The 144179-nt window shown below is 38.6% G+C and overlaps 1 long non-coding RNA gene and 28 other non-coding genes across 29 annotated transcripts; 28 read left to right on the forward strand and 1 right to left on the reverse strand.

The window, feature by feature from the left end:
• The first annotated feature begins 35306 nt into the window (after nt 1-35306).
• On the forward strand, nt 35307-35378 carry TRNAQ-UUG (transfer RNA glutamine (anticodon UUG)). The gene has a single exon. It is a non-coding gene; the product is annotated as a tRNA-Gln (tRNA).
• A 1998-nt stretch (nt 35379-37376) lies between these two features.
• Nucleotides 37377-37448, forward strand: TRNAQ-UUG (transfer RNA glutamine (anticodon UUG)). The gene has a single exon. It is a non-coding gene; the product is annotated as a tRNA-Gln (tRNA).
• Nucleotides 37449-39454: 2006 nt separating this feature from the next.
• Nucleotides 39455-39526, forward strand: TRNAQ-UUG (transfer RNA glutamine (anticodon UUG)). Its single transcript has one exon. It is a non-coding gene; the product is annotated as a tRNA-Gln (tRNA).
• A 1997-nt stretch (nt 39527-41523) lies between these two features.
• TRNAQ-UUG (transfer RNA glutamine (anticodon UUG)) lies at nt 41524-41595 on the forward strand. Its single transcript has one exon. It is a non-coding gene; the product is annotated as a tRNA-Gln (tRNA).
• A 1994-nt stretch (nt 41596-43589) lies between these two features.
• Nucleotides 43590-43661, forward strand: TRNAQ-UUG (transfer RNA glutamine (anticodon UUG)). Its single transcript has one exon. It is a non-coding gene; the product is annotated as a tRNA-Gln (tRNA).
• A 1996-nt stretch (nt 43662-45657) lies between these two features.
• TRNAQ-UUG (transfer RNA glutamine (anticodon UUG)) lies at nt 45658-45729 on the forward strand. Its single transcript has one exon. It is a non-coding gene; the product is annotated as a tRNA-Gln (tRNA).
• A 2005-nt stretch (nt 45730-47734) lies between these two features.
• TRNAQ-UUG (transfer RNA glutamine (anticodon UUG)) lies at nt 47735-47806 on the forward strand. Its single transcript has one exon. It is a non-coding gene; the product is annotated as a tRNA-Gln (tRNA).
• Nucleotides 47807-49802: 1996 nt separating this feature from the next.
• On the forward strand, nt 49803-49874 carry TRNAQ-UUG (transfer RNA glutamine (anticodon UUG)). The gene has a single exon. It is a non-coding gene; the product is annotated as a tRNA-Gln (tRNA).
• Nucleotides 49875-51870: 1996 nt separating this feature from the next.
• Nucleotides 51871-51942, forward strand: TRNAQ-UUG (transfer RNA glutamine (anticodon UUG)). The gene has a single exon. It is a non-coding gene; the product is annotated as a tRNA-Gln (tRNA).
• A 1995-nt stretch (nt 51943-53937) lies between these two features.
• On the forward strand, nt 53938-54009 carry TRNAQ-UUG (transfer RNA glutamine (anticodon UUG)). Its single transcript has one exon. It is a non-coding gene; the product is annotated as a tRNA-Gln (tRNA).
• Nucleotides 54010-56005: 1996 nt separating this feature from the next.
• Nucleotides 56006-56077, forward strand: TRNAQ-UUG (transfer RNA glutamine (anticodon UUG)). The gene has a single exon. It is a non-coding gene; the product is annotated as a tRNA-Gln (tRNA).
• Nucleotides 56078-58071: 1994 nt separating this feature from the next.
• On the forward strand, nt 58072-58143 carry TRNAQ-UUG (transfer RNA glutamine (anticodon UUG)). The gene has a single exon. It is a non-coding gene; the product is annotated as a tRNA-Gln (tRNA).
• Nucleotides 58144-60139: 1996 nt separating this feature from the next.
• Nucleotides 60140-60211, forward strand: TRNAQ-UUG (transfer RNA glutamine (anticodon UUG)). The gene has a single exon. It is a non-coding gene; the product is annotated as a tRNA-Gln (tRNA).
• Nucleotides 60212-62207: 1996 nt separating this feature from the next.
• On the forward strand, nt 62208-62279 carry TRNAQ-UUG (transfer RNA glutamine (anticodon UUG)). The gene has a single exon. It is a non-coding gene; the product is annotated as a tRNA-Gln (tRNA).
• Nucleotides 62280-64275: 1996 nt separating this feature from the next.
• Nucleotides 64276-64347, forward strand: TRNAQ-UUG (transfer RNA glutamine (anticodon UUG)). The gene has a single exon. It is a non-coding gene; the product is annotated as a tRNA-Gln (tRNA).
• A 1996-nt stretch (nt 64348-66343) lies between these two features.
• On the forward strand, nt 66344-66415 carry TRNAQ-UUG (transfer RNA glutamine (anticodon UUG)). The gene has a single exon. It is a non-coding gene; the product is annotated as a tRNA-Gln (tRNA).
• A 1996-nt stretch (nt 66416-68411) lies between these two features.
• TRNAQ-UUG (transfer RNA glutamine (anticodon UUG)) lies at nt 68412-68483 on the forward strand. The gene has a single exon. It is a non-coding gene; the product is annotated as a tRNA-Gln (tRNA).
• A 1997-nt stretch (nt 68484-70480) lies between these two features.
• Nucleotides 70481-70552, forward strand: TRNAQ-UUG (transfer RNA glutamine (anticodon UUG)). Its single transcript has one exon. It is a non-coding gene; the product is annotated as a tRNA-Gln (tRNA).
• Nucleotides 70553-74614: 4062 nt separating this feature from the next.
• TRNAQ-UUG (transfer RNA glutamine (anticodon UUG)) lies at nt 74615-74686 on the forward strand. Its single transcript has one exon. It is a non-coding gene; the product is annotated as a tRNA-Gln (tRNA).
• Nucleotides 74687-76682: 1996 nt separating this feature from the next.
• Nucleotides 76683-76754, forward strand: TRNAQ-UUG (transfer RNA glutamine (anticodon UUG)). Its single transcript has one exon. It is a non-coding gene; the product is annotated as a tRNA-Gln (tRNA).
• Nucleotides 76755-78749: 1995 nt separating this feature from the next.
• Nucleotides 78750-78821, forward strand: TRNAQ-UUG (transfer RNA glutamine (anticodon UUG)). Its single transcript has one exon. It is a non-coding gene; the product is annotated as a tRNA-Gln (tRNA).
• A 1996-nt stretch (nt 78822-80817) lies between these two features.
• TRNAQ-UUG (transfer RNA glutamine (anticodon UUG)) lies at nt 80818-80889 on the forward strand. The gene has a single exon. It is a non-coding gene; the product is annotated as a tRNA-Gln (tRNA).
• A 1997-nt stretch (nt 80890-82886) lies between these two features.
• On the forward strand, nt 82887-82958 carry TRNAQ-UUG (transfer RNA glutamine (anticodon UUG)). Its single transcript has one exon. It is a non-coding gene; the product is annotated as a tRNA-Gln (tRNA).
• A 1996-nt stretch (nt 82959-84954) lies between these two features.
• TRNAQ-UUG (transfer RNA glutamine (anticodon UUG)) lies at nt 84955-85026 on the forward strand. Its single transcript has one exon. It is a non-coding gene; the product is annotated as a tRNA-Gln (tRNA).
• A 1996-nt stretch (nt 85027-87022) lies between these two features.
• Nucleotides 87023-87094, forward strand: TRNAQ-UUG (transfer RNA glutamine (anticodon UUG)). The gene has a single exon. It is a non-coding gene; the product is annotated as a tRNA-Gln (tRNA).
• A 1997-nt stretch (nt 87095-89091) lies between these two features.
• On the forward strand, nt 89092-89163 carry TRNAQ-UUG (transfer RNA glutamine (anticodon UUG)). Its single transcript has one exon. It is a non-coding gene; the product is annotated as a tRNA-Gln (tRNA).
• A 1996-nt stretch (nt 89164-91159) lies between these two features.
• TRNAQ-UUG (transfer RNA glutamine (anticodon UUG)) lies at nt 91160-91231 on the forward strand. The gene has a single exon. It is a non-coding gene; the product is annotated as a tRNA-Gln (tRNA).
• A 1995-nt stretch (nt 91232-93226) lies between these two features.
• Nucleotides 93227-93298, forward strand: TRNAQ-UUG (transfer RNA glutamine (anticodon UUG)). The gene has a single exon. It is a non-coding gene; the product is annotated as a tRNA-Gln (tRNA).
• A 4481-nt stretch (nt 93299-97779) lies between these two features.
• On the reverse strand, nt 97780-98480 carry LOC142131225 (uncharacterized). Its single transcript, XR_012686358.1, has 2 exons — nt 98360-98480; nt 97780-98082 (listed from the first exon to the last, which is right to left on the reverse strand). It is a non-coding gene; the product is annotated as an uncharacterized LOC142131225 (long non-coding RNA).
• Between the last annotated feature and the right edge of the window lie 45699 nt (nt 98481-144179).

The raw sequence follows: 144179 nt of genomic DNA on the forward strand, positions 1-144179 counted from the left end.
AGACAGATGGGTGCACAAGAAAAAGTTTCTGTAACCCATAGCAACCAGAGGCTTGTTTTACGGTTCTAAATTGCACTTGAAAATGCTAGAAATGATCTGATTGGTTGTTATGAATTTCTATCACCTTTTTACTATGTTTGCTGACATTTACTTATTTTACTGTTTAATATTGGAATAAATAACCCTATTTACTTTGTGAAGCTGTAGTTATTATCACTATATTTCAGTGATGGGCAACCAGAAACACTTGGGGGGCCGCATGGATGGCCCTCTAACTTTTAAAAGGGCCGCACATTACCATTAATCTCAGTAATAAGTTATAACAATACATTTAATCAAAGAAAGAGACACCAGTCTGTAAGAACAAAGGCATTTTAAACAAATGTTACCAGCTATAACACACAAATCTGACAATAAACGGGAAGGAGCCAATAAACTGGTAGCTGCTTTATTACTAATTAGCTAATATTGTTGTCTGTAGACTAACTAGCCTGAGCTGTGCTAATTGTGCCCTGGCTGCTGAGTCAGGCTTTTACAGAGACACTGTAATTCCAATTCAATAGATCACAGTGAAAATATCAACATTTTATTATTGTACATTGACTATGAAACACGATACGATATTAAAGTATGTAATTTCTTTTGATGACCATGTCCTATTAACAGGTACACATAAAGCATGTACTAAAACAAAGAGACGACAGTCTGTGGGTTGTACCTGTTATCAACTCAATCCCCCTCTATTAACACAGTGACTGGCAATGATAAACCCCCTTTCTCCCTTTTATTATATATTCACACCACCCTCCTGCCCAGCTATAAATCAATGACATGATAATTCAGCCTCGGCATATGATATTGCTTATTATAGCAGGAGACTTCTGCGCTGTGAAGAGTGAGCCAGCTCTTATCTCTGTGCCTTGCTGCTCCGGCACTGAAAAATGCTGCGGAATTCAAACAATTAAACATTGGCACCAAAAAAATCAGAATATCCCGGTTTTACAAAACAAATATCAAGAACTGTGTGATGGCTGAGTTGCTTACTTTATTTTATTTTTGTTATTATTAATATTTATACTCACCAGCACAGAGCCATGCAGCATTGTTTGTGAGGTCCTCTCCAACTGAATCTCCATTTTTACTGGATAACAAATCCCAGGAGAAGGAACCAAGAAGAAACTTCCATGGCTGGTTAACTGAAGCCATACTAGCAGCTAAAAATTGGCGGGCCTTAGGGCCAGCCGACCCATCAAAGTGCCACATTACCCAAGCAGGGGAACGAAGTTGTTCAAAAGCGGCCACACCCTTAAAGAAACCATAAATGGTTTAGCGGTGATTTCATTAAAACGTACACAGTATCACAAAACAAATATATGTTTTGTATATAGAAGCTGCTTAATCAGTGCCATAAATGCGTATTTGTCAATGGTTTTGATACAGTCTTTTTTAACGTTTTTCTTTGTAGTTCTGTCTGGCATAGTGTATTTCATAACTGTATAAACAACTGAGTAATATATGGAGATGTAAGTTCACTGAAAAGTCTTTGATGGCCACAGACTTAACAACCCAGGTCCTTGTAGAATGTTGGTTGTATATTTATGCAAAGTAATGATTCCCTCGCTCTAGAGAGATGCTATGTTCTAGCACTTGTTAAAATGTAATGATTGCATACATGTTAAGGTACTTCTTCTTTCAATTATCAACGTCCTTCAGCTTGTCTGTGATTTATTATAAACCAGATAACTGGGAGTCCAGTAATCAAGACACACACGACTATATCCTTTTAAGATTCTGAGCTGAGGTCATTTATTTTGCATCACCTTTTTATATTGCTTATTGCGTCACTACATTAATTATTCCTCCCAAGTCTTTTAAGAATATAACATACGTTGCTGCTAGCTACAATATAACATATTCAACAATGCCCCCAGTCCTTATTTGGATATCGGTAGTTTTCTTTCTCCCATGAACAGTCACGAGTTGAATTTCTTTATCTGTATGCTTCAGTTCCCAACTTGCGATGCTGTGGGGGGACAACCAAATTCCATCCTTCACTGATACTAGCAAGGCCACAGCTTAAATTGGTTCTCAGAACATCAACTGATTTGTCTGTTAAGGTTACACAACTCAAAGTGTTTTTTTTATATTATCACCACCATTCTGCCTTGTAAGCCTCCTAAACCTCCACATACAGATGACAGTCATTTTGTGGGCTGAAAAAATAGTCGTGAAATTGTTCATTAGGAGCCAACACTTTCCGCCAATTAGGGGCCAACAAGCTGAGGCGCAATTATGTATATAGCTGAAATTTCTCTACAATTTTATAGCACATATATCAAAAAAAGGCTAATATACCCTGCTTCCTACAGTGATAGCAAACACTTATACATAAACCCAAATATGAGGACAAAGGAACTAATTATGCCCACTTTAACATGTATTCCTTACGTGTACTATACTTTGTTTTTTTAGCCTGAATAAAATATTAAACATTTTTTTAAAACAAAATTCCTTACCTGTTGTTCTAAAGGTCGTGGTGAAAACAAAGACTGAGTATGAACGGGATCACAAGAAAGGAAAATTCCGCCCTCCAAAGATTGCTGAATTTACCATCAGTATCAGTGAAGGCGTGTCTGAAAGATTCAAGGTAAGTCATAGTGGCCAACTTTCTATTGTTGCTCTCTGGGAGATCCTGGAGAGGGAATATGGCGGGAGGGTGTAAGGGGGTGGGGCAAAACACAATTTTGGCCCTGTCTCCCCCATCAAAATTAATATTTTGTCATGGGGGGACGGGCCAAAATGACACAATACACCTAGAATCGCATCATTCAGGCTGCCTACAGGCAGGTTGCGGGAGAATTGCCTGCTCTCCCGGGAGCCTGGGAGACCTACCTGGAATTCGGGAGTCTCCCGGACATTGAGAGTGGGCAAGTATGAAGTAGGCAGTATGTACAGACTATATGACTCTATGCACTGTGGGCCTGAGTCATTAAGGAAAGTATGGCAAAAAATAGCAGTAAATGTTCTCCGGGACAAACCATGTTACAATGCAAGGGGTGCAAATCAGTTTTTATTATTTTGCACATAAGTTAAATACTGGCTGTTTTTTCATCTAGCACACAAATACTTGATAGCTTTCTCTTTACACTTAAATTTAAAGTTAATCTAGGACATGCCCTACCCCAACTATAAATCTGTCCTCACATTTTAAATTTACCTCCCCCTCCAATGCAACATGGTTTTGCTCAGGTGCAAAGTTACTGTTTTTTTATTCTTTGCTATAACCCTTTCAATGCCGGGGGCTTGGAAATTTTCTATTCAATTGGGCCTGACATTTTTCAAGATTTTAATTACATTGGCTTAGACCTCATTCCCGTAAACATGTTTCTTTTTGCAATCTAATATATATTTTTCAGGACAGATTCACTGTAGCCTACTTATTTATCCTGTCTATTGTTAGAATGCTGTAAACGAAGAAAAAATATGACATATGTGTTTTCTCTTAATATCATACTTCCCATGTGCATGAAAAAAAATCTAAAAAAAAATCCGGCCATTTAAAGAAGTAAACACTGTAAAATGTGTCTCACCAGTGTACATTATGTACAGGTACAGGTATGTGCAGCTTCCACAAGATGAATGACCAGCATACCCCTCAACCACAAAATATCCACAAAGAACCTGACAATTACTATGTCAAAAAAGTTCTTGTGTCCCCTTAAGCCCATATATGGTTTACAACTGGGCCCTCTAGAAACTGTTTAAGTGTTTCGTAACATTTTCCAATTAAAACTACTAAACTGACATTTTGGGTCGAAATCTGTGCTCAACAAAAAAATTTAAAACCATTGCTAGACTGTCACACGTAACTTATACACCAAACATAAATTCCACAAAATAAAAAACAACAAATTGTGACGAATACATGGATGCCATATATGTAAAGGTTTATATATGTGTGTGTCAGGTATAATATCCAAAATGAAAATGGTGCAGAAAGGTGTTCGTCCTTGAAATGGAACTCGCCTTCAAAGTTTGCTGTTGGGTTGCTGATCTCGGTTGCTTTAGATGTCCAGTGCGGGAAGTATGGTGGATTTCAATAGTTGGCCTGGAAGTGGCCCTTGGGGTGGGAAGACAGATATCAACAGTTGAGGTGACACTTATATTCATTGACAGTTCTGATCCTCTGCTTCATTAGTACTGTGTATCATTAGGGATTCCATCCCTGGGTCAGCCACTTCCATTATGATGTCATCTTCGCAAATTAAGGGGGCACTGTCTGGAGGGAAGACGTGGGGAAGCCATGATCTAGTGATCTCTGCTTATCAGCAGTGAACGCAATGTAATGGACTCATAAGCAGTTCAGCTATTTCCCGTTCCAGGTGAACTATATGCTGAGGAATGGAAAACTGGAAATATTTACTCAGACGGACACTTGTATAGAAGGTTATAGAAGCATCAAGCTACATTCCATTTACATATCAATTTACATATACAATTGGATATTGGCTGACCAATCAGAGCTTTTTGTGTCATACATCAAGTTAGAGAGGGAAGGATGAGTTAGATATATTTTGATTGTATATGGGTAATGTAAAACTTTTCAGCAACAGACATACAAGGAATATAGTTTTTTTCTATCATTGATTAGCTGTTCAGAGAATAGAGGCAGTTCTCTATTTAGGTTGTGAGTGTGGAATATAAAAAGTGCAATATGTTTTGGTAGTACTGGTTCTTTAATGCATAGCGGTGCAATCTGTGACCAGTGTTCTAGGGATTTATTTTTGTAGATGTAACCTCACAGGTGCTATGCTTCAAATATATTGGCCACAGGGTGATAAGGTTACAGTACAGTCAATAACTAACACTCCTTTTCAGCTGAATGCATCTCTATATTAATATATTTGATATATATTAATATATTAAAGAGATGCATTGAGGTGAAATATGATTATAAAAGCAATCCTCTCTAAAAGGTGTTTTTTATTTACATAAATCTCTTATCTGTAAGAAGACAAATGCAGTTGTTAATTTTCTTCTTCTTAGGGTTTTGATTCAAGCAGATATTAATAATATACAGTTTAAGTGTCATGCGATCACCATGGCAGCCACAGTCACATGATGTAGTGATTAGGCAGGGTTTGGGATATTCAAATAACAAAGCTAAACCCCTCTTCTGGCATCACGTGACCACCAAGGAGCTTCCTGAATGACTGGCTCATGAGAAAGACACTTTGGGCCTCATTCATTACCAAACGCAAAACAAACGTAATGTGTGTACCCCAAGGATCTGTACTTGGACCAGTGCTGTTTAATATCATTATTGGAGACATTGCAAATGGTATTCAAGGGAAAGTATGCCTTTTTGCAGATGACACAAAGATATGCAACTGAGTAGACACAACAGGTGGGGTAAAATAAATTATTAATTATTTAGGTAGACTAGAGGAATGGTCAAGAGAGTGGCAACTACAGTTTAATGCCAAAGAATGCAAAATCATGCACTTGGGTCTCAAACCCCATTGTCATGGAGCTTGAGTTTGGAATACACCTCGAAGCCCCGCTCTAGATAGACTTACCCCCAGAGAGGTGCAGTGTCTGATGGTAGAGAGATATTCACCAGGGCATTTTAGGCATTAAAAAGCATTAAAATATATGACAGGGATACATGCTGTAAAAACAATCCCGATGTCCCCTTCCTTTCATGATTGAAGACATAAGGCTAAACTAAGCAGTGTTTTATGAGTAAAAATTAGACGTTTAAATTAATTATGGTGATAGGCTGGACAATTCCAGTTTGACCCATAAAATTCTATGTGGCAGCTCCATAAATCTGAATATGGGCATTCTCCTTGTTATGTGTGAAGCAGACTATTCGGTGTATCTGTGTAAGATGAAATTCTTGTTGTTCCTTCATATTTTGTGGTTTGTGAATGACCTTTACGTCATGGGCGGCAATTGTAACCGGTATCAATAGTATAAGCTCTTTAGAAAGGTTAACAGCAATGTCAATGGATATAATGGAAATATTCAATAATGCTTGGGGCCCTCACATCCAGTCAGCTTTCCTTTATCAAATGTTACAATATCAATAAGAGTACTGTACCACGTTGCTCTATGTTCATAAAATTTCTAATGCATACATTTAGCTTGTAATTGGCTTAGGCTTTCAGTATTCTACTGCACAATATCAGAATGGTTTTGTTAATATAGTTCTTTTGATAAGATAACATTACAGACAATTGTTTTCAGTTTTCGTGTACTAAAAATTTCAATAAACTATAAAGTTAAAATAGAAAAGTTTGTGGTAACATTTGTACTTGCCTCTATATGTTCTTATGTTTGTGTTTCCTAGTAATGCATTTAAATATGTCCCTGTGTTCCCTCCAAAGCATCTAATCATCTTCTGTGTTAAATGGGATTCATACCATCAAACAACTTTAATTTATTGACTTATAGAGGCTTTCCTGCAACTTCTGCTATGTACATTAATAGCTTTCCTCTGTTCTGTTGTTCTTCATATGAGCATGTTGAGCTTTCTGCTCCTATAAAGACTGAGAACAACAGCAGGAATCAGGAAGAAAACACTATTCAAGTAAAAGTTGGGAGGAGAGGCGGGCCGGCAACCAGAGCCAATGGCTGCATGGATCCTGAGCTCCAGACAAATAAGTCTCCAAACCAGCGCAAAGCGACTTTTTCCCAATTAAAACCGCTGCTTTCAAAGGGCTCAGCAGTCCTGAACCCCTTTGCAGAATGGCGAAGAATGGAAAAGAGAGAAATGCCAGCAAAGTTGCCCAATTTTTTGCTTCTCAACTCCTGCCATGCCTGGTCCAACCCAGGATTGCAACTTCCCATAACTACACGATTACTACCTACAAGCTGTAGTACAAAATTTTATGAATTAACGATGAAGCCTCATATAGTAGTATGCGATGTGACAGCCTATGCACATACCGCATAGGCTGCCTGCTCTGCATTTCCACTGGGCCACAAGGCATTAAAAAAAAAAAACAGTAAAGGAGCAAAAAAGATTGGTGGTCTGCAATGAGGGCACGGGTCACATAATGAGCCAGGGCTTGATATGCTAGTACCCCCACCTGATGGCGGCCCTGTTTAGACAGCTCTGGCGTTGGTAATGGGTAGTTCTGTGGCTTTAGAGGCTGTGCTAGTGAAGGAAACTAAAACATTACGCGCTAGAAAAGAGCACTGAGATATCAGACAGGGATAATTTGTCAAGATAAGGGCCTTTCATGAAAGCATTGGCCCAGCAGACCCAGCTGTGTAATGATACATGTTCAAGGCCTAATTATTTATGAAGGTCTCATCCACCGTTCACCAAGCCTCAAACATATGCAGAGATAACAGAGATTGCCTACTTACTGACAGCTACTCTACTCCGCCACAAGCAATTTAGCCCCATTACACAGCTTTTGCAAGATTGGAACATTCATTTCCTCTGGGATTACCCTGTGAACTCATAGTCCACCCCAACCGGATCCAAACTACTAGAACAGATCTTCAGGATACGGATCATCATCACCTTGAAATTTAATATAGAAGCCACAGACATTGCAATCACACCCTGCCCAAGCCACGTCAACAGATGACTGGTGCACAAAGCTTAAACAGAAGGGTGAAGAAGAAAAAGCTGTTACCTTGATGATAACTAAATAAGGACATTTATATACAATTTTGTTCCTAATTTTACGGTCCTAAGCAGAGTCTTTGTTTATACATGCAGGAAAAATGTATTATTGTTATAATTGCTATGTGATCTAGGTTTGCAAGTCATAACACTTTCTCCCATCTACCTAATTCTCTCTACACTCTTATAAAAAGAGCTAATCATGTCCCTTTAGAGAGTTTTAAAGTAAACGCAGTATACTATGTTACAGTGTGCTTGTTTTGTTTGTTTACAGGTCTTGCAGCACATGTCCTTGTGTAAGTATACAGAGTAATCCATTTTACTTGTTTGATTATTAATGCTTTACAGGTAAAATGTATGACTCTGGAGAGATTAAACTCGCAAAGGTAATTTTTAGCCATGGAATGTCGCTATAAATCCCATAGATTGTAAGCTTGCAAGCAGGGCCTTCTCACCTCTTTGTCTGTTTTACCCAGTTTGTTTATTAGTTTACTGTGTTTGTCCCCAATTGTAAAGCGCTACGGAATATGTTGGCGCTATATAAATAAATGATGATGATGATGATATTAAGAAGAGATTTTTATACAAATTTATTTTAACAAAGTCTTCCCTCTTGCCTTTCATAGCAAGGTTTGGAAGCGGAAGGGTATCAATATTTTAAGCCATAAATAAATTAGATTTTTGTGGTGCCATCTAGTGAGTCATACCATAGGGGAAGGTACTATTTTATATAAGGTTTGATTTATGGGGTTAGAATTATTTATGCTCCAAATCCTGTACTAACCATATTTATTTTTTAGCATATTGGTAGATCCATCACATTTCCAAAAGGTAGTCCAGTTGGCATTAGTCCCAAGCTTGGACTGTTCAAGTGGGTCTTCCAGCATACTCTCAGGTCAGTTATAAAAACACCATGGTACCTTACATCCCTACAGAATACTCTGAATTATGACGGTTGTTGAACTATGGTACCAAGGACTATACTTTGTCCACATTACTTATAGTAGAACAGAGTTTTTCCTCTTAGATCAACAGAGTATACACAATATTTAAAAGGCAATATAAACTTTTCCAACCATGTAGCCATTTTTATTACACGTGCACTCCCAGCAGCCTCCCTAATAGAGTTTATGTGTAGGTTAGAAGACAAAACTCACATTGCAGAATACTTAATTTTAAACAACTCACCAAGTGTGTCTGTACTTACTAAATGGGAGACAGATAAGTGTACTGGGAATTTATTATACTTAAAGCTCAGCGTAAGAAAGAAAAAGCTAAAGAACCTGACAAATGAATGGAAGCCATTAACAGATTAAAGCAAACACATAAAACCAAGGATAAGAAGGAGACCCTCTATCAATTAGAGGCATTGCACAAATGTCTTAAATTATCATCGACCACAAATGCTGAAAATAATGTTTAGTTACATAAGCAGAATGAAATGTGGTTATTTTCTCTGCAACAATCACAGATGACACGTGTTGCTGAGATAAAAGCTGCTTCAAGTGTTATTATTATTATCATCATGTTCTATAAGTCTCCCTACAGCTGATGAAATTAAGTCATACTAAGCAACACTGCTTTTCAGGAAATTGACATTATAAGTGGTGGTGGAAGTGGAAATTTAGAAGTGCTGGTAAGGAATTTTAGAACTGAATGGCTGGAGGCCACCTAGGCACACAGAAACTTTAGGGATTTTGACTGTATGAAATTTATTTTAGATGCTTTTTAACACTATCTTAAATAATATGAAACATATTAAATTATGAAAGGCTACCCTTCCTGTATCCCATACCTCTCCTGTGTCCAATTATGTCTTACTCATGGGCACCGTGCTCCTAACTCTCTCCTAACTCTCTCATGTCTTACATTTTCCTTCATATCTCTTGTGTCCCTTCAACTTTCCATAAAGTCTTCCCTGTGTTTCTTCACCTCTCCCTTATGTCTTCCATGTGTCCCTCCTCCTTTCCCTTATATGTTTACTTTGTCCCCTCTCCCAATGTATCCATCTCATCAATGTTACCCCCCTCTTCCCCTCTTTACTTGCTCTCCTCTGTGCCTCACCCCTTGCATAGCTCACTCCCTTACTTAACCAGTCTAGTTACTAAGGAGTGATGGAACAATTGTACAGTTTACAGCATGTGGGCACCATGGCCTTATCTATGTGGAGTTTGTATGTTCTCCCCGTGTTTACGTGGGCTTCCTCTGGGTGCTCCACTTTCCTCCCACACTCCAAAAACATACTAGTAGGTTCTTTGGCTGCTATTAAAGGCCTTCCTCTTTACCTTAGGGTAACAGGTACTATAATATGACCACCTAGTATACAAATTGCTTTAATTTATTGAACTAACTTCAGCTTGCAAGGATTTTGATCATGAACCAAACGTTAAAAAATCTCCATAGGCCTTCACCTAATTAGTAGTGGCAATGTGACTGGTACAGTATGGAGGCTTACACTGGTATAAGGAATGTATTGGGACAAGAAATTAAACAAAGAAATATTGACATTGATTGATTGATTTTTTGGTGAGTATTTATGGATAATGATGGCTTATAAGGAAATTTGGGAGATACTGTATTAACATATTGTATATATAAAGGGCCTGACTCATCAACAAATGCAAAACCAACGTAGTGTCTGTTTTAAAAAAAAACAAACAAAAAAAATACTCCTACATCGGGCACACACAATTCAGTATTCAACAAGGAGCAGACATACAGATATGTTTGTTGATGAATAGGGGCCTAGGTACGCTCTGCTCTGACAGACAATGCATATTTGGAATATAAAGTGCCAAAAGAAAACACACACAAAAAAATCAATCAATCAATGTCAATATTTCTTTGTTTAATTTCTCTTTCCATAAAATACATTAGGATTTTATGAATGTCTACTGTACATAAAATGGACTTTTACAGTTGCTCCTCATTGCAAACACATGTTTTAGCTTGTATATGTGACAGTCATCACTAGTAATTGGCACTTACACCAGACTGTAGCTGGTGCAAGTGATATAGGGGCATACCTAGATTTTTTTTAAAGGGGGGGGGGGGCATTTTGCATAGCCATGCCCCTTCACTCTGATTGGTTGGCCTGACTGGCCCTGGCCTTTTATCCAGATTATCAGACATCTCAGCAGCAGTTTTAAGGTATGAAGATTGCTGCTGTGTAGGGGGAATTGCCCCCTCACGATCAACAAGTTAAGTGATATGACTAAAAATCATATACTTTTGAGATGCCCAAAGCTTGAATCGGACATTGCTGTGTGCGCTCGATCTTGGCACGCCCTTACCATACATTGACTATGTGCATACGTCCAGTAGCCTCCACCCATGCAATTTTAGGCTGTTCTATGGGTCCTTTGCACTGAAAGATTAATTGGATGTTGATGCATTCTCTTGCATATGCTCCGGTACTGGTCATGCACAGAGCAATTTTACTTAATGAATGTGGTCTAGAATGTTTAGTTTAACTGAGTGGCACAATAAAGCCAGTTTTACATGACATATTAATCATGCCATACACCTCTATTCATATTACATTTCAATAGTGTTAATATTAAAAAGGTGGGATCAGTATTGCATAATCCGATGCATCCACAACAATTCAGGAGGTGACCCATTTTGTTGTTTGTCAAAAACAAATGCACCCCATATGTACATTGATGACCTCTTACGATGAAGAGATACAACCACTACTAAACAACACTTTTTACCATAATGAGTTAGTTTTCTATAAAGTGGTGTTGAATTACAGATAAAACTATAGCTGGAAAGTTTAACCCATTTAATGCAGAAAGTCTGATGAGATTTTGTACCTCATACTAAGCCAATTTTCATGCCGTTAACATAAATATATTTTGGCCCCAAGGTGTTCCTCTTCACACACTAAGGACCAGATTTTGAGTTGGATGCAAAATTGGATCCACAAATTCATCTGAGTGTTTGCATTTCTATGTCTGTTTTTGAGTTATATGCATTTGAAGATATGAGCATCTTAAAATATAAGGTAAAGACTGGTTTAGAGTGGTTTAGACTCCAGTCAAAATAACATTGTCCTCAATAGACGCTCATTTAATCTCATAGCATTTGTGCTGTGGTGCTCTGAAAAGATTCAATTATTGTAGCATAGTAAACTTTTTTTTTCTTTTATTGCCATTGGATTATGTCATAGATGACTATTCCCACGTGGACAATGGATGGAAATAAATATTTAGCTATTTAATAAAGTGGTTAAACAGGAGTTTCAGGGGTGTCATTATTTCAATAAAAGTTTATTTAACCCTTTGTGTATAAAAACAGCAATTGATACGACGTGGCGCTACACTCAATAATCCGGTTAAAAGTCGAAAAAGATGTAATATAATATAAAAACACTCGACATGTACAGGGGGCCGCCACACTCCCAATAACCGGGTGGTTAGTCTGGAGATATCTACAAAAGAAAAAAAGAGGGGGAAGGGGGGGTAGGCGCCTAATAGTGTAGTATTGTTGGAACACCTTTGTTCCACCAAAATAGTCATGGATGTGCACCAGATATATGTACATATGGGCATACAACAGACGATCAATCCCACCGGTTCATTTGATGTTCTTTAGAGGTTTCTAGTCATCTCATAAAAAAAACAAACAGAGACCAATGGTAGTATAGTATCACCAAATGAAGTGAATGCCAAAAGCACACCACACTCCACTTGTGTTTGTGCGTACCAGATATAAAATAAGGATTGCTCATCTGGGTCTTTCAATGTTGTTTGGTCATCTTTGATTTTCTTTAACACTTTCAAACAAAGCAAAAAAGCCACATATGGTGTAGTGTTTCCATATAAAAATGGACTTTAATAAGTAAGCTTATTGCACTCACATTGTAACAAATCAGCTTATCTGTAAATAAGAAATTGCAGACCAGACACATCCCTTTCAGTCAGCGTTTCCACTATTCCAGAAGAGGAATATTCCAGATATTCCACAGTTTGTCCAACAACCCTACGTACACTACTCAAACAGTCCACAATTGATTCTCATGGAGGCCAAACCTGAGTGAGCAACCCTTTGTGTGTACATTTTTTTCTTCTTTAGCAATTGTGGAGCAGCATGTGTATGTGTAGTAGGGAATTTAGACTGTAAACTCCCAGTATCTCTTTAGAGTATGGGAGGAAAGTGGAGAACCTTGAGGAATCCTATGCAAAAACATTTTAGATTTATCGCACTTTTCTCTTTAAGTTGAATTTCTATGTTTACCTCGTTTAATATCTGTTTCTGTTTATTAGAAAAATCAGAGCAGTTCCTGCCTAATCTAGTAAAGTGACCTGGGGAATGTTATTTAACCTGTTTGGATTGTGGTTGCTTATGGCAAGAAGGAAACTGTTGCAATCCACCATTGTGTTCTATGCATGACCTCAAAATATATGTGCATTGTGCAGTAGGTCAACAACTTTGTGTATGCAGGATTAAACTCATATTTTCATTGTATATAATATTCTGTATATTGTATTGTAAACGTTAACTAGTTGACTCAGTGCAATTCAATTATTATGTTTGCATATGTTTATCTAGGAGCTCCTTAACATGTAGCTAGGTGGGTGTCATAGATTATGTGGGTCTATTGTTTAATCAATAGTACTTAATGAACTTTTTAGATTGTGTGGATAGGAAAGCATTTTGATTATGTTCTCAGCGAGTCCTATTGTCTGGGGACAATTAGGATACACATATGAACAGACAAGCCCAGATATCTTATAGCTCACTATAAGAAAGATTGCTATAGTGGGGTATATAGCTAAGATGGCAAAAATCTGAGTGTGTGCTACTTCTTTGGAAAGCTGAGTAGGGCATCAGGATCCCTCAGTCTGATCTATCCATCATTGGTTTAGCCAGACGTGTAAGGCAGTATCCCAAGCCGTGAGATACAGAGATATTCCGTACTACAACAGTGAACAAAAAGTTTTGCTTCTTCTTTCCAATAATATAGTTGGGGTTGTCCCCAATTGCCAAGTTTGCAATTAGCATTACCTAGCTTGTAATAATAGCTGTGTTCATTATACTAATCTAATTTACACACTTACTGCCAATCATCTGAATAATCACCATGCACCTGATTCATTAAGCATCTTAACTTGAGAAACTTCTTATTTCGGTCTCCTGGACAAAACCATGTTACAATGCAAGGGGTGCAAATTAGTATTCTGTTTTGCACATAAGTTAAATACTGACTGGTTTTTTTTTAATATTTATTTGCATTTGGGCAAAATGTAAATGTTCTCTGACATGAGAAAACTATAACATTTAAACTTGATATGTTTCAGGCAGCTGTATTCGAAGTAGTCAAATTCCTCCTGGTCAGATGTAACTTGGTATAATTAATCACCATTAGTTCCATGTTGATCGCTGAGGCAGAAAGGAAACTGCATAGAAATGAGTCAACATTTGTCAGTTACTCATCCTTTCAACACATACACTCGCCCTCTAGTTAATATGGATTTCTATGTTGTTATTTATTACAGATGTCAATAAAGACTATGGAAATGATCAATATATTGGTCAGCGTGCCAATCACATCAAGTAGCTGGAGAATTAACCTTAGACAACTTTCAATCCTAGCCTTCTATAAAGGCGACATCGCACCAGTCATTTACATACATTGAGTGGAATTGACTGTATTTGAAGTAATGAAATTTCCTAGCAGAACAGCATAAATCATGTAATAAACAAACAGACAAAGTCTAAAGAACATACATTTGATGTAAAGGGCACACAGCTACTTAAGTTATCTAATCAAACTTTGTAAATGAAAGAAGGTCATGTTTGTTCTAGATAAAAGACATTGTTTGGCTGGCAAAGTACCTGGCACATCTGCCACAACACGAGGAAATTACTTCTTGTGTTTATACCTCCTTCTCCTCAAAACAAGAAAAAAAAAGTCCTTGCAACTGAAATTTGAATTTTAACGGTTATGCAAATGCTAATTGGATTCATAAAGTATTATTTCTAACAGATGCTCTGGGTTGTGCAGTCTTTATATATAAAATCAGGTAATCTTACTTTACATTTAACAAAAAAATACTGTACTATCAGCAGAAAAATGGCATTGTGAATTGGAATGACACCAGAATAAAAATGAAATATGAACTGTTGAACCAGCAAAACCAACTTAATTTTTTTTTTTTTTTACAAATGTTCTGTATGGTGTACGTGTTATTTGGAGTAAAAATAACCATGAGAATATACTGTGAGAAAGACGTGCTGCAAACACAATCTCCACAATGTAGATGACAGCTGAAATACATTGCGATTAAAGAGACACATAATTAATGTTTAGCACTTTCTGTTTCTACTCTTTAGTTTCCTTATTTAAACATACTTAAAACTACAACAACATAACAGTGGGTAATACAAAATTTCACATTTTAGTAAAGATAATATAGGTGCTGATTCAATTCTAAATGACGTGACAGTGTGTAACTGTCTGGACACTGAATAGGAGTCCAGTAGCAGTAAGGAAGGCATGCCACAAGAAGATAATAAAGAATGGTCAACAATAGCCAGGTTCAGTACACAGTAAGGCAATAAGTAAAGGGTTCAAGAAGAGGCGTAGTTGAGGACAAGCAGAGGTCGGTACACAAGTAGTCGATAACTGTAAGGCAGAATGCAGCAACAGGAACAGGAACTAGATCACTGGTAGAAGCACAATAATCTGACAAGGAAGACAGGAACAGGCCAGCCTTTTATAGGAAATCAAGGGGAGGAGCTACAACATGCTGAAACATTAGGAGATCAATGAAACTGAGCTAGAACACAGAGTAAGGGCAAGGAGCTGTCCAGCATCCAGAATAGCTCAGTCAGCAGAGCAGCAGTCCACAGAAGCAGAAGCCCTGGCACAGTGAGTGCCTCCAGAATGGTCCCAAAGGCATTCTGTGGTGGTGCAGAATCGCAGATTTTTCCTCACACCCCATAGAGGTGCAGCTGGACATTGCAGAGATGTGTGGCGGCACACCACTTAGAATTTAATCGGTCCCATAGAATACAGATGCTGCTTTCTAATAGGTGTATTTGGTGTTGCTTTCACCATTAAGCAAACAGAAAAAACTGACCATAGCTTTTATAACTGAAGACTTGGGTAAACTATAACATTAAAATTGGTCATGTGTTCATCAGTTTGCATAATCTTGTTTATTGTGAGAGTCAAACACTCAAATGCATAAATAATGTTACATACAAACCCAGTATAAATCTTGAACACCCACAAATGTGCATGATCCCCATCCATGTAGCTCATTATAAAATATTGGTCCACTAAGAAAGCAAAATGTTGTTTTTACAGTTTAGTGCATAAGTATATGTAAAAAGAGCAAACATTGGCCAGGTTCTGCAAATACAACGTCTTGCTGTGCAAACACCTTGATTCATCCATCACCTCTGAAGGGGAATGGAGCACTCCTGTATACTTGTAATGGGCTGCACTTTGCAGCGTGCAGTTGCACTTCCTAGCGAAGCACATTTCTAGGCCATGTAATACAAAATCATCAGACTCACAAATCTGGCATAGGTAGCAAACCAGCACTCATGTCCACTCAACCCCCTTTCCTGGGCCCATATGATGTGGAGATTATTTAACTATTTATAGGGAGCAGTGTAGTGCTTCCTAAAAGTAATAACAGAAGTGTGCTCAGCTAGTGGTCTAGCCGGTGGTGGTGATAGCTGGTGAGTGGCTGGTTTCGCCAAGTATGACCAGTAGAAGACGTACATGACTACTATTTGCCAAAAACCTTCGAAACCTGAAAAAGTTTTTTTGAGTGGCAAAACACACTAATACTGTCCCATCACAGAAATATATATTTTACAAAATATCTGTTTTTGTGCAATCATCCAGTCACTAATTCTCCTACCCAGTAACATTTCACTGTCCTCACATGAGTAAGCACTATGTAATTATATTTTTCTAATTAGAGATACTCCATTATCAGATTGCAGCTACATGATTATAAGCACATGCAAACAGAGCAGCTGCAATATCAGTTTTAGACGCCCTAATGTACATGCCAATTAATACATAAAAGACTTTAAGAAAATCAGAGCCGTAGATTATGTTTATTAAATTTAGAGATAAACAAATGCCATGACTATTTTTCAAGAATTTCAAAACAAGTTCCATAACAGATACAATTTTACCATGTTGTAATAATCTTATTTAAATGCATAAGTAAAATAAAGTAAGGGGTATATTTACTAAACTGCGGGTTTGAAAAGGTGGAGATTTTGCCTATAGCAACCAATCAGATTCAAGTTATCATTTGTTTAGTACATTCTACAAAATGACAGCTAGAATCTGATTGGCTGCTATAGGCAACATCTTCACTTTTTCATATCCGCAGTTTAGTAAATGTATCTCTAAGTGTTGTACAAAAACATTGGCAAAAAAGATTGAAATTGATTTGAAAATATGAATAAAAAAAATATGATTTTCAAGTCTAACCACGTTGCACCTCAAACATTTTACTACTAAGTGGGCTTTAAAATGGCCCAAGTCCAGTCATCCTTGGCAAATATGGATGTCCATAACATTTGTGAAAAAGAATCATGCTGCATCGAAACATCTCAATGTCAGGAACACCCAGCCATCCACCTCTCTTTTCTGTCTTTTCTTCTCTACTCCACTAAGTCACTGTCTCAAACCAAAGCTATAGATTTCTTCATTCTGATGATAAAATAACTTTGCAATTCAGATGAAAGGCAGCACATAGATTAGAAGCAATGAGAGCACCAAAATATTTAAAAGAAAAGAATTGTGCAATTTACAGCAAACATTAGCAGATAATTGTAACTGTGGCACTGCCTCACTGTAAATAAATTAATGTTAAGAGTTGCTTGGGAAACACATTTTTTTTTTTTTAGTTAAATAGTAGTAGTAATATAAATGTTCTTAAAATTCTAAAAACTTAGCATCTATATTAAAGGGGTATTTAGGTTTATAATTTAGTCTGTTTTATCAAATAGCAAAGGATGTTGATGATTCAGAGCAACTTGACAAGATAGTAATTACCAGTATTGAAGGACACTCATATGTCTGAGAGAGCATAGAGAGGGGATTAATATAAAATGAACTAAAAGGAATATGATGAAGTTTAGAGTGGAGCAGGAGCTTTGAAATGTTCTAACCATGGGTTCCAAGTGAAAGTAAATGATTTATCGGTATCTTGCAATATGCTCATCATAAATTCGGCAGACCATATTCTGCTAATTAAAGAAGAGAGCCGAGATGGTTCAGGAGATTACCATGGAAGCGATTAGACAAGCATCTGCCAAGCAAATATGTAGAAAAACAAGAAAGAATCATTCAATCTGGTTCAGATATTTTTGTTTTGTTATTTTTGTCACAGCATTACCCCTATCACCCATGGTGAGTCATTGTAACTGTAGTCATGGCAATTGGTCCTGACAACATAAGTTCAGTAATCAGACCTATAGGGGACTATTTATGAAAGGGAGAGAAAAAAAATGGGTAAAATGGGTATTTTCAATGGAAATTGGGTTTCTCCCTATCGATCAAGATCTACAGCTATGCTATCACTGGCAGTAGCCCCTGCAAGCAGAGAGAGTCAATGGCTATCTCTGGGGGAAGGTTTCACCAAGCAAAAAATGGGGAAGTCAATTTATCAAGAATATTCCACCTTTCACAATATCAGGATAAATTTAAATAAAGCATTTCTTCATATATTAAGATTTTTTTCAGATTTTTTATTATTTTGTCTACAAAGAAGAACTGGAAGTCATGGCTTTCAGTTTCACTCTGCATGTGTAAACCGGCAAACAGGTTCATACATGGGCAGATCCCCTTATACTGACCAGGTGATAAGCAGTGATAGAAAAATAAATCCTATTGCTGATTATTAATACATAGACCCATTTGTCTCAGGTGCAGACAAGTGCATCAATTGGCCCTATAGTAAAATTTTGGTAGAGGCCTGGATAAGCCGTTCTCACTTCCTGGCCCCCCACACTGCTCTCAATAGAGCAGAGGGAGTGGCATTAACTGAGAATGCATCTCAGGGGACAGCAGATGCCTAAGTGGGGTGATCCATAATTACCTCACCGCCCTCACCTCTGCTCTAGCTGTCACTTACCTGCCACACCCCCTTCACCCGCATTTGTTACGGCCGTGTTAACTCTGAATTAATATTGATTTTTCTTATTGATAATATGTATATATAGCTGAAGCACCTCTGTAAAATTAGTACAATGCAATATTGATCTGCTAAGTATTGCAATAGGATGAGCAGATCTGGATGGATATGTGTACGTTACCAATCAACCAAATCAGTAAGTGGTTTTGAGAGCTGTGAGTGTTCACCAATTCATTTTTCAATCACCCATTAACTCAACTTGTTTTAATGTCACAGTTTAATTACAGATATTGACTCTATAAAGCTCATATATCTGTAGCTTTGCAGTTACAACTGTAACATTCTATAATTAACTGCCATTTGAAAAATAGATATAGAAAGCCATATGAGGCAATAGATACATTGATACCTTATCACACTTGAAGAATTAGTGATTTTTACACGATGATATAACTAGTCATGAACTCAGAGACAAGATGAAGCTGGTCAGTGCCGGAATTGAGACTGCAACTTGTTTCTCATATGCGACTTCATGTAAAATCCCTTAATTGTATTATTGTTGAGAAATGGTGAAAAGATGATTGATTTTTGATTCTTTCAGAAAGAATAACGGTTTGGGTCTCCTCTGTATACAATCATGGTGCCTAGTGGTAAAATTTGCATAAAAGTTTGTTCAATTCTAAATGAAATACAGGAACATAAGATGTAATGGTCAGGTGGTTAATCTGTGTAAAGAACCTCAAAACAGGATACTAAACTTAGATCGATGCTGTAAAATATGCATTATCATCACTAAATTTGCATAAAAGTAAATTACAAAGATTTTATTTCATGTTTAATAGTTATTCACTTAAAAATCCAAGAGATGAAAAAACACATTAACAATAAAAGCAAAACACCTTACTACATGTTAAATGAGTTATATGGAATATCACACGTATTTGCCCTGAGGTTGAAATTAAAGGTTTCTTTATATACTGTATGCTAAATATAGATTTTTTTTTGCAAAATGTAGTTATACAACTTATTTTTGTACTAAAACTATAAATTACATAAGTAAAGTAGCACCCTATACATCCATACAACCTAAAATTGTATTGTCAACACAAAATATTTGAAATAAAAGTGCTGTTAGTTTGAAAGAGATGTGAATATTAAAGGCAAATTATCACATTATTGTTATAAAGTTTGTTCATTTAAAGAAGCGTGCTACAAAAGTAACCCTGATATGGCTCTGTGATGGATGAGAAGACTACTTTTTAATAAAGTATTTTTATGGAGATTTTTTAGTTACAGCATGCACATAACATATTTAACATCTAATCTAACTATCATCTGTCTCTGCCTACGTCGCTATAAACATTATACAGTGATATTTAGTGAACTTTTTGGGGGATGATATCTTCATAGCATTTTCACTACACTCCAGGTCAGATCAATTGAAGCTGCACAGGGCTGAGAGTTAACCATCCACCTGGTGAATCCCCAAACTCACCATATCATCCTGATCAGGGTGGATAACATAACTTGATTCATACCAGTGGTGCCATATCTTATGGTATTTATGTATGGCCTTTCTGCTTACATACATGAACCGCTCATGCAAGTGGCAGATATTATGCAGGCTCACTTTTCCCTTCCCTCAATCTCAACTAATTTGTGACTGTAAAGTCTCAAAGGGACAAAATTCAGGTGCCTGAACACTTAGCTGTTAATGAGTAGATGTTGGCATATAGGGAGGTATACAGGATGACTTGTGCCAAATGTAGGAGAGAAATATGTATGTCCTCAAAATGATGGCAAGTGGCAGTTATTATGCAAGTTCAATTACACCCCCTCCCCAAAGTCAGGCAAACAGGTGAGAACAATTATCGGGAATGTGTTGGATATTTCCGCCAGTGAAAATTAACTGGGTTAACTCAGGTGCATGAAGGAGAGAAAGTATACACTGCAATGACTTGTAGTTCATTTTGGAGGGGACAAAGGAACAGTGAGTCCTCAGGCGGAACTGTCAGTCAGCCAGGGGGGACGATCTATGTCCGAATCTTTCACCTTTAGTTTGCCCAGCCCAGGTGAAGAGATACTCACCCTCCGCGCACTCCGTCTTCCACAGATCAGCCGGCCTTGCAGGGATCACTTATACACAGCAGGCCTTTCCCTTGCCACCCCACTCGAGAGGAGATCTATGCCCCAGATGGCGAAAAAAAATCAGAAATAAACAGCCGGAGGCTGAGTGCTGCACCTTCGCCCACAAAATATCGAAATTTGGAGGCCACAGAGGTAGGATAACAGGATAATTGATTGAATGTAGCAGGAGAGCTATAAAGTGTACGTCTTACTCAATAGCTGGTTAGGCCACACCCACCAGAGAAGACTACTGTAGATGCAGTGTGCATTTATTCCATACACTAAATTGGGCAGAACCTAAAAAAAACTCCTGGTGAATAGATGCTTGTGAAGCTAATAATGACAATGAATTAATTAATTCTATAAGGTGCTAAAATCAAGAAAGTTTGAGCATTGTTTAATTGCTAGATACTTGTTATACTAAGAATTATAACCAGGGATGATTTTTAAAGCCGTGTACGTGAATTTAATTTTGAGAAAACAAGAGATGTAAGCATCTTATTTTTAATGATATGATGACTGGGGTCAAAACTCTCCTCATGACCATGAAAGGGCATGAACAAATGCAAAATTATCATTGGGTAGATTCCACTGCTGTATGCTTAGTACCCTAAGTAAGTTACCAGAGTGAAGTTGCTGATTGATTTAAAGTGTTCCTGATAAACCCTCCTCAATAGATACATTATCATTCCCATATATCTTCAAATCCAGTGTGAGCCACATCTGGCATTAGATTTATGTAATAGAATGATTATTTACATCTAATATCTAATTCAGAGTTCAGAGAAAAATGCTGGAGAAAACTGATGTTCTTAAAGGCACAATTCTACTAACTAATTCATTCATGAGTTTATTTTCCCATTATTTCTAAAACATGTGCTCGTATTATGATGGGATATTTCTAAAAGGTGTTATGGCAATATATAATGTTTCATGATGATTCACGTTGGTCTGATCTTTGATACTGTAGTGTGGATCCCAACTTGTTGCAGTTTTCTAGCCCCGGTTCCGGAAATTGGCGATGGGTGATGAGGTGAGATCTCTCACATTACAGATAAGCACTCAAATTTTGATTTTGATGTAAGAGTGTTTAATCTGGGTTTTAATATTTATCAAGAAAAATGTTCTTTTTACACATAAGAAGTCAATTTGGGCCTTTTTATTAAATATTATTTCTTTTCATTTAATATCAGATGCAAAATTCCCAAATGGACAGGATTGGTACATGATAAGATTGTTTATTTTTATTCTATGTACACAACATTTAAATAGTTAATTGCTTGGTAAAATAACACACTATTTTGCATTCTCTTAGAGTGCAAAATAGTGTGTTTTGTGGCCCAAAACTAGACACACGGGACCTACAGTGGTAAGTCCTGTGTGTCTAGTTTTGGGCCACAGGGAAGACAAAAAAACAGCTGCATTTGGATTGGTCTGTCCTGCTTTATATTTTTATATATATATATATATATATATATATATATATATATATATATATATAACCTCACCTGAGAGAGGGTCTTGCTAAATGTATTAACTAGTAGCCAGACGGCTAGGATTTTGTTTTATGTTTTGTTTTTGTTTGCAAGCTGGTGAATAAACTAGCTCTGGCTGTTAACCTGAAACCTCTGTTACCTATTCCCCTGATTACACTACATATGACGGAGAATTGGCTTGCAAAGATCTGTTCATGTCAAGAATAGCAGCAGTTTTGTAGATACTTGCAAAGATCCAGCTCTGTGAGTGTTCTTGGAAAGTTTAAAAGGGACAGACACCTTGTCATGTGGATAAAAGCAGCTAAAAATTGGAATGTTTATGCACAGCAACCTTTTGAAACAGAGATCCACGTGGATGTGAGTAATAAATCCTACGTAAAATACTGTTTAAACAGAGTTGCTGCATATATGATGATTTGAGAGGAGTTAAATGTTATCAGTGAAACTGGCTATTTGTGTGTTTACAAAGACCAATTAGACACAGCTTAAAGGCAAAGAAATCAAGTGTTTTCATGGACTGAGTTGAATTGCTGTAAAGCAGGTGTGTTCATTAAGAACGGGAAGAAAATCCAAGTATATGTTGCTGAATTCTAGGAAATGTGTGTTTCTGCAAAGCCTAAGTTGGGTGTGGCCTGGTTCTGTGCATAAGCAAAGAGCAAGAGACTTTAAAGAGAAAAGTTTATTGTGAATCTTTGTCAGTGTAAAGTGGATGTTTCTGTATTGAAGCAACAAGAAGCATACAAATGTGTTTGCAAAACTATTGAGCAGAAGTTAAAGGAAAGGAAGAGTTTGAGATATATGCTGTATGTTAAACAGGTACCTTTTACCTGCTTAATTGATGATGAAATAACGAAGGAATAGCCCACACATGTCCATGAAATAGCTTTTGACTCGATTGTCCCATTACTTTTGGTCCCTTAAAAAGTGGGAGGCACATATAGAAACCGTTGTAATTCCTACACTGTTCACCTGATTTGGATGTAAAGTCCCTCAAATTAAAGCTGAAAGTCTGCAGTTAAAGCACATCTTTTTTGTTTCATTACAAATCCATTGTGGTGGTGTATAGAGCCCAAAATATGAGAATTGTGTCGATGTCCCAATATTTATGGACTTGACTATATATATATATATAGTATATATTATATATATATATAGTATATATTATATATATATATATATATATATATATATATATATATATATATATATATATATATATATATTTACACAGTAGCACTGGAAATATTATCTGGGTGTGGGTAAGACTGGATTCCACTAAATCTTTGCAGCTCCAGGAAGCTAATGTTCTAGGGGGAGCTAAGATGTTGAAGCTGAAAAAGATTGGATATTTCAGCAAGAAAATCAACGATGAAGTACAGGGACAAAAGATTACATGTAGTGCATGCTGGAAGAACTAAGAATATTTCTGAGCAAGAAGGAAGAGTTGGAAAAAATTCTGATTAGTAAATATGGTGTCTAAACTGAGTTGTAATAACCAGATTAATGCTTAATATTAAAAGTTAGTAGCCTAATTTTGTCTATATATTTTTGGGGAAATGATGGTCAATGTACAGTGAGGGCGTGCCAAGCTCAAGCGCACGCAGCCACATTTTTACTAAGCTTTGGGCATCTCAAAGCTACTTGTTTCTCTGCTGTATCCCTTGCTTCAGCTGCAGGGCTATTCTAAGTCCTGTGTACTAGTGATGAGAGTCTCATATGCATGCTATAACATGTGCTTGCAATCAGAGGCAACTGTAAAAAAATATTTTATGTTCAGTAGACACAAAGGTCTTACTAATAAATGTATTTCATTGAAAATAAAAAAATATATAACTTTTTGTTATTGTTGTTTTTAACTGTTTTGTCATTAATGCTTATATTAACAGGTAACTTTATTATTATTTATTTAATTTTTTTTCTGTGTGATTTTTTGCAAATGTACATCCCACATAGGCATTGGACATATCATGCAGTGTCTGGTGTAGTAGATAAGACCTACACAGAATTAATCAGTGCACGCATCTTCAGATCCATTCCCTGCAGAATTTGGCAGTATGCAGAGCTGATTTAGGTGCGTTTTTAAACATACCTAGTACTCAGAATGCATACCTCGATGAATCAGTCCCAATGTGCACTTGCAGCCCCTTCTGTTTGGAGAGGTTGGGGAGATATTCACGTCCAAGTACATTACATTCCATTGAGATGAATTTTCCCCTTTGGGGTGCGTCTGCAAATAAAATTTTTATGTTTAAGAAGGGGTAAAAGAGGGATTTGGAGGAGACTTTATCTAGCTAAAAGTTTTGTTTACCCCTCGTGTGTCTAATTTTTTAACTACAGCTATTGTGAAACGTGGAACTGCTTGTTCCACAGAAAGTGCTGGTAGCCAGGGACTTGCTGGTGCTTATTGTTCATCAAGCACTAGCATGCACATACAGTCAATGGCTGCTAGTGCTTTTTGCAACATGTTACACAATATCTGGGACCACTATGGTGCCAGATTTGCTATTTGTCAGGTGCCGTCTCCGCATCATGGCGTGAGGACGACCGCTTGTCATTTCCATCCGGATGCGTCCTGTTTCCAGGCAACAGAGACGCAGCTCCCCCTGGCCGTCCTGGCGCCTTTGGGTGCATTTGCAATAGCATGTCCCATTGCTAGGCAAAAGGGATGCTATCTTCTGCCCCTGTCAGCGGTCAGTGTCATCACTGACCACCCTCTATCTTCCAGCCTATCAGCTCCTGGCTACCTCTCCCACACCATTAGGGTGCCAGGGTATAAGGTCTTACTTGTCTCCAGCGTTCCTTGTGCATATTCTGAATACTATTACTGCTCCTCTTTGGTATTGACCTGGCTTGTTCCCAGATTATTGTCATGGATTGTGATTTATTTATCTTGCTCCTGGTTTGACCTCGGCTATTCTGATCTCTCTCTTTGGATCTCCCTTGGTATTGCTTTTCCTGATTAGCTTGACCCGGATTGTTTGATTATTCTCACCACTACTATGCTGATAACTGTCCTGGAGGAAAGCAACCTGTGCACCCTTTGTAACCAAGCCAAATCCTCCTTGCAGGGGTCCCTGTTGAAAATCAGGGGTACATTAGATTCTGTGCCTCCTTGTCCATATGTGCCCATACATACCTCCCAACATTGTGGCTGTTCAAATCGGGACAGAGAGGGTGATGGGACATGGCCATGTAACAACAGGGATGTCATTATATCATTTGGGGGTTGGCCACACCCCTGCAGGCATTTATCATGCTTCTCAATCACTTGGCCGCCCCATGCTAGATCATGCAATTGTTACGCTCATACAACACCCATTCTATGCTGGATGTAAGTAAATGGATTTATACATTTCTCTCACCCTTCTGGTCCAATCAGGAGAAAGGAGACCTCAAATTGGGATTGTCCAGTCTTAATCGGAACAGTTCGGAAGCATGCCAATAAGATTTAGCATAATCTTGTACACAATCCTGACACTATTCCAGTGTTCCTTATTTAATTCTATTAAGTACCCAAAGCCCAAGGGTTCCTGGAAAGATCCAGACAGAAGATTGGTGGTCTCTAGTCTGCCTGTTCATTTTTTGTGGGCCCACTTAGATGTTCAAGATCCATGCAGACCAGGCTGGAACTGGTACCCACTATAGCATGGGGACCCTATGTAGCATGTTTCCTTAGTATAGTGTGATCTATCCAGGCTAGCTTGGCACTGGTAAAGACTTTTGCAGGGAAACTAGGCCAGGATATCTAGCATTGGTTTTTGATTTTATGGAGGTTCTGCATATTTTTTTATATGATTTATTTTGGTCTTTTTCTAGAAACAGCAAAGTTAATGATGACTGTGTTATCTTCGCTCCAACCACATTTTTACATTCTGGCAGCAAATATTCAATGGATTTTAAGTTATATCTATCTTGAGATGCATGCAACTCAAAATACAGACATAGAAACAAGTGTGCAGACATGTGGTTGGAGCGAAGATAACACAGTCATCATTAACTTTGCTGTTTCTAGAAAAAGACCAAAATAAATCATATAAAAAAATATGCAGAACCTCCATAAAATCAAAAACGACGTATAGCTCTGGGACCACATTGGGTATGGATATGTACGCATATAGTTTGATCCCAAAAAAAAAGTGAGATTATATATATATATATATATATATATATATAATCTCACTTTTTTTTTTGTATATATATAGGGTGCACTGCTTTACCCGGGGGCCCATAATGTTGTTAAGAGGGCCCTGCAAAGGAGTCCATTTCTATAACACTTTCATCAATTATAGCAATATCCAGTACATGTCTGTCTAACCGTGAAAAGTGTAAAACATGAAAATTTTACATTTTCTAGGGTTTCACTTATGTCAGGTCTTGTTGCAAAAATCTTACTCCAATGTTCTACACCAGGGCTTGGCACCCTTTTTCTATCAGTGTGCCAGAAAACATATTTTCAAGCCCAGGAATGTGTGTGTTTGTGTTTACGTGTGTATATGTGTGTGTGTGTGTGTATGTATGTGTGTGTGTGTATATATATATATATATATATATATATATATTTCTTAATTTATCATGCTAATATCATGGTAATGTTAATAGTAAAGAGACCAACAAATAATCATTCATGTTATGCAGAATAGATGTGCCTCAAGTTTATATTATGCCTCATACTTACTCTGGAGAACTCAGCACGCACATCCACACATCATTCGTTCCACAAGGGAACCATGGAGCTGTTTCATTAAAACAGGCGAAGATTATCAAAATGGAACTGTTGCGTTTCATCTATCTTTGGCTGCTTTAGTAAGGCAGCTGCAGAGCTCCGGAGTGCCAGAAAGAAGTGTTCCAAGTGCCACGTCTGGCACGTGTGCCGGGGGTTGCCTACCCCTGTTCTACACAGAGATGCATATCTGTATGTCTACCTGATTTACCTTCAGCAAGTCTCCTGTCTTCTTCCACCCTTTGTGCATATATATATATATATATATATATATAGGCACATTTTGCACAGGAGACAAAAAAAAAGGCAGAGACCACATGCAATTTATAGAACATGAATCATATTTCCACAACAAAACTCCTGCTTAAAATCAGCAGCTTCTATGCACATTAAAACAAACCCCTATCTACTTCCGTGACTATGTCAATGTGTGTATACCCCTGATTCTGTCCGATTTCACAAATGTCTTTGCCCCATCGTCAAGCAATCTATCTCTTCTAGACAGATAGTGAATTCGTTGAGAGGGTTTGTTCAAAACTATTCCCAAGTTTTGATCTGTCTTAACTTTTCTCAGATATATCCCAGAAACATTACTCCCCCGTCAATAATCTGGTCATAATATCCTGCACATTTAAATACCAAACATGATGGAATTTAACAATATGACATACCTTTCCAAAAGAAATATGAGTATAGCTGTTCCCTGTTACCGTTAGTACCTGTAATTCACAACCCTGGTGTGGTTTCTGCCCCTCCGTATGGAGTATCACATGGATTTCCCAAAATAAGAAATATGAAGGCATTTTCTTTGAAGTTCATATTTCTATATATCTGCATAGAGAGCCTTCATGTGTTGCTTTTGTCTTCATAAGATACAGCAAGTCATCACGTGGTCTCATTGTGTAAGACCACAAGCTCTGAACAGCTCCCTCCTGTCCAAAGTCTCGTCAGGTGTCAAAAACTCTCCTATGTCAGGATGTAGCTCACCCCAGGGGCCTTTGAAGCTGCTCAGCTGTCCCTGTTATTTTAACATAGAGGGCAGAAGCCCCAGGTAAACACACACACCATACCCTCTGACTTCATATTTTTCACCTTAGTAGCTCACTTTATCAAACACATTAGAAATGCCAGGGCTTGCTGAGAGCACTAGTACACTAGCAAAAATATACTGATTTAAACATTTAAAACTTTATTATCACAATACCTACTGCACCTTTGGTATGGGCAGACCCTGCTTTTGATGTTGTATTGTACTTGGTTTGGCATCCTTCATGGCAGCTGGGGATGCCTGGAATGGGATGCTGAAGGGCCGCAATAGACATCTTATGCCCACAAATACCCCCAATGTGGGATCACCTCTGGGGAGAATCCGACCATAGGCTTTAATGTTGATTTTGAAGTGACATCAGTGATCTAGTTGTCCATATTGGTGCTTACCAGCGGAATATACAGATGCACACAGACCAAAAGGAAGAGTATCTACCCACGGGTATGTCGTGGAGAGAGATTTTTGAGGAGGAGGCCTTTGGTTTCTACTGTCATATTACTCTAGGTATGCCACAAATGTTCGATGTTGGAAGCTAAGCAGAGTAAGCCAGACCAGTAACAGGTTGGGGGACTGCCTGTGAACCTATGGTACCGTAGACTTAACCTCCCTATCCTCTACCCTCCACTCCACGTTTCGCTTTGTGAGTCTGATCCAGTCCCGGGGTCTAGCTGGTGCAGTTTATTGTACCCACTGGTGAACACTGTTCATTGTATTTGCTATTCATGTTGCTCATTAGTACCCTTTCTATACAAATGGATACCTATAACAATGGGAATGTACGAATGTAGTTGATGATTAACCACTGATTTATTAGAATAGGAATAGGAAAGTAGCTTTCTGATTGTTTGATACCCACACTGCTACCATTCTGACTAGATAAAACTATTATTTTACAGAAATTAATGACCAATTTGTGCTGAAGTCAGTGACTATTCTCCAATATTTATAAACCATTACTGTACATTAGTTTATCATCAAGTATACGCTATAAAATAGGTTTATGGATATTTATAGGAATACGCTATACAATTGTTTTCTGGATATTCACCATTGTGTAATAGGATCATGCATTTTTTGTATTTTTGTTTTTAATTTTATTTTATTTGGATTTTTATATTTATTTTTTTTCCTTATTTTTCTTTCTATTTTTTATTTGTTTTATTATTTTTTCTGATATGTACATCTCTTTTTATATACTTCTATATTCCATTTCTTATTATTTATCATTTCTTACTCCTTGGTCTGGGATTTACTGCATTATCTATAATATAAATGTCTAGTGGCGTGTGTTAGTCTGTCTGTGTGTGTGTGGAAAAAATAAAACAAAGCTGCAGCGCCACCTGCTGGGCGGAGTTATACACTGACCTACTAAATTCTTAGTGTGTGTGTGGAAAAAAAAATTCAGAAAGGGCTGAAATTTGGTATACTAAGATGTTTTTAATTTGTTAATTTTATTTGTTAATTGTTGAAAGCATTTATAAAGATTTAAAAAAAATATATATATATTTCTTGAAGGAGAAGTGACAGTTGGGAGTGGTTGGTGGTTGCCGGGGGTGACAGTGGGGAGTGGTTGAGGCCTGGGCTATGGCCGAAATGCATGACAAGAACCTTTTTAACACCTTAAGTAGCTTGATTTGACTAGAATGCATGAGTATCATGCACAGGTTAACTTGTATTGTAATATGTATCATATGAATTGTCAATTACATATTAGATCTTAATGAAAACTAAATCTATATGTGAGAGCCTAATCATGGACAGGCTTGTCAGATCTGTTTAACAGTTATAGGACATTCAACCAACAATGCTCCAACAAGAGGAATGAAGGATACATAAATAGGAGACGTCTTTCTACCCACACCCATTAACATTCCCCTTGCGAAAGTCTCCAATTGGAGACGATACACGTTGGACACACCTCCGGAACCGACGTCACAGGAACAAAAAGCAGCTTGGAATGCATGGCACGATATCGAAGTTCAGCTGTCAGAATTTCATCCGGGTACCCGTCAATTATTAAAGTCATCTCACACAACAAGTATTGCCGCTCTTCAAGACCTAGATAGTCATACACCTCTGCTTAACATCATTGATTTTGTGCTAGTGAAAAACGTGAAATTAAAATAGCTGGATGCACTTCATGTTTTTGCTGAGGTATAGTTGCTAGATCAATAGCTGCAGATTGACTTATTAACGGAGAGTTAACATTGTTGTTTTGCTATTATTGCATCTGATTGTTCAGGCTGAATGTGAGGGGTTAGGAAATCCTATTAAAATTGTATTCAATCCCATTTAGATTTCACTGTTCCCTAATGGTACTAATATATACATTTAGTTAGGGGATATTTCCCTTATTCATAGGTCCTAGCTTTCACTCCCATTCTTCTGAATAGGCATATATGTTAGTCTTGCGTTACATCTACACCTGTGACGGTTCAGATCTCTCTTTTAGAGCTATTTATGGGAAGTTCTAGTGTCCATTTTCATTGTCAAGCAATGCATTATGGTAGAAATCCAGGACCACCAACAGAAATTTGGCCTTCACCAACTTCACTGAAGAGGATTTTTCTCTCCACCTTACCCATTTGGCATTTCATAAAGGAGAACCAGTGTGTGGAAAATACATATATATTTTCTTTAATTACCCCTTTAATAATGGACCATTATAACTCTTTTAAATTTAGAGTATTATAAAAAATAGCAACATTTTTCATATGTCAATCAACTTGGAGAAAAAATGGCTGCCCTGGTCAGCAGCCTAAGTAATTCAATGCTGTTTGTATGGAACAGGATCAATATTAACTTTGACAAGTTCCCTGCTTTGTCTTATCTAACACCATAAGAAAAAAAAAATATACATCACTGTGACTGTACCCTATCAAGTCACTAGAAATGATTAACATTCTGGTGACTGTAGCCAATCAAGTCACTAGATAGTATTAACATCCCTGTGACTCTAGCCTATCAAGTAACTAGAAATGATGAACATTCTGGTGACTGTAGCCTATCAAGTCACTAGAAAGTCTTAACATCCCTGTGACTGGTCTGTAGCCAATCAAGTCACTGGAAAGCCTCAACATTCTGGTGACTGTAGCAAGTCAAGTCACTAGAAGTATTGCTATCCAGGTGACTGTAGCCAATCAAGTCACTAGAAGTATTACCATCTCTGTGACTATAGCCAATCAAGTCACTAGAAGTATTACCATCCCTGTGACTGTAGCCAATCAAGTCACTAGAAAGTATTACCATCCCTGATGCATTGTGTGACCTTTGTCCTGGGTCCACTAAGGTCTTCTATTGGTGATGGATGGATAATGCAACTGGGGCCACTATTGCTAAAGCTGCCTGAGGAGATCAGATCGGCAAGTCATGGAAGAGCTGAAGCTGCTAATCCTACATCCTCATATGAGCGGGGGCTGCTGGTTACAGACATTTAATGTGGGATTATCTTCTTTCTTCATGTTCCATAAAAGCATTTCTTAGAATTACTGTCATGAAAGAAAATAAAACCATGCTATTCATTTGACTTGTGTATTTACTGAGAGACTTTGTTTTCTCCTACAGGGTCCAAAAGGAGATCCAGGATCCTCTCCGGGGCAAGCACCACCTGGCCAGAAGGTAATGTTTCTAATGCTTTTTCTTCTCATACTAAACCATTTGTTGATATGTGTATTAGTAACTCTCATTGTTATTCTTTCTGTATTATAGGGTGATCGCGGGTCAGTGGGTTTAATGGGAGATCGTGGTCCTCCAGGTGCAAAGGTAGTAGAATTATGTCTTTATTTTACAAGTCAGTTACTGTACTGTGATCATTTTTACTTTGTAAAGTTTTATAAATATTCATAACTTTCCATAAATATACACCATTGACGATAGAATAAGAATTATTTTAATGGATTGTGCATCACATACTACTGTACAAAGGGTAAAATATTGTCATGGTAATACAAGGTGTACTTAACAAAGCCTCCCATAAAAAGAGAATAAAATAACATTTACAATAGAGGGCATCCCGATGTTAAAATTAATAAGAGGATGGAATCTGGTTCCCCCCAACCTTATCTAATGTTTAATCGGAATTAAAAAAAACTTAGGCTTGTCTACATCAGGGGAGGGCTGGCAAATTTTAGCCCTGGGGGCCAAGACTCAGCAGCCTATTAGGAAAACAATGCAGGTGGCCCAGTGACCAAGCACAAGGTAGACCCTTAAGGGACCGGCCCGGGGGGGCAGATAACCACCAGCCCAGACTGCCCCTGGTCTACATTCATATAATCACCGAAGGAAGTCCAATTTGCAGGTCAGTGCAAGGTTTCCACAGTGTAGTTTTTTCCTGTAGTGTTGGCCATCTGTTGGAACACAATTTGAAAAATTATATTTGTGTTATTTTTATTATGCTTATTGTTCTTGCGCTAACATTGCCAGTACACCTAAGAAAAACGTCTGTGTAACGGCAGCTTATATGGAGATTGAAGAGCGAGTTCCTTAATTTTTGCTCAAAATAAAATAGAAAGAGCAACCGGCACTTAAACTCGGTAGAGGCAGCTATTTTGTGTGCTGAACCAACAAACATAAGACCTAGAGATGTTTGAACCGGCGGCAGTATTGTTTTTTTGAACCGGTTCGTCTAATCGCTACAAGAAATAGAACATTTGTCAGAATTTCTTGAAATTTTAATTGATTAAATAAAAAATGTTAAGCTAAATTGGAGAAAGTCGACCATGTCGGAGACGATTAATGAACACATTCTGGCGTAAAACTTTTTTTAATTGCAAACCTGAAACGCGAATGGCGAACTTAGAATACAATAATGTTTGCAATTCCAATAAAAAAATATTTATTTAATGTGTTTAAAAATATTCTAAAACACTAATTTTAATGTGAACGGAGAATGCAAATGGAGAAACTCAAACACAAGTCTCGGCAAATGCCATCTGTAAACATCAAATACGAATGGTGAACACGAGCTATAAATTTCTAACCACAGATTAAAATCAACGTCAATTGGCTTTTGTACCACGGTCATGTTCATGGCCATCAAACTGCTAACACTTGGTCGAATTTTAAGACGGTTCTAAGTTTCAGGAAAAACACAACTGCACCCAAGCTTAACTCTTCACAACCAACATGGTCATAAACTCAATCATCAACATCATCAACATTTATTTATATAGCGCCAGCAGATTCCGTAGCGCTTTACAATTAAAGTTAAACCTGTGGCCCACCCAAACTTGCACGGTGACGCCATATTAAATTCATGTTATAACGATCTCCCAATGTATTAGTGGGAATCTGTTTCGAGCACACAGTGCTAGTCTTGGGGAAATCGTTGACTCTACCTTACCCATTTTTTTATTTGTCTTTAGTATCTAAACCTGACCTGGTCCCGCGGCTTAAAGATATTTTTACACACATCAATACGAACCAGTGACATTGTAAATGTCGACAATCACACTGTCGACATTTTTTGGCTGTCACCAGAATGAAAGTATCGGCATTTAGCCTGCTGACATTTCTATCTCGACAGGAAAACTGTCAACATTTCTAATGTCTGAAATATGACCACATCCCTTCTGTAGGAACCAGCGACTTTACAGAGGTTGCCCTCATTGACTCAGGTAGACGTCATCTTCTTTTAATCAGAAGCCACACACAGCGAAACTACCGCCGTTGCAGGTGGTTCATTAATTACGACACCTGCCATTGCCTGGTGCCACTGTCATCTGAGAGCAAGATTGGTGCCATATCAGGGCTTCACTGTGTATGCTCAGAAGACAAGACAGATGTCCGCTGGAAGATGGACTGCAGTTGTTTAATGTCAAATCACACTCCACTTAATGATGAGTATCTGACATCATGGCTGTTCAACAGGAGCCACCTAGGCCGCCTGCAGCCATGGAGGATTTTTAATGACAAGTAGAGATGCTCAAACCCGATGTGTACTGTTTCTTGAACCAGTTTAACAAATTCAAATATTCACTGGAATTTCTCAAATTTTTGACTAATTAAGAACATCACGCTAAATTTGAGAAAGTGAAACAGGTTTTACTATGTTCAAGTCGAATTGACCGTGCCCAGGCTGGTTTTCATGGCAAATCTTGAACACAAAGAACAAATGTGAAAGAAAAAGTTAGAACATCAAAGTAGTGTTCGCAGTTCGAAAAACACCTATCAGCCTGATCACATCCTATTGGCACTCTGCTTCAGATAGCTGAGAACCCCAGGAGATTAGGCTCCTTAGTTTGCTACAAGACTTGTCCAAAAGAGGATTGTCTGTGAAGTTGACCACACACAGCTTTCCAACACATTGACATTACTATATGGGTATGGGATCTGTTATACAGACACTGCTTATGCAACAGGATGTCAAGATAATCTAGTGGAAAAATGTAAATACATGCTGCTTTTTCAGTAATAATATCACACATAGATGGTGAGCTAGAGTTTCCTCCTACAGTGATTGTGAAGAGTAATGCTAAACACTTCAATAAGGAATGGAATGCCAAAGACATTTTGGGACAGACAGGGATATATTTTAAATGTATTGTTTTAGTAGATTTTAGTCATGGTGCACAAATAAACTGGAAAAGACCTTATATGGAAAACTCCCAGTGCTTCAATTAATAGATAACGAACCTGTGCATTCAAAGCCAGAATTGCAATTTTTGGGGTCTCAGTTGTCCTAGGCTACAATTACTGGAAGTGAAATGGAGCTTGAGCATTAGTCAAAATCGAAATCCATTGATCACTTTGGCAAAAACTATTTTGATGCTGCTTATTGCTATCATAGTCTGCACGGTATACAGAGAAACCATACAAGTCATAGTAATCTAACCATTTCTATTTGGACAATAAGTAAAGGGAGAGACAATTTAGGTTGTTTCTATCTGGTAATAACATTTCAAATGGTTTTCCTAAAATTGTAATCTGGATTTTTTGTACTTTTAACTTTGTTCAACATAATAAAAATGAAAAGGTAAGATGTATTTTATGTTAAGAGAAATTGAAATGTTCATCCAATCTGTGTACGCAATAGTATTACACCATAATGAAGCAGGTGGAAACAAATTATTCCAATAAGAAGATGCAGCCCTATTGGCAAACACTGGTAATGCAGTCCTAAAAGAATACTCAAATTGCCATTTCTATAGTTGGTTCCATGGTGTAATGGTTAGCACTTTGGACTTTGAATCCAGCGATCTGAGTTCAATTCTCAGTGGAACCTTGCTTTTGTTTTATCTTAAAGATGTCATATGAAATGTGAACACAGTTCAATATATGTAACTCTAGCTAGCAGAGACAAAATAAAACAAATACAAGAGGCACAAAACAGTATTGTCTGAATAATCAGCTAAATTATTCATGCGGTAAGATATGAAATAAAACAAAACAGAGAGTCTCCATGCAATACCATGCATGTGTATTGAGATGGTTGGTACGGTGCAAAGTAGTTAGCACTGCTGCCTCACATGGATCCAATTGAAACCCAGACCATAATCCACTTTTGTGGAGTTTGTAATTCTTTATTGTGCAAGGATAGCTTCTCCCCAAGTGTCCCTGCCCAAATCCAGTCCAAAAAACATACCGATATGCTAATTGGCAAGTGATAAAATTGAGCCCAGTATGCATGTGTATTAGAGAATTTAGACTTGACACCTCACTGGGACAGGGACTAATGAGAATAGATAAATTGTTATTCATAAAACACTGTATAATATTCAGGCATTATATCAATAAAGGATAAACACCATGTTAACAGTATATAAAACAGATTTAATGCACAGCAGAAGAATTTACTGCTGCAGTATATTTCATATAAAAGGTGGCTAAAACAAGATACTAAACTGAAAACCTTATGAAAACATTTCTGCATGAGCTTGGGTGTGGGAATTTGTGGTGAATTGGCTAGCATTCTGTCTTTCAAGCTCTTCAGTCTGATTTGATATGTTGTTGAAACCAAATGGCTTTCTATTTCTTAGCAGTCTGGTTATTAGTTTGGGATATTTTTAATCACGGGACAGTCTTTTAGAGTGGATGTCCACTTCTTGATTACTGTGCAGTTTCTTACTTTGTTTCCGATGATGGTTTTTCTCCTATTACCTGAATCCTGCATCCAATTGCTGTGAGTTGGAAGTACAGGGCTAACAAGTCCATGCATTCGACTTTAAGAACCTCAATCAAAGCATTCTTTTGAGCAATAAGGGAGACTTATGGGCAGCCTTACTCTCCCCAAGGAACCTATCAGCCTGATCACATCCTATTGGCACTTTGCTTCAGATAGCTGAGAACCCCAGGAGATTAGACTCCTAAGTTTGCTACAAGACTTGTCCAAAAGAGGATTATCTGTGAAGTTTACCACACACAGCTTTCCAACACATTGACATTACTATATGGGTATGGGATCTGTTATACAGACACTGCTTATGCAACAGGATGTCAAGATAATCTAGTGGAAAAATGTAAATACATGCTGCTTTTTCAGTAATAATATCACACATAGATGGTGAGCTAGAGTTTCCTCCTACAGTGATTGTGAAGAGTAATGCTAAACACTTCAATAAGGCATGAAATGCCAAAGACATTTTGGGACAGACAGGGATATATTTTAAATGTATTGTAGTAGTAGATTTTAGTCATGTGCACAAATAAAGTGGAAAAGACCTTATATGGAAAACTCCCAGTGCTTCAATTAATAGATAACGAACCTGTGCATTCAAAGCCAGAATTGCAATTTTTGGGGTCTCAGTTGTCCTAGGCTACATTCACTGGGAGTGAAATGGAGCTTGAGCATTAGTCAAAATGGAAATCCATTGATCACTTTGGCAAAAACTATTTTGATGCTGCTTATTGCTATCATAGTCTGCACGGTATACAGAGAAACCATACAAGTCATAGTAATCTAACCATTTATATTTGGACAAGCAGTAAAGGGAGATACAATTTAGGTTGTTTCTATCTGGTAATAACATTTCAAATGGTTTTCCTAAAATTGTAATCTGGATTTTTTTGTACTTTTAACTTTGTTCAACATAATAAAAATGAAAAGGTAAAATGTATTTTATGTTAAGAGAAATTGAAATGTTCATCCAATCTATGTACGCAATAGTACTACACCATAATGAAGCAGGTGGAAACAAATTATTCCAATAAGAAGATGAGGCCCTATTGGCAAACACTGGTAATGCAGTCCTAAAAGAATACTCAAATTGCCATTTCTATAGTTGGTTCCATGGTGTAATGGTCAGCACTTTGGACTTTGAATCCAGTGATCTGAGTTCAAATCTCAGTGGAACCTTGCTTTGTTTTATCTTAAAGATGTCATTTGAAATGTGAACACAGTTCAATATATGTAACTCTAGCTAGCAGAGACAAAATAAAACAAATACAAGAGGCACAAAACAGTATTGTCTGAATAATCAGCTAAATTATTCATGCGGTAAGATATGAAATAAAACAAAACAGAGAGTCTCCATGCAATACCATGCAATACCATGCATGTGTATTGAGATGGTTGGTACGGTGCAAAGTAGTTAGCACTGCTGCCTCACATGGATCCAATTGAAACCCAGACCATAATCCACTTTTGTGGAGTTTGTAATTCTTTATTGTGCAAGGATAGCTTCTCCCCAAGTGCCCCTGCCCAAATCCAGCCAAAAAAACATACCAATATGCTAATTGGCAAGTGATAAAATTGAGCCCAGTATGCATGTGTATTAGAGAATTTAGATTTGACACCTCACTGGGACAGGGACTAATGAGAATAGATAAATTGTTATTCATAAAACACTGTATAATATTCAGGCATTATATCAATAAAGGATAAACACCATGTTAACAGTATATAAAACAGATTTAATGCACAGCAGAAGAATTTACTGCTGCAGTATATTTCATATAAAAGGTGGCTAAAACAAGATACTAAACTGAAAACCTTATGAAAACATTTCTGCATGAGCTTGGGTGTGGGGATTTGTGGTGAATTGGCTAGCATTCTGGCTTTCAAGCTCTTCAGTCTGATTTGATATGTTGTTGAAACCAAATGGCTTCTATTCCTTAGCAGTCTGGTTATTAGTTTGGGATATTTTTAATCACGGGACAGTCTTTTAGAGTGGATGTCCACTTCTTGATTACTGTGCAGTTTCTTACTTTGTTTCCGATGATGGTTTTTCTCCTATTACCTGAATCCTGCATCCAATTGCTGTGAGTTGGAAGTACAGGGCTAACAAGTCCATGCATTCGACTTTAAGAACCTCAATCAAAGCATTCTTTTGAGCAATAAGGGAGACTTATGGGCAGCCTTACTCTCCCCAAGGAACCTATCAGCCTGATCACATCCTATTGGCACTCTGCTTCAGATAGCTGAGAACCCCAGGAGATTAGGCTCCTTAGTTTGCTACAAGACTTGTCCAAAAGAGGATTGTCTGTGAAGTTGACCACACACAGCTTTCCAACACATTGACATTACTATATGGGTATGGGATCTGTTATACAGACACTGCTTATGGAACAGGATGTCAAGATAATCTAGTGGAAAAATGTAAATACATGCTGCTTTTTCAGTAATAATATCACACATAGATGGTGAGCTAGAGTTTCCTCCTACAGTGATTGTGAAGAGTAATGCTAAACACTTCAATAAGGAATGGAATGCCAAAGACATTTTGGGACAGACAGGGATATATTTTAAATGTATTGTTTTAGTAGATTTTAGTCATGGTGCACAAATAAAGTGGAAAAGACCTTATATGGAAAACTCCCAGTGCTTCAATTAATAGATAACGAACCTGTGCATTCAAAGCCAAAATTGCAATTTTAGGGGTCTCAGTTGTCCTAGGCTACATTCACTGGAAGTGAAATGGAGCTTGAGCATTAGTCAAAATCGAAATCCATTGATCACTTTGGCAAAAACTATTTTGATGCTGCTTATTGCTATCATAGTCTGCACGGTATACAGAGAAACCATACAAGTCATAGTAATCTAACCATTTCTATTTGGACAAGAAGTAAAGGGAGATACAATTTAGGTTGTTTCTATCTGGTAATAACATTTCAAATGGTTTTCCTAAAATTGTAATCTGGATTTTTTGTACTTTTAACTTTGTTCAACATAATAAAAATGAAAAGGTAAGATGTATTTTATGTTAAGAGAAATTGAAATGTTCATCCAATCTGTGTACGCAATAGTATTACACCATAATGAAGCAGGTGGAAACAAATTATTCCAATAAGAAGATGCAGCCCTATTGGCAAACACTGGTAATGCAGTCCTAAAGGAATACTCAAATTGCCATTTCTATAGTTGGTTCCATGGTGTAATGGTTAGCACTTTGGACTTTGAATCCAGCGATCTGGGTTCAAATCTCAGTGGAACCTTGCTTTTGTTTTATCTTAAAGATGTCATATGAAATGTGAACACAGTTCAATATATGTAACTCTAGCTAGCAGAGACAAAATAAAACAAATACAAGAGGCACAAAACAGTATTGTCTGAATAATCAGCTAAATTATTCATGCGGTAAGATATGAAATAAAACAAAACAGAGAGTCTCCATGCAATACCATGCATGTGTATTGAGATGGTTGGTACGGTGCAAAGTAGTTAGCACTGCTGCCTCACATGGATCCAATTGAAACCCAGACCACAATCCACTTTTGTGGAGTTTATAATTCTTTATTGTGCAAGGATAGCTTCTCCTCAAGTGCCCCTGCCCAAATCCAGTCCAAAAAACATACCAATATGCTAATTGGCAAGTGATAAAATTGAGCCCAGTATGCATGTGTATTAGAGAATTTAGACTTGACACCTCACTGGGACAGGGACTAATGAGAATAGATAAATTGTTATTCATAAAACACTGTATAATATTCAGGCATTATATCAATAAAGGATAAACACCATGTTAACAGTATATAAAACAGATTTAATGCACAGCAGAAGAATTTACTGCTGCAGTATATTTCATATAAAAGGTGGCTAAAACAAGATACTAAACTGAAAACCTTATGAAAACATTTCTGCATGAGCTTGGGTGTGGGGATTTGTGGTGAATTGGCTAGCATTCTGGCTTTCAAGCTCTTCAGTCTGATTTGATATGTTGTTGAAACCAAATGGCTTCTATTTCTTAGCAGTCTGGTTATTAGTTTGGGATATTTTTAATCACGGGACAGTCTTTTAGAGTGGATGTCCACTTCTTGATTACTGTGCAGTTTCTTACTTTGTTTCCGATGATGGTTTTTCTCCTATTACCTGCATCCTGGAAATAATTGCTGTGAGTTGGAAGTACAGGGCTAACAAGTCCATACATTCGACTTTAAGAACCTCAATTAAAGCATTCTTTTGAGCAATAAGGGAGACTAATGGGCAGCCTTACTCTCCCCAAGGAACCTATCAGCCTGATCACATCCTATTGGCACTCTGCTTCAGATAGCTGAGAACCCCAGGAGATTAGGCTCCTTAGTTTGCTACAAGACTTGTCCAAAAGAGGATTGTCTGTGAAGTTGACCACACACAGCTTTCCAACACATTGACATTACTATATGGGTATGGGATCTGTTATACAGACACTGCTTATGGAACAGGATGTCAAGATAATCTAGTGGAAAAATGTAAATACATGCTGCTTTTTCAGTAATAATATCACACATAGATGGTGAGCTAGAGTTTCCTCCTACAGTGATTGTGAAGAGTAATGCTAAACACTTCAATAAGGAATGGAATGCCAAAGACATTTTGGGACAGACAGGGATATATTTTAAATGTATTGTTTTAGTAGATTTTAGTCATGGTGCACAAATAAACTGGAAAAGACCTTATATGGAAAACTCCCAGTGCTTCAATTAATAGATAACGAACCTGTGCATTCAAAGCCAGAATTGCAATTTTAGGGGTCTCGGTTGTCCTAGGCTACATTCACTGGAAGTGAAATGGAGCTTGAGCATTAGTCAAAATCGAAATCCATTGATCACTTTGGCAAAAACTATTTTGATGCTGCTTATTGCTATCATAGTCTGCACGGTATACAGAGAAACCATACAAGTCATAGTAATCTAACCATTTCTATTTGGACAAGAAGTAAAGGGAGATACAATTTAGGTTGTTTCTATCTGGTAATAACATTTCAAATGGTTTTCCTAAAATTGTAATCTGGATTTTTTGTACTTTTAACTTTGTTCAACATAATAAAAATGAAAAGGTAAGATGTATTTTATGTTAAGAGAAATTGAAATGTTCATCCAATCTGTGTACGCAATAGTATTACACCATAATGAAGCAGGTGGAAACAAATTATTCCAATAAGAAGATGCAGCCCTATTGGCAAACACTGGTAATGCAGTCCTAAAAGAATACTCAAATTGCCATTTCTATAGTTGGTTCCATGGTGTAATGGTCAGCACTTTGGACTTTGAATCCAGCGATCTGAGTTCAAATCTCAGTGGAACCTTGCTTTGTTTTATCTTAAAGATGTCATATGAAATGTGAACACAGTTCAATATATGTAACTCTAGCTAGCAGAGACAAAATAAAACAAATACAAGAGGCACAAAACAGTATTGTCTGAATAATCAGCTAAATTATTCATGCGGTAAGATATGAAATAAAACAAAACAGAGAGTCTCCATGCAATACCATGCATGTGTATTGAGATGGTTGGTACGGTGCAAAGTAGTTAGCACTGCTGCCTCACATGGATCCAATTGAAACCCAGACCATAATCCACTTTTGTGGAGTTTGTAATTCTTTATTGTGCAAGGATAGCTTCTCCCCAAGTGCCCCTGCCCAAATCCAGTCCAAAAAAATACCAATATGCTAATTGGCAAGTGATAAAATTGAGCCCAGTATGCATGTGTATTAGAGAATTTAGACTTGACACCTCACTGGGACAGGGACTAATGAGAATAGATAAATTGTTATTCATAAAACACTGTATAATATTCAGGCATTATATCAATAAAGGATAAACACCATGTTAACAGTATATAAAACAGATTTAATGCACAGCAGAAGAATTTACTGCTGCAGTATATTTCATATAAAAGGTGGCTAAAACAAGATACTAAACTGAAAACCTTATGAAAACATTTCTGCATGAGCTTGGGTGTGGGGATTTGTGGTGAATTGGCTAGCATTCTGGCTTTCAAGCTCTTCAGTCTGATTTGATATGTTGTTGAAACCAAATGGCTTCTATTCCTTAGCAGTCTGGTTATTAGTTTGCGATATTTTTAATCACGGGACAGTCTTTTAGAGTGGATGTCCACTTCTTGATTACTGTGCAGTTTATTACTTTGTTTCCGATGATGGTTTTTCTCCTATTACCTGAATCCTGCATCCAATTGCTGTGAGTTGGAAGTACAGGGCTAACAAGTCCATGCATTCGACTTTAAGAACCTCAATCAAAGCATTCTTTTGAGCAATAAGGGAGACTAATGGGCAGCCTTACTCTCCCCAAGGAACCTATCAGCCTGATCACATCCTATTGGCACTTTGCTTCAGATAGCTGAGAACCCCAGGAGATTAGACTCCTAAGTTTGCTACAAGACTTGTCCAAAAGAGGATTATCTGTGAAGTTGACCACACACAGCTTTCCAACACATTGACATTACTATATGGGTATGGGATCTGTTATACAGACACTGCTTATGCAACAGGATGTCAAGATAATCTAGTGGAAAAATGTAAATACATGCTGCTTTTTCAGTAATAATATCACACATAGATGGTGAGCTAGAGTTTCCTCCTACAGTGATTGTGAAGAGTAATGCTAAACACTTCAATAAGGCATGAAATGCCAAAGACATTTTGGGACAGACAGGGATATATTTTAAATGTATTGTAGTAGTAGATTTTAGTCATGTGCACAAATAAAGTGGAAAAGACCTTATATGGAAAACTCCCAGTGCTTCAATTAATAGATAACGAACCTGTGCATTCAAAGCCAGAATTGCAATTTTAGGGGTCTCGGTTGTCCTAGGCTACATTCACTGGAAGTGAAATGGAGCTTGAGCATTAGTCAAAATCGAAATCCATTGATCACTTTGGCAAAAACTATTTTGATGCTGCTTATTGCTATCATAGTCTGCACGGTATACAGAGAAACCATACAAGTCATAGTAATCTAACCATTTGTATTTGGACAAGCAGCAAAGGGAGATAGAATTTAGGTTGTTTCTATCTGGTAATAACATTTCAAATGGTTTTCCTAAAATTGTAATCTGGATTTTTTGTACTTTTAACTTTGTTCAACATAATAAAAATGAAAAGGTAAGATGTATTTTATGTTAAGAGAAATTGAAATGTTCATCCAATCTGTGTACGCAATAGTATTACACCATAATGAAGCAGGTGGAAACAAATTATTCCAATAAGAAGATGAGGCCCTATTGGCAAACACTGGTAATGCAGTCCTAAAAGAATACTCAAATTGCCATTTCTATAGTTGGTTCCATGGTGTAATGGTTAGCACTTTGGACTTTGAATCCAGCGATCTGAGTTCAATTCTCAGTGGAACCTTGCTTTGTTTTATCTTAAAGATGTCATATGAAATGTGAACACAGTTCAATATATGTAACTCTAGCTAGCAGAGACAAAATAAAACAAATATAAGAGGCACAAAACAGTATTGTCTGAATAATCAGCTAAATTATTCATGCGGTAAGATATGAAATAAAACAAAACAGAGAGTCTCCATGCAATACCATGCATGTGTATTGAGATGGTTGGTACGTTGCAAAGTAGTTAGCACTGCTGCCTCACATGGATCCAATTGAAACCCAGACCATAATCCACTTTTGTGGAGTTTGTAATTCTTTATTGTGCAAGGATAGCTTCTCCCCAAGTGCCCCTGCCCAAATCCAGTCCAAAAAACATACCAATATGCTAATTGGCAAGTGATAAAATTGAGCCCAGTATGCATGTGTATTAGAGAATTTAGACTTGACACCTCACTGGGACAGGGACTAATGAGAATAGATAAATTGTTATTCATAAAACACTGTATAATATTCAGGCATTATATCAATAAAGGATAAACACCATGTTAACAGTATATAAAACAGATTTAATGCACAGCAGAAGAATTTACTGCTGCAGTATATTTCATATAAAAGGTGGCTAAAACAAGATACTAAACTGAAAACCTTATGAAAACATTTCTGCATGAGCTTGGGTGTGGGGATTTGTGGTGAATTGGCTAGCATTCTGGCTTTCAAGCTCTTCAGTCTGATTTGATATGTTGTTGAAACCAAATGGCTTCTATTCCTTAGCAGTCTGGTTATTAGTTTGGGATATTTTTAATCACGGGACAGTCTTTTAGAGTGGATGTCCACTTCTTGATTACTGTGCAGTTTCTTACTTTGTTTCCGATGATGGTTTTTCTCCTATTACCTGAATCCTGGAAATAATTGCTGTGAGTTGGAAGTACAGGGCTAACAAGTCCATACATTCGACTTTAAGAACCTCAATCAAAGCATTCTTTTGAGCAATAAGGGAGACTAATGGGCAGCCTTACTCTCCCCAAGGAACCTATTAGCCTGATCACATCCTATTGGCACTCTGCTTCAGATAGCTGAGAACCCCAGGAGATTAGGCTCCTTAGTTTGCTACAAGACTTGTCCAAAAGAGGATTGTCTGTGAAGTTTACCACACACAGCTTTCCAACACATTGACATTACTATATGGGTATGGGATCTGTTATACAGACACTGCTTATGGAACAGGATGTCAAGATAATCTAGTGGAAAAATATAAATACATGCTGCTTTTTCAGTAATAATATCACACATAGATGGTGAGCTAGAGTTTCCTCCTACAGTGATTGTGAAGAGTAATGCTAAACACTTCAATAAGGAATGGAATGCCAAAGACATTTTGGGACAGACAGGGATATATTTTAAATGTATTGTTTTAGTAGATTTTAGTCATGGTGCACAAATAAAGTGGAAAAGACCTTATATGGAAAACTCCCAGTGCTTCAATTAATAGATAACGAACCTGTGCATTCAAAGCCAGAATTGCAATTTTAGGGGTCTCAGTTGTCCTAGGCTACATTCACTGGAAGTGAAATGGAGCTTGAGCATTAGTCAAAATCGAAATCCATTGATCACTTTGGCAAAAACTATTTTGATGCTGCTTATTGCTATCATAGTCTGCACGGTATACAGAGAAACCATACAAGTCATAGTAATCTAACCATTTCTATTTGGACAAGAAGTAAAGGGAGATACAATTTAGGTTGTTTCTATCTGGTAATAACATTTCAAATGGTTTTCCTAAAATTGTAATCTGGATTTTTTGTACTTTTAACTTTGTTCAACATAATAAAAATGAAAAGGTAAGATCTATTTTATGTTAAGAGAAATTGAAATGTTCATCCAATCTGTGTACGCAATAGTATTACACCATAATGAAGCAGGTGGAAACAAATAATTCCAATAAGAAGATGCAGCCCTATTGGCAAACACTGGTAATGCAGTCCTAAAAGAATACTCAAATTGCCATTTCTATAGTTGGTTCCATGGTGTAATGGTCAGCACTTTGGACTTTGAATCCAGCGATCTGAGTTCAAATCTCAGTGGAACCTTGCTTTTGTTTTATCTTAAAGATGTCATATGAAATGTGAACACAGTTCAATATATGTAACTCTAGCTAGCAGAGACAAAATAAAACAAATACAAGAGGCACAAAACAGTATTGTCTGAATAATCAGCTAAATTATTCATGCGGTAAGATATGAAATAAAACAAAACAGAGAGTCTCCATGCAATACCATGCAATACCATGCATGTGTATTGAGATGGTTGGTACGGTGCAAAGTAGTTAGCACTGCTGCCTCACATGGATCCAATTGAAACCCAGACCATAATCCACTTTTGTGGAGTTTGTAATTCTTTATTGTGCAAGGATAGCTTCTCCCCAAGTGCCCCTGCCCAAATCCAGTCCAAAAAAATACCAATATGCTAATTGGCAAGTGATAAAATTGAGCCCAGTATGCATGTGTATTAGAGAATTTAGACTTGACACCTCACTGGGACAGGGACTAATGAGAATAGATAAATTGTTATTCATAAAACACTGTATAATATTCAGGCATTATATCAATAAAGGATAAACACCATGTTAACAGTATATAAAACAGATTTAATGCACAGCAGAAGAATTTACTGCTGCAGTATATTTCATATAAAAGGTGGCTAAAACAAGATACTAAACTGAAAACCTTATGAAAACATTTCTGCATGAGCTTGGGTGTGGGGATTTGTGGTGAATTGGCTAGCATTCTGGCTTTCAAGCTCTTCAGTCTGATTTGATATGTTGTTGAAACCAAATGGCTTCTATTCCTTAGCAGTCTGGTTATTAGTTTGGGATATTTTTAATCACGGGACAGTCTTTTAGAGTGGATGTCCACTTCTTGATTACTGTGCAGTTTATTACTTTGTTTCCGATGATGGTTTTTCTCCTATTACCTGAATCCTGCATCCAATTGCTGTGAGTTGGAAGTACAGGGCTAACAAGTCCTTGCATTCGACTTTAAGAACCTCAATCAAAGCATTCTTTTGAGCAATAAGGGAGACTTATGGGCAGCCTTACTCTCCCCAAGGAACCTATCAGCCTGATCACATCCTATTGGCACTTTGCTTCAGATAGCTGAGAACCCCAGGAGATTAGACTCCTAAGTTTGCTACAAGACTTGTCCAAAAGAGGATTATCTGTGAAGTTGACCACACACAGCTTTCCAACACATTGACATTACTATATGGGTATGGGATCTGTTATACAGACACTGCTTATGCAACAGGATGTCAAGATAATCTAGTGGAAAAATGTAAATACATGCTGCTTTTTCAGTAATAATATCACACATAGATGGTGAGCTAGAGTTTCCTCCTACAGTGATTGTGAAGAGTAATGCTAAACACTTCAATAAGGCATGAAATGCCAAAGACATTTTGGGACAGACAGGGATATATTTTAAATGTATTGTAGTAGTAGATTTTAGTCATGTGCACAAATAAAGTGGAAAAGACCTTATATGGAAAACTCCCAGTGCTTCAATTAATAGATAACGAACCTGTGCATTCAAAGCCAGAATTGCAATTTTAGGGGTCTCGGTTGTCCTAGGCTACATTCACTGGAAGTGAAATGGAGCTTGAGCATTAGTCAAAATCGAAATCCATTGATCACTTTGGCAAAAACTATTTTGATGCTGCTTATTGCTATCATAGTCTGCACGGTATACAGAGAAACCATACAAGTCATAGTAATCTAACCATTTGTATTTGGACAAGCAGCAAAGGGAGATAGAATTTAGGTTGTTTCTATCTGGTAATAACATTTCAAATGGTTTTCCTAAAATTGTAATCTGGATTTTTTGTACTTTTAACTTTGTTCAACATAATAAAAATGAAAAGGTAAGATGTATTTTATGTTAAGAGAAATTGAAATGTTCATCCAATCTGTGTACGCAATAGTATTACACCATAATGAAGCAGGTGGAAACAAATTATTCCAATAAGAAGATGAGGCCCTATTGGCAAACACTGGTAATGCAGTCCTAAAAGAATACTCAAATTGCCATTTCTATAGTTGGTTCCATGGTGTAATGGTCAGCACTTTGGACTTTGAATCCAGCGATCTGAGTTCAATTCTCAGTGGAACCTTGCTTTGTTTTATCTTAAAGATGTCATATGAAATGTGAACACAGTTCAATATATGTAACTCTAGCTAGCAGAGACAAAATAAAACAAATATAAGAGGCACAAAACAGTATTGTCTGAATAATCAGCTAAATTATTCATGCGGTAAGATATGAAATAAAACAAAACAGAGAGTCTCCATGCAATACCATGCATGTGTATTGAGATGGTTGGTACGTTGCAAAGTAGTTAGCACTGCTGCCTCACATGGATCCAATTGAAACCCAGACCATAATCCACTTTTGTGGAGTTTGTAATTCTTTATTGTGCAAGGATAGCTTCTCCCCAAGTGCCCCTGCCCAAATCCAGTCCAAAAAACATACCAATATGCTAATTGGCAAGTGATAAAATTGAGCCCAGTATGCATGTGTATTAGAGAATTTAGACTTGACACCTCACTGGGACAGGGACTAATGAGAATAGATAATTTGTTATTCATAAAACACTGTATAATATTCAGGCATTATATCAATAAAGGATAAACACCATGTTAACAGTATATAAAACAGATTTAATGCACAGCAGAAGAATTTACTGCTGCAGTATATTTCATATAAAAGGTGGCTAAAACAAGATACTAAACTGAAAACCTTATGAAAACATTTCTGCATGAGCTTGGGTGTGGGGATTTGTGGTGAATTGGCTAGCATTCTGGCTTTCAAGCTCTTCAGTCTGATTTGATATGTTGTTGAAACCAAATGGCTTCTATTCCTTAGCAGTCTGGTTATTAGTTTGGGATATTTTTAATCACGGGACAGTCTTTTAGAGTGGATGTCCACTTCTTTATTACTGTGCAGTTTCTTACTTTGTTTCCGATGATGGTTTTTCTCCTATTACCTGAATCCTGGAAATAATTGCTGTGAGTTGGAAGTACAGGGCTAACAAGTCCATACATTCGACTTTAAGAACCTCAATCAAAGCATTCTTTTGAGCAATAAGGGAGACTAATGGGCAGCCTTACTCTCCCCAAGGAACCTATCAGCCTGATCACATCCTATTGGCACTCTGCTTCAGATAGCTGAGAACCCCAGGAGATTAGACTCCTTAGTTTGCTACAAGACTTGTCCAAAAGAGGATTATCTGTGAAGTTTACCACACACAGCTTTCCAACACATTGACATTACTATATGGGTATGGGATCTGTTATACAGACACTGCTTATGGAACAGGATGTCAAGATAATCTAGTGGAAAAATGTAAATACATGCTGCTTTTTCAGTAATAATATCACACATAGATGGTGAGCTAGAGTTTCCTCCTACAGTGATTGTGAAGAGTAATGCTAAACACTTCAATAAGGAATGGAATGCCAAAGACATTTTGGGACAGACAGGGATATATTTTAAATGTATTGTTTTAGTAGATTTTAGTCATGGTGCACAAATAAAGTGGAAAAGACCTTATATGGAAAACTCCCAGTGCTTCAATTAATAGATAACGAACCTGTGCATTCAAAGCCAGAATTGCAATTTTAGGGGTCTCAGTTGTCCTAGGCTACATTCACTGGAAGTGAAATGGAGCTTGAGCATTAGTCAAAATCGAAATCCATTGATCACTTTGGCAAAAACTATTTTGATGCTGCTTATTGCTATCATAGTCTGCACGGTATACAGAGAAACCATACAAGTCATAGTAATCTAACCATTTCTATTTGGACAAGAAGTAAAGGGAGATACAATTTAGGTTGTTTCTATCTGGTAATAACATTTCAAATGGTTTTCCTAAAATTGTAATCTGGATTTTTTGTACTTTTAACTTTGTTCAACATAATAAAAATGAAAAGGTAAGATCTATTTTATGTTAAGAGAAATTGAAATGTTCATCCAATCTGTGTACGCAATAGTATTACACCATAATGAAGCAGGTGGAAACAAATAATTCCAATAAGAAGATGCAGCCCTATTGGCAAACACTGGTAATGCAGTCCTAAAAGAATACTCAAATTGCCATTTCTATAGTTGGTTCCATGGTGTAATGGTTAGCACTTTGGACTTTGAATCCAGCGATCTGAGTTCAAATCTCAGTGGAACCTTGCTTTTGTTTTATCTTAAAGATGTCATATGAAATGTGAACACAGTTCAATATATGTAACTCTAGCTAGCAGAGACAAAATAAAACAAATACAAGAGGCACAAAACAGTATTGTCTGAATAATCAGCTAAATTATTCATGCGGTAAGATATGAAATAAAACAAAACAGAGAGTCTCCATGCAATACCATGCATGTGTATTGAGATGGTTGGTACGGTGCAAAGTAGTTAGCACTGCTGCCTCACATGGATCCAATTGAAACCCAGACCATAATCCACTTTTGTGGAGTTTGTAATTCTTTATTGTGCAAGGATAGCTTCTCCCCAAGTGCCCCTGCCCAAATCCAGTCCAAAAAAATACCAATATGCTAATTGGCAAGTGATAAAATTGAGCCCAGTATGCATGTGTATTAGAGAATTTAGACTTGACACCTCACTGGGACAGGGACTAATGAGAATAGATAAATTGTTATTCATAAAACACTGTATAATATTCAGGCATTATATCAATAAAGGATAAACACCATGTTAACAGTATATAAAACAGATTTAATGCACAGCAGAAGAATTTACTGCTGCAGTATATTTCATATAAAAGGTGGCTAAAACAAGATACTAAACTGAAAACCTTATGAAAACATTTCTGCATGAGCTTGGGTGTGGGGATTTGTGGTGAATTGGCTAGCATTCTGGCTTTCAAGCTCTTCAGTCTGATTTGATATGTTGTTGAAACCAAATGGCTTCTATTCCTTAGCAGTCTGGTTATTAGTTTGGGATATTTTTAATCACGGGACAGTCTTTTAGAGTGGATGTCCACTTCTTGATTACTGTGCAGTTTATTACTTTGTTTCCGATGATGGTTTTTCTCCTATTACCTGAATCCTGCATCCAATTGCTGTGAGTTGGAAGTACAGGGCTAACAAGTCCATGCATTCGACTTTAAGAACCTCAATCAAAGCATTCTTTTGAGCAATAAGGGAGACTTATGGGCAGCCTTACTCTCCCCAAGGAACCTATCAGCCTGATCACATCCTATTGGCACTTTGCTTCAGATAGCTGAGAACCCCAGGAGATTAGACTCCTAAGTTTGCTACAAGACTTGTCCAAAAGAGGATTGTCTGTGAAGTTTACCACACACAGCTTTCCAACACATTGACATTACTATATGGGTATGGGATCTGTTATACAGACACTGCTTATGCAACAGGATGTCAAGATAATCTAGTGGAAAAATGTAAATACATGCTGCTTTTTCAGTAATAATATCACACATAGATGGTGAGCTAGAGTTTCCTCCTACAGTGATTGTGAAGAGTAATGCTAAACACTTCAATAAGGAATGGAATGCCAAAGACATTTTGGGACAGACAGGGATATATTTTAAATGTATTATTTTAGTAGATTTTAGTCATGGTGCACAAATAAAGTGGAAAAGACCTTATATGGAAAACTCCCAGTGCTTCAATTAATAGATAACGAACCTGTGCATTCAAAGCCAGAATTGCAATTTTAGGGGTCTCAGTTGTCCTAGGCTACATTCACTGGAAGTGAAATGGAGCTTGAGCATTAGTCAAAATCGAAATCCATTGATCACTTTGGCAAAAACTATTTTGATGCTGCTTATTGCTATCATAGTCTGCACGGTATACAGAGAAACCATACAAGTCATAGTAATCTAACCATTTGTATTTGGACAAGAAGTAAAGGGAGATACAATTTAGGTTGTTTCTATCTGGTAATAACATTTCAAATGGTTTTCCTAAAATTGTAATCTGGATTTTTTGTACTTTTAACTTTGTTCAACATAATAAAAATGAAAAGGTAAGATGTATTTTATGTTAAGAGAAATTGAAATGTTCATCCAATCTGTGTACGCAATAGTATTACACCATAATGAAGCAGGTGGAAACAAATTATTCCAATAAGAAGATGAGGCCCTATTGGCAAACACTGGTAATGCAGTCCTAAAAGAATACTCAAATTGCCATTTCTATAGTTGGTTCCATGGTGTAATGGTTAGCACTTTGGACTTTGAATCCAGCGATCTGAGTTCAATTCTCAGTGGAACCTTGCTTTGTTTTATCTTAAAGATGTCATATGAAATGTGAACACAGTTCAATATATGTAACTCTAGCTAGCAGAGACAAAATAAAACAAATACAAGAGGCACAAAACAGTATTGTCTGAATAATCAGCTAAATTATTCATGCGGTAAGATATGAAATAAAACAAAACAGAGAGTCTCCATGCAATACCATGCATGTGTATTGAGATGGTTGGTACGGTGCAAAGTAGTTAGCACTGCTGCCTCACATGGATCCAATTGAAACCCAGACCATAATCCACTTTTGTGGAGTTTGTAATTCTTTATTGTGCAAGGATAGCTTCTCCCCAAGTGCCCCTGCCCAAATCCAGTCCAAAAAAATACCAATATGCTAATTGGCAAGTGATAAAATTGAGCCCAGTATGCATGTGTATTAGAGAATTTAGACTTGACACCTCACTGGGACAGGGACTAATGAGAATAGATAAATTGTTATTCATAAAACACTGTATAATATTCAGGCATTATATCAATAAAGGATAAACACCATGTTAACAGTATATAAAACAGATTTAATGCACAGCAGAAGAATTTACTGCTGCAGTATATTTCATATAAAAGGTGGCTAAAACAAGATACTAAACTGAAAACCTTATGAAAACATTTCTGCATGAGCTTGGGTGTGGGGATTTGTGGTGAATTGGCTAGCATTCTGGCTTTCAAGCTCTTCAGTCTGATTTGATATGTTGTTGAAACCAAATGGCTTCTATTCCTTAGCAGTCTGGTTATTAGTTTGGGATATTTTTAATCACGGGACAGTCTTTTAGAGTGGATGTCCACTTCTTGATTACTGTGCAGTTTCTTACTTTGTTTCCGATGATGGTTTTTCTCCTATTACCTGAATCCTGGAAATAATTGCTGTGAGTTGGAAGTACAGGGCTAACAAGTCCATACATTCGACTTTAAGAACCTCAATCAAAGCATTCTTTTGAGCAATAAGGGAGACTAATGGGCAGCCTTACTCTCCCCAAGGAACCTATTAGCCTGATCACATCCTATTGGCACTCTGCTTCAGATAGCTGAGAACCCCAGGAGATTAGGCTCCTTAGTTTGCTACAAGACTTGTCCAAAAGAGGATTGTCTGTGAAGTTTACCACACACAGCTTTCCAACACATTGACATTACTATATGGGTATGGGATCTGTTATACAGACACTGCTTATGGAACAGGATGTCAAGATAATCTAGTGGAAAAATGTAAATACATGCTGCTTTTTCAGTAATAATATCACACATAGATGGTGAGCTAGAGTTTCCTCCTACAGTGATTGTGAAGAGTAATGCTAAACACTTCAATAAGGAATGGAATGCCAAAGACATTTTGGGACAGACAGGGATATATTTTAAATGTATTATTTTAGTAGATTTTAGTCATGGTGCACAAATAAACTGGAAAAGACCTTATATGGAAAACTCCCAGTGCTTCAATTAATAGATAACGAACCTGTGCATTCAAAGCCAGAATTGCAATTTTTGGGGTCTCAGTTGTCCTAGGCTACATTCACTGGAAGTGAAATGGAGCTTGAGCATTAGTCAAAATTGAAATCCATTGATCACTTTGGCAAAAACTATTTTGATGCTGCTTATTGCTATCATAGTCTGCACGGTATACAGAGAAACCATACAAGTCATAGTAATCTAACCATTTGTATTTGGACAAGAAGTAAAGGGAGATACAATTTAGGTTGTTTCTATCTGGTAATAACATTTCAAATGGTTTTCCTAAAATTGTAATCTGGATTTTTTGTACTTTTAACTTTGTTCAACATAATAAAAATGAAAAGGTGAGATGTATTTTATGTTAAGAGAAATTGAAATGTTCATCCAATCTGTGTACGCAATAGTATTACACCATAATGAAGCAGGTGGAAACAAATAATTCCAATAAGAAGATGCAGCCCTATTGGCAAACACTGGTAATGCAGTCCTAAAAGAATACTCAAATTGCCATTTCTATAGTTGGTTCCATGGTGTAATGGTTAGCACTTTGGACTTTGAATCCAGCGATCTGAGTTCAAATCTCAGTGGAACCTTGCTTTTGTTTTATCTTAAAGATGTCATATGAAATGTGAACACAGTTCAATATATGTAACTCTAGCTAGCAGAGACAAAATAAAACAAATACAAGAGGCACAAAACAGTATTGTCTGAATAATCAGCTAAATTATTCATGCGGTAAGATATGAAATAAAACAAAACAGAGAGTCTCCATGCAATACCATGCATGTGTATTGAGATGGTTGGTACGGTGCAAAGTAGTTAGCACTGCTGCCTCACATGGATCCAATTGAAACCCAGACCATAATCCACTTTTGTGGAGTTTGTAATTCTTTATTGTGCAAGGATAGCTTCTCCCCAAGTGCCCCTGCCCAAATCCAGTCCAAAAAAATACCAATATGCTAATTGGCAAGTGATAAAATTGAGCCCAGTATGCATGTGTATTAGAGAATTTAGACTTGACACCTCACTGGGACAGGGACTAATGAGAATAGATAAATTGTTATTCATAAAACACTGTATAATATTCAGGCATTATATCAATAAAGGATAAACACCATGTTAACAGTATATAAAACAGATTTAATGCACAGCAGAAGAATTTACTGCTGCAGTATATTTCATATAAAAGGTGGCTAAAACAAGATACTAAACTGAAAACCTTATGAAAACATTTCTGCATGAGCTTGGGTGTGGGGATTTGTGGTGAATTGGCTAGCATTCTGGCTTTCAAGCTCTTCAGTCTGATTTGATATGTTGTTGAAACCAAATGGCTTCTATTCCTTAGCAGTCTGGTTATTAGTTTGGGATATTTTTAATCACGGGACAGTCTTTTAGAGTGGATGTCCACTTCTTGATTACTGTGCAGTTTATTACTTTGTTTCCGATGATGGTTTTTCTCCTATTACCTGAATCCTGCATCCAATTGCTGTGAGTTGGAAGTACAGGGCTAACAAGTCCATGCATTCGACTTTAAGAACCTCAATCAAAGCATTCTTTTGAGCAATAAGGGAGACTTATGGGCAGCCTTACTCTCCCCAAGGAACCTATCAGCCTGATCACATCCTATTGGCACTTTGCTTCAGATAGCTGAGAACCCCAGGAGATTAGACTCCTAAGTTTGCTACAAGACTTGTCCAAAAGAGGATTGTCTGTGAAGTTTACCACACACAGCTTTCCAACACATTGACATTACTATATGGGTATGGGATCTGTTATACAGACACTGCTTATGCAACAGGATGTCAAGATAATCTAGTGGAAAAATGTAAATACATGCTGCTTTTTCAGTAATAATATCACACATAGATGGTGAGCTAGAGTTTCCTCCTACAGTGATTGTGAAGAGTAATGCTAAACACTTCAATAAGGAATGGAATGCCAAAGACATTTTGGGACAGACAGGGATATATTTTAAATGTATTATTTTAGTAGATTTTAGTCATGGTGCACAAATAAAGTGGAAAAGACCTTATATGGAAAACTCCCAGTGCTTCAATTAATAGATAACGAACCTGTGCATTCAAAGCCAGAATTGCAATTTTAGGGGTCTCAGTTGTCCTAGGCTACATTCACTGGAAGTGAAATGGAGCTTGAGCATTAGTCAAAATCGAAATCCATTGATCACTTTGGCAAAAACTATTTTGATGCTGCTTATTGCTATCATAGTCTGCACGGTATACAGAGAAACCATACAAGTCATAGTAATCTAACCATTTGTATTTGGACAAGAAGTAAAGGGAGATACAATTTAGGTTGTTTCTATCTGGTAATAACATTTCAAATGGTTTTCCTAAAATTGTAATCTGGATTTTTTGTACTTTTAACTTTGTTCAACATAATAAAAATGAAAAGGTAAGATGTATTTTATGTTAAGAGAAATTGAAATGTTCATCCAATCTGTGTACGCAATAGTATTACACCATAATGAAGCAGGTGGAAACAAATTATTCCAATAAGAAGATGAGGCCCTATTGGCAAACACTGGTAATGCAGTCCTAAAAGAATACTCAAATTGCCATTTCTATAGTTGGTTCCATGGTGTAATGGTTAGCACTTTGGACTTTGAATCCAGCGATCTGAGTTCAATTCTCAGTGGAACCTTGCTTTGTTTTATCTTAAAGATGTCATATGAAATGTGAACACAGTTCAATATATGTAACTCTAGCTAGCAGAGACAAAATAAAACAAATACAAGAGGCACAAAACAGTATTGTCTGAATAATCAGCTAAATTATTCATGCGGTAAGATATGAAATAAAACAAAACAGAGAGTCTCCATGCAATACCATGCATGTGTATTGAGATGGTTGGTACGGTGCAAAGTAGTTAGCACTGCTGCCTCACATGGATCCAATTGAAACCCAGACCATAATCCACTTTTGTGGAGTTTGTAATTCTTTATTGTGCAAGGATAGCTTCTCCCCAAGTGCCCCTGCCCAAATCCAGTCCAAAAAAATACCAATATGCTAATTGGCAAGTGATAAAATTGAGCCCAGTATGCATGTGTATTAGAGAATTTAGACTTGACACCTCACTGGGACAGGGACTAATGAGAATAGATAAATTGTTATTCATAAAACACTGTATAATATTCAGGCATTATATCAATAAAGGATAAACACCATGTTAACAGTATATAAAACAGATTTAATGCACAGCAGAAGAATTTACTGCTGCAGTATATTTCATATAAAAGGTGGCTAAAACAAGATACTAAACTGAAAACCTTATGAAAACATTTCTGCATGAGCTTGGGTGTGGGGATTTGTGGTGAATTGGCTAGCATTCTGGCTTTCAAGCTCTTCAGTCTGATTTGATATGTTGTTGAAACCAAATGGCTTCTATTCCTTAGCAGTCTGGTTATTAGTTTGGGATATTTTTAATCACGGGACAGTCTTTTAGAGTGGATGTCCACTTCTTGATTACTGTGCAGTTTCTTACTTTGTTTCCGATGATGGTTTTTCTCCTATTACCTGAATCCTGGAAATAATTGCTGTGAGTTGGAAGTACAGGGCTAACAAGTCCATACATTCGACTTTAAGAACCTCAATCAAAGCATTCTTTTGAGCAATAAGGGAGACTAATGGGCAGCCTTACTCTCCCCAAGGAACCTATTAGCCTGATCACATCCTATTGGCACTCTGCTTCAGATAGCTGAGAACCCCAGGAGATTAGGCTCCTTAGTTTGCTACAAGACTTGTCCAAAAGAGGATTGTCTGTGAAGTTTACCACACACAGCTTTCCAACACATTGACATTACTATATGGGTATGGGATCTGTTATACAGACACTGCTTATGGAACAGGATGTCAAGATAATCTAGTGGAAAAATGTAAATACATGCTGCTTTTTCAGTAATAATATCACACATAGATGGTGAGCTAGAGTTTCCTCCTACAGTGATTGTGAAGAGTAATGCTAAACACTTCAATAAGGAATGGAATGCCAAAGACATTTTGGGACAGACAGGGATATATTTTAAATGTATTATTTTAGTAGATTTTAGTCATGGTGCACAAATAAACTGGAAAAGACCTTATATGGAAAACTCCCAGTGCTTCAATTAATAGATAACGAACCTGTGCATTCAAAGCCAGAATTGCAATTTTTGGGGTCTCAGTTGTCCTAGGCTACATTCACTGGAAGTGAAATGGAGCTTGAGCATTAGTCAAAATTGAAATCCATTGATCACTTTGGCAAAAACTATTTTGATGCTGCTTATTGCTATCATAGTCTGCACGGTATACAGAGAAACCATACAAGTCATAGTAATCTAACCATTTGTATTTGGACAAGAAGTAAAGGGAGATACAATTTAGGTTGTTTCTATCTGGTAATAACATTTCAAATGGTTTTCCTAAAATTGTAATCTGGATTTTTTGTACTTTTAACTTTGTTCAACATAATAAAAATGAAAAGGTGAGATGTATTTTATGTTAAGAGAAATTGAAATGTTCATCCAATCTGTGTACGCAATAGTATTACACCATAATGAAGCAGGTGGAAACAAATTATTCCAATAAGAAGATGAGGCCCTATTGGCAAACACTGGTAATGCAGTCCTAAAAGAATACTCAAATTGCCATTCTATAGTTGGTTCCATGGTGTAATGGTCAGCACTTTGGACTTTGAATCCAGCGATCTGAGTTCAATTCTCAGTGGAACCTTGCTTTGTTTTATCTTAAAGATGTCATATGAAATGTGAACACAGTTCAATATATGTAACTCTAGCTAGCAGAGACAAAATAAAACAAATACAAGAGGCACAAAACAGTATTGTCTGAATAATCAGCTAAATTATTCATGCGGTAAGATATGAAATAAAACAAAACAGAGAGTCTCCATGCAATACCATGCATGTGTATTGAGATGGTTGGTACGGTGCAAAGTAGTTAGCACTGCTGCCTCACATGGATCCAATTGAAACCCAGACCATAATCCACTTTTGTGGAGTTTGTAATTCTTTATTGTGCAAGGATAGCTTCTCCCCAAGTGCCCCTGCCCAAATCCAGTCCAAAAAACATACCAATATGCTAATTGGCAAGTGATAAAATTGAGCCCAGTATGCATGTGTATTAGAGAATTTAGACTTGACACCTCACTGGGACAGGGACTAATGAGAATAGATAAATTGTTATTCATAAAACACTGTATAATATTCAGGCATTATATCAATAAAGGATAAACACCATGTTAACAGTATATAAAACAGATTTAATGCACAGCAGAAGAATTTACTGCTGCAGTATATTTCATATAAAAGGTGGCTAAAACAAGATACTAAACTGAAAACCTTATGAAAACATTTCTGCATGAGCTTGGGTGTGGGGATTTGTGGTGAATTGGCTAGCATTCTGGCTTTCAAGCTCTTCAGTCTGATTTGATATGTTGTTGAAACCAAATGGCTTCTATTCCTTAGCAGTCTGGTTATTAGTTTGGGATATTTTTAATCACGGGACAGTCTTTTAGAGTGGATGTCCACTTCTTGATTACTGTGCAGTTTCTTACTTTGTTTCCGATGATGGTTTTTCTCCTATTACCTGAATCCTGGAAATAATTGCTGTGAGTTGGAAGTACAGGGCTAACAAGTCCATACATTCGACTTTAAGAACCTCAATCAAAGCATTCTTTTGAGCAATAAGGGAGACTAATGGGCAGCCTTACTCTCCCCAAGGAACCTATTAGCCTGATCACATCCTATTGGCACTCTGCTTCAGATAGCTGAGAACCCCAGGAGATTAGGCTCCTTAGTTTGCTACAAGACTTGTCCAAAAGAGGATTGTCTGTGAAGTTTACCACACACAGCTTTCCAACACATTGACATTACTATATGGGTATGGGATCTGTTATACAGACACTGCTTATGGAACAGGATGTCAAGATAATCTAGTGGAAAAATGTAAATACATGCTGCTTTTTCAGTAATAATATCACACATAGATGGTGAGCTAGAGTTTCCTCCTACAGTGATTGTGAAGAGTAATGCTAAACACTTCAATAAGGAATGGAATGCCAAAGACATTTTGGGACAGACAGGGATATATTTTAAATGTATTGTTTTAGTAGATTTTAGTCATGGTGCACAAATAAACTGGAAAAGACCTTATATGGAAAACTCCCAGTGCTTCAATTAATAGATAACGAACCTGTGCATTCAAAGCCAGAATTGCAATTTTAGGGGTCTCAGTTGTCCTAGGCTACATTCACTGGAAGTGAAATGGAGCTTGAGCATTAGTCAAAATCGAAATCCATTGATCACTTTGGCAAAAACTATTTTGATGCTGCTTATTCCTATCATAGTCTGCACGGTATACAGAGAAACCATACAAGTCATAGTAATCTAACCATTTGTATTTGGACAAGAAGTAAAGGGAGATACAATTTAGGTTGTTTCTATCTGGTAATAACATTTCAAATGGTTTTCCTAAAATTGTAATCTGGATTTTTTGTACTTTTAACTTTGTTCAACATAATAAAAATGAAAAGGTGAGATGTATTTTATGTTAAGAGAAATTGAAATGTTCATCCAATCTGTGTACGCAATAGTATTACACCATAATGAAGCAGGTGGAAACAAATTATTCCAATAAGAAGATGAGGCCCTATTGGCAAACACTGGTAATGCAGTCCTAAAAGAATACTCAAATTGCCATTTCTATAGTTGGTTCCATGGTGTAATGGTCAGCACTTTGGACTTTGAATCCAGCGATCTGAGTTCAATTCTCAGTGGAACCTTGCTTTGTTTTATCTTAAAGATGTCATATGAAATGTGAACACAGTTCAATATATGTAACTCTAGCTAGCAGAGACAAAATAAAACAAATACAAGAGGCACAAAACAGTATTGTCTGAATAATCAGCTAAATTATTCATGCGGTAAGATATGAAATAAAACAAAACAGAGAGTCTCCATGCAATACCATGCATGTGTATTGAGATGGTTGGTACGGTGCAAAGTAGTTAGCACTGCTGCCTCACATGGATCCAATTGAAACCCAGACCATAATCCACTTTTGTGGAGTTTGTAATTCTTTATTGTGCAAGGATAGCTTCTCCCCAAGTGCCCCTGCCCAAATCCAGTCCAAAAAACATACCAATATGCTAATTGGCAAGTGATAAAATTGAGCCCAGTATGCATGTGTATTAGAGAATTTAGACTTGACACCTCACTGGGACAGGGACTAATGAGAATAGATAAATTGTTATTCATAAAACACTGTATAATATTCAGGCATTATATCAATAAAGGATAAACACCATGTTAACAGTATATAAAACAGATTTAATGCACAGCAGAAGAATTTACTGCTGCAGTATATTTCATATAAAAGGTGGCTAAAACAAGATACTAAACTGAAAACCTTATGAAAACATTTCTGCATGAGCTTGGGTGTGGGGATTTGTGGTGAATTGGCTAGCATTCTGGCTTTCAAGCTCTTCAGTCTGATTTGATATGTTGTTGAAACCAAATGGCTTCTATTCCTTAGCAGTCTGGTTATTAGTTTGGGATATTTTTAATCACGGGACAGTCTTTTAGAGTGGATGTCCACTTCTTGATTACTGTGCAGTTTCTTACTTTGTTTCCGATGATGGTTTTTCTCCTATTACCTGAATCCTGGAAATAATTGCTGTGAGTTGGAAGTACAGGGCTAACAAGTCCATACATTCGACTTTAAGAACCTCAATCAAAGCATTCTTTTGAGCAATAAGGGAGACTAATGGGCAGCCTTACTCTCCCCAAGGAACCTATTAGCCTGATCACATCCTATTGGCACTCTGCTTCAGATAGCTGAGAACCCCAGGAGATTAGGCTCCTTAGTTTGCTACAAGACTTGTCCAAAAGAGGATTGTCTGTGAAGTTTACCACACACAGCTTTCCAACACATTGACATTACTATATGGGTATGGGATCTGTTATACAGACACTGCTTATGGAACAGGATGTCAAGATAATCTAGTGGAAAAATGTAAATACATGCTGCTTTTTCAGTAATAATATCACACATAGATGGTGAGCTAGAGTTTCCTCCTACAGTGATTGTGAAGAGTAATGCTAAACACTTCAATAAGGAATGGAATGCCAAAGACATTTTGGGACAGACAGGGATATATTTTAAATGTATTATTTTAGTAGATTTTAGTCATGGTGCACAAATAAACTGGAAAAGACCTTATATGGAAAACTCCCAGTGCTTCAATTAATAGATAACGAACCTGTGCATTCAAAGCCAGAATTGCAATTTTTGGGGTCTCAGTTGTCCTAGGCTACATTCACTGGAAGTGAAATGGAGCTTGAGCATTAGTCAAAATCGAAATCCATTGATCACTTTGGCAAAAACTATTTTGATGCTGCTTATTGCTATCATAGTCTGCACGGTATACAGAGAAACCATACAAGTCATAGTAATCTAACCATTTGTATTTGGACAAGAAGTAAAGGGAGATACAATTTAGGTTGTTTCTATCTGGTAATAACATTTCAAATGGTTTTCCTAAAATTGTAATCTGGATTTTTTGTACTTTTAACTTTGTTCAACATAATAAAAATGAAAAGGTGAGATGTATTTTATGTTAAGAGAAATTGAAATGTTCATCCAATCTGTGTACGCAATAGTATTACACCATAATGAAGCAGGTGGAAACAAATTATTCCAATAAGAAGATGAGGCCCTATTGGCAAACACTGGTAATGCAGTCCTAAAAGAATACTCAAATTGCCATTTCTATAGTTGGTTCCATGGTGTAATGGTCAGCACTTTGGACTTTGAATCCAGCGATCTGAGTTCAATTCTCAGTGGAACCTTGCTTTGTTTTATCTTAAAGATGTCATATGAAATGTGAACACAGTTCAATATATGTAACTCTAGCTAGCAGAGACAAAATAAAACAAATACAAGAGGCACAAAACAGTATTGTCTGAATAATCAGCTAAATTATTCATGCGGTAAGATATGAAATAAAACAAAACAGAGAGTCTCCATGCAATACCATGCATGTGTATTGAGATGGTTGGTACGGTGCAAAGTAGTTAGCACTGCTGCCTCACATGGATCCAATTGAAACCCAGACCATAATCCACTTTTGTGGAGTTTGTAATTCTTTATTGTGCAAGGATAGCTTCTCCCCAAGTGCCCCTGCCCAAATCCAGTCCAAAAAACATACCAATATGCTAATTGGCAAGTGATAAAATTGAGCCCAGTATGCATGTGTATTAGAGAATTTAGACTTGACACCTCACTGGGACAGGGACTAATGAGAATAGATAAATTGTTATTCATAAAACACTGTATAATATTCAGGCATTATATCAATAAAGGATAAACACCATGTTAACAGTATATAAAACAGATTTAATGCACAGCAGAAGAATTTACTGCTGCAGTATATTTCATATAAAAGGTGGCTAAAACAAGATACTAAACTGAAAACCTTATGAAAACATTTCTGCATGAGCTTGGGTGTGGGGATTTGTGGTGAATTGGCTAGCATTCTGGCTTTCAAGCTCTTCAGTCTGATTTGATATGTTGTTGAAACCAAATGGCTTCTATTCCTTAGCAGTCTGGTTATTAGTTTGGGATATTTTTAATCACGGGACAGTCTTTTAGAGTGGATGTCCACTTCTTGATTACTGTGCAGTTTCTTACTTTGTTTCCGATGATGGTTTTTCTCCTATTACCTGAATCCTGGAAATAATTGCTGTGAGTTGGAAGTACAGGGCTAACAAGTCCATACATTCGACTTTAAGAACCTCAATCAAAGCATTCTTTTGAGCAATAAGGGAGACTAATGGGCAGCCTTACTCTCCCCAAGGAACCTATTAGCCTGATCACATCCTATTGGCACTCTGCTTCAGATAGCTGAGAACCCCAGGAGATTAGGCTCCTTAGTTTGCTACAAGACTTGTCCAAAAGAGGATTGTCTGTGAAGTTTACCACACACAGCTTTCCAACACATTGACATTACTATATGGGTATGGGATCTGTTATACAGACACTGCTTATGGAACAGGATGTCAAGATAATCTAGTGGAAAAATGTAAATACATGCTGCTTTTTCAGTAATAATATCACACATAGATGGTGAGCTAGAGTTTCCTCCTACAGTGATTGTGAAGAGTAATGCTAAACACTTCAATAAGGAATGGAATGCCAAAGACATTTTGGGACAGACAGGGATATATTTTAAATGTATTGTTTTAGTAGATTTTAGTCATGGTGCACAAATAAACTGGAAAAGACCTTATATGGAAAACTCCCAGTGCTTCAATTAATAGATAACGAACCTGTGCATTCAAAGCCAGAATTGCAATTTTAGGGGTCTCAGTTGTCCTAGGCTACATTCACTGGAAGTGAAATGGAGCTTGAGCATTAGTCAAAATCGAAATCCATTGATCACTTTGGCAAAAACTATTTTGATGCTGCTTATTCCTATCATAGTCTGCACGGTATACAGAGAAACCATACAAGTCATAGTAATCTAACCATTTGTATTTGGACAAGAAGTAAAGGGAGATACAATTTAGGTTGTTTCTATCTGGTAATAACATTTCAAATGGTTTTCCTAAAATTGTAATCTGGATTTTTTGTACTTTTAACTTTGTTCAACATAATAAAAATGAAAAGGTGAGATGTATTTTATGTTAAGAGAAATTGAAATGTTCATCCAATCTGTGTACGCAATAGTATTACACCATAATGAAGCAGGTGGAAACAAATTATTCCAATAAGAAGATGAGGCCCTATTGGCAAACACTGGTAATGCAGTCCTAAAAGAATACTCAAATTGCCATTTCTATAGTTGGTTCCATGGTGTAATGGTCAGCACTTTGGACTTTGAATCCAGCGATCTGAGTTCAATTCTCAGTGGAACCTTGCTTTGTTTTATCTTAAAGATGTCATATGAAATGTGAACACAGTTCAATATATGTAACTCTAGCTAGCAGAGACAAAATAAAACAAATACAAGAGGCACAAAACAGTATTGTCTGAATAATCAGCTAAATTATTCATGCGGTAAGATATGAAATAAAACAAAACAGAGAGTCTCCATGCAATACCATGCATGTGTATTGAGATGGTTGGTACGGTGCAAAGTAGTTAGCACTGCTGCCTCACATGGATCCAATTGAAACCCAGACCATAATCCACTTTTGTGGAGTTTGTAATTCTTTATTGTGCAAGGATAGCTTCTCCCCAAGTGCCCCTGCCCAAATCCAGTCCAAAAAACATACCAATATGCTAATTGGCAAGTGATAAAATTGAGCCCAGTATGCATGTGTATTAGAGAATTTAGACTTGACACCTCACTGGGACAGGGACTAATGAGAATAGATAAATTGTTATTCATAAAACACTGTATAATATTCAGGCATTATATCAATAAAGGATAAACACCATGTTAACAGTATATAAAACAGATTTAATGCACAGCAGAAGAATTTACTGCTGCAGTATATTTCATATAAAAGGTGGCTAAAACAAGATACTAAACTGAAAACCTTATGAAAACATTTCTGCATGAGCTTGGGTGTGGGGATTTGTGGTGAATTGGCTAGCATTCTGGCTTTCAAGCTCTTCAGTCTGATTTGATATGTTGTTGAAACCAAATGGCTTCTATTCCTTAGCAGTCTGGTTATTAGTTTGGGATATTTTTAATCACGGGACAGTCTTTTAGAGTGGATGTCCACTTCTTGATTACTGTGCAGTTTCTTACTTTGTTTCCGATGATGGTTTTTCTCCTATTACCTGAATCCTGGAAATAATTGCTGTGAGTTGGAAGTACAGGGCTAACAAGTCCATACATTCGACTTTAAGAACCTCAATCAAAGCATTCTTTTGAGCAATAAGGGAGACTAATGGGCAGCCTTACTCTCCCCAAGGAACCTATTAGCCTGATCACATCCTATTGGCACTCTGCTTCAGATAGCTGAGAACCCCAGGAGATTAGGCTCCTTAGTTTGCTACAAGACTTGTCCAAAAGAGGATTGTCTGTGAAGTTTACCACACACAGCTTTCCAACACATTGACATTACTATATGGGTATGGGATCTGTTATACAGACACTGCTTATGGAACAGGATGTCAAGATAATCTAGTGGAAAAATGTAAATACATGCTGCTTTTTCAGTAATAATATCACACATAGATGGTGAGCTAGAGTTTCCTCCTACAGTGATTGTGAAGAGTAATGCTAAACACTTCAATAAGGAATGGAATGCCAAAGACATTTTGGGACAGACAGGGATATATTTTAAATGTATTGTTTTAGTAGATTTTAGTCATGGTGCACAAATAAACTGGAAAAGACCTTATATGGAAAACTCCCAGTGCTTCAATTAATAGATAACGAACCTGTGCATTCAAAGCCAGAATTGCAATTTTAGGGGTCTCAGTTGTCCTAGGCTACATTCACTGGAAGTGAAATGGAGCTTGAGCATTAGTCAAAATCGAAATCCATTGATCACTTTGGCAAAAACTATTTTGATGCTGCTTATTCCTATCATAGTCTGCACGGTATACAGAGAAACCATACAAGTCATAGTAATCTAACCATTTGTATTTGGACAAGAAGTAAAGGGAGATACAATTTAGGTTGTTTCTATCTGGTAATAACATTTCAAATGGTTTTCCTAAAATTGTAATCTGGATTTTTTGTACTTTTAACTTTGTTCAACATAATAAAAATGAAAAGGTGAGATGTATTTTATGTTAAGAGAAATTGAAATGTTCATCCAATCTGTGTACGCAATAGTATTACACCATAATGAAGCAGGTGGAAACAAATTATTCCAATAAGAAGATGAGGCCCTATTGGCAAACACTGGTAATGCAGTCCTAAAAGAATACTCAAATTGACATTTCTATAGTTGGTTCCATGGTGTAATGGTCAGCACTTTGGACTTTGAATCCAGCGATCTGAGTTCAATTCTCAGTGGAACCTTGCTTTGTTTTATCTTAAAGATGTCATATGAAATGTGAACACAGTTCAATATATGTAACTCTAGCTAGCAGAGACAAAATAAAACAAATACAAGAGGCACAAAACAGTATTGTCTGAATAATCAGCTAAATTATTCATGCGGTAAGATATGAAATAAAACAAAACAGAGAGTCTCCATGCAATACCATGCATGTGTATTGAGATGGTTGGTACGGTGCAAAGTAGTTAGCACTGCTGCCTCACATGGATCCAATTGAAACCCAGACCATAATCCACTTTTGTGGAGTTTGTAATTCTTTATTGTGCAAGGATAGCTTCTCCCCAAGTGCCCCTGCCCAAATCCAGTCCAAAAAACATACCAATATGCTAATTGGCAAGTGATAAAATTGAGCCCAGTATGCATGTGTATTAGAGAATTTAGACTTGACACCTCACTGGGACAGGGACTAATGAGAATAGATAAATTGTTATTCATAAAACACTGTATAATATTCAGGCATTATATCAATAAAGGATAAACACCATGTTAACAGTATATAAAACAGATTTAATGCACAGCAGAAGAATTTACTGCTGCAGTATATTTCATATAAAAGGTGGCTAAAACAAGATACTAAACTGAAAACCTTATGAAAACATTTCTGCATGAGCTTGGGTGTGGGGATTTGTGGTGAATTGGCTAGCATTCTGGCTTTCAAGCTCTTCAGTCTGATTTGATATGTTGTTGAAACCAAATGGCTTCTATTCCTTAGCAGTCTGGTTATTAGTTTGGGATATTTTTAATCACGGGACAGTCTTTTAGAGTGGATGTCCACTTCTTGATTACTGTGCAGTTTCTTACTTTGTTTCCGATGATGGTTTTTCTCCTATTACCTGAATCCTGGAAATAATTGCTGTGAGTTGGAAGTACAGGGCTAACAAGTCCATACATTCGACTTTAAGAACCTCAATCAAAGCATTCTTTTGAGCAATAAGGGAGACTAATGGGCAGCCTTACTCTCCCCAAGGAACCTATTAGCCTGATCACATCCTATTGGCACTCTGCTTCAGATAGCTGAGAACCCCAGGAGATTAGGCTCCTTAGTTTGCTACAAGACTTGTCCAAAAGAGGATTGTCTGTGAAGTTTACCACACACAGCTTTCCAACACATTGACATTACTATATGGGTATGGGATCTGTTATACAGACACTGCTTATGGAACAGGATGTCAAGATAATCTAGTGGAAAAATGTAAATACATGCTGCTTTTTCAGTAATAATATCACACATAGATGGTGAGCTAGAGTTTCCTCCTACAGTGATTGTGAAGAGTAATGCTAAACACTTCAATAAGGAATGGAATGCCAAAGATATTTTGGGACAGACAGGGATATATTTTAAATGTATTGTTTTAGTAGATTTTAGTCATGGTGCACAAATAAACTGGAAAAGACCTTATATGGAAAACTCCCAGTGCTTCAATTAATAGATAACGAACCTGTGCATTCAAAGCCAGAATTGCAATTTTAGGGGTCTCAGTTGTCCTAGGCTACATTCACTGGAAGTGAAATGGAGCTTGAGCATTAGTCAAAATCGAAATCCATTGATCACTTTGGCAAAAACTATTTTGATGCTGCTTATTGCTATCATAGTCTGCACGGTATACAGAGAAACCATACAAGTCATAGTAATCTAACCATTTCTATTTGGACAAGAAGTAAAGGGAGATACAATTTAGGTTGTTTCTATCTGGTAATAACATTTCAAATGGTTTTCCTAAAATTGTAATCTGGATTTTTTGTACTTTTAACTTTGTTCAACATAATAAAAATGAAAAGGTAAGATGTATTTTATGTTAAGAGAAATTGAAATGTTCATCCAATCTGTGTACGCAATAGTATTACACCATAATGAAGCAGGTGGAAACAAATAATTCCAATAAGAAGATGCAGCCCTATTGGCAAACACTGGTAATGCAGTCCTAAAAGAATACTCAAATTGCCATTTCTATAGTTGGTTCCATGGTGTAATGGTTAGCACTTTGGACTTTGAATCCAGCAATCTGAGTTCAAATCTCAGTGGAACCTTGCTTTTGTTTTATCTTAAAGATGTCATATGAAATGTGAACACAGTTCAATATATGTAACTCTAGCTAGCAGAGACAAAATAAAACAAATACAAGAGGCACAAAACAGTATTGTCTGAATAATCAGCTAAATTATTCATGCGGTAAGATATGAAATAAAACAAAACAGAGAGTCTCCATGCAATACCATGCATGTGTATTGAGATGGTTGGTACGGTGCAAAGTAGTTAGCACTGCTGCTTCACATGGATCCAATTGAAACCCAGACCACAATCCACTTTTGTGGAGTTTGTAATTCTTTATTGTGCAAGGATAGCTTCTCCCCAAGTGCCCCTGCCCAAATCCAGTCCAAAAAACATACCAATATGCTAATTGGCAAGTGATAAAATTGAGCCCAGTGTGCATGTGTATTAGAGAATTTAGACTTGACACCACACTGGGACAGGGACTAATGAGAATAGATAAATTGTTATTCATAAAACACTGTATAATATTCAGGCATTATATCAATAAAGGATAAACACCATGTTAACAGTATATAAAACAGATTTAATGCACAGCAGAAGAATTTACTGCTGCAGTATATTTCATATAAAAGGTGGCTAAAACAAGATACTAAACTGAAAACCTTATGAAAACATTTCTGCATGAGCTTGGGTGTGAGGATTTCTGGTGAATTGGCTAGCATTCTGGCTTTCAAGCTCTTCAGTCTGATTTGATATGTTGTTGAAACCAAATGGCTTCTATTCCTTAGCAGTCTGGTTATTAGTTTGGGATATTTTTAATCACGGGACAGTCTTTTAGAGTGGATGTCCACTTCTTGATTACTGTGCAGTTTCTTACTTTGTTTCCGATGATGGTTTTTCTCCTATTACCTGAATCCTGCATCCAATTGCTGTGAGTTGGAAGTACAGGGCTAACAAGTCCATGCATTCGACTTTAAGAACCTCAATCAAAGCATTCTTTTGAGCAATAAGGTAGACTTATGGGCAGCCTTACTTTCCCCAAGGAACCTATCAGCCTGATCACATCCTATTGGCACTTTGCTTCAGATAGCTGAGAACCCCAGGAGATTAGACTCCTAAATTTGCTACAAGACTTGTCCAAAAGAGGATTATCTGTGAAGTTGACCACACACAGCTTTCCAACACATTGACATTACTATATGGGTATGGGATCTGTTATACAGACACTGCTTATGCAACAGGATGTCAAGATAATCTAGTGGAAAAATGTAAATACATGCTGCTTTTTCAGTAATAATATCACACATAGATGGTGAGCTAGAATTTCCTCCTACAGTGATTGTGAAGAGTAATGCTAAACACTTCAATAAGGCATGAAATGCCAAAGACATTTTGGGACAGACAGGGATATATTTTAAATGTATTGTAGTAGTAGATTTTAGTCATGGTGCACAAATAAACTGGAAAAGACCTTATATGGAAAACTCCCAGTGCTTCAATTAATAGATAACAAACCTGTGCATTCAAAGCCAGAATTGCAATTTTTGGGGTCTCAGTTGTCCTAGGCTACAATTACTGGAAGTGAAATGGAGCTTGAGCATTAGTCAAAATCGAAATCCATTGATCACTTTGGCAAAAACTATTTTGATGCTGCTTATTGCTATCATAGTCTGCACGGTATACAGAGAAACCATACAAGTCATAGTAATCTAACCATTTATATTTGGACAAGCAGTAAAGGGAGATACAATTTAGGTTGTTTCTATCTGGTAATAACATTTCAAATGGTTTTCCTAAAATTGTAATCTGGATTTTTTGTACTTTTAACTTTGTTCAACATAATAAAAATGAAAAGATAAAATGTATTTTATGTTAAGAGAAATTGAAATGTTCATCCAATCTGTGTACGCAATAGTATTACACCATAATGAAGCAGGTGGAAACAAATTATTCCAATAAGAAGATGCAGCCCTATTGGCAAACACTAATAATGCAGTCCTAAAAGAATACTCAAATTGCCATTTCTATAGTTGGTTCCATGGTGTAATGGTTAGCACTTTGGACTTTGAATCCAGCGATCTGAGTTCAAATCTCAGTGGACCCTTGCTTTTGTTTTATCTTAAAGATGTCATATGAAATGTGAACACAGTTCAATATATGTAACTCTAGCTAGCAGAGACAAAATAAAACAAATACAAGAGGCACAAAACAGTATTGTCTGAATAATCAGCTAAATTATTCATGCGGTAAGATATGAAATAAAACAAAACAGAGAGTCTCCATGCAATACCATGCATGTGTATTGAGATGGTTGGTACGGTGCAAAGTAGTTAGCACTGCTGCCTCACATGGATCCAATTGAAACCCAGACCATAATCCACTTTTGTGGAGTTTGTAATTCTTTATTGTGCAAGGATAGCTTCTCCCCAAGTGCCCCTGCCCAAATCCAGTCCAAAAAACATACCAATATGCTAATTGGCAAGTGATAAAATTGAGCCCAGTATGCATGTGTATTAGAGAATTTAGACTTGACACCTCACTGGGACAGGGACTAATGAGAATAGATAAATTGTTATTCATAAAACACTGTATAATATTCAGGCATTATATCAATAAAGGATAAACACCATGTTAACAGTATATAAAACAGATTTAAGCACAGCAGAAGAATTTACTGCTGCAGTATATTTCATATAAAAGGTGGCTAAAACAAGATACTAAACTGAAAACCTTATGAAAACATTTCTGCATGAGCTTGGGTGTGGGGATTTGTGGTGAATTGGCTAGCATTCTGGCTTTCAAGCTCTTCAGTCTGATTTGATATGTTGTTGAAACCAAATGGCTTCTATTCCTTAGCAGTCTGGTTATTAGTTTGGGATATTTTTAATCACGGGACAGTCTTTTAGAGTGGATGTCCACTTCTTGATTACTGTGCAGTTTCTTACTTTGTTTCCGATGATGGTTTTTCTCCTATTACCTGAATCCTGGAAATAATTGCTGTGAGTTGGAAGTACAGGGCTAACAAGTCCATACATTCGACTTTAAGAACCTCAATCAAAGCATTCTTTTGAGCAATAAGGGAGACTAATGGGCAGCCTTACTCTCCCCAAGGAACCTATTAGCCTGATCACATCCTATTGGCACTCTGCTTCAGATAGCTGAGAACCCCAGGAGATTAGGCTCCTTAGTTTGCTACAAGACTTGTCCAAAAGAGGATTGTCTGTGAAGTTGACCACACACAGCTTTCCAACACATTGACATTACTATATGGGTATGGGATCTGTTATACAGACACTGCTTATGCAACAGGATGTCAAGATAATCTAGTGGAAAAATGTAAATACATGCTGCTTTTTCAGTAATAATATCACACATAGATGGTGAGCTAGAGTTTCCTCCTACAGTGATTGTGAAGAGTAATGCTAAACACTTCAATAAGGCATGAAATGCCAAAGACATTTTGGGACAGACAGGGATATATTTTAAATGTATTATTTTAGTAGATTTTAGTCATGTGCACAAATAAAGTGGAAAAGACCTTATATGGAAAACTCCCAGTGCTTCAATTAATAGATAACAAATCTGTGCATTCAAAGCCAGAATTGCAATTTTAGGGGTCTCGGTTGTCCTAGGCTACATTCACTGGAAGTGAAATGGAGCTTGAGCATTAGTCAAAATCGAAATCCATTGATCACTTTGGCAAAAACTATTTTGATGCTGCTTATTGCTATCATAGTCTGCACGGTATACAGAGAAACCATACAAGTCATAGTAATCTAACCATTTGTATTTGGACAAGCAGCAAAGGGAAATACAATTTAGGTTGTTTCTATCTGGTAATAACATTTCAAATGGTTTTCCTAAAATTGTAATCTGGATTTTTTGTACTTTTAACTTTGTTCAACATAATAAAAATGAAAAGGTAAGATGTATTTTATGTTAAGAGAAATTGAAATGTTCATCCAATCTGTGTACGCAATAGTATTACACCATAATGAAGCAGGTGGAAACAAATTATTCCAATAAGAAGATGAAGCCCTATTGGCAAACACTGGTAATGCAGTCCTAAAAGAATACTCAAATTGCCATTTCTAAAGTTGGTTCCATGGTGTAATGGTTAGCACTTTGGACTTTAAATCCAGCGATCTGAGTTCAATTCTCAGTGGAACCTTGCTTTGTTTTATCTTAAAGATGTCATATGAAATGTGAACACAGTTCAATATATGTAACTCTAGCTAGCAGAGACAAAATAAAACAAATACAAGAGGCACAAAACAATATTGTCTGAATAATCAGCTAAATTATTCATGCGGTAAGATATGAAATAAAACAAAACAGAGAGTCTCCATGCAATACCATGCATGTGTATTGAGATGGTTGGTACGGTGCAAAGTAGTTAGCACTGCTGCCTCACATGGATCCAATTGAAACCCAGACCATAATCCACTTTTGTGGAGTTTGTAATTCTTTATTGTGCAAGGATAGCTTCTCCCCAAGTGCCCCTGCCCAAATCCAGTCCAAAAAACATACCAATATGCTAATTGGCAAGTGATAAAATTGAGCCCAGTATGCATGTGTATTAGAGAATTTAGACTTGACACCTCACTGGGACAGGGACTAATGAGAATAGATAAATTGTTATTCATAAAACACTGTATAATATTCAGGCATTATATCAATAAAGGATAAACACCATGTTAACAGTATATAAAACAGATTTAATGCACAGCAGAAGAATTTACTGCTGCAGTATATTTCATATAAAAGGTGGCTAAAACAAGATACTAAACTGAAAACCTTATGAAAACATTTCTGCATGAGCTTGGGTGTGGGGATTTGTGGTGAATTGGCTAGCATTCTGGCTTTCAAGCTCTTCAGTCTGATTTGATATGTTGTTGAAACCAAATGGCTTCTATTTCTTAGCAGTCTGGTTATTAGTTTGGGATATTTTTAATCACGGGACAGTCTTTTAGAGTGGATGTCCACTTCTTGATTACTGTGCAGTTTCTTACTTTGTTTCCGATGATGGTTTTTCTCCTATTACCTGAATCCTGCATCCAATTGCTGTGAGTTGGAAGTACAGGGCTAACAAGTCCATGCATTCGACTTTAAGAACCTCAATCAAAGCATTCTTTTGAGCAATAAGGGAGACTTATGGGCAGCCTTACTCTCCCCAAAGAACCTATCAGCCTGATCACATCCTATTGGCACTTTGCTTCAGATAGCTGAGAACCCCAGGAGATTAGACTCCTAAGTTTGTTACAAGACTTGTCCAAAAGAGGATTATCTGTGAAGTTGACCACACACAGCTTTCCAACACATTGACATTACTATATGGGTATGGGATCTGTTATACAGACACTGCTTATGCAACAGGATGTCAAGATAATCTAGTGAAAAAATGTAAATATGTGCTGCTTTTTCAGTAATAATATCACACATAGATGGTGAGCTAGAGTTTCCTCCTACAGTGATTGTGAAGAGTAATGCTAAACACTTCAATAAGGCATGAAATGCCAAAGACATTTTGGGACAGACAGGGATATATTTTAAATGTATTGTAGTAGTAGATTTTAGTCATGTGCACAAATAAAGTGGAAAAGACCTAATATGGAAAACTCCCAGTGCTTCAATTAATAGATAACGAACCTGTGCATTCAAAGCCAGAATTGCAATTTTAGGGGTCTCGGTTGTCCTAGGCTACATTCACTGGAAGTGAAATGGAGCTTGAGCATTAGTCAAAATCGAAATCCATTGATCACTTTGGCAAAAACTATTTTGATGCTGCTTATTGCTATCATAGTCTGCACGGTATACAGAGAAACCATAGAAGTCATAGTAATCTAACCATTTGTATTTGGACAAGCAGCAAAGGGAGATACAATTTAGGTTGTTTCTATCTGGTAATAACATTTCAAATGGTTTTCCTAAAATTGTAATCTGGATTTTTTGTACTTTTAACTTTGTTCAACATAATAAAAATGAAAAGGTAAGATGTATTTTATGTTAAGAGAAATTGAAATGTTCATCCAATCTGTGTACGCAATAGTATTACACCATAATGAAGCAGGTGGAAACAAATTATTCCAATAAGAAGATGAGGCCCTATTGGCAAACACTGGTAATGCAGTCCTAAAAGAATACTCAAATTGCCATTTCTATAGTTGGTTCCATGGTGTAATGGTCAGCACTTTGGACTTTGAATCCAGCGATCTGAGTTCAATTCTCAGTGGAACCTTGCTTTGTTTTATCTTAAAGATGTCATATGAAATATGAACACAGTTCAATATATGTAACTCTAGCTAGCAGAGACAAAATAAAACAAATACAAGAGGCACAAAACAGTATTGTCTGAATAATCAGCTAAATTATTCATGCGGTAAGATATGAAATATAACAAAACAGAGAGTCTCCATGCAATACCATGCATGTGTATTAAGATGGTTGGTACGGTGCAAAGTAGTTAGCACTGCTGCCTCACATGGATCCAATTGAAACCCAGACCATAATCCACTTTTGTGGAGTTTGTAATTCTTTATTGTGCAAGGATAGCTTCTCCCCAAGTGCCTCTGCCCAAATCCAGTCCAAAAAACATACCAATATGCTAATTGGCAAGTGATAAAATTGAGCCCAGTATGCATGTGTATTAGAGAATTTAGACTTGACACCTCACTGGGACAGGGACTAATGAGAATAGATGAATTGTTATTCATAAAACACTGTATAATATTCAGGCATTATATCAATAAAGGATAAACACCATGTTAACAGTATATAAAACAGATTTAATGCACAGCAGAAGAATTTACTGCTGCAGTATATTTCATATAAAAGGTGGCTAAAACAAGATACTAAACTGAAAACCTTATGAAAACATTTCTGCATGAGCTTGGGTGTGGGGATTTGTGGTGAATTGGCTAGCATTCTGGCTTTCAAGCTCTTCAGTCTGATTTGATATGTTGTTGAAACCAAATGGCTTCTATTCCTTAGCAGTCTGGTTATTAGTTTGGGATATTTTTAATCACGGGACAGTCTTTTAGAGTGGATGTCCACTTCTTGATTACTGTGCAGTTTCTTACTTTGTTTCCGATGATGGTTTTTCTCCTATTACCTGAATCCTGGAAATAATTGCTGTGAGTTGGAAGTACAGGGCTAACAAGTCCATACATTCGACTTTAAGAACCTCAATCAAAGCATTCTTTTGAGCAATAAGGGAGACTAATGGGCAGCCTTACTCTCCCCAAGGAACCTATTAGCCTGATCACATCCTATTGGCACTCTGCTTCAGATAGCTGAGAACCCCAGGAGATTAGGCTCCTTAGTTTGCTACAAGACTTGTCCAAAAGAGGATTGTCTGTGAAGTTTACCACACACAGCTTTCCAACACATTGACATTACTATATGGGTATGGGATCTGTTATACAGACACTGCTTATGGAACAGGATGTCAAGATAATCTAGTGGAAAAATGTAAATACATGCTGCTTTTTCAGTAATAATATCACACATAGATGGTGAGCTAGAGTTTCCTCCTACAGTGATTGTGAAGAGTAATGCTAAACACTTCAATAAGGCATGAAATGCCAAAGACATTTTGGGACAGACAGGGATATATTTTAAATGTATTGTTTTAGTAGATTTTAGTCATGGTGCACAAATAAAGTGGAAAAGACCTTATATGGAAAACTCCCAGTGCTTCAATTAATAGATAACGAACCTGTGCATTCAAAGCCAGAATTGCAATTTTAGGGGTCTCAGTTGTCCTAGGCTACATTCACTGGAAGTGAAATGGAGCTTGAGCATTAGTCAAAATCGAAATCCATTGATCACTTTGGCAAAAACTATTTTGATGCTGCTTATTGCTATCATAGTCTGCACGGTATACAGAGAAACCATACAAGTCATAGTAATCTAACCATTTGTATTTGGACAAGAAGTAAAGGGAGATACAATTTAGGTTGTTTCTATCTGGTAATAACATTTCAAATGGTTTTCCTAAAATTGTAATCTGGATTTTTTGTACTTTTAACTTTGTTCAACATAATAAAAATGAAAAGGTAAGATCTATTTTATGTTAAGAGAAATTGAAATGTTCATCCAATCTGTGTACGCAATAGTATTACACCATAATGAAGCAGGTGGAAACAAATAATTCCAATAAGAAGATGCAGCCCTATTGGCAAACACTGGTAATGCAGTCCTAAAAGAATACTCAAATTGCTATTTCTATAGTTGGTTCCATGGTGTAATGGTTAGCACTTTGGACTTTGAATCCAGCGATCTGAGTTCAAATCTCAGTGGAACCTTGCTTTTGTTTTATCTTAAAGATGTCATATGAAATGTGAACACAGTTCAATATATGTAACTCTAGCTAGCAGAGACAAAATAAAACAAATACAAGAGGCACAAAACAGTATTGTCTGAATAATCAGCTAAATTATTCATGCGGTAATATATGAAATAAAACAAAACAGAGAGTCTCCATGCAATACCATGCATGTGTATTGAGATGGTTGGTACGGTGCAAAGTAGTTAGCACTGCTGCCTCACATGGATCCAATTGAAACCCAGACCATAATCCACTTTTGTGGAGTTTGTAATTCTTTATTGTGCAAGGATAGCTTCTCCCCAAGTGCCCCTGCCCAAATCCAGTCCAAAAAACATACCAATATGCTAATTGGCAAGTGATAAAATTGAGCCCAGTATGCATGTGTATTAGAGAATTTAGACTTCACACCTCACTGGGACAGGGACTAATGAGAATAGATAAATTGTTATTCATAAAACACTGTATAATATTCAGGCATTATATCAATAAAGGATAAACACCATGTTAACAGTATATAAAACAGATTTAATGCACAGCAGAAGAATTTACTGCTGCAGTATATTTCATATAAAAGGTGGCTAAAACAAGATACTAAACTGAAAACCTTATGAAAACATTTCTGCATGAGCTTGGGTGTGGGGATTTGTGGTGAATTGGCTAGCATTCTGGCTTTCAAGCTCTTCAGTCTGATTTGATATGTTGTTGAAACCAAATGGCTTCTATTCCTTAGCAGTCTGGTTATTAGTTTGGATATTTTTAATCACGGGACAGTCTTTTAGAGTGGATGTCCACTTCTTGATTACTGTGCAGTTTCTTACTTTGTTTCCGATGATGGTTTTTCTCCTATTACCTGAATCCTGCATCCAATTGCTGTGAGTTGGAAGTACAGGGCTAACAAGTCCATGTATTCGACTTTAAGAACCTCAATCAAAGCATTCTTTTGAGCAATAAGGGAGACTTATGGGCAGCCTTACTCTCCCCAAAGAACCTATCAGCCTGATCACATCCTATTGGCACTTTGCTTCAGATAGCTGAGAACCCCAGGAGATTAGACTCCTAAGTTTGTTACAAGACTTGTCCAAAAGAGGATTATCTGTGAAGTTGACCACACACAGCTTTCCAACACATTGACATTACTATATGGGTATGGGATCTGTTATACAGACACTGCTTATGCAACAGGATGTCAAGATAATCTAGTGGAAAAATGTAAATACATGCTGCTTTTTCAGTAAAAATATCATACATAGATGGTGAGCTAGAGTTTCCTCCTACAGTGATTGTGAAGAGTAATGCTAAACACTTCAATAAGGCATGAAATGCCAAAGACATTTTGGGACAGACAGGGATATATTTTAAATGTATTGTAGTAGTAGATTTTAGTCATGTGCACAAATAAAGTGGAAAAGACCTTATATGGAAAACTCCCAGTGCTTCAATTAATAGATAACGAACCTGTGCATTCAAAGCCAGAATTGCAATTTTAGGGGTCTCGGTTGTCCTAGGCTACATTCACTGGAAGTGAAATGGAGCTTGAGCATTAGTCAAAATCGAAATCCATTGATCACTTTGGCAAAAACTATTTTGATGCTGCTTATTGCTATCATAGTCTGCACGGTATACAGAGAAACCATACAAGTCATAGTAATCTAACCATTTATATTTGGACAAGCAGCAAAGGGAGATACAATTTAGGTTGTTTCTATCTGGTAATAACATTTCAAATGGTTTTCCTAAAATTGTAATCTGGATTTTTTGTACTTTTAACTTTGTTCAACATAATAAAAATGAAAAGGTAAGATGTATTTTATGTTAAGAGAAATTGAAATGTTCATCCAATCTGTGTACGCAATAGTATTACACCATAATGAAGCAGGTGGAAACAAATAATTCCAATAAGAAGATGAGGCCCTATTGGCAAACACTGGTAATGCAGTCCTAAAAGAATACTCAAATTGCCATTTCTATAGTTGGTTCCATGGTGTAATGGTCAGCACTTTGGACTTTGAATCCAGCGATCTGAGTTCAATTCTCAGTGGAACCTTGCTTTGTTTTATCTTAAAGATGTCATATGAAATGTGAACACAGTTCAATATATGTAACTCTAGCTAGCAGAGACAAAATAAAACAAATACAAGAGGCACAAAACAGTATTGTCTGAATAATCAGCTAAATTATTCATGCGGTAAGATATGAAATAAAACAAAACAGAGAGTCTCCATGCAATACCATGCATGTGTATTGAGATGGTTGGTACGGTGCAAAGTAGTTAGCACTGCTGCCTCACATGGATCCAATTGAAACCCAGACCATAATCCACTTTTGTGGAGTTTATAATTCTTTATTGTGCAAGGATAGCTTCTCCCCAAGTGCCCCTGCCCAAATCCAGTCCAAAAAACATACCAATATGCTAATTGGCAAGTGATAAAATTGAGCCCAGTATGCATGTGTATTAGAGAATTTAGACTTGACACCTCACTGGGACAGGGACTAATGAGAATAGATAAATTGTTATTCATAAAACACTGTATAATATTCAGGCATTATATCAATAAAGGATAAACACCATGTTAACAGTATATAAAACAGATTTAATGCACAGCAGAAGAATTTACTGCTGCAGTATATTTCATATAAAAGGTGGCTAAAACAAGATACTAAACTGAAAACCTTATGAAAACATTTCTGCATGAGCTTGGGTGTGGGGATTTGTGGTGAATTGGCTAGCATTCTGGCTTTCAAGCTCTTCAGTCTGATTTGATATGTTGTTGAAACCAAATGGCTTCTATTCCTTAGCAGTCTGGTTATTAGTTTGGGATATTTTTAATCACGGGACAGTCTTTTAGAGTGGATGTCCACTTCTTGATTACTGTGCAGTTTCTTACTTTGTTTCCGATGATGGTTTTTCTCCTATTACCTGAATCCTGGAAATAATTGCTGTGAGTTGGAAGTACAGGGCTAACAAGTCCATACATTCGACTTTAAGAACCTCAATCAAAGCATTCTTTTGAGCAATAAGGGAGACTAATGGGCAGCCTTACTCTCCCCAAGGAACCTATTAGCCTGATCACATCCTATTGGCACTCTGCTTCAGATAGCTGAGAACCCCAGGAGATTAGGCTCCTTAGTTTGCTACAAGACTTGTCCAAAAGAGGATTGTCTGTGAAGTTTACCACACACAGCTTTCCAACACATTGACATTACTATATGGGTATGGGATCTGTTATACAGACACTGCTTATGGAACAGGATGTCAAGATAATCTAGTGGAAAAATGTAAATACATGCTGCTTTTTCAGTAATAATATCACACATAGATGGTGAGCTAGAGTTTCCTCCTACAGTGATTGTGAAGAGTAATGCTAAACACTTCAATAAGGAATGGAATGCCAAAGATATTTTGGGACAGACAGGGATATATTTTAAATGTATTGTTTTAGTAGATTTTAGTCATGGTGCACAAATAAACTGGAAAAGACCTTATATGGAAAACTCCCAGTGCTTCAATTAATAGATAACGAACCTGTGCATTCAAAGCCAGAATTGCAATTTTAGGGGTCTCAGTTGTCCTAGGCTACATTCACTGGAAGTGAAATGGAGCTTGAGCATTAGTCAAAATCGAAATCCATTGATCACTTTGGCAAAAACTATTTTGATGCTGCTTATTGCTATCATAGTCTGCACGGTATACAGAGAAACCATACAAGTCATAGTAATCTAACCATTTCTATTTGGACAAGAAGTAAAGGGAGATACAATTTAGGTTGTTTCTATCTGGTAATAACATTTCAAATGGTTTTCCTAAAATTGTAATCTGGATTTTTTGTACTTTTAACTTTGTTCAACATAATAAAAATGAAAAGGTAAGATGTATTTTATGTTAAGAGAAATTGAAATGTTCATCCAATCTGTGTACGCAATAGTATTACACCATAATGAAGCAGGTGGAAACAAATAATTCCAATAAGAAGATGCAGCCCTATTGGCAAACACTGGTAATGCAGTCCTAAAAGAATACTCAAATTGCCATTTCTATAGTTGGTTCCATGGTGTAATGGTCAGCACTTTGGACTTTGAATCCAGCGATCTGAGTTCAAATCTCAGTGGAACCTTGCTTTTGTTTTATCTTAAAGATGTCATATGAAATGTGAACACAGTTCAATATATGTAACTCTAGCTAGCAGAGACAAAATAAAACAAATACAAGAGGCACAAAACAGTATTGTCTGAATAATCAGCTAAATTATTCATGCGGTAAGATATGAAATAAAACAAAACAGAGAGTCTCCATGCAATACCATGCATGTGTATTGAGATGGTTGGTACGGTGCAAAGTAGTTAGCACTGCTGCTTCACATGGATCCAATTGAAACCCAGACCACAATCCACTTTTGTGGAGTTTGTAATTCTTTATTGTGCAAGGATAGCTTCTCCCCAAGTGCCCCTGCCCAAATCCAGTCCAAAAAACATACCAATATGCTAATTGGCAAGTGATAAAATTGAGCCCAGTGTGCATGTGTATTAGAGAATTTAGACTTGACACCACACTGGGACAGGGACTAATGAGAATAGATAAATTGTTATTCATAAAACACTGTATAATATTCAGGCATTATATCAATAAAGGATAAACACCATGTTAACAGTATATAAAACAGATTTAATGCACAGCAGAAGAATTTACTGCTGCAGTATATTTCATATAAAAGGTGGCTAAAACAAGATACTAAACTGAAAACCTTATGAAAACATTTCTGCATGAGCTTGGGTGTGAGGATTTCTGGTGAATTGGCTAGCATTCTGGCTTTAAAGCTCTTCAGTCTGATTTGATATGTTGTTGAAACCAAATGGCTTCTATTCCTTAGCAGTCTGGTTATTAGTTTGGGATATTTTTAATCACGGGACAGTCTTTTAGAGTGGATGTCCACTTCTTGATTACTGTGCAGTTTCTTACTTTGTTTCCGATGATGGTTTTTCTCCTATTACCTGAATCCTGCATCCAATTGCTGTGAGTTGGAAGTACAGGGCTAACAAGTCCATGCATTCGACTTTAAGAACCTCAATCAAAGCATTCTTTTGAGCAATAAGGTAGACTTATGGGCAGCCTTACTTTCCCCAAGGAACCTATCAGCCTGATCACATCCTATTGGCACTTTGCTTCAGATAGCTGAGAACCCCAGGAGATTAGACTCCTAAGTTTGCTACAAGACTTGTCCAAAAGAGGATTGTCTGTGAAGTTGACCACACACAGCTTTCCAACACATTGACATTACTATATGGGTATGGGATCTGTTATACAGACACTGCTTATGCAACAGGATGTCAAGATAATCTAGTGGAAAAATGTAAATACATGCTGCTTTTTCAGTAATAATATCACACATAGATGGTGAGCTAGAGTTTCCTCCTACAGTGATTGTGAAGAGTAATGCTAAACACTTCAATAAGGCATGAAATGCCAAAGACATTTTGGGGCAGACAGGGATATATTTTAAATGTATTGTAGTAGTAGATTTTAGTCATGGTGCACAAATAAACTGGAAAAGACCTTATATGGAAAACTCCCAGTGCTTCAATTAATAGATAACAAACCTGTGCATTCAAAGCCAGAATTGCAATTTTTGGGGTCTCAGTTGTCCTAGGCTACAATTACTGGAAGTGAAATGGAGCTTGAGCATTAGTCAAAATCGAAATCCATTGATCACTTTGGCAAAAACTATTTTGATGCTGCTTATTGCTATCATAGTCTGCACGGTATACAGAGAAACCATACAAGTCATAGTAATCTAACCATTTGTATTTGGACAAGCAGCAAAGGGAAATACAATTTAGGTTGTTTCTATCTGGTAATAACATTTCAAATGGTTTTCCTAAAATTGTAATCTGGATTTTTTGTACTTTTAACTTTGTTCAACATAATAAAAATGAAAAGGTAAGATGTATTTTATGTTAAGAGAAATTGAAATGTTCATCCAATCTGTGTACGCAATAGTATTACACCATAATGAAGCAGGTGGAAACAAATTATTCCAATAAGAAGATGAGGCCCTATTGGCAAACACTGGTAATGCAGTCCTAAAAGAATACTCAAATTGCCATTTCTATAGTTGGTTCCATGGTGTAATGGTTAGCACTTTGGACTTTGAATCCAGCGATCTGAGTTCAAATCTCAGTGGAACCTTGCTTTTGTTTTATCTTAAAGATGTCATATGAAATGTGAACACAGTTCAATATATGTAACTCTAGCTAGCAGAGACAAAATAAAACAAATACAAGAGGCACAAAACAATATTGTCTGAATAATCAGCTAAATTATTCATGCGGTAAGATATGAAATAAAACAAAACAGAGAGTCTCCATGCAATACCATGCATGTGTATTGAGATGGTTGGTACGGTGCAAAGTAGTTAGCACTGCTGCCTCACATGGATCCAATTGAAACCCAGACCATAATCCACTTTTGTGGAGTTTGTAATTCTTTATTGTGCAAGGATAGCTTCTCCCCAAGTGCCCCTGCCCAAATCCAGTCCAAAAAACATACCAATATGCTAATTGGCAAGTGATAAAATTGAGCCCAGTATGCATGTGTATTAGAGAATTTAGACTTGACACCTCACTGGGACAGGGACTAATGAGAATAGATAAATTGTTATTCATAAAACACTGTATAATATTCAGGCATTATATCAATAAAGGATAAACACCATGTTAACAGTATATAAAACAGATTTAATGCACAGCAGAAGAATTTACTGCTGCAGTATATTTCATATAAAAGGTGGCTAAAACAAGATACTAAACTGAAAACCTTATGAAAACATTTCTGCATGAGCTTGGGTGTGGGGATTTGTGGTGAATTGGCTAGCATTCTGGCTTTCAAGCTCTTCAGTCTGATTTGATATGTTGTTGAAACCAAATGGCTTCTATTTCTTAGCAGTCTGGTTATTAGTTTGGGATATTTTTAATCACGGGACAGTCTTTTAGAGTGGATGTCCACTTCTTGATTACTGTGCAGTTTCTTACTTTGTTTCCGATGATGGTTTTTCTCCTATTACCTGAATCCTGCATCCAATTGCTGTGAGTTGGAAGTACAGGGCTAACAAGTCCATGCATTCGACTTTAAGAACCTCAATCAAAGCATTCTTTTGAGCAATAAGGGAGACTTATGGGCAGCCTTACTCTCCCCAAAGAACCTATCAGCCTGATCACATCCTATTGGCACTTTGCTTCAGATAGCTGAGAACCCCAGGAGATTAGACTCCTAAGTTTGTTACAAGACTTGTCCAAAAGAGGATTATCTGTGAAGTTGACCACACACAGCTTTCCAACACATTGACATTACTATATGGGTATGGGATCTGTTACACAGACACTGCTTATGCAACAGGATGTCAAGATAATCTAGTGAAAAAATGTAAATATGTGCTGCTTTTTCAGTAATAATATCACACATAGATGGTGAGCTAGAGTTTCCTCCTACAGTGATTGTGAAGAGTAATGCTAAACACTTCAATAAGGCATGAAATGCCAAAGACATTTTGGGACAGACAGGGATATATTTTAAATGTATTGTAGTAGTAGATTTTAGTCATGTGCACAAATAAAGTGGAAAAGACCTTATATGGAAAACTCCCAGTGCTTCAATTAATAGATAACGAACCTGTGCATTCAAAGCCAGAATTGCAATTTTAGGGGTCTCGGTTGTCCTAGGCTACATTCACTGGAAGTGAAATGGAGCTTGAGCATTAGTCAAAATCGAAATCCATTGATCACTTTGGCAAAAACTATTTTGATGCTGCTTATTGCTATCATAGTCTGCACGGTATACAGAGAAACCATACAAGTCATAGTAATCTAACCATTTATATTTGGACAAGCAGCAAAGGGAGATACAATTTAGGTTGTTTCTATCTGGTAATAACATTTCAAATGGTTTTCCTAAAATTGTAATCTGGATTTTTTGTACTTTTAACTTTGTTCAACATAATAAAAATGAAAAGGTAAGATGTATTTTATGTTAAGAGAAATTGAAATGTTCATCCAATCTGTGTACGCAATAGTATTACACCATAATGAAGCAGGTGGAAACAAATAATTCCAATAAGAAGATGAGGCCCTATTGGCAAACACTGGTAATGCAGTCCTAAAAGAATACTCAAATTGCCATTTCTATAGTTGGTTCCATGGTGTAATGGTCAGCACTTTGGACTTTGAATCCAGCGATCTGAGTTCAATTCTCAGTGGAACCTTGCTTTGTTTTATCTTAAAGATGTCATATGAAATGTGAACACAGTTCAATATATGTAACTCTAGCTAGCAGAGACAAAATAAAACAAATACAAGAGGCACAAAACAGTATTGTCTGAATAATCAGCTAAATTATTCATGCGGTAAGATATGAAATAAAACAAAACAGAGAGTCTCCATGCAATACCATGCATGTGTATTGAGATGGTTGGTACGGTGCAAAGTAGTTAGCACTGCTGCCTCACATGGATCCAATTGAAACCCAGACCATAATCCACTTTTGTGGAGTTTATAATTCTTTATTGTGCAAGGATAGCTTCTCCCCAAGTGCCCCTGCCCAAATCCAGTCCAAAAAACATACCAATATGCTAATTGGCAAGTGATAAAATTGAGCCCAGTATGCATGTGTATTAGAGAATTTAGACTTGACACCTCACTGGGACAGGGACTAATGAGAATAGATAAATTGTTATTCATAAAACACTGTATAATATTCAGGCATTATATCAATAAAGGATAAACACCATGTTAACAGTATATAAAACAGATTTAATGCACAGCAGAAGAATTTACTGCTGCAGTATATTTCATATAAAAGGTGGCTAAAACAAGATACTAAACTGAAAACCTTATGAAAACATTTCTGCATGAGCTTGGGTGTGGGGATTTGTGGTGAATTGGCTAGCATTCTGGCTTTCAAGCTCTTCAGTCTGATTTGATATGTTGTTGAAACCAAATGGCTTCTATTCCTTAGCAGTCTGGTTATTAGTTTGGGATATTTTTAATCACGGGACAGTCTTTTAGAGTGGATGTCCACTTCTTGATTACTGTGCAGTTTCTTACTTTGTTTCCGATGATGGTTTTTCTCCTATTACCTGAATCCTGGAAATAATTGCTGTGAGTTGGAAGTACAGGGCTAACAAGTCCATACATTCGACTTTAAGAACCTCAATCAAAGCATTCTTTTGAGCAATAAGGGAGACTAATGGGCAGCCTTACTCTCCCCAAGGAACCTATTAGCCTGATCACATCCTATTGGCACTCTGCTTCAGATAGCTGAGAACCCCAGGAGATTAGGCTCCTTAGTTTGCTACAAGACTTGTCCAAAAGAGGATTGTCTGTGAAGTTTACCACACACAGCTTTCCAACACATTGACATTACTATATGGGTATGGGATCTGTTATACAGACACTGCTTATGGAACAGGATGTCAAGATAATCTAGTGGAAAAATGTAAATACATGCTGCTTTTTCAGTAATAATATCACACATAGATGGTGAGCTAGAGTTTCCTCCTACAGTGATTGTGAAGAGTAATGCTAAACACTTCAATAAGGAATGGAATGCCAAAGATATTTTGGGACAGACAGGGATATATTTTAAATGTATTGTTTTAGTAGATTTTAGTCATGGTGCACAAATAAACTGGAAAAGACCTTATATGGAAAACTCCCAGTGCTTCAATTAATAGATAACGAACCTGTGCATTCAAAGCCAGAATTGCAATTTTAGGGGTCTCAGTTGTCCTAGGCTACATTCACTGGAAGTGAAATGGAGCTTGAGCATTAGTCAAAATCGAAATCCATTGATCACTTTGGCAAAAACTATTTTGATGCTGCTTATTGCTATCATAGTCTGCACGGTATACAGAGAAACCATACAAGTCATAGTAATCTAACCATTTCTATTTGGACAAGAAGTAAAGGGAGATACAATTTAGGTTGTTTCTATCTGGTAATAACATTTCAAATGGTTTTCCTAAAATTGTAATCTGGATTTTTTGTACTTTTAACTTTGTTCAACATAATAAAAATGAAAAGGTAAGATGTATTTTATGTTAAGAGAAATTGAAATGTTCATCCAATCTGTGTACGCAATAGTATTACACCATAATGAAGCAGGTGGAAACAAATAATTCCAATAAGAAGATGCAGCCCTATTGGCAAACACTGGTAATGCAGTCCTAAAAGAATACTCAAATTGCCATTTCTATAGTTGGTTCCATGGTGTAATGGTCAGCACTTTGGACTTTGAATCCAGCGATCTGAGTTCAAATCTCAGTGGAACCTTGCTTTTGTTTTATCTTAAAGATGTCATATGAAATGTGAACACAGTTCAATATATGTAACTCTAGCTAGCAGAGACAAAATAAAACAAATACAAGAGGCACAAAACAGTATTGTCTGAATAATCAGCTAAATTATTCATGCGGTAAGATATGAAATAAAACAAAACAGAGAGTCTCCATGCAATACCATGCATGTGTATTGAGATGGTTGGTACGGTGCAAAGTAGTTAGCACTGCTGCTTCACATGGATCCAATTGAAACCCAGACCACAATCCACTTTTGTGGAGTTTGTAATTCTTTATTGTGCAAGGATAGCTTCTCCCCAAGTGCCCCTGCCCAAATCCAGTCCAAAAAACATACCAATATGCTAATTGGCAAGTGATAAAATTGAGCCCAGTGTGCATGTGTATTAGAGAATTTAGACTTGACACCACACTGGGACAGGGACTAATGAGAATAGATAAATTGTTATTCATAAAACACTGTATAATATTCAGGCATTATATCAATAAAGGATAAACACCATGTTAACAGTATATAAAACAGATTTAATGCACAGCAGAAGAATTTACTGCTGCAGTATATTTCATATAAAAGGTGGCTAAAACAAGATACTAAACTGAAAACCTTATGAAAACATTTCTGCATGAGCTTGGGTGTGAGGATTTCTGGTGAATTGGCTAGCATTCTGGCTTTAAAGCTCTTCAGTCTGATTTGATATGTTGTTGAAACCAAATGGCTTCTATTCCTTAGCAGTCTGGTTATTAGTTTGGGATATTTTTAATCACGGGACAGTCTTTTAGAGTGGATGTCCACTTCTTGATTACTGTGCAGTTTCTTACTTTGTTTCCGATGATGGTTTTTCTCCTATTACCTGAATCCTGCATCCAATTGCTGTGAGTTGGAAGTACAGGGCTAACAAGTCCATGCATTCGACTTTAAGAACCTCAATCAAAGCATTCTTTTGAGCAATAAGGTAGACTTATGGGCAGCCTTACTTTCCCCAAGGAACCTATCAGCCTGATCACATCCTATTGGCACTTTGCTTCAGATAGCTGAGAACCCCAGGAGATTAGACTCCTAAGTTTGCTACAAGACTTGTCCAAAAGAGGATTGTCTGTGAAGTTGACCACACACAGCTTTCCAACACATTGACATTACTATATGGGTATGGGATCTGTTATACAGACACTGCTTATGCAACAGGATGTCAAGATAATCTAGTGGAAAAATGTAAATACATGCTGCTTTTTCAGTAATAATATCACACATAGATGGTGAGCTAGAGTTTCCTCCTACAGTGATTGTGAAGAGTAATGCTAAACACTTCAATAAGGCATGAAATGCCAAAGACATTTTGGGGCAGACAGGGATATATTTTAAATGTATTGTAGTAGTAGATTTTAGTCATGGTGCACAAATAAACTGGAAAAGACCTTATATGGAAAACTCCCAGTGCTTCAATTAATAGATAACAAACCTGTGCATTCAAAGCCAGAATTGCAATTTTTGGGGTCTCAGTTGTCCTAGGCTACAATTACTGGAAGTGAAATGGAGCTTGAGCATTAGTCAAAATCGAAATCCATTGATCACTTTGGCAAAAACTATTTTGATGCTGCTTATTGCTATCATAGTCTGCACGGTATACAGAGAAACCATACAAGTCATAGTAATCTAACCATTTGTATTTGGACAAGCAGCAAAGGGAAATACAATTTAGGTTGTTTCTATCTGGTAATAACATTTCAAATGGTTTTCCTAAAATTGTAATCTGGATTTTTTGTACTTTTAACTTTGTTCAACATAATAAAAATGAAAAGGTAAGATGTATTTTATGTTAAGAGAAATTGAAATGTTCATCCAATCTGTGTACGCAATAGTATTACACCATAATGAAGCAGGTGGAAACAAATTATTCCAATAAGAAGATGAGGCCCTATTGGCAAACACTGGTAATGCAGTCCTAAAAGAATACTCAAATTGCCATTTCTATAGTTGGTTCCATGGTGTAATGGTTAGCACTTTGGACTTTGAATCCAGCGATCTGAGTTCAAATCTCAGTGGAACCTTGCTTTTGTTTTATCTTAAAGATGTCATATGAAATGTGAACACAGTTCAATATATGTAACTCTAGCTAGCAGAGACAAAATAAAACAAATACAAGAGGCACAAAACAATATTGTCTGAATAATCAGCTAAATTATTCATGCGGTAAGATATGAAATAAAACAAAACAGAGAGTCTCCATGCAATACCATGCATGTGTATTGAGATGGTTGGTACGGTGCAAAGTAGTTAGCACTGCTGCCTCACATGGATCCAATTGAAACCCAGACCATAATCCACTTTTGTGGAGTTTGTAATTCTTTATTGTGCAAGGATAGCTTCTCCCCAAGTGCCCCTGCCCAAATCCAGTCCAAAAAACATACCAATATGCTAATTGGCAAGTGATAAAATTGAGCCCAGTATGCATGTGTATTAGAGAATTTAGACTTGACACCTCACTGGGACAGGGACTAATGAGAATAGATAAATTGTTATTCATAAAACACTGTATAATATTCAGGCATTATATCAATAAAGGATAAACACCATGTTAACAGTATATAAAACAGATTTAATGCACAGCAGAAGAATTTACTGCTGCAGTATATTTCATATAAAAGGTGGCTAAAACAAGATACTAAACTGAAAACCTTATGAAAACATTTCTGCATGAGCTTGGGTGTGGGGATTTGTGGTGAATTGGCTAGCATTCTGGCTTTCAAGCTCTTCAGTCTGATTTGATATGTTGTTGAAACCAAATGGCTTCTATTTCTTAGCAGTCTGGTTATTAGTTTGGGATATTTTTAATCACGGGACAGTCTTTTAGAGTGGATGTCCACTTCTTGATTACTGTGCAGTTTCTTACTTTGTTTCCGATGATGGTTTTTCTCCTATTACCTGAATCCTGCATCCAATTGCTGTGAGTTGGAAGTACAGGGCTAACAAGTCCATGCATTCGACTTTAAGAACCTCAATCAAAGCATTCTTTTGAGCAATAAGGGAGACTTATGGGCAGCCTTACTCTCCCCAAAGAACCTATCAGCCTGATCACATCCTATTGGCACTTTGCTTCAGATAGCTGAGAACCCCAGGAGATTAGACTCCTAAGTTTGTTACAAGACTTGTCCAAAAGAGGATTATCTGTGAAGTTGACCACACACAGCTTTCCAACACATTGACATTACTATATGGGTATGGGATCTGTTACACAGACACTGCTTATGCAACAGGATGTCAAGATAATCTAGTGAAAAAATGTAAATATGTGCTGCTTTTTCAGTAATAATATCACACATAGATGGTGAGCTAGAGTTTCCTCCTACAGTGATTGTGAAGAGTAATGCTAAACACTTCAATAAGGCATGAAATGCCAAAGACATTTTGGGACAGACAGGGATATATTTTAAATGTATTGTAGTAGTAGATTTTAGTCATGTGCACAAATAAAGTGGAAAAGACCTAATATGGAAAACTCCCAGTGCTTCAATTAATAGATAACGAACCTGTGCATTCAAAGCCAGAATTGCAATTTTAGGGGTCTCGGTTGTCCTAGGCTACATTCACTGGAAGTGAAATGGAGCTTGAGCATTAGTCAAAATCGAAATCCATTGATCACTTTGGCAAAAACTATTTTGATGCTGCTTATTGCTATCATAGTCTGCACGGTATACAGAGAAACCATACAAGTCATAGTAATCTAACCATTTGTATTTGGACAAGCAGCAAAGGGAGATACAATTTAGGTTGTTTCTATCTGGTAATAACATTTCAAATGGTTTTCCTAAAATTGTAATCTGGATTTTTTGTACTTTTAACTTTGTTCAACATAATAAAAATGAAAAGGTAAGATGTATTTTATGTTAAGAGAAATTGAAATGTTCATCCAATCTGTGTACGCAATAGTATTACACCATAATGAAGCAGGTGGAAACAAATTATTCCAATAAGAAGATGAGGCCCTATTGGCAAACACTGGTAATGCAGTCCTAAAAGAATACTCAAATTGCCATTTCTATAGTTGGTTCCATGGTGTAATGGTCAGCACTTTGGACTTTGAATCCAGCGATCTGAGTTCAATTCTCAGTGGAACCTTGCTTTGTTTTATCTTAAAGATGTCATATGAAATATGAACACAGTTCAATATATGTAACTCTAGCTAGCAGAGACAAAATAAAACAAATACAAGAGGCACAAAACAGTATTGTCTGAATAATCAGCTAAATTATTCATGCGGTAAGATATGAAATATAACAAAACAGAGAGTCTCCATGCAATACCATGCATGTGTATTAAGATGGTTGGTACGGTGCAAAGTAGTTAGCACTGCTGCCTCACATGGATCCAATTGAAACCCAGACCATAATCCACTTTTGTGGAGTTTGTAATTCTTTATTGTGCAAGGATAGCTTCTCCCCAAGTGCCCCTGCCCAAATCCAGTCCAAAAAACATACCAATATGCTAATTGGCAAGTGATAAAATTGAGCCCAGTATGCATGTGTATTAGAGAATTTAGACTTGACACCTCACTGGGACAGGGACTAATGAGAATAGATAAATTGTTATTCATAAAACACTGTATAATATTCAGGCATTATATCAATAAAGGATAAACACCATGTTAACAGTATATAAAACAGATTTAATGCACAGCAGAAGAATTTACTGCTGCAGTATATTTCATATAAAAGGTGGCTAAAACAAGATACTAAACTGAAAACCTTATGAAAACATTTCTGCATGAGCTTGGGTGTGGAGATTTGTGGTGAATTGGCTAGCATTCTGGCTTTCAAGCTCTTCAGTCTGATTTGATATGTTGTTGAAACCAAATGGCTTCTATTCCTTAGCAGTCTGGTTATTAGTTTGGGATATTTTTAATCACGGGACAGCCTTTTAGAGTGGATGTCCACTTCTTGATAACTGTGCAGTTTCTTACTTTGTTTCCGATGATGGTTTTTCTCCTATTACCTGAATCCTGCATCCAATTGCTGTGAGTTGGAAGTACAGGGCTAACAAGTCCTTGCATTCGACTTTAAGAACCTCAATCAAAGCATTCTTTTGAGCAATAAGGGAGACTTATGGGCAGCCTTACTCTCCCCAAGGAACCTATCAGCCTGATCACATCCTATTGGCACTTTGCTTCAGATAGCTGAGAACCCCAGGAGATTAGACTCCTAAGTTTGCTACAAGACTTGTCCAAAAGAGGATTATCTGTGAAGTTGACCACACACAGCTTTCCAACACATTGACATTACTATATGGGTATGGGATCTGTTATACAGACACTGCTTATGCAACAGGATGTCAAGATAATCTAGTGGAAAAATGTAAATACATGCTGCTTTTTCAGTAATAATATCACACATAGATGGTGAGCTAGAGTTTCCTCCTACAGTGATTGTGAAGAGTAATGCTAAACACTTCAATAAGGCATGAAATGCCAAAGACATTTTGGGACAGACAGGGATATATTTTAAATGTATTGTAGTAGTAGATTTTAGTCATGTGCACAAATAAAGTGGAAAAGACCTTATATGGAAAACTCCCAGTGCTTCAATTAATAGATAACGAACCTGTGCATTCAAAGCCAGAATTGCAATTTTAGGGGTCTCGGTTGTCCTAGGCTACATTCACTGGAAGTGAAATGGAGCTTGAGCATTAGTCAAAATCGAAATCCATTGATCACTTTGGCAAAAACTATTTTGATGCTGCTTATTGCTATCATAGTCTGCACGGTATACAGAGAAACCATACAAGTCATAGTAATCTAACCATTTGTATGTGGACAAGCAGCAAAGGGAGATACAATTTAGGTTGTTTCTATCTGGTAATAACATTTCAAATGGTTTTCCTAAAATTGTAATCTGGATTTTTTGTACTTTTAACTTTGTTCAACATAATAAAAATGAAAAGGTAAGATGTATTTTATGTTAAGAGAAATTGAAATGTTCATCCAATCTGTGTACGCAATAGTATTACACCATAATGAAGCAGGTGGAAACAAATTATTCCAATAAGAAGATGAGGCCCTATTGGCAAACACTGGTAATGCAGTCCTAAAAGAATACTCAAATTGCCATTTCTATAGTTGGTTCCATGGTGTAATGGTCAGCACTTTGGACTTTGAATCCAGCGATCTGAGTTCAATTCTCAGTGGAACCTTGCTTTGTTTTATCTTAAAGATGTCATATGAAATGTGAACACAGTTCAATATATGTAACTCTAGCTAGCAGAGACAAAATAAAACAAATACAAGAGGCACAAAACAGTATTGTCTGAATAATCAGCTAAATTATTCATGCGGTAAGATATGAAATAAAACAAAACAGAGAGTCTCCATGCAATACCATGCATGTGTATTGAGATGGTTGGTACGGTGCAAAGTAGTTAGCACTGCTGCCTCACATGGATCCAATTGAAACCCAGACCATAATCCACTTTTGTGGAGTTTGTAATTCTTTATTGTGCAAGGATAGCTTCTCCCCAAGTGCCCCTGCCCAAATCCAGTCCAAAAAACATACCAATATGCTAATTGGCAAGTGATAAAATTGAGCCCAGTATGCATGTGTATTAGAGAATTTAGACTTGACACCTCACTGGGACAGGGACTAATGAGAATAGATAAATTGTTATTCATAAAACACTGTATAATATTCAGGCATTATATCAATAAAGGATAAACACCATGTTAACAGTATATAAAACAGATTTAATGCACAGCAGAAGAATTTACTGCTGCAGTATATTTCATATAAAAGGTGGCTAAAACAAGATACTAAACTGAAAACCTTATGAAAACATTTCTGCATGAGCTTGGGTGTGGGGATTTGTGGTGAATTGGCTAGCATTCTGGCTTTCAAGCTCTTCAGTCTGATTTGATATGTTGTTGAAACCAAATGGCTTCTATTCCTTAGCAGTCTGGTTATTAGTTTGGGATATTTTTAATCACGGGACAGTCTTTTAGAGTGGATGTCCACTTCTTGATTACTGTGCAGTTTCTTACTTTGTTTCCGATGATGGTTTTTCTCCTATTACCTGAATCCTGGAAAATATAAATGAAATAGGTGGAGTTTCTGTGTTAAATAAATACGCCCACTATACTCTTTCTCACTCCTCTAAAGGTGACCATGTTAGGAGGGAGGTGCTTCTCTAACACAGCAGTGTGACTGACAGCTTGTCAGACTTGTTCTGCAGAAATCTTGCATCTTATCCAGAGGGACAAACGACAGGATCACCATTTGGTGTTTGGAGCCATGTAGGGGTTGGCTGGCAACTTTTAGTCCAGGGAAGGGGAAGGGGGGGGGGGTGAGACTTTCCTCAGCAGCCTATTAGGAACATTTTAAAAGGAAAATTGGGTATCCCACTGATTACAGTCTTCAGGTTATTAGTCAATACTGCAGGACCCGAACAATGTGGTGTAATGAGACAGAATAAGCTGCCAAGAGCTTGGTGCTGTCCGGATTGCAGGTCAGTGGTTGCTTTGGTGATGTGGGCGTTTCCATGGTCAGTATATCACCCGAGGATTTAATTAACATCAGAGGTTGATAAAGCATTACATACAACATTATGTAGTACTGTTCAAGCACTAATAGTGTCCGACACACGGCTCAATATTTGTCCGAGACAACTCCCGTGTCTGATTTACCTTCCATGTGGGCAATGAACATTACTAAAACAGAACACACGATTGTTAGATCAACTTATATTGAAGTAAAATTTCCCCAATCACTCTCACGAATTTATTCAGAAGAAAATTTTTTTTATAAAATCCTCATATCCACAGGGAATCTTTGTAATCTAAGGAAAATGATCTTTATTGGCAATCCAATGGGATCTTGATCATGTAATTCATGGCAATTCTTCATAATTTTAAATCCAAAGGAAATCTTCTTGTAAACCAAGGGGAATCTACTTGTTGCAAGCCAACGGAAATAAACCCCTCCCCCCTACAATAAATGACATGAACTGTTCCACTAGTCCAGCCAATTACAAAAGGTTTACAATGCTAGCTACAATGTAATTTGCTGGCTCTGGGACTTCCTGTTTTGACCATACATCGAGAAATAAATTGAATCTCTACTGATGAGTTAAAAGACAATTAACCATGCCGTGCTTCTCCAGTCATATCAATGACCCATTCACTTTTTCACTTTGATGGCCTATTCTTTTCAATGGGTTTGATACATATAACACACAAGTACATTGCAATGAATAGGCTATTGACATGACTGGGGGTAAACAAGAAACAAAAAACAACAACATGGTTGTAATCCTTGTTAACCCCTAGTAGGTACATACACAATGCACTCCCAAAGAGATGAATAGATTTGTTTGCAAGTGTGGCGACAGGCACTGAAAATGAGCAAGCATTGTTGAAAATATTGCTGCAAGGCAAATGGATGCGGACACAGGCACAGACACAAAGTCATGAAAACTTGTAAACCTCAGTGGGTAAGCGGTATGTGCATTATGCTGTACAGTACTTTTATAACCGGCAAGCATTTCTCGATCCTAAGCATTCCATTGATCTTTTTGGACAAAAGTATGTAAATTGGAAATAGGACTGGCTTTTTTGATGATCATCAGTTTCCAGTTAATTGTTATAATCAGCACTGCAAAGGTAAGGCAGAAGCATTCATGTATCTTAAAAATACCCAATCTATCAACAGTGTGTTTTGCGCACAGAATGTTTCGCATGATGCAGGATGTGAATAAAGAGAAAGGGTAAGTCCAGGGCCCACGCTTGGATTGATAGCAGGGGAACCTTTCGATAACATGCCATTCATAGATAGAAACATAAGTGTCTTAGTTGTTTGTTTTTTAACTTCATGCCTTGAGCGATATCTTACTCGATGAGCCAGGGCCATGAATGATTATTACAATACAAGCATAAATACTATATAGTACAATTGTGAGTTAGATCAAATACTGTAAAGAGTACAATAAATCAACCAACTTTTATATATTTAATTTACAAAATTGCATCATGAGACTTTCCATACCGAAAGTAAGAGTGGGACACATTCCAGTAGCTGCACCATTTCTATTAATTGCAATCTTCAAAACTGAAATTAGGTGGTTTATTAAATTATTACACGTTCCATTAGTGAGGCGATTGTTCCAAAATGTTTTAATTTCTAACAGACGCTCATGTTTAGTTTTTCTCTTTTCCACCTCCCGAATATGAGGTTTCATTAATTCTTAGACTAATTGAGTTAGAATCAGAAAAAATATAATAAATATTTGTTTTGCATCACACCACACCTGTTAAATTTCACAAGAAAGCCAAATAGCACGAACCACATACAGTACTGTATGTTGGAAAAATTATAACACTACTACTGTACATAACAAGGTTTTTGTTTTAGATAAGCAAAGTGAAAGACAATACTGTACCCAGGTATCATTGTACACAGAACACTTAAGAGTCCACTAAACGCTTTTCTGCATTAGTGTAAGAATCCCAGTTTTAAAATCATAGCCACAAGTTGAAGTAAATGTCACTTTCACGCAATCATTATTTGGGTAGACTGAACATGGGGGAGGTTTTTTTCTATCCACCAGAAAGGTTCCAACGAATCTTTTTAGTCTCCCAGACAGCACATTCTTAAAATTCAGAGACCAATTCTAGCTTTGGACAGTAGATGGCAGCGGTACTCCAAACGTTAAATGTAAACTGTATGTAACATTTACACATCTAAAATGTAATGGAGATATATATTTTTAGACCGTGCTTTTTGCCATACAAGACCATCTAATAAAAGCACAATGAACTAGTGCATAAGGTTATATTATGCTGAATGACAAGCTATAACTGTTTTTGACTGTGATTTGTGTATAAGCTTGAAATGAAGAGATTTATACACAGCAGCATATGACTGGTTAGTTTTTGTGCTCACGGCCAATAAATTTCTTCCTAATCTAGTCCAGAATCATCATTTAAAGCAAAAGAAATATGCAAGATATTTGTAAAAATGCTAATAATTTATCCCAAAAAATGTGTCCATTTTATTAATGTGACCCCAGAAATTTGTGGGAGCTCCTGTGAACCCCAGTAGCAGTTTTCTTGCTTTCTATCTTTTCAAACTGCAGTCTTGGTGGAGAAAGGGCAGCCCCCTTGCAATGACTAACTACCATCTGCAGACATAAATGCACCCAATAGCAACACTAAACAGCATGTCTGTCCTCTGCCTTGGAATATTTCAAATAATTAGAAGCTGCACAGCAGGTGATGCAAAAAGAGTTTAAATTGTGAAGGGACAGAGTCTCAAAGCTGCATTGTAGCAGCTGTTGCCCTTTGCAACAAAACTCAACAGTATTACACCACACATGGCAGAGCTCAGAGGTACCACGTTGCATTGGCACAGATGAATGTTTGGTCCTATAACAAACTCCCAGACCACGGGAAGGTGGCTGATTAATCTCGATGTCGACAGGTCTGGTCTATTACACAATAAGATATAATATGCTGACAAATTCTGGCAGCTTTATAATTATAGCAAGAGCCCAAAAGCACCCCAACTTAAGATCTGAAATTATGTAGTCACTGCCTGGAAGAGCCACGGTTGAAATTAATACAAATTCTCACCAGTAATAAAGCCTAAAAAGGGACCATGTTGGAAATGAAAATAAAACAACTCACACCACTTAAATTACATTTTATTCAATGATGTTATTTTGCAGAATTCTGAATATAGACGAAGCACAGACGATTGTGGATACAGTTTACACCTGCTGCAAATGGAGCCTACAGTTCACTCTTTGTACTCTCCGTTATAACTGCTGGAGTGTTCCACAGAAACCACATCGTTTGCAATCAGAACAAAAAAAATATTTTCTCCTAGAAAGCATCCAACACCGCGTCATTGGGCTGTACGGCGTTTAGAAACGCAGCCAGTACATAGCACTGCGGATACGATTATAGTCAGGAAGCTGCTCAACGGGACCTAGTTAAACGGAGACAAAAGTAAATCACCGAAAATGCACCGACCTCGAATAGATCCGTTCAGTAGAATACACATTACATGTATGCTGTGTACTACAATATAGTTAGACCGATTATTAAGACTAATGCTTTAGACCAACCAACACAAAGCCATAAGAGATGTTACAACCAGATCAAGTTGACTAATCTGCAACAGTGTCTGGAGAATTGACAATACAGCAGCCTGAAGCTTAGGGACAGTGGTGGTCCCAGCGGGTGGGGAAATGATAAAAACTTACCGACCGCAGCAACAGCGGGGCACTTATCATACAGGTATTTGGAGCAAACGTCCCTCAGTGTCTTGGCATTGACCGCCTGTCAAAAGATAATAAAACCGAGGCTACAGAATAGCTACATAACTCATACATATCATCATCATCATCATTTATTTATATAGCGCCACTAATTCTGCAGCGCTGTACAGAGAACTCATTCACATCAGTCCCTGCCCCATTGGAGCTTACAGTCTAAATTCCCTAATATAGACACACACTCACACACATAGACATATACATACAAGAGACAGGTAGAGATTAGGGTCAATTTTTGATAGCAGCCAATTAACCTACCAGTATGTTTTTGGAGTGTGGGAGGAAACCGGAGCACCTGGAGGAAACCCACGCAAACACAGGGAGAACATGCAAACTCCTCACAGATAAGGCCATGGTTGGGAATTGAACTCATGACCCCAGTGCTGCGAAGCACAAGTGCTAACCACTAGACTACTGTGCTGCCCGTACATATTGTCACATATAATTTTTTAACACTCATACGCTATTATAAAGCATAAAACCATAACATTATCTTGCAAAAATTGTACTAGAAAACTTGTATAATCCAGATAGATAGAGGGGGGTGTTACAGGTCTGCCAGGATATCATCTGATACACAGCGAGGAAAGTACATGCAAAACAGCCGACTTTCTCGAGTTTGGGGACAAATCAATACTATATGCAGATCAGATCTAATAATAGAACTATTAGCAATTTTTACTTTTTTTTTTTTTTATTATAGCACGAAAATCTCAAATCTTACGATTTCCAAAAGTATTGCAAATATATGCACCAGACACCTCTCTGTCGGCCTTATTTTGGCTGCCTGGTCTAATTTGAACACTTATAGTGAATTCCTTCCTGCCCTTATTTACACTTTTGGTTAGTTACAAACTGATTTACTTTTCTTTATGTAGAATAGTTTGTGGGGAGATCCGGGGCGGCACTAGGTGGGCTTCAGGCCTCTATGCAAGGTGTTTCCTGTATGCCCAGTTGGGGTCCATGGTCTTTTCTCCCATTAGCATGCTGTCCCATCCTATCCCACATCCACTTTAGGCCTAACCTATTATCTATATCTTGAAAGGAAGGATGTAAATATTTAGGAAGTGAGATGACGGGCTATGCATCCTGGGAAATTCCTGTTTCTGTTCTGCATTCTAGTTATGTATGTCATGCTGAGCAAACATATTTTATTTCACTCCAGGCCCTCTACATCCACATCTGCAAATACCATTAGCAATAAATACATATATATGGCTATCTGTTATTAACGCCCCTATTTATCAATAATGGACGATATTGAAGATTTCCTATTCCTGTTCATCGCAGGGATAGAAAATCTTTTTCAATTTAACAAGAAAAAGTTATACTGACTGACAGTGAGTCTTACTTCTCATCAGGCCAATGCGGGGTGCTTTTGTGCCAGCTTGGCTTCCAGTTCCAGATTCATTAAAAAATAATAAAGTTTAAATAAAAAAAAAACGAAATAGAAAAAAAGGGCAAAAAATGCTTTATTTGTTAATAATAAAGCATTTTTTCCTTACAGTACCCCAGCTCTTACTATCCTGAGATGGTGATAGTGTAATGCATGCAGCATTACTAACTGTGGCCTCACCCCCCTGGTGATGCAGATGAGGTCACTGGGGAAGGGGGGGAATTTAACTACACTGGAGGAAGGGCCTCCTCCTGTAGGTGGGTGACATGGGGGTCAGTTGGGAGCCAGAGTGACTTTTCGCCTTGGGGGAGGAGCTGCCATTTTAGTTGGGACCCAGGAAGGAGAAGGTGTGGGAGGGTGGGGGGGGGTTCCGGGAGACAGCAATTAGAGAACCCAGGAAGAGCAATAAAAAAAGAACCCCTTCTAGGAAAGACCCATTTTAAAAAGCCCCAACAAGATGGGGTGGGCAGCAGATGCTTCCAAGGATGTAAAGAAAATAAAGTCCTATAGAGAGGGTTAGAAACAACAGAGGGATCCCCATCAACAATTGGACAGCTTACTCTGTCCTAAAATACTGTTCATTCCAGCCAGGGACAGATTGGGAACTTAAAATGGCCCTGGAATTTTTTTTTGAAGTGGCCTCGTGTGGGTGGGACCAAATCAATTACTGTAGGTGGGGCCAACACAAAAGTAGGCAGGATTTAGAACTACTGTAATTTGGTTGTAGTAACATTTAGGAAAACTTAGATGTAATGAATTAAGACACAGTGGGTCATCACTAAGCAATGCAGGGGAAAAGCTGTGAGTCCTGTGTTATAAAAATAAATGAATATTTGCATTATTTGCGACTGGTTTATGCCTCTGTGCTCCACCTTGTTTAGTTGCCTATTAACACATCCTTCTAATAATCCCTTCATAGAAACATATCTGACTTTGGTTAATAAGTTTAACTATTACGAAACATGTTGGCACAATCGTATTGGTTCAGTCGGCCAGTGCACTATATGAGCACTGGCATTAAATTGTTTGAACGTGAGGAAATAGACATAAATATGAGTAATATTATACACTGTTTAATGCTAGTAAAGCTATAAATGATAGGAGTTACATTGGGACAGCATGGAGGGCTGATATTTATGGAGAGATTACATTTGGGGTGCTCAGGGCAGCACGGTGGCTTAGTGGTTATCACTTCTGCCTCACAGCGATGGGGTCATGAGTTCAATACCCGACCATGGCCTTAGCTGTGTGGAGTTTGTATGTTCTCCCCGTGTTTGCGTGGATTTACTCCGGGTGCTCCGGTTTCCTCACACACTCCAAAAACATACTGGTAGGTTAGTCTTTATCTGTCTGTGACTGTGTATGTTAGGGGATTTCGATTGTAAGCTCCAATGGGGCAGGGACTTATGTGAATGAGTTCTCTGTGCAGTGCTGCGGAATTAGTGGCGCTATATAAATAGATGATGATGATGATCCCCAAAGTGTGGGACATCCTCTGATTATACGGTTTGTGAGAGCATAGATTATCAAGACAATATGGTAATGTATTTATTGGAAAAGGCTTGGAAAGGTAAAATAAAATGTGTAACATAGACAATTGTGTGGTGTTAGGTAAGTATGATTTTAAATGTAATGGTAGTGTATAGTTTGATGTTTAATGAAAGTATATGGGTTTAAATGTAATATGCTAGCATGGAAATGGCAGTACATAGTTTGTTGTGTAATGGAAGTGTATGGGTTTAAATGGAACATGCTAGCATTGAAATGGTAGTGCTTATTTTTTTATGTAATCGAATTGTATGGTTTTAAATGTGACATGCTAGCATGGAAATGGTAGTGCATAGTTTATTGTTTAATGGAAGTATGTGGGTTTAAATGTAACATGGTAGCATGGAAATGGCAGTGCAGAGTTTGTTGTTTAATGGAAGTGTATGGTTTTAAATATAGCATGCTAGCATGGAAAATGGTTTTGCATAGTTTGTTGGATTAAAAAGTTTGCTTTCAGACTCAGGGCCAGATTTACTAAACTGAATTACTACACGTCCCTGAATTCACTATAAGCAGAAGGCAGTTGATCCGATAGCGGCTGCAGAAGCCGAAGAGACATGGCCAAACAATTTTGAGAACAGTGAGTACTTCAATGAGTAATTTCTCCAAGATTCCAGTCGATCACGGGATTATGGAGGTGGAGCCAGGGATGACCCAGAATTAGTGGAACAGAAGGGCAATCAATGAGGAGAAGAGACAGGGTTTCGGAATGAAGAGACCCAACAGTAAGTTGTAATGACGGAGTAGTGAAGGAAATCCTGCCTCCGGGTAAGGGACCCCCATCCAAACCACAGACGGTGATAGCGGAATTCATTTTCATGAAAGGGATTCCAATGGACTTGGCAAAACTGATATCCAGAAAGTTGCCTGCGGCACCGCTATCAATAAATGCTGAGATGACAACGGAATGTGATCCACAGGAAAGATGAGCGGGAACTATTAATGCATTTTTGGAAGAAATGAACTGCAGACCTAGATGAATCTCTTCCACCTTCTCTAGGCCTGATCTTTTCCCGATTTGCTGGGACAGGAGCGCAGAAGGTGACCTTTGGTTCCACAATATAGGCAGAGGCCTAGGGTGCGTCTCCTAGTTCTCTCTTCCTGGGAGAGGCGATAGGCGCCTAGCTGCATAGGTTCCGCAGTTTCCATATTAGAAGGAGGCACAGAAAGGAATGCACTGGGAGTGGGTGCTTCCTTCTCAGCTCTTCTTTCCTTGAGGCGTCTATCAATTTTGATTGTGAGCTGCATAAGTCCCTCCAGGGAAGTAGGTGAAGGGTACTGTACCAGGGAATCCTTTATTTGCTCTGATAACCCCAAACGGAACTGGCTGCGTAAAGCTGGGTCATTCCACTCACTATCAGTGGACCAGCACCGGAATTCGGCAGCATATTCTTCTGCAGAGCGTCGGCCTTGTTTTAGGGATCTGAGGTGGGCCTCAGCGGAAGCTACCCCATCCGGGTCATCATAGAGGAGCCCTAGGGCTTCGAAAAAGGAATACACACACCTCAGCGAAGGACGGTCGGAAAGCAAGCTGCAGGCCCAGGATTGCGGGTCCCCTTGAAGCAGCGAAATCACTATACCCACTCTTTGTTGTTCTGAGCCGGAGAAGCAGGGTCGGAGACGGAAGTAAAGTTTACAGCTCTCCTTAAAGTTACGGAAGAGCCTTCTGTCCCCAGAGAATCGATGCGGCGGTACTCACCGCCGCCGCGACTCATCTCCTGGTCTCCCCGGCGTCCCGGCCGTCATCTTGACGACCGGGATGTCACTTCTGGCCGTGACCCGGCCGTTCCTCCGAAGCGCCGCGTCCCGGCAATGAATGAAAGCCGGGCGCGTGCGCAAATTGGCCACACAAGCCTGCGGGCTAATTAATGAACATAATTTAATCTTATGCAGGGGGCTGTGTATACTTCAGAGCCAGGCTCTGATTGGCTGCTTGTAGTATTTAAGGCAGGGAGGGCTTAGCCCAGGAAACGAGTCGCGGCGGCGGTGAGTACCGCCGCGGCTCGTAACAAACATGGCTCCTGTGGGAGCCATGTGAGAGACATGTGAGATAGGCTTTGTACTAAAGCCAGATACACATGGGGGTAAATGTATCAAGCTGAGAGTTTTCCGGCGGGTTTGAAAAATGGAGATGTTGCCTATAGCAACCAATCAGATTCTAGCTATCATTTTGTAGAATGCACTAAATAAATGATAACTAGAATCTGATTGGTTTTTCAAACCTGCCGGAAAACTCTCAGCTTGATACATTTACCCCATGGTCTGTTCTCCATTTTGGCCTTCCTTCTCACACACACACACACACGGCCTATCCTCCATTTTGTCTTCTCAGACAAGCGCACATGTCCTATCCTCCATCTTGTTTTAACACACACACACACACACCCATATCCCTCCATCTTGTAAATCTTTCCTTGTCTCCTCACAGACACATGGCCTAACCTCCACACATGCACTGTCTTACAATACAATCTATCTTACAATACAATCTGTCTTACACACAAATTGTCTTATAACTGATTGCATGAACACACATTATCTTGCAACTTGATTGCACACAATCTAATTGCAGGCAAACATATAGTCTTACAATCTGGCTCTCTTTCTTTGTCTTCACATAAACACACATCAAATTATCTGTCTTATACACACATTGTTTTACAATCTGATTGTATACACACACTGTCTGACAACTGATTGCACACCAGAATTCTTACAATCTGATTATACGCAATCTGATTACACACACACATATATATAAATATATATATAAAACATGTTTTCTTAGTAACATAGATAAGAAGCACATTTACAATTGTATAAGATAGCTGAAGCAAGCAATGTATTGTGTTTCATGTAATATGTATTATATGTTCTACACTGTTAGTATATGAGTGAATACCGTTACTGAAAATATCTATTGTTAATAAGAATACATATTATCTTTAATAAGACTTTATGGAAAGTCTTTCTTGATATGATATGATATAATATTCATTGAGACATTGAAATAGCATCATCTTTCTAAGAGCAGGGTATAAATTGGAATCAACCTTGTATGATAATGAAGGTAGTTTAAAAAATGGTTATTACGGTAATAGCATTATTAGTATATTTGCAACATCATTGGACCTTTGTGTTTTCACATTAGCACAGTAGTAGTTTCCTCCCTCCCTCCTGTAGGCTGTTGCCTGTACCTCTTTGTTTGTCCTTTACATTTTTATTTCTTCTCTTCCAAGGTAGGTGCGGGATGCTCAATGGTGTTACTAACCCCTTCTCTCCCCCTTCACAGACAAGGCACAGTCAGCATGAAGTTTTTGCAGTCAGCAACTAATATATACGGTGCTATTGCTGATTGGCCACAGGTCACTGCCCCTTTCGAAGTAACGTGGCCCTTTGGTCCCTTTGTGTGGGCACGTCATTGTGAGTCCAGAAGGGGAGCAGTCACTCTGATGCCAGATTTAGCACAGGCTAATAGTAAAGGAGTATATGCTGAGACCGGTGGTTAGTGCCAGATGGCCATACCATATACCATATTTGGTTTGGTTATTAGTTGTTAGCTGACCAGCTACCACCATAATTTTGTCTTCAATAAACTGTGACCTTTTGCCAAAACTAAAATTTGTGTCAGTGTCTTTATTTATGCGTTTAAATATTAAGGATTAACTGTGCAATGAAGAGAGGCAAAAACAATATGCAGTTTATGTTTTATTACATTAGTATAATTGTGCAATTCCCATATTCCCAGTAGGGATGAGCGCGCTCGGATTTCAGAAATCCGAGCCCACCCGAACCTTGCCGATCCGAGTCGGATCCGAGACAGATCCGGGTATTGGCACCAAATTCAAATCTGAAACTGAGGCTCTGACTCATAATCCCGTTGTCGGATCTCGCGATACTCGGATCCTATAAATTCCCCGCTAGTCGCCGCCATCTTCACTCGGGCATTGATCAGGGTAGAGGGAGGGTGTGTTAGGTGGTGCTCTGTCCTGTAAGATCTCGTGCTGTGCTGTGCTGTGCTGTGCTGTGCTGTGCTGTGTTCTGCAGTATCAGTCCAGTGGTGCTGTGTGCTGTGCTCTGTCCTTCTGAGGTCAGTGGTGCTGCTGGGTCCTGTGCTGTGTCCTGTTCAGTCCAGTGGTGCTGTGTCCTGTGCTCTGTGCTTCTAAGGGCAGAGTTATTTCCCCAATATTCCAAAGTGTTTAAAAAAAATAAAAAAAAGTTATTTAAAAATAATACAAAAAAATAATTACATTTTTTTTTAATTACAACAAAATTTGCACAACCAATCCTGCAGTATAAGCCCATTGGTACTGCAATATTACCAAGTTCACACATTCAGCAGTAAAAGTCCAGTGGTTCTGCAATATTACAAAGTTCACACATTCTGCAGTATCAGTCCAGTGGTGCTGTGTCCTGTGCTCTGTCCTGCTGAGTTCAGTAGTGCTGCTGGGTCCTGCGCTGTGTCCTGTTCAGTCCAGTGGTGCTGTGTCCTGTGCTCTGTGCTTCTAAGGGCATAGTTATTTCCCCATTATTCCCAAGTTTTTAAAAAATAAAAAAAAAGTAAAAAAAAATAAAAAATAAAAAATTTAAAAAAATATATATATTTATAACCAAATTTGCAAAACCAATCCAGCAGTATAAGTCCATTGGTACTGCAATATTACAAAGTTCACACATTCTGCGACAAAATGAATACAGGAAATGCCTTATTTTACCTAAGTTAGCCCTATGCATGTTTGGCCACATTATTTGGTTGACTGGTGATCAGGGTGGATCCAGGCACAGCTTCTTATTGCTGTATCCTCTTTCTCAGCTTTTCCAGGAACACACAAAGGGACCCAACCAATTCGATGTTATTCCAGCTGTGAGAGTCTCCCAGTCTGACTTACTGACCATGCCTGCTGTAAGTACAAAGCAACGCTGTTCGTGCTATTGCTGAGTATTTGACCTTTACATTATTAAATTTTCACTAAGTGCTATGAGATGGCAATTTCATTTATTTCTAGTTGGGCTTCTGGAAGTATCAGCTACCACTGATGTTCTAGTGAGTAATACTTGCCTACTTTTTTGCTTGGAGGGAAGGTCCAAAGGGCAAGTGCAGGGGGTGTGGAAACATGATTTGCACTTGGTCTTTGGCCCTCCCCTTAATGATGAAAATTGCATCAATGCCACACCCACACCCTTTCAAAAGGGATAGATGGGATGTGGGAGGGTGTCATATGACTTATACTGTACTGTGCTCTACCATTGGCTATTTTGTACCTATTAGGTGGATCATTTTGTTGTTGTTGGATCCTGGAGGGAGCATGGATCGGTGCTATGAGGACTATGCAACCCTGAGTATGGGAACAGGCACTGTCGGAAGTAAATATTTAATTGGAGGGTGGGCATCATGTTCTAGATCAGAGTTAAGGAATACTTCTGCTGTTGTTAAACTATAGATGCCAGAATGCTCTGTCATAGTAGGAGCTGTAGTCCCACAACAGCCTCATCAGTTGTTTATTCCTGTCCTATTACACAAGCAAATTGAATCTATGACTTTTGACTCAACAAACTTCCCTCATTAGTATAATAGGAGCTATAATAGGAGCCCCACATCATGTCACTGCCCCTGTCACATGCAGCCCTGTCCTCACTAACACATCACTCATCTCCTGATATACTCTGTGCTGCTGGGGACCCTGCTCCTTCCACTATATAACTCTCAGTCTGTGACTTCCTGCTGCCTCCATTCCCCTCCTCACATCATGTCACTGCCCCTGTCACATGCAGCCCTGTCCTCACTAACACATCACTCATCTCCTGATCTACTCTGTGCTGCTGGGGGACCCTGCTCCTACCACTATATAACTCTCAGTCTGTGGCTTCCTGCTGCCTCCATTCCCCTCCTCACATCATGTCACTGCCCCTGTCACATGCAGCCCTGTCCTCACTAACACATCACGCATCTCCTGATATACTCTGTGCTGCTGGAGGACCCTGGTCCTTCCACTATATAACTCTCAGTCTGTGGCTTCCTGCTGCCTCCATTCCCCTCCTCACATCATGTCACTGCCCCTGTCACATGCAGCCCTGTCCTCACTGACACATCGCTCATCTCCTGGCATACTCTGCTGCTGGGGGACCCTGCTCCATCCACTATATAACTCTCAGTCTATGGTTTCCTGCTGCCTCCATTCCCCTCCTCACATCATGTCACTGCCCCTGTCACATGCAGCCCTGTCCTCACTGACACATCACTCATCTCCTGATATACTCTGTGCTGCTGGGAGACCCTGCTCCTTCCACTATATAACTCTCAGTCTGTGGCTTCCTGCTGCCTATATTCCCCTCCTCACATCATGACAGTCCTGTCTTTACTAACACAAGAGGACAGGCTCCTCTGTAAACCATTGATATAATTGCTCAAGGGTCCAGTGCCTCGACTGTCCCCCTGCTTGCTTGTCTGTCACTTCATCTCCTCCTTAGGAGGAACTCAAGTGGCATCAATGACAATTCCGAAATCGACTGGGTAAGACTGCAAAAACAATAAGTTTGTTTTTGTGTCTGCGATTAATAATGTGGCGATGTTTTTCGTTCTAATTTACGTAGTAGCGGTTCACTAGCCTCCACAGATGTATCTTTTTAGAGTATTATTATTAATAGTAAATATCTATCTATACATTGTCTTACGATTTTATATATATATATATATATATATATATATATATATATACACACACATATATATACACACATATATATACACACACAGGGGGTGAAATACATTCGTCACTCAGTAGTGACTTTTTCAAAGATCTATTTGCTGTGTTAGGAGGTGGCATAATCCCCTCTATTGGGGAGCGACAAATTAGAGTTACATAGTAATATTAATAAATTGTAGATTTTCCAATATTTTAGCGCCTAGGAATTTTCAGTATTTTTTTAGTTGGACATACGTTTCTTTACAGCTTGTCAACATGTTCAGTAAGATCACATGTAGTAATCAGACTTCTCATTAGCGTTACAAACAGTTCACTACAATGTGGAAATGTGACATTACTAATTACTCTTTGTTCATGCACGGTCTCTTCTCACAGTTGAAGGTCAAACACCATCTTCAAGCATTTTGTCCAAAACCTACAATGATTACAAGAATAAGAACACAAACGCCTATGTTGCTAAAATCGTAAACATGCCAGGAAGGAGTAGGAGGTCGATTAGTCCAAATCCTGTAACCGTAACAATTGGAGATTCTACTGGAAATGGACCTTATGTAAATGGCCCATTGGAACCATTATCATCATATTGGTAATTATATATTTTCATTTTACAGGGCAGCAGCATATAGGTCATACTACAATTTACTATGGGAAGGAAATATGAGTTCAGCTCAAACACTCAAATTACTTTGATCATTTTGAAATGTTAGCAACAAATGAAGACCAAGTCCTCCCATTTTTTTAATTGATCTGGGCAGACTAGAGCAGGCCTGGCCGACTGTGGCTACCCAGCTATAGAGAAACTACAAGCCCCAGCATGCTCTACCAACCGATATCTGTCAGGGTATGCTGGGAGTTGTAGTTTCATAATACTAGGAGGGCCACAGGTTGGCCCATCCTAGACTAGAGGGTTTCCAAAGCATGTTTATATTATCATCATCATCACCATTTATTTATATAGCGCCACTGATTCCGCAGCGCTGTACAGAGAACTCATTCACATCAGTCCCATTGGAGCTTTCAGTCTAAATTCCCTAACACACACAGACACACACACACACACACACACAGAGACAGACTAAGGTCAATTTGATAGCAGTCAATTAACCTACTAGTGTGTTTTTGGAGTGTGGGAGGAAACCAGAGCACCCGGAGGAAACCCACGCACACACGGGGAGAACATACAAACTCCTCACAGATAAGACCATGGTCAGGAATTGAACTCATGACCCCAGTGCTGTGAGGTAGACGTGCTGACCACTGAGCCATCGTGCTTTATTGTTATATAAGTCCCAAGCTCTCCCTCACCAGCTTTAGACAGCATCATCTTGTTTTACGATTTCAGTTATTCAGGAAAATACCGCTACCCCACAAAGGTGCTTAAATATATCAGTTATGATTTATGAATGTAACTGTGCTACATATCTTCATCGGAGGATTAACATTTGGGCTCCAATTCACCTGTTTATTGTATATGAAGACGATTGATCTGGGTCCCTAATCTCTGACCCGAATCCCTAACTCCAGTCACCAATCCGTAACCACATTCTCTAATGAACGGATTCTGAATAAACTTGTGCTGAAGATGGAACGCTGGTGACTACGTTGTGCTGCTCCCCACTTCATGCAATAGGGTTTCTTACAGTGTAAGGACATACATTACAGGGATGCAGTCATTTGTCATTCATTTGTTGGTTTTTATCCCAATTTAAGATTTTAGAATTCAGTTGAGTTTAACAAATTTCATTTCATTTCCGTTATATAAAGTAAATATTGATGTCAGCCAACATCTTACTTAGTACAAAGTAAGAAGAGGCCTGAAGCTTATAAACAGCGGACAACCAAACTACCCGACACATAGTAACTTTACAGTATAGTGTAGTACACATGGGGATAATCATGTATGTTTATAGATATTTACATAAACATACAGAAATAATAGGGGGTGAGGACCCTGCCTGCCTAAATACAGGACAATTACAAACAATATTGTGTATGGTTAACAAATGAAAATCACTTGTCATTTATCATAAGTCTTAGGGGGGTATTCAATTGTTAGCGTTAACGCTGACAATTGAATACGCCCCTTAGAGGGCTTCGGTAGATCGGATACAGAAGCATGGGGCAAGTATGTGGGCATTGAATAAATGATACTATTTAACAATCACTAACTACATTTAAAGACCTTTATTGAATTAAGACCGGCAGTAATAAATCTCCCTTCACTGTTCTAGTTATGTGAAGACGATTCTTCCTCCTTTGTTTATTTGTATCATTTTATTATTTGTCTTTTTAACATGTTGTGAAATCTATTGCTAGGATCGGCATTGCAGGTTTTACCTCGATTGCGTATGATGGAAGTGGGACCATTGTGCCACAACAGAGTCTAGGTACATTTGCCCCTTATTCCGGAGCTATCGTAACACCTCAGAATCCAAGTAAGTACCAAGTGTCCGTCTGCTGTGGGACTGCAAGACCCAGCTATTCTCTCCCAGCCCTGGGAACTACAAGTCGCAGCATGCGTGGCAAAAAGTGTGACATTTCTCTGGCAGAGAATGCTGGAACTTATAGTTCCACACAAAGCACCCCTTTGTCCTTAATATTGTGTATATAATCTAAAGTCTGCGCTTTTGATGTCACGATTTCTTTTGCTACCAAAACCTTTGAGTCACAGGCATTGATTGATTCCGGAGCAGCAGGAAATTTCATTTCCAAATCATTAGTAAATCAATGGTCTCTACCAGTGATTACTTTAAAAACGCCCATTACTGTGACGGCTATAGATGGATCACGTCTCATCAACGGTCTCATCACCCAGAGTACGTCTCCAGTAACACTTCAGATTGGTGCCCTGCATCATGAAGAAATATCGTTTTTAATCCTTCCGGTTACGACAAGTCCGATTGTCTTAGGCCTTCCATGGCTTCAGTGTCACTCTCCCCAGATTGACTGGCGCACCCCTCAAGTTACGTCTTGGGGGTCTGAATGTCACCATCGTTGTCTCTCCCAAGGGGTTTCATTCAAAAGACAGCATTCGTCTATTCCACCAGGTCCTCCTCCACAGGATCCTTCATCTACGGATCTGTGTAATAAGGTTCAGTCTGAACGCCTTCCTCCTCATCGGGCGTTCGTGACGTCATCGGACGTTGAAGAGGGATCTCAGGAGTCATCTTCAAAAAGTCAAGTGCTGGTGGTTCACGGTCACCATCCGTCTTTTCCGGAATTTCCTGCCCTCCCGCCCACCCAAGTTCCTGCGGTGGAAACTGCTTGTCAGACCTTTAAAAATATCTGGTCTCAGGTCAAAACCTGTTTAAAGAAGACATCTATCAAATATAAATCTTTCGCAGATAAGAAGAGGCGGGCTATTCCACCACTAAAAATTGGAGATCGTGTCTGGTTATCTACCAAAAATATTCGTTTGAAGGTTCCATCTATGAAATTCGCCCCTCGTTTTATTGGTCCATATAGGATCATTCAAGTAATCAATCCAGTATGTGTGAAACTTCTTCTTCCTAAGAATCTTCGGATTTCTAATGCCTTCCATGTATCCTTGCTCAAACCTCTTATTATCAACCGTTTCTCAACTCCTCCCGCAGCTCCGCAGCCAGTTCAAGTCCATCAGGAGGAGGATTTCGAGATCACTGAGGTACTAGATGCAAAAATTTCACGAGGAGTCCTCCGTTTCCTCGTCCATTGGAAGGGCTTTGGTCCTGAGGAGCGCTCTTGGATCAAAGCTGAAGATCTTAATGCTCCTGCCCTTTTGAAGAAGTTTTATTCCAAAAATCCGGACAAGCCCGGTTCCAGGCGTTCTGTGCCCACCTTTAAAAGGGGGGGTACTGTCACTCACCGGACTGTGAGTGCTTCTTCCCGGACATTTAGGAACCGTGGCCGTCCTCCATGCTGAGGGTCTGCGCATGCGCAGCCCTTTCCTATAATTCAGTGTATGTCCCTTTAACTCAATTGGCAGATCAGGCAACACTCCCTATATTAAGCACCTGTGGTCAACACCACGTGGCCTGATCTTGGAGTCTCATTCCCCATGAGTCTCTGAAGGTGTTCCTGTGTTTCCTCGTGTATTCAGCGCTGCTGATTCCTGTGGTTTCCAAACCACTTCTACCTCTGTGGTTTCCAAACCACTTCTACTACTGTGGTCCCATACCACTCCTAACATCAAGTGTATCATCGTGACTGTTGGCTGATTCCTATCCGCTGCCTCCGTGCACTACAGTCTTCTCTCCACATCCACTCACCTGTTCATCATCAAGTCCGTGGCTGATTCCTATCCGCTGCCTCCGTGCACTACAGCCTTCTATACCACTTCAACGCTATTAGCTATTATTGTGACTGTTTGCTGATTCCTATCCGCTGCCTCCGTGCACTACAGTCTGCTCTCCACATCCACTCACCTGTTCATCATCAAGTCCGTGAGCTGATTCCTATCCGCTGCCTCCGTGCACTACAGTCTCCAGTTTGCAACTCGCCTGTGTTTATCATCGTGACTGCTAGCTGATTCCTATCCGCTGCCTCCGTGCACTACAGTCTCCAGTTTGCAACTCGCCTGTGTTCATCATCGTGACTGCTAGCTGATTCCTATCCGCTGCCTCCGTGCACTACAGCCTCCAGCTTGCTACTCGTCTGTGTACTTCATCGAGACTGCTGCTATCATTGCCATCCGCTACTCTCCGTGATCAACAGCTCCTGGTCTACTCTGCTCTCCCGTGTTCCATCGCTATTGGTACTTATTGGTTGCTACTGGTTACCTCCGTGTGCCCGCAGAGTCCTGCTGCTGCTGTCAGCGCTATCGTCCATCTGCTGCTGATCCGCTCTCCACGTCTTCCAGTGTTCCGCTGGTCTCTACCCTCCTGTCAGCATTGGATTCGTATCTCATCTGCTACTCCTCTGCTAGATCATCTCCATTCTCCTGGGTCCTCCATTAGTCCAGTTCCACGTCCTACTGATTCCTGTGGATTCGTGTCCCTGTTGGTCTACTTACCTGTGCGCTGCACCTACTAGACCCTTGCCTCATCCATCCAGGGACTTCTCATCCTGCCGGCCTCCTGCCGCTCAGGTATCGCTGCACTCCTATCTGACTGCCTGCTTCTGAACCACGGTATGCATACTTCTCATTGACTGTGCTAGTGTATTGCATATCTTGCTGGACTGTGTTGGTTCTCCTCTGGAGTCTGCTATCCGCTGAGTCTGCTGCCATCATTGACTGTGTTATATTGTGCTGGACTACTTCAAGAGACTTTCTATATTTGCAGACCTGTTCAGTCATTTATATATATATTGTGCATATTACTATGGATCGTGTTTAAGGTGCCCGTGTATATCCTGTGTTGCAGTCTCTCCCCGTGCACCTCCTCACATATATAGTCAGTGGTACAACTTGCTGGTCGCAGACCACTGATCCCTGTTTCCCGTATCACCTGTTCCAGTATCCTCTCACATAGCAGTGGTACAACTTGCTATCGCAGACCACTGACTCCCCGGATACCTCCTCTTGGATTCCATTCCTTCATATAGACAGCGGTACAACTTGCTATCCGCAGACCGCTGACTCTCATCACCTCCTCGTTTCTGTTGGACATTCCTCCTCACTATAGCAGTGGTACAACTTGCTATCGCAGACCACTGACTCCCCGGATACCTCCTCTTGGATTCCATTCCTTCATATAGACAGCGGTACAACTTGCTATCCGTAGACCGCTGACTCTCATCACCTCCTCGTTTCTGTTGGACATTCCTCCTCACTATAGCAGTGGTACAACTTGCTATCGCAGACCACTGACTACCTTCACGTGCCCTTGTCCATACAGTTCCTCGTGTATTATTACCTCCATACTACCAGTGCTGCTAGTCACAGACTTTCCTGAGCATCTCATCATCTGCCATTTCCTGTTCCGTGATCACCCTGCTACCAGAGTACACTATTACCATCTACATTGCTCTGGTAAGCCTACCATCTGGTGATCCCTGGGTAAAGACTCCTAGTGCCCGTGACAGTGCTGCTATATTAGAGGGGGTGGTGCTGCTATGACAGAGGGGGGATGTGTGCTGCTATGATAGAGGGAGCGGATGGGAGGGGGGATGTGTGCTGCTATAATAGAGGGAGCGGAGGGGAGAGGGGAATGTGTGCTGCTATGATAGAGGGAGCGGATGGGAGGGGGGATGTGTGCTGCTATGATAGAGTGAGGGGGTGAATGTGTGCTGCTATGATAGAGGGGGGTGTGCTGCTATAACAGAGGGGGGTGTGCTGCTATGATAGAGAGGGGGAGGGTAGGGGTATGTGTGCTGCTGTGATAAAGGGATGAGGTAAATGTGTGCTGTTATGTTAGGGGGGGTGCTGCTATGATAGAGGGGGGTGCGCTGCTATGATAGAGAGGGGGAAAGGAGGGGGGATGTGTGCTGCTATGATAAAGGGATGGGGTGAATGTGTGCTGCTATGTTATGCCTCCCCTCCTGTCTCCATACCTGTTTTTCTGCTCCGTCTTTACTGCATATGACTGGCCGGAGTTTCTGAAGTATTGGTACTTTTTGTTCATTGTTCTGTATGGTTTCACCCTGTATAGTCTACTGTTAGTGCTGTGTGTGGCGCTGCGGATACCTTGTGGCGCCTAACAAATAAATTATAATAATAATAATAATAATAATAATGTTAGAGGGGGGTGCTGTTATGATAGAAGGGGAAGGTGTGCTTCTATGATAGAGAGGGGGTGCTGCTATGATAGAGGGGGGAGATGTGTGCTGCTATGATAGAGGGAGGGGATGTGTGCTTCTATGATAGAGGAAGAGGGGATGTGTGCTGCTATGATAGAGGGGGATGTGTGCTGCATGGTTCTCGCCTTGATTCCATTACTTTGCTGAACATATGGCCAGCCCCCATTGTACTGACAATATAATTAATCCTGCCTACTTTAAACTTACTATATCACCAGCAAACCCTTGGAATAGCTCTCCCCTTCACTTATGCCATTGTCTACCAACCCTCCCTGCACTGTTATTAAATCAAACCACCACCAATCACTGGGCACATTTAGAGCTCATACACAATTGTTACCAAATAAGTGTTTTCTTGCAGATGCTTGAAGCAGTTTACCTTTCTGGTGATCGCACTAGATAGCCATTTATTATAAGGATTATTTTTAATGCATTTTTTGAAACACACAGTACACATTTTTAAATATTAAAGAGAGAGATTTGACTGGTAGTTTACAGCTCATGATGTTAGGGAAAGATGCATAAGTGCGGTCAGGTGCTCATATGCTGCTCTGGCAGACTGATCAAATAGGTTTCTGCCAACATGTTTCCTAATAGTTAAACTTATTAAACAAAGTCAGATATGTTTCTATGAAAGGAATTTTGTAAGGATGTGTTAGTAGGCAACTAAAGAAGTTTGAGCACAGAGGCATAAACCAGTCACAGATAATGTAAAAGGATTCATGTATTTTTATAGCACAGGATTGGCAGCTTTTTCCCTGCTTTGCTTTAGAAATGACCCATTGTGTCTTAAGTCATCACATCTAGGTTTTCCTAATTGTTACTACAATCGAATTCCAGTAGTTCTAAATCCCGCCTATTTTTGTGTTGGCCCCACCCACAGTTGTTTGGACCCGCCCACATGAGGCCACTTCAATAATTTTTTCCAGGGCCCCTTTAAGTTCCCAATCTGCCCCTGCCTGCAGGTTTGTTGATCATCTTAAATCTCAATACCTCATCCTCACGACAACAGAAAGTTGCGTTTTCCCTTTTTTGGGCTGTGAGCCCAAAAAGGGAAAACTCCATGTGTGGTCTCTGTTTACTCATCTGTAGAACAGTTATTATTTTCTGTTTTCATGTTTGCTCTATATACCATTGTGATGATTATGTATTATTGTTATTTTCCCTTAATATTCAGGTATGGCAATGTATATTGTATGTAACCTTGTAATTTAATCTCAATGTGTGCTTTGCTAGATGACATGAGTCTGAACCTATGCAAGTGTCAATAATCTTTTGAAACTAGCCAGGCCCGGGATAGATAAGAATCTCGGAGGAGTTTGAAGCCCAAAAGTTGTAAACCATCTAGTCACTCAAGCAGAGCAGAGGTGAGAGATTCTCTGAGATGCCCAAACATATATCTTAGATAGATACTTTACTTTGGAAAGCTCTGTGTCATATTGCGAATCATACTGACTTAATTGAAAATGTAATTCCTAAGGTGGGGGTGAAGAGCCTGTAAGAAGAGTTTAAAATCTTCTGCTTTAGACATTACATTGTACATTTTCATGAGGGGGTCTATCAAGACTGAAATGTCCCATTTTTCTCAATTGTGTTCCCTCACACACACACACACACACACACACACACACACACCAAGTCTTAACTAGTAAGTATTTCCTATTTTATTTTCTGAAATTTACTTGTGCAACTTATTGTATGTCGTGTCATTAACTTTTTGTAACTAATCCTTGGAAACATTTTTGGGATTAAAATACATTTAATCTCGCATATTCTCCATGATTCTTTGTGAATTTACAAAGCCCAGAGGCTCATGCTACATGTGTTTTTGATTTAAGTGTGAAACATTAATAAGTGGTTTGGTGAATGTAAGGACAACATAGTAAATCCTTTGTGGTGGCTAAAAAGGTATATTTATTGCTTAATGATTAAGGTGACGCTAGTCACTGCTAGCTGTTCAGATTGAGTTTCTGGGAGAGGCTGAATGTTAGTGACAACCACGCCTTCTTTAGTTTGGTTTTGGTGTTTTTTATGCTGTTATACATTACCTTGATGTTCAAATATCAAACTTTTTGTCAATTTCCTATACTGTTCCTACCACGCACCACGGACCTCTATGCTTCACATCCTACACTACTGTCAGGCGCCGTCCCCGCTGTTCTTCCACTCGGCGGGGACAGACGCCTGTCTCTGCTGCTCAGCCCGGTCTGTTGCTGGGCAACAGGAATGCCGCGCCCCCCAGCTCCGTCGGGCGCGTGCGCCCAGCTCAGTTTCGTTGCTAGGCAATGGGGCACAAGTATCGGCACAGGAGTGCCTGATTTCCCCAATCACTGCCACTTCCTGCCTCCTATTTAAACCTGGCTCTGGCGCCATTAGGGTGCCAGAGTAACAGGTTATATGCCTCTAGCTCCCCTGTGTTTTACTCCTCCATTTGTGACCCGGCCTCCTTGACCATTCTTCGGATTCTGCCTTCCTGTTGTGACCCGGCTTGCTGACCATCCTCATTTCTGTGTGCCCCACTGTGTTCCTGCGACCTTGGCTAGTTTTGACGATTCTCCTGGATTCTCCCTTTGTACCATGTATACCGATTGGCTTGACCCGGACCGTCTGACCCTTCTTTCACTACACCGGCAACTGACTAATAGGACCACAACCTGCGTACCCTGTGCAGCGAAGTCCAAACCTCCTTGCGGGGGTCCCTGTTGAATACCAGGGGTACGTTAGACTCCGCACCTATTATCTCAGTAGCGCTAATACCGGTTAGTGTTCCTCTCTATTCGGGCCTGACAACTACCTTATCTTGCGGATTCCAGAGCCACACCGCCCCCCTTAGGTCTTTAGGATCAACTTCAGACACATTCTGCTTTTCAACTGTCTCTTTCCCAGGGTCCGACTTCTCGGGGTGCTAGTGGCCTGGTACCCTTTCATTCTCCTCTTCCTGCTCTATCGACACTCATTCTCCATGGCTATTAAATTTTTAACGCTGAACGTGAAGGGGCTGACTTTCCCTCAGGAGAGGTCCACTTTGTTTCATAGTCTCAGACAGATGAGGGGCGACATAGTGTTCTTACAAGAGACTAACTTTCTGGTTCCCGCCACTCTGAACTTGCATCTAAATACTATCCCTGCTCTTACCATGATTGTGACGCAATCTGTAAGATGAAGGGGGTCACCATTCTTATACCTACGTATCTTACATTCACAATCTCTCAGGAAATTAGGGAACCAGAGGGGCGTTATCCCCTTCTGACAGAACTCACCCTGCTTTTAAATCATTTCCTAAAGGTTTCTCTGAATCAAGTTAACTAAACTCTTGGCTAAATTCAGTGGCCTCTGACTGTCTTTAAATTTACTTCCACACAGAATTAGAATCGATGTATCATTAAGATAACAAAATTTACCAAGCTCTAAAAGGGATTGGTATAGAAAAATTTAATGCTGAACTATGAGGAAAGTATGCAAATTTTTTATTATTTGGCTACTTTTTGTTTTATTCTTTTGATATTGGAGTGGGATGTTTGAAGAATAAAGAAGCATGAAAAACAATGCAAACTGACCAAACTAGGAACACTTTGGTGTAGAAGTAGCTTTATAGTGGAGCATTTGCTAAAGATAAATTGTTTTATATGTGTTTTAAAATGAAATATGTTTGTTTTTTCATTGGTAGTTATTATTTAATTAGTTGTCAACATGTGTCCGGAATTGCTGTTCAGCACAGTCACATATTTTTTTCCTCTTCAATTATTTGTCAATATTTAATTAGCATTAAACCAAAGTATAGAAAGTAGCCCCAATCATTCTATTTCCTAAATGCTTTACTTGAATTTACTGATAATTGTGGTTTGTAAAACATAGATGTTAAGCACATATACTACAGGTGGATGGAAATGTAGCGCAATAGTTAACATTGCTGCCTTGGGCTCAATTCGGACAAGGGTATATCTGTGTTGAGTTTGTATGTTGGCTTTCCTGGCTTCTTTCTAAATTTGATCTAGTATATGTGGTAGTGAAAGTATATTGTAATCTGTAATAGGTCATGGATTAATAGTTATAGCAATAAAAGATAATATAATATTCGTGAAAAAAACTGAGTATAGTTTGTAATATACATATGGTAGTTACCATTAGTGTACTACTGTATATAGTGTTACCTCTAAAATGTTGATATTACAATTTTGTGTTTTGCTTTTATTCAGGCTCAAAGAAAAGAGAAATAGAAGTGTATTTTAGGGCTCTCCAATTATGAATATTCATATATTAAATTGAATCTTTATTATTTAATAATAATTTTTTTTTTTTAAGAAATTCCTGATTTGCAAACAGCAAAATATTAAAAACACCAAATATGAAATCGCCTCTGTTCTCTGGGCCTGGCCCATAGCAGGCTACCTTGGGCTGGGTCACTTGGCTACCTGCATTTTTCTTTACTTTAAAATGTACCTTAAAGGCTGCAAAGCCGAGTGTCGCCTCCTGGGCTAAAATTTGTCTGCCAGCCCCTGGCCATATCTGGTTTAAAATATGCCTGGCAGAGAAATATCTGATGCCAAGCCTAATATACAGACCCACATATGGTGTCATCTCTAAACAGAACCATTTCTGGTGCTCAGTAAATCATAAAGGGCAATATCTCATGCCGAGTCTAAAAAGCAGACTGATATCTGGTGCCCAGTATAATGTTCAGATCCATATCTGTTACACAGTTTAATGTGCAGGCACATATCTGGTGCTAAGACAAATCTTTATACCCATATATGGAGATCAACCTAGTGTGCAGAACCACGCAGGTACCCAAAATAATATGTAGGCTCTTATCTGATGCCAAGTCTAATATGCAGATCCATACCTGATTGATGATTGGCATTTGTCTCTGTCTCCTAGTGGCTGCTCTTCCTCTCTGGCACATACTCCAACTGGGTATTGCTGAGAGCACAGGACTACTAGTTAGGATGTCTTGATTTGCATTGTGTTCTTGTCTAATTTCATTATCTACCCACTACCTTTACCCACTATCTGACTGTCCTCTAATTTGGTCCCCTTCAAACGGGCACTCAAAACTTATCTTTTCCTCAAAGCCTACCGGCAGCCATCCACCTAATCTTCTATCCATACTTGATTACCTTGCCCTCTCTCTCCCCTCTCTCTCTTGCGCTTGATCCCCTCCTCTAACTCCTGACTGGACCAAGAAAATAGTCCTAGGAATCAGATAACTGACTACTGAACATGTTATGAAGGGTTCTTTAGAAGGTTTATTTGCACCTATCCCTCCTTCTCATTTTCTAGAGTTTTATTCTTTTTTCCCCTATATATGGTCACAATTGTATTGGTTACAGCAGGGTTTCCCAAACCCAGTCCTCAAGGCTCCCTAACAGTGCAGGTTTTCCATATCTCCTTGCTGGAGCACAGGTGTATTCATTACTGACCGACACATTGTAACAGATCCACAGGTGGTCCTAATTATGTCACATGTGATCCGGAAAACCTGCACTGTTGGGAGCCCTGAGGACTGGGTTTGGGAAACCTTGGGTTACAGCATTGCCCAGCTAATTTGGATCACAAATCTATATTGAAAAGCTGAGGATTTCTAGTCTACTGTCTCAGTGGAGGAATCTGACCTTGACATGTGTTATCATGTCAGAAGATAGGTACTTGTAGTCATCTTCTTGTTGATGCCACGTGCAGAACAGAGTAGGGACCTGTTTGATGCAGATATTGAGTATTCGGAAGAGCCGCCTTGTCTTGATTATGAACAACGTCTTGAGATTGAAAAACTTGGTGAAGAACAGATTCATTTCCTCTGCAGTTTATTGTTTTAAGGATCTACTGAAGTCAGTTTCATTCTTGTGCAGGTTAAAAATTATCCAATGAACACTGTGATCTTTATAGCCTCTGTGTGCTACTGATTAAAACCACAATGGCCATTGGGTGTCTTGTGCATATTTATGAGCTCAATTTGGTGGCACAGCGGCACAGTGGTTGGCATTGCTGCCTCACCATTGGCTCTATTTTGACCAGGTCACTGTGGAGTGACTGTGGAGTTTGTATGTTCTCCCCATGTTTGCATGGTTTTTCTCCACTTTCCTCCCAAAAACAAAATATAAACTGATATGTTAATATTAATGTACAGACAGGGACTGGTGTGAGTGATTAAACCTTCTCTGTAAATCACTGCATAATACGTTGGTACTATATAAATACAGAATAATAATAATAATGTTAGTAATAGGTGTCACACTGTGAACATATATCAATGCTCATCACACGATGAATGCACATATTCCTCAGCAATGTCATCACTAAACTACTACAATTAATACCTGAAGATCATTAACTCTATGTTTAAACACTAGGGGGTATATTTACTAAACAACGGGTTTCAAAAAGTGGAGATGTTACCTATAGCAACCAATCGGATTCTAGCTTTCATTTATTTAGTACATTCTACAAAATGACAGCTATAATCTGATTGGTTGCTATAAGCAACATCTCCACTTTTTCAAAATCGCAGTTTAGTAAATATTGCCCTAAGTATTGTAATAAAGTTTATCTAAAACTACTTGGGTACTTCTGACAAGCCGTGACTTTATTGGGAACTTGCAGCAGGCTACATGTCCCTAAACATTAGCTATGCTATACAAAATAAGAGCAACGATGCTTCTGCTTTGCCAGTTGTAGAAAAATGTAATCCCCATCTGCCCGTTGTTTAAAATACAGCCGATAGGAAGTATGATGTCACTGCCTAGGGCAATAATTCCTACATATAAATAGTTGATATTTGTTCCTTCAAATGCTTCGCTCTTCAGTAAAAACGGCAACAAATTATGTTACATGCTGCTGAATAATTTACACGCTCTGGAAAGACTGTGAATAGTAACAAGTTCTGATACTCGATATGTGTGGATAATAGGACACGATCATAAATGTCTACACTAATAGTTAAATAAATGTATCAAAATCAAAATAAAGCTGGGCATTGATGTTGCAGTCCTGTGATTAAAAGATGATCTCCACTGCACTGATATAACAAAGACATATCTCGCTAACCAACTAGACATACCCCAAATAGTCCCATTTTTCACTTGACCGTCAATTTTACCATGACAAAAAGATGTGTGTCCAAGTGTTCAGAGAGGAAGGTTCCTAGTGATTTGTGGGTTTAGTTAAGTAGATCAGGCCATGGTCCGAGCAGATCCGTAACAACCAAACCTGACTCTAGTCCCCTGCAGTCCCAAACTGAAAGTTAGACAAGGCAGTGGTATGGACATCCTACTCTCTCTCGGCTGTGCCTTCCATGTCATTCTTCCAGAGCCCTCTCTCTTCTTGTCCTTCTTTGAGATCCACACTATTAGTCTCTTCTATTCAATCCATCTTTGTGTTGCGATCATATATTGCTCCCCTGGTACATTCTTCTCTTCTTTCCATCTCCCAAATCTATATGCACTCAGCATCACTTTGATACTCATTATGCTGCACTTCTTTATGTCACACTCCTATCACCGCTCTGACCTGTCAAAATCAGGCTGTGTCCTATATCTGCACCTTCACCTCAGCCTGAGCACTCCTGTAGGAAATATTGCTCTAACAGTATATTTTATTAATCATTTCTGTTCTGTAGTCAGAACCTTGGGGGTAGCTTCATGTAGCAATATTTCCCTGGGCTTCTGTGATTGTTCTCGCAGCCCTGACCAAAATTGTGGAGGAGGGGGGGGTGAATGGGAGCACCAATCACAAGCAAGATTGGCCCTTGCAATCTTGCACTCAACCCCCTCCCTTCTATTGCCATGTTAAAGTGGCAAATGGAATTTGCCAGCTCTCTATTAAGAATCAGAGGAGCCCCAGAAAAAATGGCAGCCTGGAGCATATCCTGCAGCTAGGGTAGGAAGAGGCTTAGTAACATTGATAGCATAGCAGGTAATGCAGCTTTATATTAATTTATTCATCTGACAGGTCTGCCCAGATCTTATTTAAGTCTCTTACAACCCTTTCTCACCCTTCACACTGCTAAATCTCTCATGTACATTCTCATTATCTTCTGGTCTGATGTCTGTAACTTCCTATCTGGCTTCTTCTCAAATGTTTCTCCCCACTTCAATCCATCCTCAACACCTGGGTTACATTGATTTTCCTCTGCCCCTGTTCCACTTCTACTGCCTCACTTTGCCAATCCCTACACTGACTTCCTGTTCCCTACATAATCCAATTCAAACTCCTCATCTTTACCTACATAGTCCTCAGCCACTCCTTCCCACTATAACTCTATCCTCGTCTCACGTCACACTCCCTTTCGCCCCCACCATGCTGCAGAGACCCGTACCCTGATTTTCCCCTGAAGATTTCTGTTGTACCACTTCTTCCATGCCCAATCAAACTCTCCAGCAGCTTGCAAATTTTTAAGCTCTCCTTAAAAACACACTTCTTCATGAAAGCCTACCAGTCTCCCACCTAATGGTACTTTTGTAGGCCCAGTCTGTATCTGCTCCATGTTACTGAGGCTCGCAAGACGTATTCTATTTGGACAATATTTGTGCAGTTGGAATCGGAGCTTCTCGCTAGCTCTACTCTCGGCATACACAGCCCATCATTGCAATTATGACGGGAGCTCATAGTCAGATTATATGTTTTATTTTGTTTGTACTTAGTTTTACTTTTTTTCATTTCTATGCATATTTTCATATAAACAAGAGTGAAAACCCCTAACCCCATTTTTATTAACATTTTCAAATCGAATTTCTGTAATGGAGTAATTTTAAAAAATGTATTCTTAGAAATAACATGTTTCTTACAGATAACGCTGTAATAATTTAGGAACCAGACGAGCTATGCAAGCACCCACACAAGGTTGATAGGCTAATCATGGGGAAGTGATGATATTGGGAAACTTATCTTCTCCAGAAGAGCTAGTGTGTTCTGATGTTTAATTATCAATAACCCCTACAAACCCATTAGCAAACAGAATAATCAGGTGACACACCAAAGGTCGGGGTCACTAGCAATACAGCAGGGTCCAAGGTGCAGGCAAACGAATCAGGGTCATGGGCAAGCAGGCAAGGTCCAAGGTACAGGCAGGGGTCATACACAGAAGTTCAATCCAGAAGGTTTACACCAAACAGCACAGGAGCAGATTAGCAGATAGGGAACTGGAAGCTATAACCGGCAGTGAGGCTCAGACCTCACTGCCTTAAATAGTACTGAGAGCCAATCAGGACAGAGGAAAACAGGGCTGACAATCAGCCTCAGGAGGCTGCTAATTAATTCCTATCTAGAACTGGCATAGGTAATAACATAACCAGGAAGCATGTATAAAATTATAAATGAACCAGTTTAAATCATATGAGAGCTCCCCCTGGAGTTGGAGGATGTCCCTACACCCTCCTACATCTATACCACAAGGATAATCCCAAAGAATAAAAACAGAGCATAGAAACTAGAGGACGCGCCCGACTGCTAGATCACGCCAGGATGCAGCATACCGCCGCGGCTCGTGACACAATCCGAAGGTTTTGGGAATTGTGAAGATACCAGGTTTATCTGGCCCAGTGCTACCCACTTCACGCTGGCTGGCCACCCACGGTGCCTTCCTATGACAGGGAAGTCTACCCAGTACCTTCTAGGATTCGTATGGTCACTCAGGCAAAATGCAGTTATAAAAATTCAACAGTATATTTATTGTCATACAAACAACACTAGAATATTATGTACACACAGTAAATAAATGCCAGGCAGATATACCACATTATCTGTCCCTTACCCCAATGACTTAAGGAGATATAGTCACCTGCTGTCCAGACTTCACGACCCATGGATCCCTCTCAGCTGCATATATAGACTCTAGTTAGAAAACGACAATTCAAAACTAGATCCTACACCTTCATGAATGAAATCCCAGCATGAACACCCTTCCCCCCTGGAGTCGTTCCGTATATCACAGGTCTAATTTCCACAGTCTTTCCCCTCCCTGGGCAAACACCTGGGTCTATTCTCCTTAACCATTGGTCAGTGCTAGACTAGGGGGGGTTGGAGAGGGCAGTGAAGATGAGCTGTCCTTCCAGAGAACCTCCCCTTTTAGAAAGCCTGTCTGTACTAGCCTGGTGTAAACAATGGACACTAATTAGTTTTCCTACTCAAGTGCACGGCAACCTGATCCCTACCCATAATCCCCCTGGCTTCACTTTAAAGACAATGAATAGCAACCTTACTGCAAGTCATCAATATACAATACACAATATACATATGTACACTGAACTACAATGTCCCCTTAGCCACGTTATTGGACAATGCAGTTGTAGTCTGGTGAGCCGGGGAACAAAAGCATGGGCTGTAAAAAGTACTTGCTATAATCCACATTATGTGAGAAATGAGAAACCGAATGCTCACAGGGTTATCGCACTCATTTCGTCACAGGAATCCTGAGGTGTTTGCCCGTTTTGACACTACCCCCATTAGGATGCGTCGTCTAACGGAGAGAGAGGTTTCATGAGAGGTTCCCTCAAGGGAGCATGGACATGGCGGCTCCATAACCGCAGGTTGTGGTCCTTTCAGAGGGTAACGGGCGAAACCAGAGGGAGAACCTGGAGAACAGAGAAACCAGGGAACAGGAGGAGAAGTCTAGAAGCAGTAGTCCAGACTACTGATGAAATCCTGAGGCTAGGTAGCACCTAGAATCAGGAATACAAATAGATAATATGGTCTGCAGCAGCTGTTGCTAGTGAAATCATGTCTAGCTGGGTAGCGCCGTTGAAACTCCCGACCAAGCTGTATTTTAATAATTACACTGTACTCCTCGATCTCTTGATCATCCCGACCATTTGGCCAATGCTCTCTGTCAATATTATAAGCATCTGAACCCCAAACTCTCTGCTACATATTCATGGCAACAAGATATGAGGGATAGATGCGAGTCATATGCAAGAATCATGATGGTGCTGGTGAGAAACAAAACTTTACACCAAGCTCAAGAGATCCTGGAACAGTCTCTAGTCCCTCTTGCAGTCTCTTTTAAGTGTCCAAGATTCCCAACGTGGAAATCCCTGCCTGCAGTGGTAGTGTCAGTTCAGCTTGGTTCAAAATGGCCGGCATGGAAAGATGGGTTGGTGATGGGCAGGGATTAGGATTCTGCCCATGTGTTGTTTTCCCCTGCTGAGCTGATGCCTCCAAGTCTATCAGAGTCCATGGTGAGAACAATAGTGACCAGAACTGCTTAACTTGATTCTTAACACCAGTAGATGAAGAGTAACGTCTCATTTTAACCCCTTACAATTATTTGTGAAATTGCAGGGACTTTAAGAGTTTCTGACTTCCTGTTTGTCCAGAGGGAAGGGGATGGAGGCCAGGAAATTGTATATCCACCATTTTGTAATTGTTAAAAGTTAATGGATGAACAGCTGCAACCCACATGGCTTATTTAAGAGGTATTCTTACTAATCTCCACACTGATTGTCCATAACCCATGGATACACAGAAAATGTAATAGAGAAGGGAACATAAAGATAATCTTTTCATCAAGCAGTCCATATGCACACACTCCATTGTACTGGTCCGAATTGACAAATGGGGAAGGAGATGCAAATCTGAACAATCTAGTCATCTCTGCAGACAGAGGATGAGTCACGGCTGAGTGAACACCAGAGACTGTGCCAGAGCCGAGTAAGTTATTTTACCCCATAGAGAAGTGGTGAGTGAAATGCTACTGAAAGACAATGGGTGTGCACTAAGGCACAACTTTATATGCAGGGTTGGTGCTTACAAATAATGATATCACTTTTCTCTAGAGGAATTCTGATTAAAATCTGGGATTATCACTATGAATTACGGACTTCCAGAAGAAGATGTATGGTACTTGCCTGGAAGTGTTGTCTCCTCACTCCGGTGCATGCTGTGGTATGAAGGTAACATAAATTAGCCTCAAGGGTCTCAACTTTCTCTGTTAGAAAAACTTCTTCAAATTTATCTCCATACAAATCTGTTTGAGACACAAATTAAGGGAGTGTCAGAGAAATATAAAGGGGTTTTATCACGTTCTTAGAAAGAGGAAAATAAGTTGCATATATTATTACACAGAACAGAAGTCATTGTTGTCACTGCGGCCTAAGGGTCATGGAAAGGTTGAAATGTCAACCAAATGGTTTCGTTTTTGTGGCCAGTAATTTCAACATTTAGTAGGAAGTTCTGCACCCCATACAACTCATGTCATCAATATGGCATTGTGTACCAAGTGCCCACAGGGCTCTGCAAACAGGAAGTTTAGATAAACCATTTTTATGTGGGACTAGTGTTGTTCCAACGTGAGGGGGGGGGGGGGGCTGGGTGTAATTTTTGAAATCAGGGACATGGCAGGTCTGGTTTAAATCTGGCACTAGTTATACAGAAATAATGTGCCCTTTGTGCAATCATAGAAAAATAGAGTTTGGCGGCAGATAAGAACCGCTTGGCCCATCTAGTCTGCCCATTTCGTAACCTGTGGTAACCTCACACCCTATTTGATCCTTTATTATTTGTAAGGGAATCCTTATGTCTATCCTAAGCATGTTTAAACTGCTCTACTGTATTACCTTCTACCACCTCTGATGGGAGGCTATTCCACTTATCCACTACCCTTTCTATGAAGTAGTTTTTCCTCAGAATTCCTCTGAACCTACTTCTCTCCAGTGTCAGTCATTGTCCTCATGTTCTAATACTTCTCTTCTTGTAGAATGTTTCCCTCCTGTACCTTGTTACAACCCTTGATGTATTTGAAAGTTTCTATCATGTCCCCCCTTTTCCTTCTCTGCTCCAAACTATACATACTAAGAACTTTTAGTCTTTCCGGGTAAGATTTGTGCTGTAGGCCTTGCACCATTTTAGTTGTCTTTCTTTGTACAGTCTCTAATGTATTTATATCCTTCTGGAGATATGGCCTCCAGAACTGAACACATAGAACACAGAACACAGAATTGAGCGCATATCCCAGTATGGCTATAGAGCTGGTAAGATGGGCACTATAACATCTGTTATGCAGCTGGTGACAGCAGAGTGAATGCCTTGCAGTATTACTATAATAAGTCATTATTAATACGTCATTGTACATTTTGCCCATAGAGCAAGCCATGTGTATACAACAATATATAATAACTGTTCTAATAAAGATGAAACGTGATTACAGCAAAACAGTTGTCCAAATAAAACTGAGCCCCTAACTAGGATAGTATAAACCTGCTACTCATCCAAACCACAATATTATTCCAATACATCACAGGGTAGTACAGATGCGTTTACAACACAAGAAGAGGGTTCTGATTCCATTCATATCGGCACTCTTTCTATGCGCATGAATTTAGGACAGTGCCACAAATCCCTGACAAACCCTATTCTCAAGACAAAAAGAGAAAAAGGCAAAGTTTCTAGAATAAGGTGCACTAAATCTTCTAATTGATAATGTCGATGATTACCATCCTTTAAAACATAACTTTTATTTGATTGTAACTTAAAAGCGAAATATACTAAAATATAACAATTAAAATCCCATGGATATAGATAAAAGGCTGGATACATTCAGTATAGTACCTATATAATCCCACTATAAGTTATATGGTACAGAGGTATAATAGTTTGATTAATATTTTCAACTAGTTATGCTCATGCAATCTGGGTGGCTTTCTAGAAAGCACTTGTGGACATTTTTTTAGAGTGGTTTCTAATTTAATATATTTAGTATAATACCATGTACCTAAGGATTTGATATGGGAAGCAGGCCTAACCAAGTAATATAGACAACAAATTCAAATTAAAAGGGTTACTTGGAGGTGAATAGACATCCATCCAAAGAAATGAAAATAGAGTGATCCTATTTCCCTGTATGCATGCTTTTCTATTTTAGAAGAAAATGTGGTCCCCTTTTGGATTAACCTAATTAAGAACCAATGCTGGGCTATACAGCTAAGTTAAGTTTCCGTTTGCTGACATAACACTCATTATAAAAGTACAAAAACGCACCCATTTTACAGGAATGTAATTGAATAGTGGTATATGTGAGGAACTTAACAGATTAGAATGTGCTTTGCTGAGGGCACCCACATGCAAAAACAAGATTTTTTAAGGGGGATATGATAATTTAAATGACACTGAATAAGTTGTGAAGAGGCTATTAGGGAATGTTCCCTGACACTTGCAATACGTACATGTGACACTGATTTCAAGTGTCACGTGCAATCAGTACAGTCCCCTCACTGATTTATTTATGGCATAAATGAGGCTAAACGAAGCAGAATATGGGCAGTTGTGTTTATGAAAAGAACTTAGAATCAAGTTTTTACTATTTTCAACATGTGACTTTCTAGAAAGACCCGTAAATGATCCTGAAGGTCATGCAGATAACATTACCTGAGGCTGGTCCAAAAACTGGAAAATGGACATAACCCTTTTATGCATGAGGTAGACAAGTAGATCTTTGAAGATGGTAAAACAGGGAATTTCTGGTAAACTTACACATGATGTTCTTCTTCATATAAATGTTTGTTGATATAGTACCCTAAACATGTCTTGGATGAACAAAGAATAATGTAGGTGGAGCTGTTGGAACCACTGAGTGAAACCCACCACTGAGATGAGCTCAGAATCAGAAGTATTGGTGGAAGTCACATTTGTTGCTGGCACAAATTGTCATGTACATGATGGAAAGCTTTCTGAAAATAACAATTGTTCTCTTGTAACCATTTCTGATAGTACAGACAGAGTGTAGCCTGAAGATGTTGCTCAGTTGTCTGTCACTTCATACAAGGTCTAAGGAAGGTCTAATCACGTGTTCTAACCTGCAGCACAATATGGCGGTTACCTGCATGTAAAGTGAGATAGAGGACTGATCCAAGCAATATAGTAACCACTGTTTTCCTAATACATTTGGAGAAAAACATGGCATGACACGGCAAGCAGCAACTTCAAAGAACTGCAGGTCTGTTGCAAAGACTATGCCATCTCATGTCAGTGGTTGTGCAAAAACATCTTTCCAAGGTAGAGTAAAAGAGGATGCGAGTGAAGCACTGAGATTGATGGCTTCTTCCATTACCTCTGATCATTCTAACAGGCCTTACCTTTCCCTGAACCCAGCGTAAAAAGTCAGGTAGGAAGAGTAATGGGAAAATGGAGTCAGAGCAGGACACATTTTTCTGCATACAGCAAAGCATGGCATTATTGCATACTTGGCAACTATGTACTGTGTTGGGATGCGTGAAGACAATTGGTGGTTTCAGTAGAGATGAAACCAAGTTTCTGTGTTGCTTCTATGGAGGCATTGTATTACTTTCAGGCCTTTTACACCTCTTTCCTATGTACATCCTAGTCCTGTAGCATCTTCTGGATTTTTATATTTCCAGAGGGCAAAGCGCTCATCTGGTGATGTTATTTTGCTTCCGCAAATTACATCAGGTTTGGAGGAGGACACAGGGCTTTGGAGGGTTTCCGTATTCAGCGTTCCCTGTCTGTTTTACACCCTTTCTCCGTTGGGGTTAAGTGAATCACTAGCCCTGTTGGGAGATAACCATAGCATGAGCGCTTTGCCCTCTGGAAATATAAAAATCCAGAAGATGCTACAGGACTAGGATGTACATAGGAAAGAGGTGTAAAAGGCCTGAAAGTAATACAATATGCCTCTCCACCTGTTGCCTGCCTGACTAATAACACAATGCACAGTCCAAGTAAATTACCAGTATTTAAACATGGGTTACTTATCCCCATTGATCGATCAGCATCTATATTCAAGATGGCTCCTCTCAGTTCAGGTACCTCGCAAAGTATCTCACCCTCCACTGTGAAGTCTTATTCAATCTCTCAGGGTTTCTCTCTCTCTCTCTCTCTCTCTCCCTCTCTAAACCATCTGTCTTTCAGACCTCTCAGACTCTCATTTTCCTTTCTATTACAAACTGCAGGGGACTCTCCCAGGATGTCTGTTGCTATGAGTCCCCTTCAAAATTCCTACAGCCTTTTGTAACTGCGCCTTCACAAGCTCCTCCTGCCCAATGCATGCTGGGATATGTAGCTCTCTGCCTGCAGGGGAGGCATAGCACATGTGCAGCCTGTTCGGGTCACTGGCACCACACTCTCTCCCTGTGGGGCTGGCACTCCACTGACCAGTTGATAAGCCTGTTCTGCAGTCTGAATAGAAATATATGTTAATTCCTCCTGTCCATTAAAACACTCACACCGACTCTGACATGCACCTACGCCGACAGTAAGGTGCCCAAAATATGGTGAGGGATAAGCACAATATGAGTGCACTATGCAAGGTACTTCAATGCCTCTCCCTAACTGATCAGACTTAAAATCGTGGGAGCCCTTGTGTTCCGCCTGGGTCGGTTAGGGTCTAAGAGATATCCCCACTCTCACTGTTACATCCCTCCAGGGTGTTCGATTTGTCCCACAACATCACTTTCTTCCAGTGGGCCCCAGTAATTGCCCACGTGGCACTTCAGTTTCTGCACTCAATCATTCCCCCCAGCCAATTCATCACATCCCTACACGCAATTCATCTAATCATTAAAAGAGAAAAACATGTTTTTTTGAGCTGGACCTTATTCTTTGTGTATGACAATCGCATAGTGCAGAAGATAGAGAGCCAATTAACCTTCTAGTATGTTTTTGGAGTGTGGAAGGAAACCGGAGCACACGGAGGAAACCCACGCAAACACGGGGAGAACATACAAACTTCACACAGATAAGGCCATGGTCGGGAATTGAACTCATGACCCCAGTGCTATGAGGCAGAAGTGCTAACCACTTAGCCACCGTGCTGTCCCAAGTTTGGTGGGACAGTCTTGTTTTTCGGGCTCTGCGGATGGAAACGTTGGGAGGTATCTTCCGTTCACGGTTGCTCTGCAGAGCAGCACACCTGCTACTGGTGCGTTCTGCAGTGTTTGGAGGGGAAGGGAGATATCTAAGAGGCAGCCTAGTGCTTTACAGCACTAGTTAGCCCATTGGGGAAGTGGCCACACCGCTATCACGACATAGTCATGCTCCACTATGACGTGGCCAGGCCCCCTTGTCCCGATGTCGGGGAGTAAAATGTTGGGCACGACACATCAAACGAAGTGTCGCTCTTCCCATTCCTGATACAAACTACCATAAATATTTGTATATGAGCTGTGTGCACTTTAAAATACACAGGGGGGGAATTCAATTAGCCTGACAACAGTTACTGCAGTAAAAATATACGCAGATATTTCAGTAAAAATATATACCTGCAAAATGTCTCCAGAATGACACTTCAAAATTAATTATATTCCCCCCATATATTGTAATTTTAAGCACTGTTAATTTTACAAGGGAATTACCATTAATATATACATTTTTATGCAGAAGATTTGCATTTTTAAATATAATTCCCTTCATTTTGCGAATCCCCCCCCCCCTCAAAAAAACAAACCTCTGCATCTGTATAAGTAACAGCGCGCAATGAATGAAAATGGGAGTCTCCTAGTCTTGTCATCTAAACAACTGGAACAGCCAACCAAACAAATATACAGGAAATGGTTTTAAACATTTCCCACATTGGTTACCTGGTCTAGCCAATAAGATTGGGTCAATGAGAATCATGTAATTTATCTGGATCTGGCTTGTGCTAGTGATTGGGTACGTGTGGGTTTTTTTAATTTGCTTTTTTTTCGTTTGTTTGTTGTCTCTTTTTTAGGATTTTGGTTTCCTGGGTCTTGAGCGGGTTAAAAAAATAGTTAGTGCTGGATTGGATGTCAGATCGTCAACAGGAAATCGGATGTTTTTCCTTATTAAACATATTTTTTATTAAGATATTTTGAACAAGGTTGATGGGGAGAGAATATGTTTTGTCCAATTAATATGTATTTAATGCTGTAGGGAGAAATAGTGTGGGAGTGTTTATTCTAACTAACCTACCTTATTGCTGCCTGTTCTTTTTAATTATTCATTGTTTGTTTTCATTGGCAGCGCTTGCTCTATAAAAAAAAACAGTGGTCTAAGAACAGACAGCATGCCCCCCCTCCCATTAATTTTATAACTAACCCCAAAGCTAGACAGCCTGGACTGATTACTATTATTATTTATTATCATTATTATTATTATCATTAATTTTTATTTCTAAACCACCAACATATTAAGTAGCGCTGTAGAGTGAGGGAATCATGACACAAGCAAGTACATGAACCAGAAGGTAAAGATGGACCTGCCCAAATGAGTTTATAATCTAAGAGGGGTGGGGAACACTTGATACATAAATAGCAAAGTAACAATTGTAGTTGCTTGTGGCTATTCTTAGGCAGCTGAATTATCGGCCTCTGATAATAAACCAGTCATTGGCGGCTGACATTTCTGTGCTGCTTCCGGAGGGGCGGTGTGGCTCAAATGAGGAAAGACAGCGGACGGCGGACACACAAAACATGAACCAGTCACAGTAGAGACTTAAAACAGTCCTTATCATTATAACAAGGAAACCAACAGCTGGGGCAGTGTACTCTGTCAGTATAATAATAATAATAATAATAATAATGATAATAATAATGTTACCAAACTTTCCAGTGCAGGCTGGTGTCTCTTAGAGGAGGGTGGCAAAAATAATATTGTGACCTCCCACCTGCTAGAGGTTACCAGCTCTCGCTCTTCCAGACCCCTCAGGGCTGTGAGTCTAATTAAATATTGAACTGGACTCAACTTTGCTTACTCTGTGGTCCCATCTAAGACTATAAGAACCCAGTCTCACTTACCTCTTACATGAATCACACTTACCTCTTACATGAATCACACTTATCTCTTACATGAATCACACTTACCTCTTACATGAATCACACTTACCTCTTACAGGAATCACACTTATCTCTTACATGAATCACACTTACCTCTTACATGAATCACACTTATCTCTTACAGGAATCACACTTACCTCTTACATGAATCACACTTATCTCTTACATGAATCACACTTATCTCTTACATGAATCACACTTACCTCTTACATGAATCACACTTATCTCCTACATGAATCACACTTACCTCTTACATGAATCACACTTACCTCTTACATGAATCACACTTACCTCTTACATGAATCTCACTTACCTCTTACAGGAATCACACTTACCTCTTACATGAATCACACTTATCTCTTACATGAATCACACTTACCTCTTACATGAATCACACTTACCTCTTACAGGAATCACACTTACCTCTTACATGAATCACACTTATCTCCTACATGAATCACACTTATCTCCTACATGAATCACACTTACCTCTTACATGAATCACACTTCTCTCTTACATGAATCACACTTATATCTTACATGAATCACACTTACCTCTTATATGAATTACAGTTACCTCTTACATGAATCACACTTACCTCTTATATGAATTACACTTACCTCTTACATGAATCACACTTATCTCTTATATGAATCACACTTACCTCTTACATGAATCACACTTACCTCTTATATGAATTACAGTTACCTCTTACATGAATCACACTTACCTCTTATATGAATTACACTTACCTCTTACATGAATCACACTTATCTCTTATATGAATCACACTTACCTCTTACATGAATTACACTTATCTCTTACATGAATCACACTTATCTCTTACATGAATCACACTTACCTATTACATGAATCACACTAACCTCTTACATGAATTACACTTACCTCTTACATTAATAAATTAAAATTTCACAAAATACAAACACAATTCATGTAATAATAAATATAATAAAATCCAATAAAGATTATAGCACTTATAGTTCCATGATAGCTGGAGAGACGCAGGTTGCCTAATTGTTGTATAAAAAATTGCTAATGTGGCTCTCGTCAGTCCACCTGTGTTGGGACTTGTACTTACTCAATTAAAGAGTCACAGGCTGACGAATACAATGCAGCATGACTAGGCAACCCATGGTCCTCTACCTGTTGTGGAACTACAAGGCCCAGCATGCTCTTTTTTGTTTTGTTTTTTAACCATAGAATACATTCTAAGTATTTACCTCTCTGCTGCACTTAGTACCTATTTTTCTCGACAAGCCATGCACGTCCGAGGGAAAATATTTTGCAGTTGAGAGTGGCGTGTGGTTTCCTTTTGTAAAATATATATATATATATATATGTATATGTAAAATATATAATATGTCATGTAAAATATCTGCAAGGCACTTCATTATTGCACTTTAAATCGTCCTGTGGGCCTATGGTCAAAATATGTTGTCTGCCAAAAAGGGGGACAGATTAAGAGGAGCTTCGGGAGTGGTTCTAATGCTATGGAGGACTAGTGGCAAAGCTTCTGGCCACGCCAATCCAGTTTCAGCAACTATCTTACTCAGTTTGTTCTTAATGGTACCATTTACCCTTTCCACCTTCATCATCATCATCAACAATTATTTCCGCAGCGCTTTACAATTGGAAACAAGCATTAATAAGACAATACTGGGTAATACATACAGACAGAGAGGTAGGAGAACCCTGGTCGCAAGCTTACGGGACATTGGGAGTTTGAAACATAAGGGCGTGTGCTCTTCTTTGTTCACACTACTAATTACCAGTCCAACAAAGTTGTGTGGCTTCAAACTAAAAAATGTAAAACAATAAAACTGACTACAATACGTGGCCAGCAAAAGGATAGTTCTGCAGCTTACTCGAAGTGTAAAAGCAGAGAAGACAAAACACTAAGACAGCGCTGACCATACATCCTGCGGTCACATGAAGCCAGGAGGACAGACAGCGTATACTGATAATAAAGCACTTAACCTTAATGCTTTTTTGTTTTAAAAGATTAGACTGAAGTGTTACAAAATTTTTCGCAGCTATTTAGGGGGGGGGGGTGCCAAAGAGAAAAATACTACAAAAAAAAACCTCAATTTTAAATATCATGATGAACTTAGATGTAATCTGGGAGTTTCCTGAACTGGAAACTGAGATATACATTCTACGTCTGGAAATAACGGTTTTAGATGGGGCTATTGGTAGATCATCATCATTACCATTTATTTATATAGCGCCACTGATTCCGCAGCGCTGTACAGAGAACTCACTCACGCTCAGTCCCTGCCCCATTGGAGCTTACAGTCTAAATTCCCCTAACATAGACACACACAGACAGACTAGGGTCAATTTTGATAGCAGCCAATTAACCTACTAGTATGTTTTTGGAGTGTGGGAGGAAACTGGAGCACCCGGAGGAAACCTACGCAAACACGGGGAGAACATATAAACTCCTCACAGATAAGGCCATGGTCGGAAATTGAACTCATGACCCCAGTGCTGTGAGACAGAAGTACTAACCACTAAGCCACCGTGCTGCCCGACTAAAGCATCATCTTAACTTGGAGAAAAAATCTAATTTTGTAATATGATTGTTCCCTTAAAAAGCTCCCTGGATGTTTAAAACTCTCATAGATGCAGTCTACATAGCTTTATGTTAACCACAGTGGATTACTTTACCAAACACATTACATAGGACCAGAATGTGAAAATATGGGTATAAATCTAAACGCTTACAACATAGCATTGTGGTGGAAAATTTACACTACACTATAGCAACCACACTTTCATAGTCTAACTTGCACTAGGCATATACAATCTAATTACTGATTGAAATGCTAGTAAATGAGCGCAATGCCTTTTTCTAGAAGACAGTGAGTAGTATGACACAAGAGATGATACAAATAAAACAGAGCTTCTAGATTTGAGCAGCAGGAAAGCCGTTATCGGATGAAACTCTGGGGATTAATCTAAAGACAGAGGCAGGTATGATTTTTTTTCCCCCCCAAACTTAATTTCATGAGCGGAGCCAAAATTCATAAGAATACGGCAAATCAGTGCAGTAGAAACCATTGTTAGAGACTTCATGAGCATTCACAAGATGCCTAGCGACTTGATTGGCTGAATCTCTATGAATATTGGCTCATAATGGTTGATCATTGCCTCCATTGTGTGTAGACGACAGGTGCACTTTCAGAGGTGAAGCTGAAAGCGCATAGGGCTTAATTACACTAAGCATTGATGAATAGGAGGATTTAGCATTTATTAAACCAAAGCAATTGTAATGGGTTTCTTTTCCTTTGCTAAAACGAAAAGGGGGAACCTATTTTATGCGAAACAAAGCAGCCTGAAATGGGTTGTACACTTCCAGATGACTCATTTATACTCATTGTACTAGTCCCCTGTACTCTTAAATACATTGCTTCATACCTAGTCTTCTTTCTGTGCTTTTCAGCCAGACCTTTTCTATCATCTTGGTATAATTATTTATATTTTTCGCTGCCCTTTGATGTAAATGACGATACATTAGAGATATCTGAAAGTGAACGCACCCCTTTGGTAGGCAATGATCAGCCCTCCAGCAGTAACTGAACTATGTACACACTACAGAAGAAGTAGCTTAGCAACAACTGGAGAGACGATTCTTAGCAAACCGAGTACCAATATCGCTGCCACACTGAAACTTTGGCTGCTACAACTGCCATCTACAAAGCTGCTGGATCAGACTAGATAACTTTGTGACTTCAAAAAAAAAAAAGGAGAGACTTATTAGCTTGTGACCTACAGCATTGCATTACCTCACAGTGACCCAAATACTGAGCCTCACTGCAGTGAAAAGGCGAAAGAAGAGAGAGTTTACAGGAGGAAAATAACTGCCCAGTCAGCAATGTGCGACTCATTCCAGGCAATGAATCAGCTTCTATCAGGAATACTCAGCTGTCTAAGGATGGAATCTATTTAAAGCAGTCCTGGAGGGACTGAAGAAACTGATCTAAAAAGCAGGATGCTAGTCTTTAATGAAACAAAAACAATGGATAAGGAATTATGCTTATTTTTACAAATGGAACAGGACGGGGTGAGACAGGGACATCATTAAGATGCAACACTGAAAGACTGTAGGCATTCTCAAGCATGAAGAACACATAACATTGCAAAGAAGTGACAAGCGTCTATAAGAAACACATATATTAATACAGTATTACAGGAGAAATAAGTGTTAGTGCTCACCCACTCCCATAGACCTACCACATAGATTTTCAGCCATAATATATTTACTGAACCACACAGCAAAATCTGCCCTTTACTCTCATCTGCTGGTTGAAATATTTACTATACAAGCCCTTTATTCCTACATTTTAACACCCGGTTATAAATATAAAAATGGCCGATATAGAATACCAGTCAAAGTGATTTCACAAAAACGCAGAATTGACTGCAAACATCCCAGTCACTATCTGCATCAACAGTGACCGGTCCACCATGCCCAGATGCATTCCCACGGTAGCAGATGGCATGATGAGGAACCGATCATGGTACCTTCTCAGCCCACTTCGGGGCATCCCCAACCACAGCTGCGTGACAATTTAAATTTAAAACTTAAAATATAAAATCTAGCACCAAGCTCCGGAGGGCTAGACGCAAAAAACGCAGGCTTCCGAGATAGAGAGAGAAAGGGGAGCTTAAGTTTTTGGAGGCAAATTTAAAATTGCCCAAGCTCCTTTCTGCATACTCAATCAATCCAGTGTCCCACATGGATGTAAGAGAAAAAGGGTTTAAAGTGAACTAGAGAGAAGATGAAGGAGAAACGTTACAGAGACAGTGCAATAAAAGTCCCCATGCCCTCATGGTGTATCCATCACTTGCAAGCAAAAGTATGGGAAATCTGGGAACATCGTTGTAACGGCTGGATTTCTGAGTAGGGTAACATGTACATAGTTCTGAATAAACCATTCTATAAAACACTTATCTCAAACATACAAACAGAATTGTACAAAATAAATATTAAGATTCATCAGATGAAACAAATGAATTTCTAAACATGTAGAATATTTTTAAAATGTTAAATTCAAGGTGAATGACATTCGCCCTGTGCAACGAAAGCTGAATTTTACTGGAAGCAAATTATAAGAAATACATGTATAAGTAGTAGCCAAGAAGTGAGATAGGTGTAATATGAAATTACAAGTCCTTTTGCTGGGATACCAAGTGTTAAAATCAGAAAACAGACCTCAAGCTCACGCAGAGCATTGTCACATTCCTTCTGTCCTGGAGCTTGCTGAGTACATATGGTGATTAGCTGGTTTATGCTCTCGGTCACGGCCCTGAAAGACATACAAGAAATTCTATAAATTTACAATGTACAAGCAGGTTGTCCATTCACACATATACAAAAGTAAAATTTAATCAATGGATAAATCCCTCCTAGCCTTAGGGAAAAACAGGAAATAAAAGCTGCCACCAGGTAGTATATAGCGCACCACCTTCTCTTTCCTGGTGTCTTTTAAAGATGTTTCTGAAAAATATAACACAAACATAGCAAAGCTGGGCTGGAATATTAGGCTGCTATGGAGTATTTCAAGGAAAAATAATAATTAACATTTAATTTAAGTTGCTTCATTACTCCATGGCAGCCTTAACAATGTCATGTGTTAAAGCAAAAGCAGTAGAGAGGGCTAAACCCCAACCCCCCCCCCCTAAAAAAAAAAAACCCAGCTACATATGTTGAATAATCCCAAAAAATTTGAGAAGGCGTGTGGAGAATTGGTCTCCCAAACTGTGCCTGAGTAGATGATATGACATAAGAGATTGCTTCTACTCTAGTTGAGTGAGCCTTCAGTGTTTCTTGCACCTTACTTCTCTTCCTCTTATATTGCTCTGAGTCCATTGTGTTTCCTTTTTGTTGTTTATGCAGGCTGTAAACAGAAGCATGGAAGTATAGTCTCCTGATTAATATGAAAGGAAGACACTACTTTTGGTAAGTAGGCTGGATTAATCCACCTTGTTTGTAAAGACATTAAAAAAACAGATATTTGCACCATAAAGCCTGCAGTTCTAAAATTTGAGATACCAGGATGCCACAAAGGATTTGATAAGGGGACATAGCCTCTTCACTGCTTGAAAAATCATGATAAAGTCTTCAGATGCCAATCTAATTGTCCAAAAGTGCAGACTTGTACATTCAAGGTTAACGGAGTAAGACCTTTGCCAAGTCAAAAACACATGAAATATTGGCCAAAGCTTATGCAAGCACCACATCTTATGTAAGCACCACACCTCCCATGTCACCAAAGCTAGCCCCTCTAGATTTGGGTGAAGAATGTATCCTTGGTGTAGAAGATCTAGTCGAAGAGGTAAAGGCCAAGAATGTTCCAGAAGCATCTCCCAGGCTGCTGTGAACATTAAGTGCCATCACCAGAATAGAATGCTATGAATTCTGCCCTCCCCTTTTTTGAACTTTAACAGAGTACGAGCAACAAGGAAAATGGAAGGAAGGCATACCCTAGATGAAAGGTCCAAGGAATTGACAGGGTGTCTTATCCCTCTTTTCCTGTAACTTTGTGGCAAAAGAAAAACCTGACTATCTTGGTGTTTTGATCGGTCATCATTATGTTGATATGAAAGCCGATCTGGTCAATAATTCAAATATTTCCGGACGCTGGGTCCACTCTCTTTGAGAGCTGCGATAATGCACTATGATATTTGTCTGCAACATGGAGTGCTGAGAGGGACCTCTGCCCTGAATTTTATTATTTCTATCATCGTTGTATTGCTCCTAGTCCTCCTTGAAGGTTTACCATACTGCCGTTTGAGAGTATCCTGAAATTCTTGCCTTGCCTACATTCTGCAAGCTGAAAAGACTGAATGGTCTTCCAGACTGCCCTCGTTTCTTGGACATTTACATGTAGTCTCCTTTCTCTGTGACCAAGCACCTTACTCTCTGTGAATAAGTATCTTGTGTCGCTTTTGCCAGGAGATGAGTGCTCCAGCCTGTGGCACAGGAGCCTGTCCTGAGTATTGCCCTTTGTGGTTCTTGGAGACAGACACTCCTAGTTCCTTTAATTTTTTATCCTGCCACAGCTGAGGGACCCTGGTGGTCCTTGTTAAATCAGATGATTTTATCCAGAGAGGGTTGTTTGCCATCCCACTGAGGAAATATAACTGAAGGTTTCACATGTGCTACCTTGCACATGGGAGTTTAGATAGAAGGTATGGAATACACTCCTAAGAGCAGTGCTTGTCCCAGAAAATGTTGCCACCCGGATGGCATTACATAATAGCCGGGTGAGGGCAGTGTAATACTTTGCAATAATATTGAAAAATGTTGGAGGTTATTGCCCGCACCTGCCAGGACTGGTCTAACACACACTGATGGCTGTAGTGCACACATAGAGCCTGTTAAAACAGGGGAAACAATGGTTATTCTATTATAATAGGACTCTGTTGGGCTCCAAGAGCCGGAAGGTGAGTAAAAACAGCCGGGTGGAACACCCGAGAAATGGGTGCTGGGGAGAACATTGTAGAAGGCGGAGGCCCACTCTTATTGGAATCTGTTTTTGATACTGTAATGAAGCAGCGAAGGACTGGATCCTGATGCATATTTCTCTTCACAGACACACATTATTTCTCACAGCAGCTATTTGAACTCCAAATATTTTTTTATTTTTTTTGTGCCAACACAAGATAACCATTTGCCTCATCAATGATCCAGCCATGTGTCTACAGAAAATACATTACTTGAGCTGTCCTGACTGACAGTATGCTCTCACTTCACCATCTCTAGATTGTTGTCTAAATAAGGCCAGAGTGTGATTCTCTGCTTCCTCACTTTGCATACAAGCGTACTAAATACCTTGGTGAATGACACTGGGGGTGTTGCCAGACAAATGGAAAGAGGTGAATTGGTAGTGATTACCTAGAAAAAAGAACCTAAGAAAACACTGAAGATAAACTGCAACAGGCACATGAATGTAAGCATCATGAAGATTTATGGATGTCAGTCAGAATTCCCTTTGCCTATGGCTGAAAGAATGGAAATGGAAGTGCTTTGCTAACACAAATCAGTGGAATCATTTTAAATCTAATACAGTTTGGAAACCTCCTACAGATATTTTGACCAGAAAGAGTTTGGAATAAAAGCCTGCACATCCCTCTGCGCTAGTAGAAAACAAGATTAACTCGGACTTCCTGGAATATTTTTAGACTCATGTGCAATTGCACCAGAAATGATGGGGCTATGGATTTTACAAAGAAATTCCTTCTGGGAACATGAGGACATTTTATTTTGTATCCTGTCCTGACAATGTACAGAACCCACTGATCCTGAATATAATATTTCCAGATTTCTGTATAATATGGAATCCTGACATTGCTGCATCTACCGTTGTAACAGAGCTCCATTTCTGTGCTTCATCACCTCTAAAAGCATACATTTTAATCTTTTTTGGGCAGACTGGTGCTCCACCCATTCCCAATCAATCAAGTCTTTACTCCCTGGTGCACTCAATTCTTCTTACTATGATCCTTAAACAGGGGTTTTATGGACTGCAGCAGACGTTGGTTTTTCATTCACAAACATGTGCTTGAGAGCAATCTCCACACTATACGGATTAAGACCTTGCATGAATGTGATGAGGTACAATACGGGAGCATGAACATGATGAGCTACAGTACGGGAGCATGAATGTGATGAGGTACAGTACAGAAGCATGAACATGATGAGCTACAGTACGGGAGCATGAATGTGATGAGGTACAGTACGGGAGCATGAATGTGATGAGGTACAATACGGGAGCATGAACATGATGAGCTACAGTACGGGAGCATGAATGTGATGAGGTACAGTACGGGAGCATGAATGTGATGAGGTACAGTACGGGAGCATGAACATGATGAGCTACAGTACGGGAGCATGAATGTGATGAGGTACAATACGGGAGCATGAACATGATGAGCTACAGTACGGGAGCATGAATGTGATGAGGTACAGTACGGGAGCATGAACATGATGAGGTACATTACAGGAGCATGAACATTAATAGCTACAGTACAGGAGCATGAACATGATGAGCTACAGTACGGGAGCATGAATGTGATGAGCTACAGTACAGGAGCATGAATGTGATGAGCTACAGTACGGGAGCATGAACATGATGAGGTACATTACAGGAGCATGAACATTAATAGCTACAGTACAGGAGCATGAACATGATGAGCTACAGTACGGGAGCATGAATGTGATGAGGTACAGTACGGGAGCATGAACATGATGAGCTACAGTACAGGAGCATGAACATGATGAGCTACAGTACGGGAGCATGAACATGATGAGCTACAGTACGGGAGCATGAACGTGATGAGCTACAGTACGGGAGCATGAACATGATGAGCTACAGTACGGGAGCATGAATGTGATGAGGTACAGTACGGGAGCATGAATTTGATGAGGTACATTACAGGAGCATGAACATTAATAGCTACAGTACAGGAGCATGAACATGATGAGCTACAGTACAGGAGCATGAACATGATGAGCTACAGTACAGGAGCATGAATGTGATGAGGTACAATACAGGAGCATGAACATGATGAGCTACAGTACGGGAGCATGAACGTGATGAGCTACAGTACAGGAGCATGAACATGATGAGCTACAGTACGGGAGCATGAACATGATGAGCTACAGTACAGGAGCATGAACATGATGAGGTACATTACAGGAGCATGAACATTAATAGCTACAGTACGGGAGCATGAACATGATGAGCTACAGTACGGGAGCATGAACGTGATGAGCTACAGTACGGGAGCATGAACATGATGAGCTACAGTACGGGAGCATGAACATGATGAGCTACAGTACGGGAGCATGAACATGATGAGCTACAGTACGGGAGCATGAACATGATGAGCTACAGTACGGGAGCATGAACATGATGAGCTACAGTACGGGAGCATGAACATGATGAGCTACAGTACGGGAGCATGAACATGATAAGCTACAGTATGGGAGCATGAACGTGATGAGCTACAGTTTGGGAGCATGAACATGATGAGCTACAGTTTGGGAGCATGAACACGATGAGCTACAGTTTGGGAGCATGAACATGTTGAGCTACAGTTTGGGAGCATGAACATGTTGAGCTACAGTTTGGGAGCATGAACACGATGAGCTACAGTTTGGGAGCATGAACATGTTGAGCTACAGTTTGGGAGCATGAACATGTTGAGCTACAGTACGGGAGCATGAACATGATGAGCTACAGTACAGGAGCATGAACATGATGAGCTACAGTACGGGAGCATGAACGTGATGAGCTACAGTACGGGAGCATGAACATGATGAGCTACAGTACGGGAGCATGAACATGATGAGGTACAGTACGGGAGCATGAACATGATGAGCTACAGTACGGGAGCATGAACATGATGAGCTACAGTACGGGAGCATGAACATGATGAGCTACAGTACGGGAGCATGAACATGATGAGCTACAGTACGGGAGCATGAACATGATGAGCTACAGTACGGGAGCATGAACATGATAAGCTACAGTATGGGAGCATGAACGTGATGAGCTACAGTTTGGGAGCATGAACATGATGAGCTACAGTTTGGGAGCATGAACACGATGAGCTA

The sequence above is a fragment of the Mixophyes fleayi genome, unplaced genomic scaffold (assembly GCF_038048845.1).
Source record: "Mixophyes fleayi isolate aMixFle1 unplaced genomic scaffold, aMixFle1.hap1 Scaffold_34, whole genome shotgun sequence".
NCBI classification, from domain to species: Eukaryota; Metazoa; Chordata; class Amphibia; order Anura; family Limnodynastidae; genus Mixophyes; species Mixophyes fleayi.